This window comes from Vicugna pacos, chromosome 15 (genome assembly GCF_048564905.1).
Source record: "Vicugna pacos chromosome 15, VicPac4, whole genome shotgun sequence".
Classification (NCBI taxonomy): domain Eukaryota; kingdom Metazoa; phylum Chordata; class Mammalia; order Artiodactyla; family Camelidae; genus Vicugna; species Vicugna pacos.
In genome coordinates this window covers 12,774,275-12,918,453 of record NC_133001.1, presented here as the reverse complement: position 1 = coordinate 12,918,453, position 144,179 = coordinate 12,774,275, and the positions used below count along the sequence as shown (strand labels likewise).

Sequence of the window (144,179 nt, the reverse complement as noted above, 5' to 3'; positions counted from 1 at the left end):
CCAGAAGAGCTGAATTATGTCAAAACCAGTGGTTCTCAGGACAGAAATACACACCCAGACACCAGTAGGCAGGGGGGTTAAGCCAAACAACGTACCTTCTGAAGGGTCAAACGAGGAATCTGCTTAAGTTGGTCAAAAGATGCTAATTGATTCACCCCCTTCCTTGGCCCTGATCCTCAGTCATTTGATTGTGTCTCATTCTTACCTGCCTGCCCACTACCATAGCGGCTTGTTTTGTCCCCATAAAATTAAATGTCCTTAAGCACTTGGTCTCTATAAAGCTCTCCTCTCTGGTGGGGGTTCTGAGGAGAATGTCATCACTGTCCTTTGGTTTGCATCAAACTCCATCACCCTTTGCAGTGGGGACCCCTCCCACGCCATGGTGCTGACCAGCCTCTTATGCAAACAGCACCAGGCCCCTAATGAGGTCCAGACAGAGCACTGCCTGCTTCCCTTGTACACATGTGGGCTCTTCAGTACGCAGGCCACATTTCCTTGTGGTTCTCTAAGTAAAACCTACAGGGCCTTTTCATCAGGTACCCAATGGGGTAGGGGAATTCGCCTTCTTTTTATTTTGGTTTGTTAAGATGAACATTTCAAAGATTCCTTTAGACCAAGTTATTGAACCCATTTCATCTTGGAGGAGTAAGTTGTAAGAAGGATAAAGTTGCTAAGTTTCAAGGTGAAATCCTGAGGGAGGTGGAAGAGAGAGACACCAGGAATGCTGATAAAGGCTGTAATTTAAAAGATTCATTCTTACTCCCAGGTTTTTTTCAGGTGTTTTAGCCTTTAAAGATGTTAGAGTCCATGGTGGAAAATTGTGTGCTTTGAAAAAGCCTGAATTTTATAATAATTCCATCTTTTTTTTCCTTCAGTATAATTCAACTTTTTTAAAAAAAGTAACATCAGAAGGCACCAGCTACAGCATACATTAAAGGTGGTGTTAGTAGCTGTTCATGGCTGGAAAACAAGCCTTTTTTTTTAGGCTAGCTGGAGTTCATGCTATTGAAAATGAGCCTCTGCTCATCTCCTTGAAGGTTTTCATGGTGACTTTAAAAATCAGAATTAGGAATGCCAGAGTTTAACTGACGTCCAGGAGGGAAGGGAGGGGAGAGGGAAGGCTGGGCTCAGTGATGGCCAGAGGGGGAAAAGAGCGTCCCTGGGCCTGCCTGGGCCTGAGGACAGGCTCACACCTCTGCACACAGTCAGCAGTGGGTGGGAGGGGTGGTCACTGTTATTGTTGTTGCTTGATCTTCCTTTCTTAATGAATTCATTGCAAATATTGAAGGAGGATGCATTTTTACATAAAAAAATCCACATTTATGACTTGTCTTTCTTGAACATGCAAATGATCCATTAACCCCATTCTGCACAGTGACCCTATTTTGGCACTGAGTGGAGGCTGCCTCTTTTAAATAAGGGATTTAAATAAATCCTTTTGCTGTACACTGACTGAAGCTCTTTGTTGTCCCCGGTGTGTAGCTTGCCTGAGTCTCTTCTGCTCTGTATTATTTCTTTTTCTGTATATATATGTATGTTTTAAATTAAAGTCTAGTCAGCTTACAATGTTGTGTCAGTTTCTGGTTTACAGCAGAATGCTTCAGTCACACATGAACATACATGTGTTCATTTTCATATTCTTTTACACCATAAGTTACTACAAGATATTGAATATACAGTATGTGCTATACAGTATGAACTTGTTTATCTATTTTATAAATAGTAGTCAGTATCTGCAAATCTCGAACTCCCAGTTTATCCCTTCCCACCCTCTCCCCCCCTCGGAGAAAACAAACCTATGTATTATTTCTTAATGTCGAATCCCAGTTGCCAGTTATCATTGTACTTGAGCTGTTGGTTTTTTGTCCTCAGAAGCTGAAGCCATTTCTGTTACCCGCCTGATATCTGTGAGCAGTTAAGCTTTCCATCCTTAGTGCAGGGTGATTAGGTTTGTTCCCAAATATCTGGCTCAGGTAAGCCTGAAATTCTGCCCCTACCATGCATCACTTTTGGTCAGCCAGTTCCTCCTGTGATCCTCCAGTAAAATCATGACGAATGCTTCTTTTTTTATTTGCACTTTTTATGGAAGGATAGTCAGTTTACAACTTGTGTCCATTTCTGGTGTTCAGCATGAAGTTTTGGTCATCCATATGCATGCATACATTCCTTTTCATGCTCTTTTTCATTATAGGTTACTACAGGATACTGAATATAGTGGTATACACTAGAAACTTGTTTATCTATTTTATATATAGCCATTAGCATCTGCAAATCTCAAACTCCCAATTTATCCCTTCCCACGCCCTCTGCCGTCTCCCCCAGCCGGTAACCATAATTTTGTTCTCTGTGTCTGTAAGTCTGTTTCTGGACAAACACTTCTGAGAAGGGGAATGTAGTATCACTTCCCTAACATTTCACGAGGAAGGATTTAATCAGATCACTCTGCCTACTTGTGTCCAAGAAGGAGCATTTCTCCCATGAGGAGTGGGATTGGATGGCAGTGTACCCGGCAGGATTTCCAGAGCAGCCTGTGGAAATACCCTGCATCTGCTTTGAAGGAATGTGTCTCCAAGTAAATGCTGCAGGAGACAGACCTGGAGCACAGGGTGGAGTCGGAACCACCTGTAGCATGCAAGTTGTGAAAGTGCTAGCTTCTAGGTTGCCCAAGTGAAACAGCCCTCTTCCCTGCAGAGTTCAGAGCAGATGAGAGGTAGACATAGAGGTTGGACAAGTAGAAATCCAAGTATCAGCTTTTTACTCATTAAAGGTGAGTTAAAGAATGTGGCTTGGGTGTGAAGCCAAATGGGCTTGCTAACACTGTTGAACTGGACCTGACATCCTCTCCTGAATTACAGGCCTCACCTCCAGGGGCAGGCAGACCCCTTACTCATGGCCCCAGACAGATAGATCCTCCCTTCTGCAGACAGGTGGGTCCAGATAAAGGAGGAAGGAAAGCCCCGAGCCACGGATGCCCGCTTTTCCTTCCCACTCACAATCAGTTAATTTCCCCTCCCCTTGGAAGTAGGGTCAGGGGTGGTCAGTAATGAGGGGTGAGAGGAGAACCCCAGGGCTGAGTCTGCGTGGAATCCCACTCATGGATTTACTAGAGTGGGGAATCAGTGTTCCCTCTGACATTGCGGGCTGAGTAGTGCTGGACGTCCAGAAACACCGTCTTTTCCATCTGACCAGATTGAAACGTTTCATCTTGGCGAGTGGAAGCCCAGGGCTCTGGCCCAAATAGGGTTCTAGAAGAGCGAGAGCCGGCATACGGAGTTACGGGATTAGGAAATTTCAGGTGGAGAGGGCAGGCTTGGGGGAAATTGAAGATCCAGTGTCTCAATGAGAACAGTAAGAAACAGGATCAATAAGAAAGATCCAGAGGGTTCTGGAGAACAAGGAGGAGCAGGAGCCTTTTACTTGAGTTACCTGAAAAAACTTTTTATTGGGAACCTGGAGTATCTCCTCAGAAGAGCTGTTAAGAGGCTTTGGACAATATTCGTTCCTATAACCCCTGTGACAGACATGGTGCTCTGTTTTATACCCAATGGGTACTCTCTCAGATATCTGGTAGACTAAAGAGAATCTCCTAAAGATCACTACCGGTAATCTAGTGTACCCCAAAATAATAATCCACAGGCTTAACCCTTCTAAGGAATGTTTGCCTTTTGAAAGAGGACTTTGTTATATCAAATTAATCTGCAAGTGATGGAATATACAGAGCATGTTTGGCTGAGGGGTGAGAGCCTCTTGGGGGAGGCTGTAATTCCTCCCCGACATGCACACATTCCCCGGAAGTCCAGCGTTAGCAATTCAAGTCCCTATCACAATCTGAATTTTACGGTTTCTTCTAGGGAATACCAGTCTTTCTCTTATTTTTTGCCACTGGTCTGAATATAAATACCTCTGGCTCTCATTAGCCATGAGAAATGCATATTTATGACAGTGATTTCTTCCTGAAGGATTTATTAGAAAACTTAATGTTTGCTGTAGTGATAGAGGCAAAAGGGAGAGCCACCGCCACCCCAAAGCCCAAATCTCCGGACATAAATCATGGAATCCATAATAGCTGCCTTATATGGCAATTGTAAAGCCAATGGAATGTGATGCGGTAAGGATGGATTTCATCTTAATTTTGCTTTTTGTCTCAAGTAGGTGGAGAGCTGCTGATGTCAGGAAAGTCCCTAATTGAGAATCACAGGGCACGGTTTCTGATAAATGACAACTGTCTCACCAGGACCAGTGACCATGTGGGTTCCCACTTCATGACCAGGGTCACTGGGGAGACATTTCTCATTGGATCAGCTTATCATAAATATTAGGTTTCAGCCTTTGAGCATATATTGCTGGTTTTCAGTTACTTGTAGCTTTAGAACATCTGCTTTTTCATAGCAAAAAAAAAAAAAGCAATGAAGAAGAGGAAAGAAGAAAGAAAGAAATCTCTTAAGGAAGTGTTTAAAAGCTGAGCTGATAGATTTAGCAATTCTCATTTGTGGCAGGAGTTACAGGCGTCGCAGGGGCAGTGTGACTTCAATATTAAAGAATAAACGCTTTAACGTTATTAAATACATCATAGCAGATTTTATAGCAAACTTCATAATAAAGTTAGATGTTTCAGTACCAAAAAGGCACACACATTGCTTTAATGGTATCTACATCTCCCGGATTGTAACGGCCTGTTATGACATCATCTGTTAGGAATTTACTATGAATGCTTGGGGACGGGGTTTCAAACAAGCTCCTTCTAATAAGATGCCACGGAGTGTAACTATATCTAATGACAATTGGTCAATTATGAGTAAAGCATTTTCAAAGAGAACCGTTGCTTTAAGCTCTATTAAAACGTTAATGGGGCTTAGCAAGAAGTCTCCATTTCTTGCCTGCTGTTCTCTCATCTGAAAAGCCACACTCCTATGTGACTGGGCCCAGCTCCCAGGGACTGCTCAGTTCAGAAGGCAACTGGGGACCATTTGGACTGCAGGCAGGCTTTTCCAGTGAACGGCAGAACCAGCTTTGGGGTCTGATGCTTGGGGCCTCCTGTGATCCAGATGGGCTGTGAGTTTTTAAGCTCCTTCCTGCCTGGTCTGTCCTGTTTGTCTCTGCATTTGGATTCCATGCAAAGCCTCTGATTGAAATGGAATCCACTGATCTGAATTTCTGAAAAGAAAAATTTCTTGGCTGGTGACAGACAAATTGGCTGCCTTCAGGGAAAGTGTTTTCTCTAATTCTGGAGATGGTGTGGGGTCTCACACTTGCCACCCTTGGGGACAAGCCAACCCACAGATTTGTGTTGTTCGGCAGGTGTTGTGCTTAAAAGACGTGAATTTGAGCGCCCTAAGGTGGGGCATGCACTCACCGGCTTCCAGCGAGCTTCACAGTTTCCTTTTGCCATAGATCTGGCACCTCACCTATTACCTGCTACCTGCCAGGCCTCCAGACAGTTGAGAACCATGAGCACTAGTGGTGCCCAGGACACAGGGCACGGTTCTTTCCTGCTCCCCACGCTCTCGATCTGACTTGATGTCTCTCACTGACGCCTCCCGCAGCTGGGCCTTGTTCTTCACAAAGAGTTTCTGGTGAAACCAGAGTCATAAAGAATGGATTAAGAGCAAAGTCCAAGGAATCCCAGAATCTAAGAGCTCATAAGAAAACGTAAAGGTTTGGGATATTCCAAGCTCAGATGAACAACCTGAGACCCAGAGAGGGGAAATGCCTGGGGAAGGTCAGCCCCAGAAGGAACAGAGCAGAGAGAATGCCAGGTCCTTCACGCCCCGTCCTGGCACGCTGCACCCTCCACTCGACACAGCTGGCCTGAACGGACGCCTCCTTTGTACGGCCTTCCCCCCTGTTCCCAGAGAATGTGTCTTTTCCAAAGTCATCATCTACACACGCAGGATGGCACCAGCTGTGCTGCCAGACCCCTCCTACACCGTACTGCTGCGTCCAGGGAAATGAAAGTCAAGGCCAACACGACCACAAAAGCTTCCTCGAAGAAAAGTGCTTGTCCACCGATGCCAGAGAACTTGGGGCTGGGGACAGATGAAGTTTTAAAACAAATCCCAGAAGTCAATATTGCAGACAACTCAGGTCATTCGAGTCCCAGGCCCTTCTCTGTTGGGAACACACTGAAACTTTCCCGCAGAGCTGGCCCTGGGAGTAGGCAGAATGGTTTGGACTCTCCAAGGTATCTTGAGCTGCCTCAGGAAGGCTTCCTTCAGCCAAAAATCGCCTTGTAGCTCAACCCTCCCATCCTGATCAAGGAAAACTTACCTGAAATTCAACTCCTAATTCATGTATGTGAACTAAATGTTGCCCTCCTTAAGCACTGTGCTTTGTGAAAGAAAAAAAATTCCTGGAAGAGGAGAGTTCTAAATGAGCTGGTTCCATGAGCTTTTTCCATGAGTGGAAGGGACTGGGGGCAGGGAGAACCCTGAGCATCAGTGAGAGGCAGGAAAGTAGGGGAAGGAAGTGTTGGGGGGAGTTATTGGCTAATATAGAAGCTGGAGGCAAAGGAATCAATGAAGGAGATGCCCCAAGGGAACAGATGGCATTGTGTAAATCCAGGGGCATCTGTAGGCAAGACTGTATGGTCAGGGCCACTGACCCTGCCCTGTGCGGGGCTGTCTGTGGCCTCAAGCTCAATGCCCTTAAAATTCTCGGCTCCCAACTTCTGCCAAGGTCTTCAGCAAATACTCCCAGCAAGCTGGAAGAAAGAATATAAGCATCCCAAATACTAGCTCAGTGGCCGGCACCTGGACTCAATGGTTATTGGTTGAATAGATGAATCCAATGTTTGTAGTGTGTAACTGTGCAGCCATCGCTGCTGGGAGAGCATTCTAGCCTTGTCGCTAGAGCATTTGACCAAGGCTTTGGTGTCTATGAAGTAGGTTCTAATTCCAGGAGATATGGAGTGGAATAGACCTGAAATCAAAAGATCTCAGATTCCCTATCTGTCAGAGAGCAGCAAAAATATTACATATCCTGCCTGTTTCAGAGAGATGCTATTTGATTCTGAAATGAGAGGTTGTGTGTAAAATGGTGACAACTGGAAAGTATTATATATAGACACAGAAAAAAGTGTTACTTTCTCTTTTCTTTTCTGTACTTTGTGGGATGATGGGTGGTTGAAGACTTTTCTCACTTCAGGTAGAACAGGAGGTTGGTTCTTAAGCTCATCCATGTGAACATCCCTGGTCCATATCATTCTGAAGTCAGATGGGATTCTCAAGAGAAATCAAAAGGGAGGGCTGGTTGCTCAGCAGCGTTGGAGTGATGTCATAGGTGGAAGCTGGAGTGATGTCACAGGTGGAGGCTGGAGTGAAATGCAACTTTCTAGTTAAATGGGGGAAGTTTGAGAGGTCACAGAGGGCTGGCTGAAGCTAGGTTGCAGCTTCCATTAGTTCTACAGGGTAGTGAGAAGCCGTTACAAAGAGACGTGGTGGGAGTGCTCCCTGTGGAAGCCGACTGCCTTTGTTTTCTGGGACTGGAAACATGGCCTAGGATGACCAGGAGCCTGCTTATTGTTGTAGCTTGAGCCTGGCGTGGAATTGACCCAAACCAAGATTGCAGGGAAAATGGCAAGGCATAGACCCAAGAAGCGTGTGTTGTGTGTGTGTGTGTGTGTGTGTGTGTGTGTGTGTGTGTTAAAGGGGTGGGGGGGTGGAAACCATCAGCTAATTATTTGGCCACAATAGAAAAGAAATGGGCCTGCAAAAAGTGAAAAGATTATTAGAAGCCAAAATCAAGAAAGTTCGAGAAGGAGAGCGTAAGCTAAAAACATCTTTGGATAATTTAGAATAAAATGAGCATATCTTGTTTTATTTTTCTTTTTACTTCGTTCATTTGCCGTGGCAGAATATTATATACATTCGATGGAATTTTGTATTAGGAAAGTGTTGAATGCATCAAAATTTCCATATGGGCCAGTGCCTCATGCATTAGGGCATTTATGAGGTGAGGGTCAGAAGTATGTACCCAAAATTGCCTATTTCTCAGTTCACAGTTTTATCTTCCCCATCATTTCTGTTTTGGAGCCAATATTCTCTCAGATTTGGAATGCTTTCCTCACTTATGTACTTATTTATATATTTGAAACATAAATTAATGAAACTCTTTCCAGACACATAATTCCAGGAATTTTTTATGCCTTTGTTATTAGTCTTTTGATAAGATTTTCTAATTAAGTCAGTGTGACACTCAGCCAAAAAAACAGATTACTTCAGAATATCCTCACATGTTCCTTTTGTGCACAGTTTACCCTGAAAGCAACACAAAGAAATCAGTTTCAGCTGCCTTTAGAGGCATCTAGGTTAGACTGGGAGAAGAGCTCCCAAACTGCAGGAACCTGGGGGCTGAGTGGCTGTGCAGGAAATTTAAAATCTCCATCTCTAGAGAATTCTGGAAAGAAGTAAAATAACCAGTCATATACAGGTTTGCCCCTTTGAAAAAAAATCATGTCCAGGAAAATTCTCTGTGCTTCACATATTTTAATGACCTTTAATTCTGTATTGCTTTACTGTCCCGTGACTTAGCTCAAAGAGCGTAAACATTTTCAGAGAGTCGTGTGGAAGGCTTTGGGGCATTTGTCCAATCCCCAACCCCCATCTGTGAAAACGGATTCCTTACCAGCCCTGAGACGGGCCCTATTATAACTTATGTTGTGCCATGTGGTCCTGCTGAGGTCCATCTATCACCACCTCAGCCAGGGCTGATTGCAGTGGGAAGCCCATCCAATCCAAAAGATGCCAGCCACATTCTCTCTGCTGGGAGATGGCTTTGGGATTCAGGGAGAGAAACAGCCCTAGTTAAGAGCACACAGACTCTGGAGCCAGGCTGCCTGGATCTGAAACCCATCTCTACTACTCATTTGCTATGTAAGTTTGGACACGTCATTTAATCTCTCTGCCTCAGTTTTGTTACCTGTAACAAAACCTTGAGCCAAGTGATTTTGGAAACGAAGACACTGCTGTGTGGAATGGTCCTCTTCAGCCTTGGACCTGAATAAGGAGAGAAATCCAGCTTGCAGGATGAGATGAGAGAAGCAGAAAGGAGTGAGAAGGTAAAGCAGGAGACCAGAAAGGCAGACAGCTAGACAGACGGACAGGTGCCTTGGCTCTTCGTGGCTGTCTGGCTGCTGTTCTGGCCTCCCCTATGACCGACCTCCATCTGGCCTGTTGAGTTCCATGAGATACTCCTGTGTCCTTGCAAGAAGCATTGCGTCTTTGTCTTAGCGAGTTCAAGTGAGTTTCCATTACTTGGAACTAAGGATCCTTGGCTAGGAGGGTTAGGAATAACCTCAGTTCCCCTTGAATCCACACTTCCGAGAAACCAGAACAAAAATACAACTTAGAAAGGTGCTGCATACTCTGTTTCTTTGGGGGTCACTTTCTCTTTCTAAGAATGAGAGATTGCCACCATTTTGACTTACTTTATTCTTTTCAAAGACATTCATGTTCTCCATTAACAACTTTGAAACAGAGGGACTTCAGCAACCGAAACTCACTTTTCTTCTATATAAAAATGACTTTAGAGCTGAGTGAGCCAGCTTTCTCATCTTCTAACTCTGTTGCATTTGGCAATCCAAGAAAAAGCGTCCTCTTCCTCCATCTCGGATAGTAAGAGAGCCCAGGCAGCGGTGGGATGCAAAGCTCACACATTATTTGGTATTTTCCACTGCCAAATCCAAGTCCTCAGACTCAACCTGCTAAATCCTTTGACTTCAGTCATGAAAAATGACACACATTACCATGCCTCATAACACATCTTCTAAAACCTTTCCAAATAACCAGCCGGCGGGCAACATTGCCAGCCTCACCACAGACACCATCATTTTTTCCCTTCCCTGTCTGGCTCAGAGTTTTTGGAACAGAGATGAAACTTAACCTTCCCAAACAAAGACGGTTTACTAGGCAACTTAGGGCAAGTAATTAGCTCACACACCATAAGGTGCCACAGAGCTGTTGGCAGATCTCTTCCAAGTTTAGATCTTTTTTTTTTTCCCCGCAAAAAACTCACCCTTTTCTCTAAGAACCCACAATCATTTACCACTGAATGAAAGAGCTAAACTTATTATAAAAGTATAATATTTAAAACCTTTTCAGGGATGGTCAGACAACCTCATAAATCATGTTCTCCCCACGGGTGAGTTGGGGATGGGAAGGTCAGGTGTTGACACATTTAGAAGCCATTGGGGTGCTGTGGTTTCACAGCTAGGAGGGAAACTTGAGCTTGTTGAAGTTGGAGCTTACTTGTATTTTTATTTATTGAATTAATGAAATCTTGGCAACAAACTGTGCCTTACTTTAGGCAAAGTGGGATTTTTTTTTCCTTTGCCCCCGCCTCCCTCATCTCCCTCCCCGCCCCTCCCAAATACATTTTTATAAATGTTTCAAACACTAGAAAAGCTTCCTGGGCAGCCAAGCTGAACCTTAATAAAATCAAGATGAACCAATCAACATGGGGAGATGTGGCTTCCATTAAAACTGACATTTGGGTGTTAGAAGAAGAAGAAAGGAACAGCATGAAAGTAAATATTTTGAATGTGTTTACAAGGCTGCTGGATTTTGAGTGTTTGCACATTTATCAATCCATACGTCAGCCTGACTGGTAGCTTTCAAAAACCATAGATCACCGGAATCTAGCCAGCTGAGCACACGAGACTGGCTCCCTTTTGATGAAGGCTCTACCATTCTTACTGTGAACGTGAACATGGGTGTGCATGTGTGTCAGTGATTCAGTAACAACAAAAGTCACCATCGTGACTTAGCACAGAAGTCGGCCATCCCAACTACCAGCTAGAGTCACACCTGAGGAGTTTGGGGAAGCCCCAGGTACCTGTACTTCTTCAGAACTCCCCATTGTATCAGTTATGGTCCCGACAGGAAATGACCAGCACACTGGGCTTTGGGTAACCCGAAGGAGGTTTAATAAAAGCCTTTTTACAAAGATGCCAGCAGGGTGGGGGGAAACCAGAAGGGATAGTGCAGTGCCCTGGGGCCAGGAAAAGTGGGGTGCTGTTTCACCCCCAGGCTGAAGGTGGGAGCAGGTGTCAGAATCCACAGGAAGGCGGCCAGGGAAGGACTACCCCACTACATTATCCTTCCCCTGTCCGTGCCCCCAGGCTGGTGCTCCTCATTGACCTAACCCAGTGAGAAGCCAGGAGCTAAGGGAGACTTTTGAAGCAGTCCAGGAAGTTCAGCTCCCCTCCACCCAGGACAATACAGGGCAGAAAAGAGTGGAGCGTGGATCTGGTGCGGGGCGGGGGAGGGGGGGTGCAATAATGGAAGCAAATCATGCAACCAGGTTTAAGATCCTCTGGTCTTCAGTGGAATAGGCATTGTGGTAGAAGCCAGAACTCTCAGGTCTAGCTCTGGCTCTTTGTGATTTGGAGCAACATAATCCACTGGTCTGAGTCGTTTTCTCAATTGAGATACAGAGCCTTAAGGTGGTACTTTGCTCGTATACCTTGGAGGCCTCTTGGGAAGGGAAGACAGAGAGAGACCACTTGATGGGTTCTGGCCTCATTCCCCATTGCAGTCTGTATAAGTAAATCAGTCATGTGCTAAATCTCTTTGGGGAGTGCCAGATTATTTCTCTTAGGCTTACTGTGTGCATTTTTAAGACAAGAGCATCTACAGGCTACTGTGTATGTTCACAACCAAGGGAGAAAGTGTGTGTGTGTGTGTGCGCGCGCGCCCGCATGCATGCCTCTTGTAGGTCTCTTAGAGATGAGAAAAGAAGGTACTTTAAGAGTTGAGTAAATGGAAACTTAAAGAGTTTAACCTTAACTTGCTCATGTTAAAGACACAAATATATGGTGGAGTCACCATGCAAACTTATATGTCCATTTTATTCCAAAAGTAGTGTCACCAGAGGACATGAAAACTAGAAAAAAAAATTTAACTTACACACACACATTGTTTTGCATGTATGTATTTTAGTATATCCCGTTACCTTTCCTCAGGTTTAAACATCTTGTCCTTCTGCAGACTGTCCTTGCCAGGGTCCACTTCATCTTCTGATCTTTCAACAAAGTACAAAAGACAGACCATGTGGCAGATGGGCAAAACTATTATCATAGGATTTATGCAATATTTGAAATGGCTCTCCATCTCCATTTTTCCCAGCCTACTAAAGAGAGTATTATTTTAATAATAAGTAAAGATGCAGCTTTTGAGAGATGTATTCTCTCACCCCATGGCTGCCAGGTTTTTCTCAATGGGGAATCAGGCTTTTGAAGCGCCTTTTAGAGGTTCATGTGTTCACAGTTCAGAGAAGAGAGAGGTCAGTGAGGACGATCAGTCACGGATACTTGGGGACTTCAGGGGGTCTCGCAGAATGTGGATGAGAATTTTCACAACCATTCTGTGTAAAGTTCTGGAAGCCCAGTTTTTGTCCCACTAAGGAAGAGGCAAATATAACCCTAGAAAATAGTTTTTAGAGAGTATTTCCTGTGTCTTTTAAATAACTGGGCCCCAAGTACCTCATTCAGCAAATATTTATACATTAATAAATATGTGCCAAGCTAGGTGGTAAGTGATGGGGAATAATGATGAAAAAATGCCTTTTATTAAAAATAATGGTTATTAAAGCACCGTGACATAATTGGCACAATGTGGACTTGGTGTAAAGAACAACAGGAGTAGAGAACAAATGAGGACAGAGTCTTTTTCCATCTTGGCATTATTTAATAAAAGAGATTTTCACGAGGAGGAATGCTTGGAGCCGAGATTTGAAAGGTGAGTAAGATTTTACCTGATGGACAGTGAGTCCATTTAAAGGGCCTTGAAGGCAAAGGGAGCTGCATATGTGTCCTTTCATACTGCATATGAAATACTGCGTATTTCATACTACACAGAGGTATGAAATGGGACAGATGATTTAAGGACCAACAGGAAGCTCAATGTGTATCTGTCATATAGGATGGAAATAGGGCAGTGTGGCAGCAAAGCTGGCTTGACAGGTGGCAGTCAGATGACGATAGGTCTTAACTGGCAAGTTAAGGCATTTATAGTTCCTCCTGTATTTTCCATGATTTTAAAACTTTGGCACATGTGCCCACGGATACAACCACGCAGGGTGTCTACGTGGCATTATGCTAAACACAACACATCTTCCTGAAGTACCAATTTTACTAGAAATATTAGAGGAGATTTTTTAATAATTTACTTGTACACCCAGAGATTATTGTTACATACACCATCCTTTCAGTAAAGCTAGGAGTAAATCACATTTATCTGTGGTGGTTAATAAGTAAGTTTTATATTTTTATGTCATGAAGAATTCAGTAGGGTTAGTTCTGTAGTTGAATCATGGTAACCAGGGTTAAAAAAATGAAATATATGAATGTCTGTCTATTTGTTCTATTGTTCTGTGGATTGGAATTTCTTGATGAATAGTAAAGACTGGCAGAGCTAATTTGTTCAATTAGGAGTTAGCAATTTTTGATGAAGAGAAAAATAGGCTTTTACAAATCTCTCTAATGTCTCTCTGTTTGTATTTTATCAACATTTAACTACTTGGTCCCACTTGGATGGAAATGACTTTCCCAATAATTCAGAGGACCCCAAAATTAAGGGAGAGGACATTATAAGCAATCTTAGTGGCATTCTTAATATACACTTGTAAAGTATAATTTTAAATGCATTTTTCACCAGAAAGCATAAGCTTGATGGATGAAATATATGTAAAACAATGAGAGAAATTTAAAGATGAGAGTTATGAAAGACTCTTCGAAACTCTGCACAAGGAATTTGACAATGAAGAAGATAATTAGCAATCTGAAAAGTATAATGTGCACTTATATGATTCTTTAAAATAATGATGGACTTATTTTTTGAGATAAAAATTAGCATACATCTTGGCATTTCTTGTGATAGAAAAGTATCAATTACAATATCAGGACAAAATAGCTCTTAAGGAAGTCTGAAAAAGAGACATATAAATGAGCAATAAATCAGAAAGCTATATCAACAGTGAATATATATGTATCTAATGTATTTTTTTATATATAAATGACAAAGGAAAGCACTGTAGGAGAAATGGATTTTTTTTCTGTGAACTAGAAGATACTCAGTTTATTTCAAGCTGGAATAAGTTAAAGGTAACCATATAATGCTCACTGCTATTTTAAGTCAAGACTCTATTAAAACAAAACAAAACAAGAATACATTTCTCTCCCCATAGAAGAATCCGATTCATTTTAGAAATAGAATTGTTGGACCAGACGTGGAAATTGTTTTACTTGGAAAGGAGATTTTGAGGAGGGGTCCAAGATGGTGGCATAGGAAGACCCTGAGCCCATGTCCACCCATGACATACCACATCTACACCTACACATAGGAACAACGTCCCATGAGGAGACCTGAGGGCTGACTGAACAGCTGCTGCACATAGAAGGACCACAGAGAAACTGGTAGGAAAGATGGGGACACAGTATCTATGGGAATCCCACCGTCAGTGCAGTGCCCTGCAGTAGGGAGGGATGTTGCTAAGGAGCCCAAGGGTAGACTCACCCACCCTGGGACACAGCAGAAAACCCACAGTTTAGACTATATGGGAAGGAAATCCATTCACTAACACTAGAGCACCTGCCACATGGAACTGCTGGGGGCTCTTCCGAGGGTGGGGATGTCTGTGAGTGCCACTGTTTGAGTCCCCCCAGGGGCTTTTCCTGACTCATACTCCCGCTCCAGCTCCATCCATCCCGTCAGGGTGGCCTGAGCCCAGGGACTGCCTCCAGCCAGGATCCCCGACAGCCCCAGGCACTCCACCGTGGTGCCTTGGCACGATGCTCCCCAGGGACTGCCTGCTGCCCAGGCCCGCTCCAACTTCAGCTGTCTGGAAAAGGCTGCCTTGGGTGCACTGCTCATCAGGGACTTCCCCAGGCCCAGCTTGCTCCAGCCCTAACTGCTTCACCAAGGTGGCCTTGGGCACAGCACTACCTGGGGACAGTCCCTGGCCCACACCCACCCCAGCTCCAGCCAGCCTGCCAAAGCTGCCAAGTGTAAGCGGTCTACACAGGGGATGCTGCCACAAGCCCACTCCTGCAAGACCAGGAGAGGCAGCTACTTCAGCTTATTCATAGGAACAAAAAACAAAAGCCACACAAAATGAGGAGACAGGGGAACAGGTTCCAAACAAAAGAACAAAATAAAACCCCAGAAGAAAGCCCTAATGAAACAGAGATAAGTAATTTGACATTTGACAAAATGCATTATCCATTCATGAAAAAAACTCTCTTCAAAGTTGGTATAGAGGGAACATATCTCAACATAATAAAGGCCATTTATGACAAACCCAAAAGCTAACATCATACTCAGTGGTGAAAAGCTAAAAGATTTTCTTCTAAAACCAGGAAGAAGACAAGAATGCCCACTCTTGCCACTTCTACATAACATAGTTTTAGAAGTTCTGGCCACAGGAATGAAACCAGAAAGAGAAATGGCATTGAAATTGGAAGGGAAGCAGTAAAGCTGTTCTTGTTTACATATTCATGATACTTTATGTAGAAAACCCTAAAGTCTGCTCCAAAAAACAAACAAACAAAAACCCAAAAAAACTATTAGGACCAGTAAATGAATTTAATAAAGTTGCAGGATACAAGATCAATATACAGAAATCTGTTGCTTTTCTATATGCTCATAATGAGGTATCTGAAAGTCAAAGCAAGAATCCTATTTAAAATCACATCAAAAGGAATAAAACACTTAAAAATAAAGAAACTTTACTAAATCTATTTATTATTTAGTTTTAAATATGAGCAGAAGACCTGGATAGACATTTTCCCAAAGAAGACATACGGATGCCCAATAGACTCATGAAACATGCTCAACATCACTACTTACTAGAGAGAGATGCAAATCAAACCACAGTGAGATGTCACCGCACACTTGTCAGAATGGCGATCATCAAAGAGACCACAGATAACAAATGTTGGCAAGGATGGAGAAAAGGGAACCCTTGTACACTGTTGGTGGAAATGAAGTTTGGTGCAGCTACTATGGAAAACTATGGAAGTTCCTCAAAAAACTAAAAATAGAATTACCATATGATCCAGCAGTCCTGTTCCTGGGTTTATATCTGAAGAAAAGAAAACAAACACACTAATTTGAAAAGACACATGCACCCCAGTGTTCCTAGCAGCATTATTTACAATGGCCAAGATATGGAAGCAACATAAGTGTCCATCAACAGCTGAATGAATAAAAAAGATGTGAGAAAGATATATATATAGCGTATCACTCAGCCATAAAAGAGAATGAAGTTTTGTCGTTTGCAACAGCATGGATGAACTTAGAGGTTATTATGCTTAGTGAAATGTCAGAGAATGACAAATACTTTATGTTATCACTTGTAAGTGAAATCTAAAAAATGAAACAAACGAATTAATGTAACAAAGCAGAAACAGACCTACAGATACAGAGAACAAACTGGTAGTTACTAGTGGAGAGAGAGAAGGAGGAGGGTTAAAGAGTTGTGTAGGGGATTAAGAGGTGCAAACTACTATGTATCAAATAAATAAGGAGCAGGGATATATTATACAGCACAGGGAATATAGCTAATATTTTATAATAACTTTAAATGGAGTATAATCTATAGAAATATTGAATCACCATGTTGTATGCCTGAAACTAATATAATATTGTAAATCAACTATGCTTCAATCAAAGTATTATATAATAAATAATTAAACAAACAAAAAGAATGACCAAAATCCGGAACACTAACAGCACAACATCCTGGTAAGAATGTGGAGCAACAGGAAGTTTCATTTATTGCTGATGGGAATGCAAAATGATACAGCCAGTTTGGAAGACAGGGGCAACTTCTTTTAAAATTAATCATACTCTTACCATATAGTCCAGCAAACTTGCTTCTTGGTATATCCCCATAGGATTTGAAAACTATATCCACACAAAAATCAGGACATGGATGTTAATAGCAGCTTAATTTATAATTTCTCAAATATAGAAGCAACCAGGATTTCTTTCAGTAGGTAGATGGATAAACTGTGGTACATGCATACAATGGAATATTATTCAGCACTAAAAAGATATGAAATAAGTCATGAAAATACATGGAGGAAATTTGAGTACATATGACTAAGTGAAAGAAGCCAGTCTGAAAAGGCTACGTACCATGTGATTCTAACCATATGACATTCTGGAAAAGACAAAAAACTAAGAAGATAGTAAAAATTTCAGTGGTTAAAAAAAAATTCAGTAGTTGCAGACTTTGAGGGTGGGGAGGAGGGACGAATAGGTAAAGCCCAGAGGATTTTTAGCACAGCAAAACTACTCTATGATATCATAATGATGTAATATCATATATCATAATATCATGATATCATCATGTCATTATACATTTATCTCAACCCATAGAATGGGCAACACCAAGAGTGGGCCCTAATGTAAACTGTGGACTGTAAGTGATAATGATGTGTAGGTTCATAGTTTAGCAAAGGTACCGTTCTGGTGGGAATGTCATAGTGAGGGAGGCTATGTACGAGTGTACTTTCCACTCAGTTTTTTGTGATCCTAAAAGTGCTCTAAAAAAAAAGTCTGTTAAAAAAAAAGAAAACTATATGTCTTATTGCATATTCACTAACTGGAGATTTAAGATAGTATTTCACATTAAAAGGCTAATATACAAATACTATGAACCACTTTATGCCAATAAGTCCAGAATTTAGGTGAAAAAAGACAAATTCCTTGAAAAGAAAAACACAATGTACCAAAACTTATATAAGAAGAAGGAAAAAATCTGAATAGATCTATATCTATTTAATAAATTGAATTCCTTATTAAAAACTATCTCCAAGAAAACTTTCAAAGTTTGGATGGCTTCACTGATGAATTCTAGCAAACGTTCAAGGAACAAATAATACCAAACATACACAAACTCTTTCTGAAAACAGACTAGGAGGGAATACTTCTCAGTTTCCCTGATATCAAGACCTAATAAAGACATTAATAACAAAGAAATTCATCAACAAATATCTCTAACAACCATGGACACTAAAATCCTTAACAAACCATAAGTAAATTGAATCAGACAATATACGAACAGGGTAATACATCCTGACCAAGTGTATCTTATCCTGGGAATGCATGGTTATTTTAACATTCAAAAGTCAATCAGTGTAATTAGTAATATTAACAAACTAAAGGAGGAAAAAAGCATCTATCATGGTAAATGCAGAGAAAAATTGATAAAATTTAACAACCATTCATAATATAAACTCTCAGCAAACTAGAAAAGAACTCCCTAAGATGTAATCTGATTTAAACTTGGGCACTTGTTACACTGAGGTTAGACATTCTTTTATATTTTCCTTAGAGTTTTAGATTTTTCTCTTCTACAAGTTGCCTATTCAGGGCCTATTAGGGACTTAATGTTTATCTCATCAGTGTATATGATCTAATAATGTATCATAAAGATTGCTGATGTTCACCAACAACTACTTGTACTCTTTCCTGCACGTGCAGCTAAGGTGTACTTCCCAGCTCCTTCCCCACCATCCTTGCTTCTAGGCGAGTCCATGTACCTGAGTTTTGGACAAAGGAAAATGAGCAAAAATTTGTATGCCATTTACCAATTGATCCCATGCAGTATCTCATACAAACTGTCATGAAATAACTGTCTGTCTCTATTTCCTGTCTGGTGTGAGTCAAAGATTCTGAGGATGTAGAGAATGACAGATGAGAATAGCCTAGATCTCTGAATTCCTACTTGTAGGAGAGCCATTCAGGACACCTGCCCAATCAGGAGCATCCACTGTGGACTTTGTACAAGTGAAAAATAAACTTACATAAAGGCACTGAAATTTGGAGATGTGACACAGAAGTCAACCTTACTTACCAACTGCCTTGCACAGCATTGACTTGTCAGAAGTATATTCCTCTCCCAAATATCTCATCTTGTATAAATAAAAATACATGTAGATCTGTTTTCCTTCCTTTATTCATTCACTCAACAAATATTTCTCATGTGTCTCCTATGTTCCAGGCACTAATTCCAGGCACTAAGTTTATCACAGTGGAAAATTGTGACAAAAATCTTTATTGTGTTTATATTTTAGTGCAGAGAAACTGACAGTAAATAAATAAGTAAAGTTATAACTTCACATAGAATAAGTGCTATGGACAAAAATTAAGTAGGGAAATAAATAAAGGATATCAGGATATTTTAAATAGTGTGGTCTGTGAAGGGCTAACTGAGAAGGTGTCATTCAGGCCAACACTTAAAGAGAGATGAGAGAGTTAGCCATGAAGATATCTGGAGGAAGAATGATCCAAGCAAAAGAAAAAGCAAATGTGAAAAAATCCCCTAGGCAGAAGCATGCCTGGCATGTTCAAAAACACATTCAAGTTGCCCAGTAGAGCTTGAGGAGAGTGAGTGAAAAAAAACAAAGGTGATTTCAAGATCGTGTGAAAGAAGTAAGGGGTGGGCAGGAGACCAGTAGAATCTTCTGGCCATTGTGAGGATCTGAGCTTTTCCCCTGAGAGTTGAGGAAAAGCCTTTGTTAAAGTTCTGGCTGCTATGATGAGCCTGGGCTCTAGATGCCAAAGGCAACACAGGGAAGTGAGTTAGAAACCACCCAAATCATTGACGTGATTAATGATGGCGGCTTGGACCAGGGAAGTCACCTGTAGGTGGTGAGTAGTTCAGATTGTCAACATATTTTGAAGATAATAGCCAACAGGATTTCCTGCTCCATCAGAGTAGGGGCTCAGGGGAATGAGAACAAGAGAGGACTGAGCCACTGGAAGAGTGAAACTGTCACTTCCTGAGATGGGGAGGGGATGCACACATGAGAAAGTCAGGAGTTCTGTTTGGGAGGTGACAGTCTGGGCTGTTTATTAGACTTCCAAGTGGAGGTGTCAAGTAGACATTTGGATATATGAGTCTGGAGTTCAGGGGAGAAGTCTGGGCTGGAGACATACATTTCCAAGTAGTAAACACTTTCTGGTATTTAGAGCCATAGTTCAGGATGAGATCACCAAGGGAGTGAGCAGAGATAGAGAAAAAAATGAAGGGCTGAGCCTCCTTTGGCTCAGAGCTCACAGTCCATATGTTAATTTTGTCCCATACTCTGAGGGCTCCACTGTGTGCTTAGTTGATGGAATCTGGTATGGTGAAATATATCATATAATTCCAGGAACCGTGTCGGGAACTCCCTTAGTCAACTCTCGCCTTAGACTTCTCATGAAATCAAGGGTATTTGCAAAGCTGTGGCTTCATCTGTTGTACCCTCTCTGCTATTGATTGTATTCTATAGACCCTTTGATATTTTATAATGACTAAAGAAAGGAATGCAAACATTGGCACTGGGCCCACAACAAAGAAGCAAAAGCAGGATGTCATTCTGGGTGTTAAATGCAAATGGTGAGGTCACCACAAGTGCCTGCACTGAAGTGACGGGGGAAATGAAGATAAAAGTTAGCAGGCCAAAGTTGAAACCCTTTGATATTATGAAATGTGCTATAAATATCATTGCAGCCTGTGGGGATCATCCCATAACTGTAATCACCAGTGCTCAGAGGAACTGTGAGAGGACACATCTGTGATCTCAGGAGATTTAAAGAGCAAAGAACAGTGATGGCCGAGAACAGACTTCCATACGGATGATGCAGAGCTGATGCTGCCGGTGCTGCCTATTCTCAAAGCGCAGGGCAACTTTCTTGCCGCCTCGAACAAGGTGTTAGAATGTGTGCCTGTTACACTGATGACAAAGCACTTGACCAGCTTGCCTTTGATTTTGTTACATTTTATGTAATCAAATCCATAGATACTTCTTTTTATTTCTTCCATTGTTCGCCTGCTTAAAGATATTTCTCAATCCAATTTACTTCTAGGTTTTTTTTTTAAGAATCACTATTTCTAGTGAATTTCAAATAGATGCACCGAGAAGCAGGAAGTCTAATTGTTTTGTTGCTGTTGCTCTTTGATGCTGAATTCCCCCCTGTGGCAGTGAGGACAGCCCTTGTGTAAGGGACGGACCAGTTGGAGTCATCATCCTGAACTCAGAGCCCCTACCCCGGGAACCCTCACACTCTCCAAGGGGACCTCTCTTTGTCCACATCCTTCTAGACACAGAATGACTGCTGACACGTCGACGCGGTGGAAGGGAACCTCGCACCTCAGGGACGAGTTCGCACACCATGAAGGGACTGTGACTCCACCACGTACTGACTCACTCGCCTTACACCCAGATTCCTGTCCTTTCCCAGGACATTTATAGCTCCCCCAAGGACTTTCTGTCGCTTGTTTTCAGTGCTGTCAGCGTCTCTGAGCGACAGGTGCTGAGCGACCTACTTTTCTCAGGTGATGAACTCATACGTCTGTGGCTAAAACTCTTGAGTGGGGCCTGCCCTCTCCTCCGCTGAAGGGCCCTGGGTGATGGCAGAGCCCAGCCTCTTGGCTCTTCCCCCACAGAGCACAGGTATGTGGCAGAACAAACTCCAGCCCTGGGTCCGTGGACCTGGAATACAGTCCTGTTGCGTCCTGGGCCGACTTGGGCCATCCCTCTGGGGCCTCCTGTCCATCCCTGGAAAAAGAGGACCAAGAACTCCACCATCTCTCAGGTCCCTCCCGGATTAAAAAGTTCATCATTCTTTGATTCTGTTTACATTCTCTTTCACAAGGCGAAAAGGAAGAAAAGATATTGCCAGAAAAAAAAAATAGATTATCCTAAAAATATTGCTAGGGTGTCTCTGTGCTCTGGTTCTAGGAGAGAATTACACCCTCAGGCCGTAAGCTATTCTTTGGATGTGATGAGTTAACCCCTCCCCTAGGCATCTAGAATGTACTGATTAGGGACCAGCCTTGAGAGAATGAGAAATTTGCCACTCAAAACATTTTCTGTCTTTAGTGGTTCACGAAAGGAACCTCAGCTGCAAAACTGTGTCAGACTCTGATAGAGCTGCTGGGCTGGGGTTGCATGTGTCTGGGTCTGGGTCTGGGTGTGTATGTGTGTGCCTGTGTGTGTATATGCGGTGCATGTAGGAGTTGAGATGGGAGGAAAAGGCCTTTGAAAGAAGCCAAAGAAATCCCTGCAGCCAGTGAAGTTGGGCTCTGTGCTCGCTAGCGTCACAAACTGTGGCCCTAACGTCCTTGTGTCCCCGTGTCCATGGGCAAAGCCTGCTTGGACCATTCACTCCTGCACTGCAGCGGTGTGACCCAAAGTTATTCTCTGGGATACCGGGTGTGGCTGAGTGCTCCATTACAGAAGGGTGGGGAGGAGTACTTAACTTATTTCAGATAAATCTGGACAATGCTGGGTTCAGCAAACTTTTTTTACTGCAGGGCATCTCAGGGCCTTAGCATACTAATTTCATTTTATTCTTTAGGAAGGCGCTACAGCAACATTTGTTAAGCTGATAGTCTTTGCAAGTCTTTTGTTGAGGAAACCCTCACTAGGCTAAAGCTTCTGGGACAAAAAGTGGAAGCCAGAACACTCAAGTTCCATGTGAGTTGTCCCTGGATTTTCTGTACTTTTAGTCAGGATTGGAATCTTGAACTCAGTCTCGGAGAGCACGTTTGGTTCCCCTGGCTGAAATCCCATCCGTATTAGGGGATTACCTTCTTTATCTGTAGATAAGATTGATCCTGCTCTTGTCACTGAAGGTGCACATGGTCTGCCTTCTCAGGCATAACCCATTCTTACTCCCATCCACCAACCGGAAGCTGTTTTTTAGGTTTGCTTTGGAGGCAAACTCTAGTGGACAACGCTAAGTTCTTGCCTGCTGTTTTCCAAAAGCGCCCTTGATCCTGTCTTCCCTAAAAGTGCAGGCAGAATACAAACATTCTACCAATATCCCAAGAGGTTGCACCCACCCAAGGGCCAAAACTGTCTTTTACAGGCTGCCTCCATTAACCATGACCTTGCTGTATTAGCCCCAAATCCAATAAAACATCTGTAATAAAACAAAGAATGACTAAATAAACAAAGTGGGTGCAAGTACATAAGCATTTCTATAAGCAAATCAGAGTAAAATCTTTAAAGGATCCTTTGTAAATATTATTTCTCTAGACCCTTCTGTGGCTTTTAAGAAAGTTATAAATATATTTCAAGGCCAAAATGAATAGAAAATTTTATCCCACTATCTTGAGTATGAATCCAAAGCCTTAATGGTCTTAACATTTTACTCATAAGGAGTTGTTCACAGTTGCTTGATCTCTTGACTCAGGCTTCCCATTTGAAATTATTTTATGATAAATTATCAGATGTGTATAGACTTATAAGAGCTAAGGTTCAAAAAGCAAAGGGTACCAGTGAACAGAAGCATTTAAAAAAAATCGTAACTTCCCTTCCCCTGACCAACTCTGAAAGAGACATTAAAGGGGCCTTTGATGAACAACTGGGGAGCTGACCAAAAGGCCCAATTTCAGTTTCAACAAGTCATCAAATATTATATGAGTCAATTACATAAACATCGGAATTTCCCAACATCTGATTCCAATAGCAGGAGAGCAGCCCAGGTTCACAATGGAGATTTCTCAATAGGCAGTGCCGTTTTCCAGGTAATTAAAACTGTTTGTATAGGAGGGCAGATTTATCTTCTGAAACCATTTTAGCACTAGTGCTCTCCTGAGTGGTATCAGTTGACACACTGCATAATCTAGAACAGACTAATTGCCGCATGATTTCTAATTTTTCTGCAGCCATGTAAATGAGCCGAAGTCTGCACAGGTGGAGCCCATTAGAGTGAATGATTTCCCTCTCATGTTGTTATCTTCATTTGCCGTTGTCTTATCAACTCCAAGTAGGAAATCTGCCGTCATGAAAAGCAGACGAGGGAACAATGTCTGGCTGAAAAGTCTTGTTTCATTATTTTTTAATTCATATAGTCCTACCTGCTTAATGCAGTTTTCTGATTAGCATGCTAGGCAGCCAGTAATGCAGTTTTATTTAAATAAGGAGGCAGGGCTTTAATTTAAACTAAGAAATCATCTCCATTTCTTATCAGGGAACAAGGATTCATGATTCAATAATACATGAATTTAATAATGCATAATGGTCGACTTCACGGGTACTAAATAGCAATACCGAAAGGGGTTCGTATGCTCCACGGGTCGTCATCTCCAAGTTGCAATCTGGTTTATCCACACCCCCTCCCTTCACCTCTCCCATTAGTTCCTTCAGCCAAAGAGTTGTGCAGTTCGCCATGTTGCTCTGATGTTGCCAAGAGCCCACCTCAAGGGCTGCATCTTCACTTTACGGTGGTGTTTAGTAGCTGTTAAACTGCTGGACTTTGGCCTTTGCAAGAATTCCCAAATTGGACCCAAGGGAGACTCGAAAGGATGGGGAGGGAGACGATGAGGAAAAAAAAGTAAGGAACTTCATTCCCTACCACGAATTGCTTTTTCCACTGAGGGATCTCTCCATTGCTTGATTTTAGCGAGGGGAAGCAGTATCTAGCGCGTTTGCGGTACTGAGGGCCACACTGTCTCTCCACAACTCTGCCTGTGTTTCGCAGCTCACGGATACTTGCGCCCGGCATTCCCATGACAGTTCAGCTGGGCGTTCCTTCATTTTTGGTTTCTGTGGCTCTCCTGGCTGTGGTCTGCCCAGTGGATGGCGTGCCACTCTGCCTGACCCTGACAGCCAAATGCACACAGAACCTCAGCCTGCCCAGCTGAATTCCCTGAGTAGCTTGACCAACAGGAAAGCCAAGACAATCAGACGTACATTGCTTTTCATCATCCATTTATTTGTTTTTCATTGTATTCAATTTGGAAAATTAGATAAAGCTGGTCCACTCCATGCTCTGCTTCTTGCATCTGAATATAGTGGGTTAAGCCATTTTTTTTAAGAATTTGGAAAATTTTATTTAGGAGAACATCAAAATGCACATGTGGAATCTTGTTGGCACAAGTACATAAGCACAAAATGTGCTAAGTTTGTAGAAATGATTAATTAAGCATTTAGAATTTTTTTCATATGCTGCAGAATGTTTCTCAATAAGTGCAAATGTGTGTTATTGGGTGACCTAAATAAAACTACCTCGCTGGCTTCAGTGAGTTTGTGAGACCAAATGTGCGATGCATTCCATTCTGCTTGTTTCAAGATAGGAAGTCCCAACACCACAGAAGTACGGCAGCCTCTTTGCAGTCAGGATGGTGTCTAAGACCTTTTGTGCATACCTCACACAATTGTTCTTCCACAAAAATATAGACCTATTATGTGCCTATTGTATGCCAGTCATTGCTGGAAACTTTGGGTATTAAAAAGATAAATAAGACACAAGTCCACTATAAAACAGATAACCAACCAGGGCCTATTGTATCGCATAAGGAACTATATTCAATATCTTATAATAACCTATAATAAGAATCTGAAAAAGAATGGGTATATATAAGTGAATCACTTTGCTCTATACCTGAAACTAACGCAGCATTGTAAATCAATTGCACGTCGATAAAAAATTAAATTAAACTTTAAAAAGACACAAGTCTACCCTCAAGCAGCTCACAGTCAGGACAAGTGGGAACAGAGAAAATACACACCAATCTGCGCAATGATGTAGGAGACTTGTATGTACCGAGAAGGAATACTCCAAGAACTAGGCACTGAGTAATTCCTCAAAAAAGACTGGTGAAATTGTAATTTCAAGGGTCTGTTCCCTAAGGCATGATTGAATTGGTGGTGCTCGGTTTGAGTCAGTAATTTTTACTTTCTAGTCAGTTGTGCAGCCAGCAGCTGATCTGGTTTTGACATATTTTATGTGGTTCTTTTGGCCAAAATCACTGAATAAACTGGGCAAAGAAAAGCCCAGAAAAAGTAATCCTAAATGTTTTTAAAATCCAGTTCACTCTTCCTTAGAGTTTATGGGTTTGTAAATATATGCATGAAAGGAGGTTATTCTATGTTTACTGTTACGTCTTTATAATTTATATTCCTCAAGAAGTCTTTCAGGTGAATTATAATAAACACACACATACATAAGCACACAAGTGCTAGGGTAGTTAAAACAGAAAAAAAAAAAAAAAGAGCCCGTAGAGAGAAGGGACGATTGTACCACAGGATCGAGGCAGGAGATAATTATGATCAGCTTGAAGCTTCCTGAAAGTTGAATACATTTCTGTGTAAAAATTTGAGGAAATACAGTTCCAACGATAGTTCTTTCCACTGGTCTTTTCCCCGTTTCTCCTGCCGGCTGAGATGGGGGAGGGGGTGATAATAGCACGGAGCACCCATAATTCAACTCTAGTCTCTAACGGCATTTTCCATGCACAGTCTTACAGAAGGTCATAGAGTGAATTTTTCACCCTCAACAGAATTTTGCTTTCCATAATACCCCCACTTAAGAAGATTGTACCCTGGGAATTTTTCCCAGGGAGTCAGAATGGGATGTCAAATTCATTACCCTGCACCGTGCTTGGAGCACTACTCCAGGCTCCCTACTACTTGCTTCACAGGTGGCTGCTGAAGTTACAGTATTTTTCTTTATATTTAAAGTTAATCCAGTTCGGTATCAATAGCAAATCCTCTTAAAACATGTACAGAGGAGGCCAGGCCAGTGTTTTGACATTCCTGGCTGGGAACGATGCCATTAACACCTTCAATTAATCTCCATGCAAGGTCATTAGGCGGCCCAGATTCAAGACCATATGTTAAGATGTTATTAGTTTTCCTGCAAAGGGAGTGTTCGGTCAGTTACAACTAGAAACAGATGCCCCCTGAGAGGATCAGAAGGGAACAGTGGCCTTAGTTATGACACCTCACATCTCACCTGTCACAAGGATGGGGCAGAGAGCTCCCTAACTAATTACTGAAGTGAGGATTCAACAATGTCAAGCCCTTCATGATTTTTTTTTCTATCAGTTATAAATAACAGGAGAGAGAAAAAGATGAAGTTCCACAGAGGAAACCAATCTGGTTGAAAATTCGCATCTGAGGGAGTTGACTAATGTATTTCCTGGAACATCAGAAAAAATAACGGACTAGGTATTAGCAGAACATGACTTGAATATTTATGGTTTCACTGTGGAGGCGTGCAGTCTAGCAAAACTTACTTAAACTCTCTGTTCTTCATTTTTCACCCCTGAGAAATGAGAAGGAGGAAGTTCTAGGGTGCCAGGAGAGGGTGCTGAGATAGTACATGGGAAATGTGGCTTGAAAACTAAGTCAGTCTAATTTCAATGTGTGCTCATTTTTTAAGACTGACAAATTATTATTTCGGTGGAAGAGCTTATAGTTGGGTGTAATCCACTTGCAACAGTTTGGGCTACTGGCCAAATCCATTTAAATTAATCTGTTGTGGGGATTAACACCTCTTGATTATAAGTCGTTTGTCTAAAAGAACCACTGTTTGGGGTCCAAATTACAATAGACTTGTAGTTCTCTGCAACACTACTAAAATGTATTGAATAGAAGAGAACCATCTGAAGGCAGTGTGTACAGTGTACACCCTGGAATCTCAGTGGGCTTTGTGGGGGGCCAGCCTTGCCGTCTACCAAAGCTGACTTGTATTCAAGGAGCCTTCAGGATTCACCGAAAAGCTCTTAGAAGACAGGTTCTCAAACTCGATTGAGCATGTGTCAGCATCATCTCAAAGGATTATAAAAGCACAAATGCCTGGTCTCCACCACCAGTAAGTCTGGGATGGACCTGAGAATCTGAATTACTAACAGGTTCCCAGGTGGGGCAGATGCTGGGCTCAGGAAACCAGGCTTTAAGATAGCACTGCCCTATCGTCCTCTTCTATTGTGTGAAAATTAAATTAAACAGATGAGGTTTTCAGAGGTATTCCAGATCCCAGCATTGCCCAAAGAGGAATTCTCTTCTCCCCCTCCAATGAGAGTAGCTGTACATTTATCAGTTGCAGTTTTTGGCATCATGCACAGGAATTTATTTGCTAAAACCCATCCTGCACCCACCCCAAATAAGTTTGACAGCCAAGACACTAAGGATTTGTAAGATCCCTTCTACAAATATCTGTGAGTTGGTGGCCCAGAAGAACCTTGAGCATCCTTTTATCCTGATATCCTGGTATTGTGCAGATGCAATAGAATGTTACAAATAATCCCCAAATTACCAACTTGCCTGAAGTTTAAGAGTGGCTCAGAGGTAAAGGAGGTTTCATGAGCCTGAAGTACCCACATTCAGCAGCATGTGTTATTTCAATGACTTGAACATGAACAGTGCTATCTGGAAGAGAAGGACTCACTCCCAGGAGGGGAGCTAATGCTTTTCAAAATTCAAGTAGCCTTGGCCAGCCTTCGCCGTGGTACTCTGAAGTTAATTAAACATTTGCTGCTTCAGGGTCTCCATGCATCTCCTTCTTATTATACTCCTTGGGTCTAGGCGTTGGGCCTGCATTTAATAAACACTAGCAAAACAACCCCTTTGGGATTGTCACTATCAGTGGCTCACGGGAGGCATAGGAGAGTCTGGGGGTAGCGAGCCTAAAGATCACAGCAGTAGATGGTGAGCAGGTGGTGACCTGGGAAGCTTCAGATGTCCTTCAGAGCATTGTTTAGCTTTTTGAAGTCCTCATAGCTTTTCCCAGGGAGAGTTGCTAGTGGCCTGATTGTTGGGACTTTGTTGAACAGTAATAAGTATTACTATTATTGATATTACTGTCCATCACATATTGGCTCCAAGCACTCTGCTAGCATCACGTGTCCTTTTCCCAGCATACATTTCCTCATCCACATTTTCCTAGTTCTCTCTGTAACACCCAAGGTAGATTTTTTTCCCCTAGAAGAAGAAACTGAGGGCCAGAGTGGTTCAGTGTCATTCCTGTGGCCTCTTAGCTAGAAGAAGCAAATGTAGTTGGGATTTGCACCCAGGTGAGCCTTGCTCAAGAATCAGCTCACCATGATAGTTATCAGCTTTCCAACTGCCCACTAGTCTGTGCCAGCGACGGTCACCTCATCTCCTGAGAATCTGAAGATTTACACTCTCAAGACTGGCAGCCATACTTCACATTTGGAAATCACTCCCTTAGGCTTCTTTTAACCCTGTGCTGATTTTGCTCAGACTTCAGGCATAGGGCCCTCGGGCTGGGCTGAGCCGTGGCAGCCTTTGGAAGTGAGTCCAGCTGAACCGTGTCTGGTGCCTGCTGCCTAGCAAGGACGTAGCTCGTCATTGTCCACAGCACTCGGAAGCAGGAATCAATGCACTTTTAGGACAGGAAATATAGATCACTTGCATTGCTGAAGCAGGAATAGCTTCTGCAGCAGCTGAGAGAAGTGAGTCCAGACAGGCGACCGCTGTGTCCACACTCGGGAGCGAGGCGAGTTTGCTGAGCAGAGTGCTCTTAGTGACCAAGGCCCGGGAAGTGTGTCAGCGGGCCTAGCCCACGCAGAACGCCATTCAGAACTCGGGGTATTGTTGACAATGATTGAAAAAGCTGAGCTAGAAAACGTCAAAAGATACCCATTTGATTCTTGGAGAAATTCCCTAATGGCATTAAAAGTGCAAAAGAATGCCCCTTGTGAGCTGTCCCTGTGTATTCTAAAGATACCCCTAATATTGCTTAGGGAGCAAAAGAGAAACTGAAACAAAATGATTGGTGGTGTTCCATGAAAGAGCCAGGAGAAAAAAAAAAAAAAAGCATCCTGGGACTTCATTTCAAATTAGCTGTGAATCACGTTAGAGCCGGGAAGAAGGTGGTGTAAGCAGCGTTCGCCAGTGTGTTAGTGAACAGGCTGAAACCCTGACAGAATCCTAGTATGAGGTGCAGGAGTCAGAAGTGCCCTCGCCCATCAAGATGCCAGGCTGATGCACTGATACTTTCCACCAGACGCACCGAAGACAGACGGCACGTTTCGGGCAGCAGAGCAATCAAGGGCCATTTACAAGTTTTGCTGTAAAATGTGGGATGCGGTGTGTGTTTCCGTCTTGCTGTAGAGCCTCACAAGATGCTAGTTCATTCTAAACTGCAGCCCCAGTTCCCAGGCTGGAATTTTTTTTTTTCCAACGATTTCCAAGTAGCAGGCTTACTGTAGAGCACTGCCAACCCAGGCAGCACTTTAAACAATTAAAAATGATCATAGGTAGCCACAGAAAACGATCAGGTAGCTCACCAGGTGCAAACCAGAACACATCCCTGAGACACAGTGCTAAATGAAAACCACGTGGTGCATGAACATGTAGGTATACTGGGTTTGCATTTTCTAGAGGCTGCCCTAGATTCTATTACAATGATTACCTTGGGGAGAGGGACTGGAGACAGAACAGAACAGAGAAGGGAGATGTCTGTTTTTCAGGTCACACATTTTCATAGATTTTGAACATTTTGCCATGTGTGTATTGTTTTTACCTTTGAGTTTTTTAAAATAAAAACTGCTCTCATCTATTATCACCAGCAATTCACAATAGGATAGGTATTTTAAAACAAACCAAAAAAATGGGAAGGGTATATAGTCTTATAATAAAGGGCTGCCCATCCAACTACGTTTTAATTAGCTGAAACAAAACAAGAAAAGGGAACAAACATAAGTGAATAGGCATCTCCCCACTAAAAAAGTTATCTTAGTGATTGTTTGCATAGCCCCAAATGTCCACTCCAAGACAGCAATGGATTTGCAGCCTGACCGGGTGTTGATAAAGGTGACCGATGTGGATGGAGAGCAATGCCTGCCGGGATATGATTTCTGGCCTTTCCCCAGGGGAGACCAGGTGGCTCCACATACCCGATGGACGCAGTGCCCCACCAGGAGGCCTCCTAAGAAGGGCAGCTACTCTCCTGTCTGATTTAGTGAGAGTCTGCGCCTTCCTTCACACATAATTGCTGGGGTGGGATGTCACGTATGCGTGTGCGCGCACGCCTGCTCGGTTCAGGAGAATCCTGCCTGAAAAAAGAGCATCAAAGGGTGACAAGGGATATAGAGATGCAGAAGCAGAGATTAAAGGGACCGAATTTTACTAGCAATCACGGCAAATATCTCACTTGCATAAGTGAAGCCAATTACTGTATTATTGCCTCCTTTTGCACTGTGCACAGTAGGGATGTCACTGGATAATGGTTTGCATGTAGAGTTAATCACTTTGATGCATTTCTGACTGATCCCAGCAAATTATGTTTTGGTTCCACTATATTAAACACAAGAGCCGGGGATTATCATTAATAAATCTAAGGCACAGCATGCATAAATCTTGAATAAATCAAATATCAATTACATAGGCAGTATCTGCTGACATCTGCTTTAATCAAATAATATATTTGAAATAGGTGTTATTCTAATTTGTGGAAGTCAAAAGGATCTTCGTTCAGGGAACACAGACCCTAGACCCCAACGAGGAAAGCAGCTGAGCGGTGCTGGGAGGGCTTCTCGGTGGCCCTCAGTTTCAATCTGTGAAGACTCCGTTTAGACGGCTGTACAGAGATCCAGAGGGAAAGCTGTCTTGCAGAGGAAAGTGCTTCCAGCAACATGCCATTTTCATCTGGGAATTTTTTAAATGAAGCAGGAGAGATGGCGGGGAGAAGGGAGGAACACTTCTCAGGTGTCTAGCTGTCAGGGGCAGAACGTCTAGCTGGCATTTGAGGGGGTGTAGGGTGAGTATCATGGTCCCAGAAGGCGCGATGCCCTCCAATGCGCGGAAATGAGGATGGTTTATGAGTGTGAAGGCCCCCAAAACTGAGAGGTTGTGAGGACGGGGTCCAGGACTCCCTCGAGGAGAAGCAGGGGAGGGAGCAGGGGAGGTGGACTGATACCTTTACGGAGCGCCAGGCGCTGGGCAAGATCCCAGGTGAGAAATGTCACCGCCCTTCCTCACCCCTACAACCTCCCAAAGCGGGGAGCTGTTTCAATTTCTTATCATCTGAGGGATGTGAAGTCAAATAACACACCTAGGGCCACCAGCTCTGAAATGGCACAGCAGGGTTCTAGTCTGGTTCTGTCTGATTAGGCTGCATGTGGTTACGGTGGTGGTCATGGTAGTGGGGGGGTGTGTGTGTAAAAGAATGTGTGTGCCTGGGGCAGGGGCTAGGAAAGGAGGCGTGGAGAATATGTATTTTTATTTGAAAGGCACTCAGTGTGTTTACATCCTCCATCAAGACAGAGGAGGGATGTCTCCCCTCTATCACGTCTTTCCTTGTGGCCTTCCATCAGCAGGTTAGCGTCCCTTCTCTCTGAGCAGTTTTACAAGACTCCTTTGGGGCCTCTTCAGGAACTTTCTAGGGTTAGACTCATTCTCTGGGAGGGTGGAGCTGGGTTAGGAAATGTTCTCTAGGGCACTGGCTCATCCTGACAGGGAGCGACGATTGCCTCATATATACTCAATGGGCCAAGAAGGAGCCAAGACCAGAAATGAAATAAGCTCAAGTCGTGCACCTGGAGCCGAACGGAGGCCTCTGCTGAGGGCGGAGATGGTGCTTCAGAGGGGCGGGTGAAGGATTTCACAAAGTGCCTGTCCCAACCTGAACGTGCCAGCCTATCAAAGCACCTGGAGTCCTCTTACCATTTCTTTTATCATGCTTGGCATCAAAAGAAAGTAAGAAAACCCAAAAGCAGGCTGCCAGAGCTGGGCCATCCGGGACCCCTTAGGTTTACATTTTCAAAGCAGAGGTAGGTGGGAGTCAAGGCCATCTCTTTTTGGTCCAAGGATCCCATGGGATGATTCAGAGGAAGCACTTCAAGGAAGCTGGGTAGAAACAGCTCTCAGATTTCACGAGGCCTCAGCAGCCCTGCATTCCGAGCTGCACCACATCAGACCTGCCGGGCCCCCTGACCACACATTTCTCCCTTTCTGCACTCTGCTTTCTATATCAGAACCTGCACTGGGATATTGAGAACACTTGGTTGTCGACAGATAAGTAAAAACTGATGTGGTATCACCACAGGGATGAGCAGATCTTTTCAGGGTTGCAGACACACGTGTAATTGTACAGTATATTACATATAGATACAGAGACTGAGTTGTTTGAAAATATTTCTAGCATTTCAAACATAACTCTTGGGTTACTTTTCTTGGTATCCATAGGGATTGTGGGTTTGGTTTGGTTTGGTTCTGTTGGATTTTCTGATCAACATCGTGGAGGATTTACAAGGGCATCATCAGATAGTCCGCCTAACTCAGATTAGACAAAAGGCATCATCTTAGTAAAGGAGGCCACAAAATTACTTTCCAACAATCACGCAATTCTGACCAAAACGGTATTAACAAATATCGACAAATTAAAGATAAGCTCAGGTCTACCTCCCTTTTGCATCAGTGCCCCCCCAAACACCCCGGCACACATGCTGCCAGCACAGAGCAGCACGTGGGCTGGTGGGAGGAGAGGGAAGAGGGGAGAGGGCAATCCTCCTCTCCTTGGGCCCACCCTCTATACAGTTTTCTCTACAATTTTATTTCGCTCGCTTGGGAGCAGCACATCCCGTGCCCTGGGCCAACAGGAAATCAAAAGAGAGTTACCGGGGCAGCTAAAGACTTCCCAGTTCAATTCAGAACCAGCTGGATTAACCAGGAAGAGAGTGAGGGAGTGATGGGGCGCACCTCCGTTCCCACCAGTCCACAGTCCTGGTGGGGACTTCTCTGAGCTCAAAGGAAGAAACACTGCATTCATTAGCTTTCTGTCTTAAATCCGTGCCTTTGCACACCCATCCACTAGTGAGGAGAACAGGGCAGGCCCTGGATGGTGGGTGGCCAGCGCTGGCACGTAACCATCAGCTGGAGATGCTGAAGCAGCAGCTGGAAACAGCTGTTCACATAATGCATCGGTTTTAGGGAGAGGGGAAAGGGAAAACAGAAGGAATAGACAGCACGCAGGCGTGTTTTGTGCTGTGTGTGCACGTGTGTGTGTACAGCACGAGAAGGACAGAAGATCTCACACCATTTGTGGTTGTTGATTTTAGCCACCGCCACAAATAAGAATCCAATCAGAAAGACTGCCTTTGGAGAAAGTGGATTCTAAGGCCTCTGTATAAATATTTATATTTATTTGCCATTTGTAGTTGGCCCTCCTGAGAAGCTGACCCTTGGAATGGAAAACGGGATGTGAATGGCTTTGAATGGTGGCTCTGCTGGCATTAAGGATGAGTCCCCATGGTGGTGTCACTGGCAATGCTGTCGCTGATTGCAGTCTGTGTGAAAAAACAGAAACTTAAATGACGGTTTGTATTTTTTAAAAATCACAGTTGAGATGAAAAAAGAACACACTGATGTAAAAATGTACTGGAAGTCTGAAAAGATCATTGATAGACAAGACTCTCTCACTCACTCATTCATCACATGCAGCAAATACTGTAAGAAATGTTTTCTGACCGTTTGCTCTCTTCCAGGCCAGAGGCTGAGGATGTAGGAGCTGCAAGTCAGAAGTCGCATCATCCCAATAAACACGTCATGGGTAAGTAACCGGGGACGCAGATCCTGCATATTTCTGTGATTAGACGATGAGCAGAGCAAGAGCCATGTGTAGAAGGTGTCAGTCTAGGACCTTATTCTCAACTTTCTGGTTCTGCAATCAACTAACGAGCGTGATTTCTGAACAGGCCACTCAGCCTCGCCTTTTAGCATTCCTAACTAGAGGGGCTGGACTCTCTGGTCCCCAAATGTCAACGATGTGGAAATCCTTTCTTAAGAAGCCTACTGATTTTCGTAAGATGTAGGAATATCAGTTAGTTTTGCAGGAAAAGAAGGATGAAGCCACCACTAATCAAGGGAGCAAAGTTGGCCACAATTTCGGTTGTTTACATCTGTGTCTTGTTAGGAAAGTCTGCCTGTCACCCACTGCATGTTGTTCTGTCTCTGTGTTTGTCTGCCTCGGTGAGGTCAGAGGATGGCCACCCCTCAAACTCCTTTGATCCTCTATCACCATATCCAATCAGCCCACCTCGTGGGTGAGGACTTGGGAGTGAGAAGAGGACAAATTCTGCTGATGTGTAGATGTGCGTGTCGTTCACCAAAGATTCCCACACACACATCTGCATTTTGCAATAATCCCCCTGGCGATTCCATAGCTCAGATATTGCTGTTGTTCCAACCCATAGTCAACACAGAACTGCACACACACACACCATCCACATTTAAAATTTGGGTTTCAAAACTCATACTCAGTTTTTCCCCTAGGCAGCACAGATTTCATTTCAACATCTTACCAGAACCTTAGCAAGCTTTCAACACAACAGGGTCATTTAGGAATAACTGTAGGAGCGTGTGTGAATGGGCCAAGAGCGCTGGTGATGCACACATGGAATAAGAATAAGAAAGCCCACATTCTGCTTGTTTGCTTTACCTCATACACGCTGGAGCTCAGTGGCATTTTGTCTGTTTGAGCAGGAAGCAAGTTGCACTCTTGGTTTTCTAGGAAATATTTACACCAGAAATCCTACCCACCTCCCAGCATCTCAAGAAATCAACGTGCAAATTTCCTTGGTCTCAGCTCCTTTATGCAGAGCTCACGTAGCTCACCAACCCTTCTCTCCCAGTACTCCCTGCTCCTGACTGACAACCCTTGGCTGGTTTGTTTCCAGGCCTCGGTGAAGAACACTGAGCTCACTGATGTGCTCCCTGCACATCCTCTGGGAAGAAAACAGATCGGAAAAACAGAGCTGTGAGTCTGAAGTCTTGGGTGCTTTTCAAATGTGGCTAATTTTCTTCTGGGCCCCTTGGGAGCTGGATGATTATCCAACCACTCAGACTAAAGCGCGAGCGCTGCTCAGCTGGCAGAAGCCTTGGAGCGCCGTCTCATTGTATGGAGATGCCATTTGTGAAGAGGCAGAACCCAGACCAATGGCACCTTGGCCGAGGGAGTTCGATCATCAATAGTGTTCATCTGCTCTCTGAATACTTTGACGTATTGAACTTTTCTGGTACCAAAAGCACATGGACTAGATTCTCCAGTCAAGGAGGCTCTCTTGGGGCATGTCCTTGTGGCTGTGAGACAGTAGTCTGACCAACCAGTTTGACTCTGGGTCTTCGTTACCAACCCCTACAAAATATGCTCCCCATTCAGTTGACATCCTTCAGGCTGATGATTAAGAATGATGAGCTCTGTAGAAAACCAGTGTTTCCACTTAACTTACTCATTCCAGGCAATGTTTCCTGAAGCCTGAGCCAAAAGCCATCTGCATCAAAATCATATGTGGGGGACACACTTGTTAAAAAGTTCAACCAAGTCATTAATCAAGAAATCAATTTTTTGTGAGACTAAGATTTGAGAACAAGATATGGTCTCTGTTTATTTCAGGGACAAAAAAAAAAAAACTATCTACACCATTTGTAGATGGCATTTGTTTCAGATTCCTTCCCCAGTCCATGCATTCATTCATTCGTGAAAAAATCGTTTGTTGACTCCCTGCCAGAGAAAGGACAGAGTCAAAATGCTGAGTTTGTCCACCAGCAGTCCCAGCATTCAAAGGCTGTGTGTTCTTGTTACTCAGTCTTTCGAGCACTATTTAACCATCATAGGTCTTGGTTTTATCATTTGTGAAATGAGTGAAATAACAGAAGCTGCCTCATAGGATTGTTGTAAAGATTAACAAGTGAAAACATATGAACTGCTTAGAACAATGGCTGGCACGTGGTTAGCGCTCTATGAGTGTTCACGTCCATCGTCACCATCACCATCACCATCATCACCAGTGCTGTTGTGATTCCAGGTTTGGAGAACATACAACAAATAGGACTGGACCTCCTTCCTCCAAAGGTGCACAGTCTGGCTAGAGGAAGCCTGCAGGTAAACAGTGCAAAAGGAGGAGAGAGTTGCTGTAATGGGGAAAAGTGCCACCAACTCGGATTAGAAGAGTCTGGAGAGGGAAGGAAGGAGGATTCTGAGCTGGGTTTTGGAAACCTGGGGGGCATCTTCCAGGCAGACAAGGGGTAAAGTGGGTCTGGGCTGAAGGAAGTGCCTCTCTGGTTTGTAGTCCTGGTGTTGGCCTCACTCCCTTCTGTTCATTTGAAGCCTTTCTCTGCTCTGCACTGACTCTTGGCTGCGAGCTTCGGACTCTTCTAGTCAACTAAGTCCTTGAGAACTTTCCTGGGGGCCTCCCGGGGCACTGCTGAGTTCGGGGAGCAGAGCCACATTCCCAGCGAGGGTGGTGTGGCCTAGAGATGGGGAGAGGCAGCGGTGTCTTCCCAAGAAAGTGGTGAAACCGATTGCATTAGAGGCTGGGTAAGCTTCCTCCAAGAGAGCAAACAGAAAAAAAGAAAATGAAACATTTTTTCTCTCTCTTATGTCTACACACCCAGTCCCACCGCCCCTGGGCAAAGCAGTGTATCCCAGCCCTGCTGCCGGCCCTCCTACCAGATAATCAGAGCTCTTTGAAAATGATGCCAAGTGGAAACTTTTCCTTGTCACTTGTGATTCACAGCATTTTAGCATGAGAGGGTGCCTATTTATAACATCTCTTTGTCTACTACCCTTTTCACCGTGCCCACCTTTGGAAAGTAAAAGTGGAGGTCTATCGCTGGCTTCACTCACTGGCAGAGGCTGCTTGGAAATGGCTGTGTTTTGATACGCCAAACTTTACCTCCAGCCCGGCTCATCTGGGCGAGGGTGGGAAATGAAAGGTCTGGACCAGGGGAGGACCGCGGGGATGATGAGAGCAACAAGAGCATCCCTGGCTGCTGGGGTGATTCCACCGAAACCCACCCTGGAGCCAAGAGGCACCACACGCTCCCACCTCCTCCTCCGTATTCTCAACTCCTGTGCATTTCCTGTGTCCTAAATAAAAAAAGAACGGTGTTGAGAAGCAGTGGGTTATTTCCAGCTCAGTCCATGTCCACTAGAGGTTTCCCTCGTTGGCTTCTCTTTCTGACACGGCCTTTCTGTATGTTTTGGGTTCAGTTTAGCCCAGACGAAGCAGGCGGCTGGCTGAACAAGGATCAGGAAGTGGGACACACGTGGAAAAGGGGGGTGGCTTCCAATAAAAATGGACCACACTGCAGCTGTGGCCTAGGCCCCACCCTGCCTGAAATGGCAATTGAACGCTTACCTGGGTTTTGTATTCAGGCCGTTGGAATCCAGGTTATTGAATCACTTTTGAGAACCGACTCAAATTCAGAGTCATCAGCCCTTTGGCATGTTCTCCTGGCAAAACTGTTCAGTGAAGACCTTTAAAAATCTAGAGACCTAAAAAAAAAATCACTGGAGTCATGTTTACAGCAAAACTTCTACCTCCTATTCTTTACAATAACAGCCTCAAATTGTTATTGTTTGTTAAATACTTGTTGGATTCCCTTTTCATTCCTCCCATAAGGGTTAGTTTGGGTTTCGTCTCGGGTACTGTCCACTCTGTCTTTGTGCTGGAGAAAAATCAGTGCTCATTTCATCCAAGATGTTATAGAGATGGAAGACTCACCATTAGCCTTGTTCTCAAGGAAGTTCCAAACTAAAACATTAAAAATATGATGAGTTTGGGCAAAATGCCCATCCACAGCTCTCTGAGAACCGTATCTGGGCATATGAGATACCTGATTTTTAGCCCAAGGAAACACCATCTGAGAAACATACAGTATCACAATCTGGCTACATTTTTTGTTCCCTTTTCCATCAGTCTGGGATAAATTGTGTGTGTCAAGTTTGGCAAGCGTGGGTGAGCAAAATGGAGCTGTTAGCTGTCTTTTCAACATATTTATCTGTTTCATTGCCTGCTCGAGGATGTCTGTGATCTTTACATAGGCATCCCAGATAATAGACCATTCGAAATCTTACTTCAATTAAAGCTTAATCCTCAGCTGTCAATAATAGTGTTATATACAGAAGATTACAATGCAAGTAGTGTCTTTTGTGCAAATCATTAAAACAACCACCATGAAAAGCAAGAAGAAGAAATAGCCTGGACATACTCCAAAGCAAGATGCTTGATACTGTCTCAGGAACCTTTGTTGCCCTGATTAAGTGAGGGTTATATTTCAATATCCTCTGCCAACTGACAGTCACATAAGATTTACAAGAAAAAAAAAATCACGTAACAGTTATCTTCCCACTTTATATTCACTCACTATTATTGTTTATTTTATGTGAGACAATGTGACTGTAAAAGATGCTTTTATTTTACAAAATGAAGACTACAATACAAGATTCTAAGGGATTCAGGCTTCTCATTCATATTGTGCACAAACACATCCAAAAGATTCCAGAAAATATAAAATAACAGAATATATTTTTTTGGTGGAGGGACTGTTAAATAGGGAGGGATTGGAGTGAAAAAGATTTTTTAGCAAACCATGAGCTCGGAAGAACATTCTGTCCATTGCAATGCATCAGGTAACCCATTTCACCAAATAAATGTTTTGGGAAGGTGATGGTGATGTTGATGAAATTTCTTCTTATACCTGTTTTATAGTATCAGTGGGATTGAAGAAGTTCTCTATAGTTTATTCATCAATAAAATGTGTTTGCTATTTTTGGCATCCATTTTCCATTCCTTTTGTTAATAGTGCTCCAATTTTGGTCTGGGTATGTATTCCTTCAGTGCAAGCGGCCCCACCTCCAGTCCAAGAAGTTATACGTGATTAGTTTATGCCAATCAGCGTACTCAGTCCCAGAGGCCACAGTGATTGGGTCAGGATGGGCTTGTGGCACAGTGTTCCCAGGGAGATGTCAGGAGACTGTCAGAGTTACTGCTTGTAGGCAAGAACCCCCTAGCCTTCTTCCATAGACACTGCCTAAAGAGAATCTCTCTGCCTTTTGGTAATGTTTAATGTGTCTGTAAAGCCAAAAATTACTGCAACACCTTCTTGCCCTGAAGAATGAAGTCTCCAAAGGGAGGAGAGTAGAATGGAGTGAATTATAGAAAAACACGAGCAGAGTCTTCACCAGTATACACTTGGATCACGTTTTGCCTCTGAACCAATTATGAACCAGTTACATGAGCCGATAAACTTCCTTTATCCTTCAAGTCAACTTGAGCTGAGTTCTCTGTCATCTGTAACCACATTCTGACTAGTAATGCACAGCACTGGCGGTGTGCTTACTATCAGCAGATCACTACTGTCAGAGCCTCAGAGCTACTATTTTACTTCATCTTCACAATGATCCTTTGAACCTTAAAGGGCACTGCTACCATCCCCATTGTAAAGAGGCGAAATTTGAGTCACAAATTAAGTAACTTGCAAGAAATTTTGAACAGATGGTAAGAGTCAAAACCAGGGTCAAGCCTGGGCGGTCTGAACCCAGAATCCATGCCCTTAACCACTATGCCACAGAATCCCATTATACATAAATATATACGTGTGTGTGTGTGTAGCCTTTCAGCTAATGTGCCAGACACTGTGCTAAGCACCAAAGGTATAATGCCTGCCCTCATGGAACTCACTTCTAATGGTAGGAACAAAGAATAAACAGATAAATAAATATAAGACTCAGTGTCAGGTAGTTGTAAATGTTACCAAGAAAATTAAAGCAGGGTAAAGAGACTTCCCAAAGAAGGCTGTAAAAATGATTACTAAGGAACATGTAATGCATATTCATCAGTGTAATTAAGTTAGATTTTTCCAAGGGCAAAAGATGAGGTGGGCAGGTGGAGAATCACTCCATTTTAATTCACAAACAGACAGCACAAGTCCAAGCCGATCAGTCACATCACGTCACTGATGCATTTTCTGTCTCTGTCACACCCAGTGTGGACATCAGGAAACCTGGAGTTCTCAGGATGGGAGAAGGGAAACTGTAACAGATGACAGTCCATCAAGGGTGTAAGCCTCCAGATGACCATGGCCAGAGCCCCTCAGATAATCAGTTACCATCTCTGCAGGAGAGGGGAGGGGTCCAGATGCCAGATCCACAACCAGAGCCAAAGGTCAGCAAGTGACCCTTGTCAGGAACTGTCAGACAAACAGGAGACCTGGGGACAGGGATTGGGGTTGGGTAGCCACGTATGAGTTGTCCAGGAAAAGTCACAGAAGCAAGGCAACAGCCAACGCCAAATGCAGTATGACTTTGAGCAAGACAGTATGTGGACTTCAGATGCCTTTTATACGACCAGGATCAGGAACCAGTGTCTGAACCTGTAAGACGCTGTTGTCATCAATTGGCGTTTAAGAGAAATACCTCTGGAAAAGCTTTTGATTCTGTTTAGGTATGAATGATGGGCTGAAAGACATTCTCTACACTGGTTTATAGAAAACAACAATTAATACTATCAACAATGAATAAGAGCAAATAAACAATCAGCAAATAGCTTACCAATCAGTAGAACTTACTGTATCTTTGAATCTTATTCTAATTAAATACGCTTTAAAAGAGATTAATGATTATAGTTACTAATAGGTTAGTAAGACTATGAAAAATGAAGCATGATCAGTCTCTTCCAATTAACCCTATATTCGATATACTTGCCTCTTCAGACCACAGAGCCCTAAGCAAGGCACCAAAGCACCTTCTCCAAGTTGCAAAGGACCCAAAGGGACATTGAAATTCCGCGGAAATTGGCAACACTGGCACGCCTCCAAAGTCTGCGTGATCCCACGGGCTTCTTTTACACCAGAGGAATGAGGTTCGGTTGCTACCCCAATCTTTGTGTCTTTTTCTCAATCGAAAATTGACCCGAACCACAAGAAAGCATGTTGAACCATCACCTTAAATTGGATGCCTCACTCATCATAAAAGTTAACCGTTTTACGCCCGAGGCTATTGACACTGGCCTACATAACTCATAGATCTGAATAATATGTTCCAGGTTGCTCACAACCCAACTGGATGTTCAGAAAGGCCTCACTTACAAAGTGAGTTTGTGGTTTCTCTTTGTTTCTTTTGTTTTTCATTCTCCAAAGTAAGCTGAAAGCTGAGCTTTGGATCAGCAATGCACCACCAGCTTTGAAGCAACCAGGCCAAAAGGCAGGGGAGAGAAGGAGGCAGAGGTGTGTGGGGAATGTGAAGCTGAATTGTGGTAAACCAGGGAAAGGTGCTCTGAGTAGGCAGAGCTCGAGGACCACGGACAGCCGGGCTCTCCAGCCCAGTGGTGAGCGGGGAGGGGTGTGTAGGCAGCAGCTGAACCGGCTCTGAGAGCACATCCCATTGTGGGCTCACCCCCTGCGTCCCCCATTCACACACACACGCGCGCGCGCACACACTTGCACACTGTTAAAACCATAAAACAACCCTTGTTTGGGGTGACAGGGAAGGGGGCCGGAGAGTAGAATTATTGTCCATGCACTGTCAAGTCTCCCAGGGCCACTCTTCCCCTCTGAAGGAGCAGCGAGCTCAGGACCCACCTGTGCACATGTGCAGGAGGGATGGTCACTGTCTCCGTCCTTATCCCCGGGCCACCGAGTCAGGTGCTATTTCATGACTTCAGGGAATAGCTGAAAAGCCACCAGGGGTAGGATCAGATGAGACCAGAGAAAAGGGCTTGTGGGTTCTGGTGTCTGTCTGTGTTCAGGTCCCAGCTCCATCACTTCCGCTGTAAGGCAGAGCAGCAGACCTCGCTAGGACATTTCCTGAAGTGGGTGCAATTATGCTATCTTAAATTTCAATTGTAGGGATTAAATGGGATAATAAATTTAAAGTGGTAGGCCAGTAACATTCATTCATCTTCACTGTTGTCAGTATTACTATGAAGAAAAAAGTGCAGGGCTCTCTGTTGAGAAAGCAGCAGTGGTTAGGGGCCCTCGCTGCATGTCCCTGTCATGTTTTTTGACTAAAGCCCACTTTTCTCATTGCCTGGACCATTTCAATTACAATTTCACTTTGTGAGCACAGGATACACTTACCTAACACTGCTTTACTCATCAATTAATTAAGTCCTTCTCCCAGTAGGATTGTGATGTCTTCCTGGACAAAGGTTATGAGTTTTGCCTCTGCTGGACCACTTCCTCCCTGCACAGCTCCACCCCTCCTACAGTATCCCTTTTTCCCTGCCCCGCACAGACCTGGACATCTAACAGTTTCCATACTTATGCTGTCTTGGTCTGTTTTTCTGTCTGTTTCCCCAGTGAACTGCCATCTCTTTAAGAGTAAAGAGTGCTTTCCAATGTTCATAGCAGCACTATTTACAATAGCCATGACATGGAAGCAACTTAAATGTCCATTGATAGATGACTGGATAAAGAAGTTGTGGTATATTTATACTATGGAATACTACTCAGTCATAAAAAGGAATAAAATAATGCCATTTGCAGCAACATGGATGGACCTGGAGAATGTCATTCTAAGTGAAGCAAGCCAGAAGGAGAAAGAAAAATACCATATGCTATCACTTATATGTGGAATCTGAAAAAAAGACAAATGAACTCATTTACAAAACAGAAACAGATTCACAGACAGAGAAAACAAACTTTTGGTTACTGGAGGGAAAGGGGGTGGGAAGAGATAAATTAGGATTGAGATTTGCAGATAGTAACTACTATATATAAAATAGATAAACAACAAGTTTCTTCTGTATAGCACAGGGAACTATATTCAATATCTTGTAGTAACCTATAGTGAAAAAGAATATGAAAAGGAATATATGTATGTCTATATAAGACTGAAACATTATGCTGTACACCAGCAACTGACACAACATTGTAAACTGACTATACCTCAATAGAAAAGGAAAAAAGAGAAAAAAAAAAGTAAAGACTATTTTATGGACCAGCTGTCTCTCTGACACCTAGCATGGTGCCCATAGCATTGTAAATGGTAGATAAATGTTTATTGGGTGAAATGTAAATAAATAAAAATTAAGTCCTATTATTGCATAAGATACGTTTCTTAGGCTATTTTCATGGGTGGCTTATGTGCATCCTGACGCCTTGGTCAGGGGTCGTCTGAGAATCCACAGGAAAGTCAACCAGATAATACTGTACTCGTAGCTGTGTATCTTCCTCTCTCTTTCTCCAACATCTCCCCAATTCTTTCTCTTCCTTCTTCTCTTTCTTTTCTTTTCTGTGTGTGTTGTCACTTTCCCAGAAAGCGGAGAGGTTTCTGTAGAAGGTATGGATGACTTGGTAGAAGGTACAGGAGGTGGGCTTTGACTTGGAGCTCCACACCCATCTCACTTCAACTATCACAAATGCCTGCAGGCTTCTTTCCTATGTACCGACCGTCCGACTGCATGGAGGGCACCAGCCCCTGCAGTTTGGCCAGGCTGGGGAATAAGGAGTGTCACTACTCAAGGCCGTTTCTCGTACCAAGGGATACACTCTAGGCCAGGCAAAGTGGGAGAGCCCGCTGATCCTCAGGGAGAGAGTAACTTTTTTTTTGGAATGACTGTGTCATGACCTAACATGCATTGGTTTTCTTCCCAGAGCAGATGGAACAACTTCAGTCATTTCTTCCTACTATAGGAAATGTTTTGAATTACAATCAGGCCTGCCTGCAAAATGGTGCCAGTGTTCTTTCCCCCAGGGTTATCTTGAGTTTTCACAAGGATCGTCAAAGGAGGTATTACAAATGAAGGCACTATCCGAGCTCCAGTTGCACCTCCCCACTGTCAGAGAGCACATAAATCAGAGTAAGCAAATAAAGCCCTGTCTTCTCCGTGCTCGCCATTGGCTAGAGGGACTCCAGCTATGGGAAGAATGTTTAGCACAGGGTGCCCCAGGTTTGTAGGTGCCTGGAGCATCTGTGCTCTTTTAACCCTTCTGCTCCCTGTCCTCAGCACCAGTAGGGCCTCTTCTTGACCTGGTGACATTTCTGAGTCTTCTTTGTTTACTGCAGCCACATCTTTTGCGCCAAACCCTGGGCTCAATCAGCTCTTTCCCCCCTGATCTTATCAACAGTGAATACATCTTAAAGTGCATGTGCGTGACACATACTTACGTCTGTCTAGCAGGGAGACCAAAAGGCCTCGCATTCACTTGGGGCATCAAATCTTTCCTTTTGACGTTATCTTCAGATGAGTCTATACCATCATTTGTCCATATAGTGTCACAGAGAGACATAGGATTGGAAAAAAATTATACAAATTGAAACTGGTTTCCTATTTCTGGGCCACACTGCCTTTAGGGTACCATGTATTGATACATATATTGTTAATAAATTCTATAATTATCTTCTGAATAATACAGTCATCTTACTTTTTGGTCAAAGTGTTAATTTGTTAAATGTAAACATTGAAAAACTTGCTACAGTGCTTTGTAACCCTGTTTTGACAGATCTTCATAACCTATGAAACCTCGAAGGAATGAGAAAAAGCAAGAACGGGAAAGAGATGGCCCTGTCTTCTGTCACACTGAGAGGTAGCCTCCAGTGCGGTCAAGACTCCAGGCCCCTCAGGCTGTGACCGGGAAGTTCGCAGGCTCCTGTGCTTTGTTTGTGAAGGAGACAGACGACCTGCCGACTTAGCCACAGAGATTCTCCTGAGTAAGTAAGGGCCCCCCTGGGAGGCATGAGCCCTGCTCTTCTGTTTCCTCTGTTCTGTCCCATTCCTGTCCCTCCACTCTGAATTCACGGAAAGCAGACAGCTAAACATTTTAAATAACTAACTTGAAGAATTATGTGATGTTGAGCCATCCTGCTTTAAAAAAAAAAAGATAGTTCTGTGGATTCTAAAAGCTAACAGTAGGCTATAATACAGGGAATTAGGCACTAAATTTCTATTAATTCATAAAAACTAAAATAGAATCCATTAAGAGTAGTGGGGTATTGGTGCAAAAGGAGATGTAAATTATCCATGATCATGCTTGAAATGCAAAACCTGATCGTGTCTGGCATCGGGCCAGCTACCATTAAAGTAATTATTTTTAATCATGAGCACTTGGTGACATGAATACTCATATTTGTTGATTTACTGAGAAAAGCACTTTATACTGTAAATAAAAAGGATGGAAAATATACATTTGGGTTTTAGAACAAATAATAATGATTATTCTTGCTTTTTGAGGGTCTTTCCTTTATGAAGCCTTCTTTTTTTTTTTTTTTAAGGCCTGTTTCCATGCGGCTCAGATGTGGGCCTGGTGTAAATGTCAGTGGGGGCACGTGTGAGCTTATTTTTATGTCCTATTTTTTAATGGGACAGTTGGTTCTATTCTTAAATGAGGATTGAGAAAGCGAGGATTTCTTGGTGATTCCTTTCATGGTAACCAAAGGAGACGAAGAAAATGGCTATTAAAATGCACCCTAAGAATTGCCATGAGCACGCTCAGAAACCGTGGGACAAGTTATTACCCTTCTCCTTCGGTCTGCCAGCTTCTGCTGGGATTTGAAAGGTGAACGATGCTCGCCAGGGAAAGGGGGGGCCAGAGGGGCATTCCGGGCCGCGCAAAGCCACGGGCAGAGGAACCTCAGAGTCAGCACCGTGTGCAGGAGAGAGGGCCAGGCCGGGTGGAAGGACTGAGGCTCAAAGGGGGCAGGCCTGCTTAAGGGAAGCGATGTCTCCTCTGAAATCAGTGGCTTTCAAACACAAGTGCCTTTGAAAAATCACCCCAACTTGCTCAAAATGCAGATTTCTAGGACTTGCCTGCTCCTCTTCCTCCAAAGATTCAGATTCCGTTGGCCCAGGCCAGGACCCAGGAATCTGCATTTCAACCAGCAAGCTCTTGCCCCACCACCCCCGCCCCCTGCACTGCTTTTGAGGCAGGTGGTCTCCCTGCGAGCAGCTCTGAAGGATTTGGAGCAGAGCAATGATCCCTTGGTTGGCAGTCTGGAAAATGGACTGCAGGGGCAAGACGGCAGGCGGCGAGAGCAGTTATTATAATGACTGAAGTTTTGCCGTAGCGCTGGGGATGGGACTGAGGGAGCAAAGCTGGGACACACGGGTGAAAACACTGGAGAGGATGCGGGGGCTGATTACATGTGGGGTCCAGGGAGAAGTGATCCTATACGGCACTTCCTGCCCACGTGTCTGGGGAGGTGATGGGAGGGGTGCTACCGATTAAGAGGAGGACTCTGTTTTGTTTTCTAGGGGTGAGTGGGATTGGGAAAGAACTCCTAGGGGAGTGGGTATGCTTTGTTGGACAAACATCATTTAGTTCATCTGTGTGACGACTGGAGGGGAGGCAGCAGGTGGATCTGAAGTGCAGGAAGATGATGTGAGCTTGAGGGAGAAGTTTGGGAGTTACTGGTTTACAGTCGTAAGTAAAGCTATGCGTGTGGAAGAGGCCACCTGGGGGAAATGTGTAGAGGGGATGGGAAGGGACACTGTTATCCCTTTAGTGAGACGAGACTGCGAGAAACCCACTCTCTCCTCTTGTCTCAGGGAAACCACTGCTCTGCAGTTTTTTCCTTCCTATCAGCTTGGCCTTTGCCAGCCTCCAAAGGAAGCCCAACATTAGCAATGAGCAGCACCAAGGAAAAGTAAATCTGTTCATTTTGAGAGGAACGTAATCTAATAAAGAACCTCGCCGCTTATTTCTCAATCCCATAAAGTGCCTGGAAACCCCCTCAGATTTTCCCCATAACCCCCTATAGATTTTCCCTATAACTCAGTATGAAAACTTTTTCTCCAATTTGCTAACTTTTTCTTTACTATCCATATGTGAGATAACTCCTTGAATTTTTGTTTTTGCTTGTTTTAATACCGGCAAAATTGACATTCAGTACTATTTGAGTTTCGGGTGTCCAACATAGTGAGTCCACATGGGTGTACGTGGTGAAGTGGTCACCCCGATAAGCTTAGTTGTCATCTGTCACCTTACAAAGTTAATACAATATTATTGACCATACTCCCCATGCTGTACATTACATCTGTGTGACTTAATTATTTTATGAGTGGAATTTTGTCCTTCTTAATCCTCTTCACCCATTTCACCCAACCCCCATCTCCTCTGGCAACCACCAATCTGTTCTCTGTATCTGTGACTTTTGGGGGTTTTTTTTCCATGTATTTAATTACTGGGGGTTTTTTTTCCCCTGTAATCTTTTTGGGCTTTGTTTCTTCTGTCACACTGTCATTTCATCTTAGTAATTTCTAAAGCTTTCAGTTTTATTTTTCTTGGACCATTGCAACAGTATTATTATAAACTTTTTTTTCACTTAATTAGGCACAATTGTAGGGGCTAGCCTGGAAACCTATTGCATGTAACCAATTCTATGGGGAAACATGTTCCAAAAAATGTGTTTGGGGAACACAAATAAATTTATAATTGGTGGCTGCCAATATTTGAAAGTATCATCACAGACTAAAAAAAAATAATAATAATGATGTTATTGTCCACACACTAATAGTTTGTGGGTTTTTTTTTTTAAACAAAATACTCTTTTTGAGGAAAAACAGCTTGACTTCATAGGAATATAATGCCTCATTAGGAAAACATATTTGGACAGAAGTGGCTGAGAAATGCAAGCATATGGTTTAACCAGAGGATGTTAAGGTTGGAAAGAAAACTCTACCTGATTTTCCCATATGTGAAAACAGCATGGCTGAAGTCTGGGGAACAGACCCCGGGGGCCAAAGGGGGCCCCTCTTGTTATGGCGCCCACTAAATCCTTGTGATGCTGCCCTCAAATCACTCTGTTACAAACACTGGGTTCTTACTCTTTAATCCCCAGTGGAACTCCTCGGCCTGTGTTGAAGGAGAAAGGGGACTTACTCGTGCCGAGCAAGGAACATCAAGCTCACTTTTCATCCTTTCATTTTCAAGTTCTCGGGCAAGAAGCCAGAACACTAATGTGAGTGTTCAAAAGAGAGGTTTGGGGCTGAGGGTGGGAGATGGGATTGAGCAGGATGGATTTTACACAGTAAGACTTGGCCTTGCAGAAGTCACTTTTCCCATAATTTAGCCAACCTCCTTCTGTGAGCTCCATTACTATTATGTGCCTCAACACCAAGATTTTCCGTGCTGTCTTTGGACTCACGCGTACTAACTGGCCCAAATATTTTGGAAGTGCGGTTCCCCTTTCTGATTGGAAAATAAATCTAATGCCAAATGTGGGTTTCAAATGTAATCCTGTGTATTAGTTTCACTCACAGTCTCTAGATGGCAAAAACACAAGTCACTCCCTCTGTTTCACTGACCATGACCTGAGCTGGATGATGCCTTTGTTGGCTGTGTCTCTGGAGAGGATGGTGCTGCGAACAGAGTTAGCCTCTGCCATCTCCTTGGCTTTCAGGTCATGGGGGCTGATGGAGGGAGATAGCCTGAATATACTTGTATTTATGAAAACATACTTGTTATGTCAGAAACAAGATATTTCCAATCACTAAGGCAAGGATTAATTATTCAATAAGCAATTTTGATACACTGTAAAAATAGTGGAAAAATTAAAATGACATCTCTATGTATACTAAAAATCATTTTTGAAAGTATTTAAATATATATAATATAGTATATCATATATATATATATATATATATATATATATATATATATAAAACCATTAAGATATAAGAAAATATCCATATAATCTTTAGGGGAAAGTACATTTCATAATGACATTAAAGACAGAAATTTCACAGGAAAAAACTAATATATTGAACTACATACACATTTTAAATATCTTTGTTAGAAAACAATATTAAGGTTAAAAATTTCAAATGGCTAAGTTTCTCAACAATGGATATTAGGCAATGGATATATACACACATATACACATACAAGAAAAGAAGTACAGATGCCTCATGGCATAAGAAAAATTCACTAGTTATCAAAGAAGTACAAATAACATCAATAGCAAGATACAGCTTTCACCCACCTACCTGACAAAATTAACATTAAAGGATAAATTAACATCCATTATTACTGCTGGGAGTGATATAAATTGCCAAAACTTCTCTAGTACATGTCAAAATCCTGAAAACATATATAAAAAGTATGAGCTTTTTGAATCGTAAGTCCCATTTCTAGAAAACTTTTTCTCCCCAAATGAAAGCTATACCCAGAAAAAGAGATCAGATTTGTGGTCACCAGAGGCGAGGGGTGGGGGAAGGGAGAATTGGATGAGGGCAATTAAAAGGCATAAACTTCCGGTTGAAAGGTAAGTAAGTTCTAGGGATGTAATGTACAACAGGAAAAATATAATTAACACTGCTGTATGTTATCCATGAAGGCTGCTAAGAAAGTAAATCCTAAGAGCTCTCATCACCCGGAAAATATTTTTTTCTATTTCTTTAATGTTGTGTCTGTATGAGATGATGGATGTTCACTAAATTTATGGTGATAATCATTTCATGACTTATGTGAGTCAAATCATTATGCTGCATGTATTAAACTTACGCAGTGCTGTATGACAATTATATCTCAATAAAACTGGAAGAAAAAACTATACTCAAAGACTTCATAAATAAAGTCATTTATAACTTTCACTTATGCACTAAATATTTATTGAGCATCCACCAGGCTCAAGGAACAGAAAACCCTAGATCAGAGAAGCCCCTCAGAGGATGTCACCTCAGGGCTGTGACAGGCAGGAGGAATAAGATTTGGGCAGAGGAAGAGGAAAGGAGCCTTCCAGGAAAATGGGAAGCCGGTGCAAAGAACCCAAGGCAAAAAAGAGTGGTGCTCTAGAGAAACTGGAGATAGGTCGGTAGTGAGAGGTTAGACCGCCAAATCAGACAGCTTGAGTTTTATTCTAAGTGCAGCGGGAAGCCATGGGATGTCTTAAGAATGGCAATAACATGGTGTGATTTGCATTTCAAAAGGCTCTCTGCGCTTCTGAGTTAACCCATCATTTAATCAACCATAGACCTGTATTTACAACCTATGTCCAAGGCTGGTGGTCCTCCAGCAAATGTTCTGTGTACCAGCAAGGGATTAGTCCTTGTTTATTAAAGACTTAATGACTTGTAATCTGCTTCACTGAACATTCACTGAGCACCTAATATTTGGCAAGCATTATGATAGCTTCTAAGGATAGAAATGTATAAGATAGCACCCCTCAGGGAGTTCACACCTAGAGTAAAGAGAGAGAGAGCCAAACACATCTAGAACTACATGCAATTTGATGTGTACTCTAACACAGTTATATGGGACGCACTACAGACTCAGAAGAAGGGGGCCCTAACTCTGATGGGCCCAGGGTGCAGCGCAGAGGGAGGAGAGGTCAGGGATGGGACAGTGCTACAAAGGAATTGATGCTAAAGTTGAATTTTGACAATTAAGTTTCTTAGATATGAAGCCAAGAGATAAAAGGAAAACAAGATGTGCATCTCTCAGAGGCAGGAGGGAGCGGATAGCTTATTCAAAGCAATGATAAATCCATTAGCCAGACAGACTTGAGAGAGCAAGTGAGAGAATGGAAGAGATGACGCTAAACATGTAGGAGGGGACATAAATGAGAGAGGGGATTGCATCGTTGCATCACTGGGAAGAAGTATTTTATCCAGGAGGAAACGGGCATCACTGGAGGATTCTAGGCAAGGAAGTAACGTGATCAGATAAAAGTAATCTGGCATTCATGCAGAGATGCCAGCTCTAAGAGGGGTGAGAATGGGGAGGGCTGAGCCAGGGCTGGAGTGGGAGAAATGCAGAGCGGCGGGAGGTACGAGCAACGTGAAGTCTCGGGACATCTTAGATGAAGGAGATAAGGGAGAGGAAGGAACCAGAGGACTCCAGAGCAAATAGATGCTTGGTGTGGAGGAGAAAAGGATGAGTTCATTAGGGAACATGTTGGTATGAGGCAGGGTTTGGCAAACTTTTCCTATAAAAGGTCAGACAGTAAATATGTGAGGCTTCGCTGGCTGAGTGATCTCTGTCACTGCTGCTCAGCTCTGCCTCTACAGGGTCAAGGCCGCCGTGGACAGTGTGTAAAGGAATGTGGCTGTGTTCCAGTGGAATGGGGTGGGAGCATGGGTTGGGTTTGGCCCAAAGGGGTCAACCCCTGGTTTAAGATATTCCATGCATGGTGACTCCCATGCAGGTGACTATGATCTACTCAGAGCAATCAAACTGAAACTCAGCAGAAGAGCTCAGGCTTAGCAGTTTAGGAGAAGTCAGTAGATAGATCATAGAGCACTCACTGACAAACCAAATTCCAGAGAGTAGAGGTGACTGACTGAGCAAGAACTCTGTACATATACATACATATACATATATGCATACTTTTTAACTTAAATTTGAATGCCTTTAGGCAGGCAAAAACTCTTCTTTTACATTTTTCTCCTTACTGTCTCCTATCTACCAGACTCATATTTTTTTGTGGCACCTTTTCACTTCTGGGTCTCGTTTGAGTTTTCAACCCATCACATTGTTAGTGTTCGGTTTTGTGAGTAGAAAAGGACAGTCAAGTACAAAACTTGAAGGATACCAGTATTTAAGGGGAAAGTCATTGAAGAATCTGCAAAGAAAGAGTGAGAAATAACAATCTTGACCTGAGACAGAAATGGCTTATAGTGGAAGAATTTTCCATCTAAAACTGGTGAACAATAAAAGCCTTCAAGACCTCAGTCAGACAGCACCTCCCTGTAAAGCCTTTGACTATTAGCCGCAAAGTTTTCTGTTAGTAAGAGCCCCGGCCTTCGCAGATGCACCCTTTCCCACAAAACTTAGCACTTGCCCTTGATTACATTTCTTGATTGTATTTCTCTCTTCGAGTCTCGTGCTCTGTCTAACCCTTGGCTCCCCTGATGAGTTTACGAATTCCTTGAGGTCTGGGACTCCTTACTTCTCACCCTTTAGTTTGTCTCCCAACCGTAATGTAGTTAATAAATGGGTATCAGACACCCAACAAATAACTGTTGATTGAATATGACTTACTTCCAAGACAGAAAAAGTTGATGCTTTATGGAAATACCATGTTTGATTTTATATTTAAGTTCCTGGAGCTTCAGTTGTTTAGCCAGGTTCTCATCAATAGCCTACCATCCTTCCCCTCCTACCGCCCTCCCCACAAATCTATTTTCCTTTGGCAACCCCATGTAACCCTAGAACCAATCCATCCTACCTCACGTGGAGTTCCTGTCAAGAGTTCCACTTTCCCTTCAGTGACTTCTCTTATTTCCTCCTTATTTATCCTAATGCATTGTCCTTTTGACCCAAAGAATTATCTAATGGTTTTTACAGGAGGTGTGCATAGAAGTAGGCTTCCTCAATTTACCTGTAATCACACCTAGTATATCTTCAGTCCTCTTTTCAGGCAATAACTAACTCACTGCTTTTAAAAGAACCCCTGCTAAACAGTTAAGCAACTGAATCTCCACCGGGAAGTTGGGGAGGCTGAATCCCTGGGTTAAGCGCTGACCAGCATCCCTGAGGAAGTCACTGCGTCAGACTCTGTGAAGGTTCCAAACGCTAAGCTCCTCCTGTCAGGCTCACATCATCCCTCAACACCTGCAGTCATTTTGACCTGATTCCACATTAGGTAAAAGACACAATGCAAGAGGAGCTGGTATCAAGAGGCTTCTATTAGAAACTTCCAGTGGGGTAATTTCCTCTACTTGCAGTGGCAATGTATGCTTTCCAGAGTATAAAGGTAGCCCTTGCCTAATGAGCTCCCTTAGAAGTAGAATTTCATGTCTCATGACATGAAAATTAATGCACATGTCCAGGAGTTTACTCTCCCTCCTATAATTGTTTAATGATCTTCAGAAAGCCAAATTTGAGAATAGAAGGCAATGACTGCTACTTCACAGAGTTAATATGCTAGCGACTTACTACCACACTACCACGAATTCTCTACCATTCAAGAGCAGAAACATCTTCTTGCATGATAAGGCACAGCTCACATGAAACACAAAGATACCTTTTTGGAACACAGCAGTCTACTCAAGATTTAGCCAAAAAGACAGCTCTCCCTCTTAATAATTTGTAAATCTAAAATATAAAAAAGAGACCTGTATTAACAAACACAGGCCTAACTTTTCCAATAAATGCCATTATACTATATACCCGCAGCTGCTGGTAACCTTCTGACATTCTTATCTCCTAAACTGTTTGTTTTCTATCCATCTGTTAAGTATTAAACAATGTCAATTCCTCCCTCCCCACTCTGGACCTGCCCCCATCAAACTAGACTAAATAGAACTAAATTCAATTACTACATTAAGATATATTCTGCCCTACTGAAAAACAAAATATCTCCTTTTTACCTTAAATCAAAAGGCATGCTTGAGCTGTGTCCCTCCTGATAACTGCAGCTTTTGAGAGGGAAGATGGAAAGCAGGAGCTTAATGTATTTCTTCGTACGCACTGCCTATGAAATGTGCCCTTAAGGAACTTAAATCTCTCCACCTACGAGCTTAAGAAATGCTCCAATTTGGGCCACACTTGCACCACGTGAAATCTAAGACAGCAGACTTGGGATGTGCTGGGACACAGGTGGAAGTTCCCCAAGTGGACCTCTTGGGAGTAGAAGCTTTATTACAGAAGAATGCCAATCTTCTGGCCAATATAAAAGTTTAAGAGTTGATGCATGTCCCAGAAGAGAGTGGGTGGAGTCTGTAGGGAGAGGATGAGCAGAAAGGACATCAGGTCTGGTGGGTACCCAGCAGGCATGAGAAGACAGGACATTGCCCCACATGGGCCAAGAGGAGTTCAGTAAATGCCCGGCCCCCAGTACTCCCATTCTATTCCACACAGCCTGTCAGTGAACCATCAGAGTCATTCCTCCAAGACAAGGCATTCCCATACCTACATAATAGAAATCCTTAACTTAAAAGGGATACACTACCATTGCTCATTAGCAATAGTAATCCACCAGATCCAACTTGTACTGTTCAGAGGCCACCAAGCTGTCCTGCCCCAGTCATGACCGAAGCTATAGCTGGACCAGCAGGGGGGTGAGGGGTATTCATCTGTGGGCTAACCGGTGGGGCAGGTGTTCACTGGTATGGGAATAAATGACATTTTTAAACATCATTGCTGGAAAGTAGACAAGAAATACTTGCTTTTCAATGAACAGCAAGGTTCTACTGTATAGCACAGGGAACTATGTTCAATACTTTGGAATAGCCTACAATGAGAAAGAATATGAAAAGAATATATATATATAGTTATACATATATATATGTATAACTGAATCACTATGCTGTACACCAGAAACTAACACAACATTGTAAACCAACTACAATTCAATTAAAAAAACTTTTTAAATACTTGCTTTCTATTCAAAGTATGAAATAGTTCCTTTTAAATAATTCTTTCAAAATAAAAGAGGATTGTGCACGGCAAAACATAAAATTAGCACTGAAATGCCTGAAGTTTGGGGAAACACTGACATTAAAGACAATGATGTGCTGGAAAATGCATAGGTTGACCTTTAATGTCCTGCCAAATGGCCCTCTCACACCCCTCTGTAGGGCCGGGCCAGGCATTTGAGCTGGAGGCTGGAGCTCCTCCTCGGTTCCGTGGAAACCCGAGGAAGGGCTGCCTCTGCCCCGCTCACCCCGATCTGGCACCCCTGCTGGGTGGAGGCCAGAAGGGAATGGGCTTCTGCTGAGCCACGAGCCCTGCTGTTGTGTGGCTGGGTCCTGACGATCAGGTCCCAGAGCTCCTTCCAGAGGAAGGCAGTACGGCGGGGACTGCCCTCTGTGTCAACACCCGTGGGCGAGAAAGCCCGGCAGGGACTCCCTTTCCTGAGGAGGCTGAGCCTCTCCATCACGGACCGTGTTCTTCAGCTCACTGGGGTCGCCCTCCATGGGGAACCAGCGGCAGGGTGTTGCAGGACTCCAGGCCGGCTGCGGGAGGCACGAGCAGCAGGCACCCCCTGGGTCTCTGAGTCCCCAGCGCCCGGACGGTGATCAGAGCATCAAGAAGGGACTAATTTAAAAACCAAACAATGTGGTAATTGCCCCTGGTCACTGGGTTGCCTTGCTTTTGGAAGGCCGCTGTTTCCGATTAGTGGGGCCTGGGTCTGATGAGGACTAACAAAGTGTAACGAATGATCAAAGCGACAGTTACAACAGCGCGAGTGCCCAGCGATTGATCTGGATGACATAATAATGATAACCAATGAGGTGAGGCGGGGGTGGTCCCCTCCAGGTGAGGACGGGGCTGGGCCCCGGACAGGTCAGGACTTTTCTCTGTTTAGGGAAGAGAAGGTCATGGGGTGGAAGCAGAGGCACGTGGAAAGGAAAGAATGCCCGCAAAACTTATGCAGGAAAAAAACGGATCAGCCCTGGCTGAGAATGAGATGCTCGTTCAGAGACAGAGATGAAGATGGGCAGTCCTGGAACATCCCGAACCCAGCTACTAGGGTCCTGCACAGAAGCACTTATTGTAAAGAAAACTCAGCTCTCTGTAAATAATTTAAATAAAAAGGCACTCATTTTAAAGTTATTTTTGGTAAGTCCTATTTTTCTGAGTAGCAGAAGAACTACTTCTTTGAAAAACAATGAAGTAGGATCTCAAAGAGATACCCACACACCCACATTCATAGCAGAGCTGTTCACAAGAGCCAGGAAACAACCCAAGTGTCCATCGGCAGATGAATGGATAAAGAAAATGTGCTCTGTACACAGAGTGGAATACTACTCAGCCTTAAAAAGGAAGGAAACCTTGTCACATGCTACAACATGGATGAACCCCGAGGACATTCTGCTATGTGAAATGCTAGTCACAAAAGACAAATACAGTATGAAAACGCTTATATGAGGTAGCTAGAGCAGTCCAATTCAGAGAAGCAGAAAATATAATGGTGGTTACTACGGACTGGGGGGAAGGGAAAATGAGAAGTTGTTTACGGAGTTTAAGAGTTTCGGTTGTGCAAGCTGAAAAAGTTCTGGTGATCTGCTGCCCAACAATGGGAAAATGCCTAATGCTACTGAACTGTGCACTTATAAACAGTTAAAAGGGTAAATTTTATATGTATTTTTCACAAGTTAAAAAACAATAGAGCCTATTGCTTATTGTTAAACAGATTCATTGTCATTTAGATAAAAATAATTTTCAGTAATACTATACGTTTCCCGTTTTCTCAAGTAGTGTGTGCTGAATCGAATCTGACTCCTCCTTTGGAAGTTCAAATATTACACAGGGTAGAAGGACTGTGTTGACTTCAAAGCCTGTTGGGGTGGGTGGCAGTATTTGCGGCTGGACTAACGGCCCCGGATGATGAATATCTGTAGTTCTCATGCCTGTGTCCTGGGGGTTTTGTGCTGCTTTTGTTGTTAGTCTCTCAACTCTTACTTCTTTTCTGTGAGCCAGTCTCTTACCTCCTCCAAATTTGTCAAGGAATAGAGAAAATGTGTTAAACACATTGATTCAAGTTGTACGTGAGATGAGAATAAAGAGATGCAGAATCAGGGACCAAAAGGTCCTGCTAATCACCGAGCTCCAGCACCTGTCTCGGGCACTCCTGCTTTTCCTCTCCTTGGAAGCCCACTCTGCTTACCACTGCCCCGCTTTCCACAGAGGCTGGCGGGGGTGGGGCTGCCAGCTCCAGAATCACGGATGGGAGCGGTCTATTGTCAACCTGACCCCCAAACCACAGGCCCAAATATTATCAACGGTAAGGTTTGTCTCTGATCAAAGTTAAGAGATTTGTGATTAGACATAAATTCATCTTCTAAGAAAAGACTAACCAGCTTTCTTCAGCACAGAATCAATGTTATTAATAGTTCAAGTCTTTAATGCTACTTGGCTTCTTATTGCATAAGAAAAATATTCAACCTCTCCTTGAAAAAAAAAAAAGCTGGTAAAGAAGAGGGTATATTTTCAAGGATCCTTAAGGTCTTAAGATGCTCAGTGGGAAAAAATGAGATGCCTTCCTCTTCCTGACCTGATCTACTGATGGATCTGCAGGGATGTTCTGAGGAATTTTACTATTTTAGAAAGTGTGTTCTGAAGAGCTATCTTACCCAGTATGAACTTTAGGACCCCGGGCATCTCACACTGTAGCTTTTGTATTCTGCTTCTGCTCCAAGGCTGATCGCTTGTCCTTCTTGCTCCTTTATAATCGGGAGGCTGCAGACACATGCAGAGGAAGCAGGGAAAGAAGAAAGGCAGGCAGGGAAAGGAAGGGACAGCTGTGTCCTACGGGCCCCACCTCGCCCTGCCCCCACGAGCTCACTGCACAGCCCAGGCTCTCCACCGAGGCAGCCTGGCAGCCACACGCGGTGTGGGCACAGGGACTGAGTGCAGTGGGAGGACCAGCCGTGCATCCTCACTCCACCGCTCACCAGCTCTGCACCCCACCTCTCCGAGCCCCCACGTTTCCACCTTTGAAATGGCGACACCTTCCCGCTTCCCTCCAGGTTTGCCGCAAGGATCCACTAGACCAGAGCTGTGAAAACACAAACGTGAGAGGTCCCTTTGCTGACTACCATTTGGCAGATGCAAAGCCTTGTTCTGTTGACACAGTCGTCCTCCATGGCACTTGGCAATTTGGACTTCATTGACAAACAGCCGAGAGGTGGGAACATTTGCCTCTAACTTCAGTTTTGAAATAAAGTTGAAAAGGGTTTTCACAAACCTGGCCTGCTGAGGTAGCCCTGGGTTCTACCGATCCCTTGTCCACATTGGCCACGTCCCCCAAGCAATTTTTCGGGCTGCCCTGACCCCTCCCTGACCTCTTTCCACTCCAGCCTTCTTTCAAAACAAAGCAACAGGTAAACCACCATAAATTCTCTTTTTAACAATCCAAATGCAGTCTCCAGGAGACTGGCACACCTTTACAAAAAGACCTATCGCTCTGCAGCTCTTTCTTTGCAGTCTGGTCCAGGGTCATAGTACTGGTGTCACACCTTAAACCAGGTGATGCCGGGCTCACCTGCAGTCTCCCAGGTCCCCAGGCAGCCTCTGATGTCAGCTCAAGCCTTCCCCCCAATGGCCTTGTATTGTCACACTATTTTCCTGGAGGGTCTTGGAAAATCATTAGCAGTGACAAAATATTTTCCAGAGCTCCAAGATTTTTCTTCCTGGTGACTTTTAAACCTTTCTGAGCCTCCCTGTTCCATCAGCCCCCACCCTTTGGGGCTCCAAGCATATTCGACTTAATCAGTTTTAATACTTTAACTGTTTAAATAGTTAACAGTAGAACTTCTAACCACCCCCACCCCACCCCCACAATTGCCTATGTGTCTGAGGTTGTCAGATCAAAATGGAAAAATACCTCTAATTGTTTCCAGACAATATACAACGCTCTCACTCCAAGTGAGAATAAGTATAACTTACATTTTCACAAAGGATCTCGGGGAGGCCCGTGGGAGATTCCTGCAAGCCAGGCTTCTTTGCACATTCCAGTCCACTGGAAAATAAAGCCCAGTTCAAAACTGAACCAGGAGCTCGCACAGCCCCTGGATTATTTCTAGATGAGTAGCTATAGCTGGTTTCGTTTTTTTCCAACAAATACTTCTTTTCAGATCTTAATAGATTTCTGCCTTGGCCTTGTAGGTCAGAGAGTAAATACCTGGGCCCAGAGGAAGTGACAACTGTTCACTGAAATACTGCAAGCATGGATTCTCCTGTGCTCCATTCAGGCCTAACAAAAAATCTGCATAGTGTTCTTTTTCTGCCTCTAGAAATATCTCCCTCCTCAAGAATTTCATCTCTGGGCCTGAAATTCCATCACTAAGAGATTCATTGGTTTTCCTGTAGAAGATTCAAGAGTTTTTAGAACCTGCACAATTTTAATGCAGATAGAATTGTTGGCAGTTAACACCTTAGGGTCTGAGTAACAGAATTTTTTAACTCTGAGAATGCGACTCTGGATTAGGACCTAGAGAAGGGACTCTTGGGGTAGAAGAGAAGAAAGTGAAAAACCTCATTTATTCACATCCTGTGTGTGCCCGGCCCTTTCTAAGGTCTGCACCATCTGCTCGTCATGACATTCCAGTGAGGGAGGTATTACCAAGTCCGTCTGAAAGATGAGGAGACTGGGATTCAAAAAAGGCTGAGGAAATCATGAGAGAACCTCCTTTACTTCGACTTCGTTGATTTTTTTTTCTGTCGGTATGTGCAGATCCAATTTCAAATATTTTTCTTTCAATCAACCCATGTCTCTTCCATTAGATATTAAATATCTTTGGATTTTCTTTTTCTGTAATGAATATTAAACTAACATGTAGTATTATATATTGAAGAAGCTTATACTGAATATTATATATATTATATTGGACATACATACAAATGAAGAACGTTTGTCTATTTGCCACCTCATAAGTTCGTCTGCTATACTCCCAGGGACACCAGCCACAATTTAGGAAGCAGCCCCACACTCAGAAGCCAGCAGTTCTTGAGAGCAAGAAGCAGCCAGAGCTCGCTGGTGCGAGCAGGCAGTCCCAGGCAGTGCACGCAGCCTGGCCCACAGCTAAGTCTCCCCTTTGGCGCCTCCTACGGGAGCAGGAGGTGGGGCCCGCAAGCACCTCAGCAGACAAGAGAAATCGGCCACCCTGACCTGCCACCTTCCCTTGTTTCCTTCAGAAGAGCGATTCGGAAGAAGAGCTCTTTTGTTTTTGAGGCTAGATTCAGGCACAGGTTCTCCAAATCAGATTCTGGCACCAGGCTCATCCTTGATGAAATTTTCACTCATCTGTAGTGAAAACATGATAAGGTTTCCATTTATCCTTTCTTGTAGACTTGCCTTTTTAAACCCTAATTTTGCCTCTTTTTTAAATGGAAGTATAGTTGATTTACAATAACAGAATCACTATGCTGTACACCTGAAAATAACGCAACATTGTTTACATTTTTTAAATAAAAAGAATGCATTTAGCTACTACTTATGCAATTAGAAAATAAATTAAAAGTTTTAAAGTTCCAAGTCTTATGTCAGTCCCCTCTTATTATTACTATATTTACTGTACCTGTTGTTTTTGTTTTTGTTGTTATTCACATTTTGTTTGACCAGCCTGTGAAAGTCAAAATCTGGGCACCCTTGGGCTATAGTCAAGGCAAAGAGTCACTGAACATCAGAAAAGGCATGAAAAAGATCATTTTTAATAAGCATTACCATGATAGTCATACATTTTTAAAAGATGGTATAAAATCTAGTTCAGTATTTTAAGTGCAATACAATGATTTTTATTTACATCATTTAAATGAATTACATTTTAATTCTTTGAAACTCACTGTTGCAATATATCATGAATAATGAGTTTGCAAACGTGTTTGTTACCACTGTCCCTCTAAGGTTCAGCAAAGCATTTAAGGTCATTGTCCCACATTTTGCATTTGGGGAAACCACCATTTGCATTCGGCAATGATTTTGGAAGGGGAGCTTATGACGCTCCATTGCGGCAGTGTGCGCATTCAAGTTTGCAGGAACACATCCCAGAGAATCTGGTATATTCCTGGCTTGAGTTTTCCCCTCACCACCCACTCAGCCCCTAAGACTCTGCCACAGCCCTGAAAAGGATCCAAGTTCAGTTTTCAAGCATTCGTCTCTTACATCATCGTCAGCCCCGTACACTAGACTTGGAATCAACATCAAGGTAAGCCTTGGGGAGAGATCAGATTTGTAGAACTGGAAACTTCAGGCCAATACGACGGCGGTTCCTGGGACATTCAATCCAAAAGCTCCAGGTTGTAGGGGAGGTGGGGGTGAGCTGGCGGATCAGCGCCAGGGACCAGCCTGCTTCTGGAGCTGTTCCAGGCCCTGATGGAACCAACAGCCATGGTCTGTGGTAAAGGACAAACATCTCTGCCTGCATCAATCACTGCCTTTTACCAGCCTGGCAGTGGGGTTCTGAATTGTTACTCAGATGGGGCAATTGTTTCCTTTTCTCACACTCTTTGGAGTACAGACAATTTGGGGGATCCTTTTGTTCCCTAGGATCTCAAACTCAGGGCCCCCAGAACTCTGTTATATTGCCTCCCAGAAATCAATAGAATTCACTCTTTTCTGGCTCTTTATTAAGACGTGTAAACCAGATGTTAGCTGGGTCTCTGATCCCATAGCGTCTACAGAAGATCAGCTCAGATCTATACTCCCAAACCTGTAGAAATTAAAGTCCTCACTAAGAATTCTGTAAATTAGATGTTCAGAGGGATGAAGATGACGGAGTTTTGTCGGACCCCACTGTCCACATTGAATCCTGGCCTCACCATCTCACAGCTTTGTCATCTTGGTTAAATTATTTAACATCTCTGTCCTCGACTTTCTCTCTCGTGTAATAAATACAGTAACAGTATCTCATAGGGTTACTATAACCTGTAAGGATTAAATGAGGAAATGCCTGTGGAGGACTTAGCATAGAGTCAACCATAATAATTACTCTGTAAGAATTAGCTCTTATTATTGGTGTCATGAGAGGCCCTTGGTGACAAATAGCTGCAACAAAGTAGTGGCATCAAAACGTCCATCTTGGTTCCCAGACTTTCAACCAGAAAAGATAAATGGAACTGATAGATATTAAAGCCTTAAGTTTAGTGGATTGAGCCCTGTTGGTGGAACTTCTAACATCAATCAGTTGGTGGGGAGCCTGGGAGAGTAAACCTGTAAGCCAGCTCTGATTTCATGTTGGCCTTTTTTGACTCTTGTAAGGCTGGACACCAATATTTGCTGAGAGATACGACAGCTCCTCCTTTTAAACATCATCATCTGCAGACCCAGTGATTCTCACATAGGATCTCATCTAGTCCTGGGTGAGCCTGACCCCCGATGCTCCTCCTCAGACCCATGATGCTCCGCGCTCACCCACTCTGAACCACCGGTATGAATCTGCACAGAGCTTCCGTAGGAGACCTGGAGAGTCATGCCTCGGGAGGCCTGTGCTATTCCAAGTTAGGCCTTATTTTTATAGTATGTATATCCAAATACCGTGTAAGGAGGCAAGGGACTGTTACGACTAGGGCAAAACCTCTAGAAGCATCAATTCCAAATGATCTTTCATTTTCGAAGTTGTGACCTCCAGTTTAAAACCAGTCTTGCAACTCTCGCTAACGGTGGTGGTAATTTCCTCTGTAGTCGTCAACAGTCAACTGCATTAGATCAATACTTTCTTACATTGATGTCTTCCGGTACCTTTTGGATCTTAAGCCATCACGCTATGGAGAGGAAGCCACTTAAATATTCGATAAGGGAATAAGCAGTCTCCACGTACATTTAAAACTGCATCCCCAAAATCTTGTGTGTATTCTCAGGGCCCTTTATTAACTAAATATAATCACTGATGGCAGGAGCACTGTTACTCACACACCAGTGGGTAGTATTTCGCACTGAGACTAAAACAAGTCTCAACTGTATTACTCACTGCAGCTTGTTTAAAATAGAAACAAAACCCAGGAAAAGAAGGAAAGGGTCAGAGGGTAGAAACTTGTTTGGGGAATTCCAGAAATATAAAAAAAAAATCACAAAGACAAAATCCATTCTTCAGCCATTAAATATTTTTGGTACGTGGTCATCTGTGCTAGGAAAAATGCTGTAAGGATAACGATCGACTTTTTGGAACCCAGACAAGTGGCTCTTGCATTTTGACAAATTTCGATCACTTTCAAAGGAAAGAGAAGGGAAAGGAGAGAGGGGGAGGAGGGAAAAAAGAGAAAAGGAAAGGAAAAAAAAACCCCATGGTTCAGCAAAAGCATCAAAACACAGAGCCACTCTGATTCCCTTTCCTGAGTCCTGGCACACCCCTGGGCCGTGGAGTTAGCCAGGGCACAGCGGCTTGGAGGGGAGGTTGAGCGCTTGAGCCAGTGAACTAAGATGCCCACACAAAGTCCTTGGCGGTAGGACGGGGAGGCAGGGGGTGGAAAAAGAAGGGAAGATGTGTAGGAAGGGGCCAAGGAAGTCCAAAGAACCCCAATATTCTCAATTCAAACCAGGCCTTTCAAGTCGTTACAAAAGCAGAAAGGTGGTGTGTGGGCCTCTGGTAGCACTCGTGCCTCTAACCCCATTCAGCTTAGAGGCAGTTCTTACCCTGATTTAGCATTTTACAGCTTTTCAAGCCCTTTCACACACGATGTCATCCAATCCTCCCCATCACCTCAGCTCACAGTAACAAACACACACACTGAGTCCTCGCGGGTTTGATGACAGATCCAGAACCACATGGACAATATACAGTGTTGGTTTTACCTCTTCTAGTCAGGAGGAGCTCTGGTTATGGGGTAAGTAAGTCAAGATCACAAGGTCGTCATCGTAGGGGCTGAAGCTTTGGTCTCTCACACAACTGGTGCAGGACAGACGTCTGTGAGGAGCTCCCTGCGTGCGAGATGCCCAGTTTGTGGGCAGAGACGAACGAGGGAACATGAAGAGGGACCATGGAGGGCTGTTCAGGCCCAGGCCCAGGAACCCTGACGGAGGTTGAACTCTAGAGTATCAAATCCATCATTTAGCATCATTGTCCTTGGTTTACTAATCTGCTGCTGCTTAAGCAAGTGGTCTAATGATTTCTTAGTTGTTTGTATTCAGTATTTATCCATTAGGTTTAAGATCATCCCAGAGGCCAGATACTAGGCTGAGTTTCAGGGTAGCCTCTTACAAGGTCCCACGCAAGTGCCCGATCACACCCTGGGGCAATGCCACCTTATTAACAGGACTGTTGGAGCACCGGAAGGACTCAGGCCATGAAAAGGAATTACAGAAGAGAGACTGATGCTCTTTCTTATGAGTCGAATGAGTTTGGAGATCTTAGAGAACTAAATTTAAAACCAAGATGGCTTACAGAGTACAAGAAGGAATGATACTGCTATTTAAAATAAATCAATCAAACCTATAGCAAGAAGGGTTTTCTTTGGAGACTTTGGAACAAAAATTGACCTTGCTGAGCCACAGAATGTCATAGACCTTAAAAGATTTCCCTAGATCAATGATAGATTTTTAAATCACTTTCCTAAAGCAAATCGGTGTTACCTTACAATATGGCAGAGTGAAACCTATGGAAGTCATTCCAAGAAGTGCCACCATGGGTCAAGGATGAGATCATAGCAGAGAATCAAACAAACTCTCATTTTCATCAAATTCAAGTCTGTGTGTCCGGAGAGCAAGGGTCTAGACTGCACACCTGTGAGGTCATTTCCAGGCCCCACCACCTCTCACCTACATTTTCTTGTTTAGTGTTAAAATCTACTTCTAAGTATCACGCACTTGAGACAAGATGCTTTCAAGATGCTCACTGTGCTTTGCAGTTGAAGGTGCGTAATCTTAGAGACCTGAGCCTGTTTTCTTCTGCAGTCTGTGTGCACCTGCCTTCACTATCTTAAATGGCCGCCTGGGTTTCTCATGTTCCTTCCCTCTTCCCCTCTGTTCTCTTACTCCTCTGATTTCCTCACCATCTTCTCCACTTTGCCTTCTTTGTTTGCCTAGGGCTCTCCTCCCTTTCTCTGACTGACAGACATTTCCAGCCCCCCCGTGGAATACCCAGGCTCTTCCTACCCCCACCCCCTCTTCTTCCCCATCTGGGGCTGCCCTGAAGCCTGTATTTGATTTCTCTAGTCAGGATGACCCTTCCAGAGCATCACCATTTTATGGTTGGAAAAACCGAGAGTGACTCCTTTGAGACCATCACTGATGAAGTTCAAACCCTAGACTGTTACGAGGGCATCCTCCTTGCACAGAATTGGAAGTCCCTTCTCTGGACGCCAAGGAGCATTTATCATTTGCATCATTCTTGTGAAAATGGCTTCCACTGTTGGTTTTAATAAGGATCTCAAGGGTGCCTGATCTTCACATCCTTTCTTGGACTTCAAAGGTGTCGAGCAGACCCCTGGCCCCTGAGCTGCGTGAAAGGCCCCAGGCTATTTGAAGAACCACTTCTGCACAGTTGGAGTGTCTTACTAGAGGCCAGGATTAAGAGTCTCAGACTAGCACAGGGATTTGAAAACTATGGCAAAGTCTTGGTATGAAAGGAAGCAATCCCATGAGGAGGGAAGCTGCCTTCTCAAATGCAGGGCTGAACTGAAGATTGTGTGTCCCATCCTGGGACCCAAAGAGAGAGTTGAGCAGGAGGTGAGAGAGGACCAGTGGCCCAGCCTTGGGGGAAATACGACAAAGAAAAGGTAAGTGCAGCACACATTTCCCACCTAAAACTGCCATCGTGAGCTAAGAACAGCAAACACTTCCTGGTGGCCCACTATGTGCATGCTAAATTTAAGTCCTCTCATTAGTCCTCAGAACGAGATGGGTACTAACTTTCCAGACATAGAAACTGAAACTTCACTAGGAATTCTCACAAAGTCATAGTTAGAAGGCAGTGGAAATAGAACGTGAACCCACGCATTCTGGCTCCAAAGTCCAAGCTGGTCATCACGAACGTTACTGTCTAAGGTGGCTGGAAACAGGTGCCCCATGGAGAATCTTCCACTTGGGGCAGGAGGGAAATGGCAGCTCTCTGGGGAAGAGCTGGTGCCCAGGCTGGATGGCGTCCTCAGCCCCAGCTTCCTCAGGGATCAGCTCTAGCAAACCTGCGAGCAGACGGGGGCCCAGAGCAGAGCCCACAGCGGTGGTGGCGTGGGGTGTCCGGAGCAGAGCTACAGCAGTGAGTCACCCGGGGACACAGAGGCTGCACTTGGTCCCACGCAAGAGGACTGTGGGAACCAGCTGCCTGAGGGCGGCTGGCGGTGTGTTTAGAAGCCTTAATAACCAAGCAAGCCAGGGACAGGACGAATGTCTTTATTCCTCATCTGGGAATGTTGACAGTTGCATGTACCTTGTCTTCCCAGCCTCACTGTAGATGTGGGGAGGACAGGAGCGCGCTTTCCATTTCCTTAGCTCTCTACCATGAAGACACCCAACACCACTTTATTTGCTTAGAGGTTACACATTCACCCATATTTTAAAAAGAACTCAACCCTGTACACTCATTTCTGCCAGCTAGGAACTGGTGCTGCAGAACAAAAGTAATTGATCCTCTGAAAAAACTCCCTTGAAGTATTATTCTGGGTTTGTGCACCTAAGGAAGGAGAGAAACGTGGCATTTATTATGCATCTACTACAAGCCAGGCACCGTGCCAGACACGCCACAATGTGATCTCATTTAATCCTCCAATGACTGGATGAAGTAGGGAAAATTACTAATACGCACTTTGTACAGATGCAAAAACGTAGAGGCTTGAACTCACAAAGTTAATGCATCATGTAAGCCCAAGGAAATCTGGCTCCAAAACCCGTCTCTTCCCCGATTTCACTCAGCGCCTTGCCAAGTAGAGAACAGGTTTTTGTAGAAGACTTTTTTTTCCCGTTCCCCTAAGTCCCTGTGGTCACTGGCTTGGGGCCTCCGTGAGTGGCTTTCCAAGCTTTGGAATTTCTGCCCTGATGCCGAGGCTGCTGTCAGTGGGGTGGAGAGAAAACGAATCCTGGGCAGAGCGAAACTGGTACAAACACACGGTGGATGCAGTCGGCAGTGATGGCTCCGTTCCCCTTTTCCGCGTCAGAATAGGGTATGTTTTAACATGTACCCTCCTGCCCACGAGTCGGTAGTTCCTTCTCTATGTCAAGTCTGTTTCATGACTCTCCACCCAGCTCCCCACGTGCTGTGTGACCCCAAAGAGGGCTCCAGGCCGTCTTCAGAGCCTGGCCTCCCCTCACACTACAGAATCTCCTCCACATCCACAGAGGAGGAGACTGAGACACCCCGCCCGTAAAATGACGTCACGTGGCCAGGGCTTTCCCTCCAGTCCCTCAGCCTTGACCCCACGGGCTCCAGACAAAGAAAAAGAAAACTGGGGCAATAAATAAACCCCCTAGAAGAGAGTTCTCTGCCCTGCGTTCAGGAAAACGCCAAGGAAACCTTTATCAAGTTCCCTCAGCCTGTTTCTGACATGTTCTCAAAGTGACGGAGTCGGCGGGCCTGATGAAGCTCCGGTTTCACAGCCGCGTTTGTGACCCCGTAGGCTCCACGGGGAGAGAGCCCGACCTGAGACGCTGCTCGGTACCCCTTGCGTCCGTGAAAAGCGCAAGGGAAGCGCCTCAAGAGGTGCCCCAAGCCGGTCTCGGCTTCCAGGCAGCCCAGGCCCGCACTCCCTCGCTCCCTCCGCACCCGCGTCCCGGCAGCGGGCACCCGACTCCCAGCAACAGCCTGTTCAGCGCCAGCAGCCTCGGTCCCCGCCGCCAGCCCGGGGGGTCCCCGCCTTTCTCTCCCCTTTGCTCTCATTCTGCATCCAGCGTTCTAAGCTTCAGTGTTCGCCTCCTTCCGCCCTCTGAGGTCAGCCCTGCCTCCAGGAGATGAGAGGGGAGACTCTGGGGCTTCCAGATGGAGATCTGGGTGAAAACAAGCAGGAGAAAAGGAGTGTGGGAGGCAGAGGCCGGGGGGGGGGGGGGGCTTGGGGGAGAGTTTGGAAAGCCTGGCGGCCTGCGTGGGGGCGGGGGGCATATTCAGGGAAGAAAGGGGAGTCGGGCAGCCTTGGGGGCCCTCTTGCTGTTCACCCCGGGCATCTGCGAAGTTAAGTAGAGGACTTGATTTATTTCGAAATAACTTCTGATTGCATGGACTGTGTTCTTTCAGCCGTAACGCTGCTCCAAGACCAAACCTCGTGGGGCGTGACTTCATAAGCATTACGCTGGTGTTTCCACCGCTAGGTCCTGGGAGGTTGTGGGGAGTGTGAAGGGGCCCCGAGGGGTGGGAGCGGGGGAACGGAGCGCTGGAGCACACAGCCTGTGTCAGTCCCCGCAACCTCCTCAGTCATCACCCCAGACACCGGGGCCCTGTGCAGCTCTCCAGTGATTTCAAGGCAACCCGATGCGTTTTCATTTCTTTTTCTTTAAGAAATCGTGAAGCGCTCATGGGAATCTCTGTGGGAGGAAATAAAGAGCCAAGAAGAATCGCAAGGAATCGAAAAGGTGGGCTTCCTTAAGGCTATTCGAGCACGATGTCTATTTCCTTTTACTTAGACTCTCAGGTTCTCAAACTGGGAGGAGCTTCAGAAACCGGCCAGGCTAGACCCTGACTTCACATCCGGTAGTCACCAGGTAACAAGCGGGCCAGGGGTGCGGGCAGTACGGCTCCTGATGCCAGGTGAACACCAGGACCCGGGCCCTGTGGTGACACGGCGACGTGCCACCCCTCTCGCACAGGGGCCCTGACTCTGCCTGCCATCCCCGGGGGAGCTGGATCCCGGGGGATACTGATGCCAGGGTCTCACCGTCAGAGACGCTCATGTCATCAATCTGAGGGGCAGCCCGGGCATCGGGGCTGCACAAAGCTCCCGGGAGATTCTAAAGCAGCCAGGACAGGAGAACACTGTCCCAACACCTGTGTGCCTTCTGTGTGCGATGCTACCCTCTGCGCCCACCGCAAACTCACATCTTGATACCCTACCCACGGTGTGACGGTATTTGGAGGGGAGGCCTCTGGGAGTGACCAGGAGTAAATAAGGTCGTGAAGACGAACCTTCACGAATGGGATTAGTGCCCTGATAAGAAGACTGGAGAGAGAGCTTGCGTACACCATCTCTCACTCTGCCAGCGGGGATACGAGGAGACGTCGGCAGTCTGCCAGCGGGAAAAGGGCCGTCACCGGAACCACGCTGGTGCCTGATCTTGGACTTCCATCCTCCGGAACTGTGAGAAATAAAGCTCCCCGCTCTATGGTGCTCTGACAGAGAAGCCCAAACGGACCAACAACTCGTGAGCACTGCCCCCTCGTTAATAGCACCTACAGGCTGCAGGTCCTTGACCAGAGAGGCAGCGGCAGGCAGAGGACGGGGCTCCGGTTGAAGTGTCAGCAGACCTGCGCGCTGGCTCACACCGACTCTCTGCGTGACTTGGAGGAAGTGGCAACTCCCTCAGGGCCTCGGATGCCTCCTCTGTAAAATGAAGGCGTTGAAATGGAAGAGGACCTTGCTGTTCCTTCCAGCCTGTACGTTCTGCAAGTCTGAGCCTCCTTCTCACTCCAAGCTCCAGTTTCTGCAAACTTGAGATTTGCACGGCTTCATGTTTTCCCCTTTAATCACCATTTCCCCTCTTTTTTCGGTTTCCACTCTATTTTCTTCATCTTGATGAATGGAGTATTCCATATATGAAAGCCAACAACCCTCAGCGTGGCCAAGTTGTGGACACAGATAAAAGTCACAGGAGCAGCAGTTAAACACACCTCTCATTGGCCAAAAAAAAAAAAAAAAAAGCCCTGGATGCTCAAATACGAAGTCCAATTCCTGCAGCCACCCGAACAGATTTCGGTTCCAAGACCCCCACCTCCCCAGGGGCATCTCACAAGCGCTGGCGAACCCGTCCGCCAGGAGCATAACCCGCGGGCATCTGTTCCACGCGCTCCCTGCCGCTCAGGCGCCCTCCTTTCTAGAAACTCCACCCGAAGGAGCTTCAAAGTTTTCACCGTGTACTACCCAAGAAAGCAGTCATGTGTAGGCAGGGTGCTGCCTGCTGGAGCCACCCAAGCTCTCGGTCCTCGAGGGCCAGCGTGGAGCCAGGGCCCATGCAGAAGTGGGGAGAAAGGCCATCTCCTCCGCTCTGCTCCTCAGGTCTCCCACGCAGTGTTCCTTGTGCCCAAAGAATCACCAAGCTTGCCCTAAAGCTGTTCCCCTGTCTTCCCGCCTCCCTCCCTCCCTCCCTCCCTCTTAGAGATCAAAAGCAATCCACGGTGAGTAGGGTGGGAGAGAAGCAGAGTTTTCTTCCTCCCTCTCCTTGTTCAGTATACACAAATACATAAACGTATACACATACACACACGTATACATACATACTATATCATTGATATATAGTATAGCTAGTGTGTATATACAGTGTGTTTATTTCATTTGTTTGTGTGTGTGTTTGTTTTGTTTGTGGTTTGTTTGACTCATTAGTTCTGCCGGAAGTCACTTCAGCACCCAGTATTCCCTGGTTGTGGTAAGATCTCTCCCTTTCTAAGAAAAGCAAATCCCTTGTAATTTCAAAAAATAACCATCAGCTCTCAAGAATTTTCAAAAAGACTTCCTTAAAATCCAATAATTCTATCCTAAGAAAATACAAATGCAGACAAAGATATTCATCATGATGTTAAAAAAAAAAAAGGGAACACTTTAACTCCAATGAGAATATTCATAGAATGGAACGTTATGAAGCCCTTTAAAATAACATCTTTATGCTTAATGAAGTGGGAAAATGTTTAAAAATAATGTACGGTAAAATGCTTGCAGTGTGTAATAGCGTCCCAATTTAATAATTCGAAACAAAATCATAGAAAAAAGATGGAAAAGAATTACATCAAAATGCAAATAAAGGTTATGTCTAAGCAGTAAATTAAAGGGTGTTCTTATTTGTTTCTTTTTCTGTCTCCAAGATCCCTAAAAAAATCCAATTATTTTCTATTCAACAAATAAAGATTATGTATTTATATACAGTATACCTATGAATAGGTAAATATAAATATATAGTGAAGACTTTATTATTATATTATTTGTATTATATTATGTTATATTATATATAAATGTACAGCCTTTATTTGTTATAGTAAGTTGTTATACTAAAATTTTAAAAATAGATTTTTTTTTTAATATAACAATCTCAGAGCTGGTAGCACTTGTCCCTAAAAAGAATAAATTCATGCTGAGAAAACCAAAGGCATTTCCACCTGGCTCCTGGGTAGAGGAATCACACTGTGGGCCAACATGTGTTGATCACATATAGATACAGATGTGATAACAGTTTCCAATTAAAATCAATAGGTGCCTCAAAGGTAAAACCAGCCATCACAGACAGAACAGGGACCAGAGCAAGCCCATCTCGGAAGAAAGAAGGCAGGGGCTATTTGCCTCGGGCCTGCCCCTGCTGCCCCAGCACAGGTGTCCCCAAGGTCCTGAGCCTGAGGCACAGGCTCCATTTGCAGACCCTCATGGGACACTCTGCCTCCTGCTCCCACCACTCACATAAGCAACTAAGGGAGCTGGACCATTGCCTCTAGTCCCAAATAAGTGGTAAGAACTCAAGTGGGGAGTTCCTCTCCTAGAATCCTAAAATCAGAACCACAAGCTAAATCACCCAGTGTAGGAGAACAAAAGGCTCCCATTGCCTCTGCCAGCTGGAAGGGGCCCCGCCAACCCGTCCGCCCGGGGCGCCGTTTCTGCAGCCCATCCTCCTCCAGTCAGGACACCCCAGGGTCCCCTGCGGCTCCAGCTGACAGAGCACAATGCTCTCCTTTCCAGACGTCTTGGGTTAATTTCTTTATTTTTTCTGGCCCACATTTTGAAGTCTTTCCAGACTGATGGTCTAAAGTAGAAATTACAATCCTATCGGGTCTGTCCAAAACAGATGCCACATAATCACAGTCATATTAATAAAGCTGGCAAGTGTGAGTATGAGGAATTTGAGGAAAGGGAGGGGGAATTAAAAAAAAAACAACTAACAACTTCCAGAATGTTTCAACGGATTGAACACTCCTGCCTTAATCAGGTTTCCCTGAGAAATCGAAGGTTGACTTTTTTTCTACCTAAACTCCAAGAAATTTCTTTTCTTTGAGATTTTCTACAGCTTGGATGAAGAGAGTGAGAAGGGGGCACAGTTTCTAGAATCTTTTTGGACTTTGCAGCATTCAAGATCTTATCGATGCATGGGTTTCCAGCTGCGCATGACAGAAGTCACTGAAAACTGGCACATCCTCACATCCGCAAGCACAGCACAACCACAAGCTTGGCAAGCAGTTCCTATTGCCAGATGCCTTCACTGTTTCTGAAACTATGTATTCAAGGCACTCCACACTTTTTTTCTTGCTGGAAATACTTCCAAAGAAGAACACAATGTTTTGGGTTGCCTGGCCAAAGTTTAGCTGTACTTTTGCATCTTTGCCAAACTTCCTGTTTTTAGCAAAAACAATTTATTATCTTGCTGGTTCTTTACCCAAAAGGATTTGCAGGCACAAATAACTACTTGGTTTCCATGTATTTTCAGAGAAGAAACTCACTCGCTTTCCCATAATTATCCTGTAGATGCAAGAACAGAAACGTATTTAACCTTTGGGAGTGCTACCGAGGCGTAGAAAAAGTTTTAATTATTCAAAACCTCTACAATCTGAACTTTAAAGAACTGACAATTATTTTTTGTGTGCAGGGAAAATAATTCTTTTCAGGTGGTTTGGCAAGACCACAGATTTGCCACATGTGGCATTGTGGAGGCAAGTTTGGAGTGATTTTGGATTTGGAAGCCAAGGTTAGACTGAAGAGATTTGATTCACCAGTAGCAATCAAAGAAAGCAGTTGACCAGACACTTTTTTGAATAGTTCAACTCCAATTACTAAGCTATACAGTCACCTTTTTGACTTCACCAAAAAAACCCAAAAAACAAACAAACAAAAAAACAAAAAAACAAAAAAACAAACCAAAACAAAAACAAAGCAGTAAGAGGTTTTTCCATCCTTATCTAGCAGCCAGCTAGCCCATTAACCAGTAAACAGATTGAGAAGAAACTTAAGTTCTCAACTTGATTAGACTGAGGTGGTAACATATAGTTTCAGTTTTCTTCTATAGAAATATCTTAGCTATAACTAGAACACATGCTTTCTTTATCAACACACACACGCACACAGATACACTTAGTTATTTAGATAGGCTTCAATAGTAATGACCTGCGCTGTAGCAGAGCAACATTGATAACGGCATGGTTAGTTCTTCAGCAAAATGCATTTAATTTCTAGGGTAGAATGTATTTCAACTTAGATAGATGGACCCAACCGCAATTTCTCCACTTCTTTCAAAAATGACTGCACACTACCTGCAAAGACCAAGGAACTGAGAATGTCGATTCCCTATCTGTTCGTGCTTCAAAGATCTTGGAATTCTTTGATGGTGACTTAGCAACCACTGTAAAAATAATGGCTTCTTAAAACAGAGTGAGTCAAAGAGTACGACCTTTTGGAGGAAATGGTTAATATTAATGAGAGAGTGCAGTGCCGTCTGACAATAGATCAGCATCAGCACCTTGGGAGGAATGCTTCTAACTCAAGCAAGAGAGGCCCAGCTTCTGTACTTCCATTTGTGAACTGTTCCTCCAAATGAAAGCAGAGAAAAAGACAGTATTTATTAGCTGGATGGACGGACAGATAGATTGATAGACAGAGGATAGATAGATAGGGTATGTGTGTGTGTTTTTCTTTTCTTTTTTCTCTCTTTTTTCTTTTTTTTTTTTTTAAGATTGATGCTTTGATTCTCTTCAGAAAAGACTGGTCCAAGAAAAAAAAAGAATGCCCAAGTAGCAATTCAGTGGGCTCGAGCACATACGTTGAGGAGAGAGTTAAAAGGAAAGGTCTTCATAACAAATGATCACTCAGCTCAAGCCCTCTCAGACGATGTAGCTTGGTGTATGGCTACAGGTGGTGGGAAGGTGGCCCAAGATTTCTTGCAAACACTTCTAGAAGTTGAGAGAATGTGCTTTTATTATTAACTATACAGCATGTGGCTTTAAACAGTTATTTTTAACATTTAAACATGAACAATATCAATACTAAATATAGGATCAAAGAAGTCGTGTTTCCATGTGGAGTTGCCCAAGCACAGACTCGTGGCTGCCAAGTACAAGTCTCCTTTGAAGGGGATGCTGCTGTCAATATCGCTGACTCAGCGGTCTAGTCACAGCAGAACAAAGTGCGCTCATAGACGTAGCCCTTCTATCCTGCCTGGTGTGGAAAAGGCTTCACTCCTCCAGCCTTTAAAAACAAAGTCCAGCATCCCACACCAAAAAAGCAAGGGCCCCTCCATGAGATTTTTTCAAAATGAACGCAAACCAATGTTTGAAGCCTGTAGTATCAGAATTTACTTCTACAAAGTTAACGCTATTTAATATCCTTGGCTCTAAGCTTAATTTGCTAAATCGTGCTGTTTTTGAAATTTATTGCAAAATCATTGTTCTCCGGGGAAATAATTACCATTCCTCTTACTTTGACGGTATTACTTTGCTCTGCGTGTGGAATTTAAGGAAGAGATTTAAAAAGCAACTCTGTGTTTTGAGTAAGTACCAATCAAGACAAGGTGACTCTGATATTATATTTGACTTTTTTTTATATTTGATTTTAAGAGGACATATTCTGTTCACTTGAATATCCAACTTTCTGAATGAGAACAATAAGATATTAAAATTAGGAAAGACTCCTAAGAACTGACTGCATATTAATCTATTTACTGATACACTGCCTTGTTGCAAAAAAAAAAGGATTCTAGGCAGCTTAGGAGCATATATAAAATATAGCTACAGAACATAAATTAGAAGTAGGCAGAAAGCAGAAAAGAAAACGCTTTAGAGTAAAGACATCAGTGGAGCCAGGAATGGATCGAACATAAGCTCGAGACTTCCATAAAAGCAGCGCAGATTTGACTCTGAGACTCTTTTAAGTTTCAAGGTAAAAGCAAACAGCCTGTTCAAGATGATATGACTTATGAGTGGCAGGTTCTCCGAACTTCATCACAGAAGTTCAAAACCTTTGGTAAATTATTCGTTTGTGAAGCAGACAGTGGTTTCTAATCTTCTCCATTGACTGCTGTGTGATCACGGGGGGAGGCAGAGGTTGACCACACTGCACCTGCTTTTCGGCACTTTGGGAATGCATCCTGATTCATCCCCAGGGAATCGCCTAGCCCCTGTGTGCGTGCAGGTGCTCTGTGCCTCTCCCTCCGAGCGCCCTGCAACACTGGCTCTTGGGCAGAGGGTGCAGTCCTAGGAGAGGGAAGTGGCTGTGCCCGGTTCCTTTCCAGTGCTCGTGCACCGCCAGGAAACGGGCTGGTGCATGGGACCGCCTTGGTTCCCATTCTTCTCAAAGCCCAGTTCTCCTACCTCCCCATCAGTTCTTCGAACCATTTAAGAATCATCCAGTAAATTTCTTTTCTGTTTAAATTAGGATCTGCTGCCTGCAACTATAGAACACTAAATAAAATACAGGTAGGACTGGCTCAAAAGCGGATGGGTTGAATGATGTATCTGGGCCCCATGAGGTAATTCTAGGTGAAGTTAAGTGGAACCCTAAGAATCTAATGCCCAGTTCACAGCCACTGTGACCCTACTTGATGCAAACCAGATCCAAAGTAGAAATAGTCAATAGTGAAGAGCATTTCTGTCCACAGCAGTAATCTCTGCCAAAGGATATGTATCTTTTTTCATTAAAGTTCTTAGTATCTTCTCTTTCCTGTGTAGGACGCAGATGCATTTAGGAAAAGGACTGGAGCATTCTACTACTATAGATCCTCTTCCAGGTTAGCTGTAAACCGTGTTATTAATATCGTAACATCTTCTGTTTGTCCTGGTAAATAATGTCTAATTTCAACATTGCCAAAACTGAACACATGAATAATGCTTTATATGTTATAAAAAGTTTTGTGCTCCTGATGAAAATTATTTCTCTCGTTAACAGTTCTGGACTGCTCACAGGGAAAAAAAAGTGACAATGAATATATGTGTGTTCACGTATTACTGAAAATTGTGCTCTACACTGGAATTTGACACAATATTGTAAAATGACTGTAACTCAGTAAAACAAACAAAAAACAGTTCTGGACTATAGACCTAGTGGAAGAAGAATTACCAGGTATCTGGAATAGTCCTTTATAAAGGCCCATGAGGCCATTGGGCACGTGCTCAGCGGTGTCCTGGTAAATGTCTCATAACTTATTCTCTAAAAAAGTGAAAAAAAGAAAAAAAGCTCAAAAATTTCTGTGGTATGAAGGCTCCTACCATGGGCAGTTTCAGTCTACCAATGTGATGTCACTGCCTGTGGAAATGGGAAGAGAAGTTTACAAAAGTCTCTCGCAGTCGGGGCAGACAGACTCCTGTGCACCACTAGAAGCGAGACAGGCCGGGCCCCGGGCCCCTCTACCAGAGCGCTGCCACTTGCACCGGAACGAACATCTCCTCCAGCAACAGAATACACAGAAACCATAAGGGGCTAAAAATAATAGACGCATGTGCAGTTGGGGCAGTTATGAACAGTAAGATACAAAATGGGCACGAAACGACCACCACTTCTCAGGTGCTGGGAGCAAAAGCAGGGTCCCGTGTGTGATCCCCGCACGCTGCACCACCAAGGGGGTGGGCAGACCACCTAAGCCACCCCTCTGGCCTGACCCACCCATCCGCCCCACCCTCACCTCATTTGAAGGACCAGCTCACCTCCCCGGGAAGGGAGCAAGGGAGACCATTACTTGTTTCTACTTCCTCGTGCTGCAGCACGAGTCCCAGGAAAGCCTTCCCTGAATTCCTCGTCTGGCCTCTGATCAATTTCTCCAAAGTGAGGCTGATCTCCGTAAATCAGTCAGCTCACTAGCGGTAACGGGAGTGTCTCTCTCTGCCTAGCTCAGAATCTTCCTCTGGAGCATGAGATCATGCACCATGAACTGACTTCCTACATGAAGAACATCTTTAGTTTCCTTTCAAGAGAAAATTTCCATTTAAAGGCAGAGTGATCTACGTTGTTTTTAAAAACAAACAAATAAATTGAAGAAACCCTATGCTACTTGGCAAGGAAAAGAAAAAAATCACCACACAAAGGCTGTGTATTAAAATGCCTAAAGCACACAGGTTCTAAACCCAGCTATCTGCATTTGAACCCTGGCTCTGCCTTTTATCCGTAGCAACTGCCCTTGGGTAAGTAAGTCGAGCTTCAAAATGTCAGGATTGGTCCTCTGTAAAATGAAAATAAGAGGGTTTCCATGAGAACTTAGATGATGCAGGTAAAGGACTTAGCCTGGGGTCGGACTGGTAGTAAGCTGCCCTAGTCCCAGGGCTCCGGGAGTTCTGGTTTCCTCTTCTAAGCCGCCGCCCACCGAGTCCATGCAGCCCAGGAAGGGGTATGGTGAACAGACTGTTAAGAGAAAGCCAGTCCTAGCAGGGTGCTTTCAATGGGCAAGAGGACATGAGGACAGCCACCGCTGCCGCCTTCCTCCCACCTCGTGGTAAACAGCGCGAGCCTGGAACAGGTGCAGTCACGGGGGCCCCGGGAGGGGACGGCCAAGAGGATGAAACTTCCATTATCAGGGTTTGGCTGAAAACCATCGGAGCCCCATTTCCAGTGGAACTCGTAACTGCTTACTCATCTCAAATAACTTAAAGCGTGTCATCAACACTCGCGGCCACAGGAATGAATCCTGCCACAGAGTGGAGATCTGTTTTCTTCCTTAAAGCCCTCGGAGTGTTCTGCTTCAATTCCCCATATGGGATGTAGATATATTAAATATGAAAAAAAAAGGACCATAAAGTGAACATTAAGGTTGAGAAATGAGGTCCAAGAATGCCAAGAAATTCAGAAATAAGTGTTCCCCCAGCAGCTCTAATTCAGCCATCTTTGCAGTAAAGCATCCTTTCCGATTTCTGAATCCACGGTGGAATGCCCATTTCACATGGACTCTGGGTCCTTCAGCTAAGCCAGGGGTGGGATGCTTGGGGGTCCCTCCTGTACCGTCTCACTTCCCCAGGTTGTGGGAAGATCCCTTCCACTGAGCCCTTGAACAAGGCCAGGCATGGCAAAGCACGCTCAGGAGCCCGGAGCTGGGGTAGGGGGCAGCTCAGCCCCAGGAAGCTGGACCAGTTCCCTTCCCCGGCCCCTCCCGGAGAGCCAGGAGGCTCTCACACAGCAAATGTATCCATGCAGATATCCAGGATGCATTAGTGGTTCAACACAACTGATGTGCTCAGGCACCTCCGGGGTACATTAGTTGAAGTGGCTACAGCAGCTGGTGGCTCCTCTTCAGGCATAATTTATCTTTTGCACTTTACTTAATGTGCAAAATTAAATTTATGCTGAATCCATGTGTATTACCTACTGTGCATGAGCAGCATGAAATATACCATAAAGCACATCAGCACAGAGCCATGCTCTTAATTACTAATGGGTTTCAACACCCTTCACTGTGGTCTAACCAAACTTGGAGTCTGTTCCACACTAAGAATCCTGCTCCTACCAAGGTTGGCAGTGCTTCTTTCCAAGACCTTCTAGAAAACTGAAGGATAAAACAGAAATGCTTTTAAGCCAATCTTTCTAGAGCCTATGTTCTTTAGATCACAGGTTCTGCACTTTTCACTAACATTGTGATCAATACGGTTTCTACATAGGGCATGATTTTGCTGAAAAATAAGCAAATCAATGTCAGATTTTTAAAAGCGGAATATAGGAAATAACCCCAAGATGCAGCCTGAGTTCTGTCACTGCCAGCTTGAGACTTACTCTGGATTTCTGGTTCCGTATAAAAACAGGAATTGGAATGGTTGACTTCTGCCCTTAACAAGAAAAAAAAAAACACCTATGCAATCAAGTACAGTGAACTTTTCAAAAACAAATCTCTCAAAGGAAGCTTTAAAAAATGTGTAAAATACACTTGCACACACTCTCCCACATCTAAATTCACACTGAGCAAAAATTAATTCAAGTTTGAAACCTGATTTGAAAAAAACTTGGTGGCGGAATCAGAGAAGCAGAGAATAAATATAAGGGGAATGCAGAAACTTAAACACAACTGTATCTCCTCCAACAGTAATTATTCACGTTTTTCATGTTTCTTATCATTTTAAAGTAGGCTTTGTACAACTACAGAGACCATTTTCCATGGGGAAAAAAAGTTATTTTCTCTGCAATTTGCATTTGTACTAGAAAGTAACCATCTGTGGAAATGTCATGTTCCTCCCTTGAAAATAATTTGTTAACTTTCCCCGCATAAAGGACAGAGGAAAAATAAAAACAGGGAATATATTACTTTTTAGATGTCATCTTTGCACATTTTTTCAGTAGGAAACCGTTAGTATAAAATGTTAGAAAATATATCAGCCTTTCAAAGCACAGTATTTTTACAAAAATAAGAAATTGTGTTAGGAAGACACAGAGTGATCATTTCACTTGTTTTTCTATTCTTCCTTAGGTTGTTTCCCGTAAGAAACTCAGACTGTGATTCACCAAGGGTTTTAATCTGACATTTTAAAATGTTTTATTCTAGTTCTTCTTGATTTTATGTGGTTTATGGCTGAAAAACTAAAATGTGGAAATGAATTGTCTGCATTTGTATGTAAATATATATACATACATGTGCAGGCATGTACATGCATTTTTTTCAGCTGCTGTATGATTGAATTACAATATATTGAATAAATATGCATGTAGAAATAGGTTTTCCCATCACTTCTGTTTTTGAATGCACAAATTACGTCGTTTGGCTGAATGGTCTAATAAATCTATTTCCAGAAGTGAAATCTATTAGTAGCATCTGGATCTTGTTTCTTTTCTGGAAAAGATGTGTTCAGTCAAATCTGATGCAGGAGGAAACATTAACTGAGCAACTACTAGGTGTAAGACTCCGATTTGAAACTAACCTGGCCCCCACTCTGTGGGAGCACACAGTTAAGTGACAAACATGGACATGCACACAAATGACGCTGGTGCAAGGTGACAGTACTTAGTCTTAGGATACAGCTGTGAGGGAGTGGGTACCATCTTGGGCTCCACGCAGGAATGAGAACTGAGTCTTAGAAAATGAGTATAACTTTGGCTGGAAGACAGATGGGGAAAGCAGAGTGAAGAGTGCAGCAGGCAGATGCAACTGCTTGAACAACAGCTCGGATAAATGAAGGGAAGGTCAAAGCGTCAAATATGATGCACCAAACGCATTAAACACACACAGCCTCTTCTGGGGGCTGTTTTTGACTGCCTTAGCATGGGGCTTTAAAAAAAAGAAAGGAAGGAAGAAAAAGATAAAAGAAAAGCAAGCAAAGCAGTAACATTTCCCTTTTCTAGTCTTATTTAGATCTTTCACGGTCACAAGTTTCCCAGGTTTGAAAAGAAAATTTTTCTTTCTTAATCCACAAAGGTGATAAACTTTTACCCAGGGGCATGCCCTTGCCTTTGTTTCTTAATTGAAGTATAGCTGATTTGCAATGTTACATTGACCTTACCTTCTTTATTTTAGCTGGCTTAGCTGCAAAGGAAGTTGGACGGATAAGAACATTAACAAGCTTGTTTAAAATTCTCATCTGTGATATTTCACTAGATATCTTTTGGAATAATACTTTACCTACGCTAATTCTATGCCTTCTGAAAACAGGAATTTCTTTCCTCCTTCCCCCTTACCCCCTACCTTTCTTTCAACATCAAGGGGCACAGATGTGAGGCATAAAATAAGGTTGGAAGATACCTTCTTTTAATTGAGAATTTGCATGACGGGTCTTAACATTCAAAGAGGTTTACTGTCTCACAGGCTCCGTGATACTGTCCCATTTCCTCCTGTCCGGGACAGCATGCGTATTTACCCTGTTGCCCCAGGCCTGGTCTTCCCACCTCATTCAACACTGGAAGGCTTTGTCAGAGGAGAGGTCAGTAGCCTCTTAGAATCTCTGGGAGATAGACAGAGCCTGGTAATCATTTCCCACAATGGGGGTTATCTGCTATCTGCCAGCGTTGTTTTCCTGAAAGGTATCTGATCAAACTACCCCCACAGTCTCTCCAAGTACCCAAGGGGGTCTTCCCAGCTCTGTCTTCTTTCTCTGCTTTCAATCAATCAACCCAAGCCAAGATAATGCGTGATCCGAATATTTTTTAAGTATCAACATAGACCACGGTGAGTGGAGGTCTACATTTAGATAAAATCTCATTTATATTCTCTAATCCAGCTCATTATCCCAGATGGCTCTACTGATTTCTGCTGTGTTGTCCCTGATGTCAGAATCCCACAGTAACCCCAGCAAATCTGCATTCTTTCCTTCCCCTTGTTCTGACCCAGGTGCATTGTTCATGGAAATTCAAGTGATAAGCAAAGGAAACAAACCGCCTTAGAATCTGGTTGATTCTCTGGATCACTGACCCAGTACAGGTAAACTTCAAACTCTAATCTCTAAAATGCAAAAAGTCTTTGAAAACTGGAAGCAATAAAGTTCTGCTAATTCTGTAAGAAAAAGAAAAGCACCCCACACACAGTAAAACTGAGAGTATGTCTGTGAACAGCTTTACTCTCTCTCACACTGTCCTTCTAAAAAATTAAGGATTGTATTTTTTCCCTTTAGAATCATAAGCATTCTAAATATCTCTGTCTACTATTTGAAAATTTGCAGGTCCCACTCGAGCTGACTGAAATCAACCTAGCAAATTTCTTTTCTCGCTATTCCCAGACAATGAGGAGGGTTGGGCAGGGAGCTGGGGGCCCCGTCCCCAATCTGACCTGAAATGGACTTCTCCAGACATCAATCATGTCCTGGGGGATTTGGGATCGCCACCAGCCATGAAGCAAGCCACTGGCTTTCCCACTCATGACCTATCCCAGGATCAGCAAGCACATTCCTGTCTCAACCCTTCACTGCAAATCGCTAAGACTCCTTTCATCAAGTTAATTATAGAACCAAGGGGCTGGAAGGGGAGCCCAAGACATCATCTGTTCCATGCCCTGAGCTTTCTGGCATGGTCACATTTAAATCATCCCAGACAGACAGAAATCTATCCGGTTTTTAAAGACCTCCAGTGCAGGAGATTCCACAAGCCTGCCAGGCACCCACTCTGCTGTTTAACAACCCCTGTCAGAGAATCCCTCTTTATCTCTAGTTTAAATCTCGCATAGTGCAGTTCAAGCCAATTTCTTCTTGTTCTGTACATCAACCCTTCACATACCGGACGATCATTATTGGGGCATCTCTCCAGCTTCTCTGAGCTGAGCTATCAATCCGCACTCCTTCCACCTCTTACAAATCCGCATCTCTAACTTTTAATCATCTCCGTGACTTTCTACTAAACTTTAGCTCCTTTCCACTTGAGGATGAACTAGAAATATAGGTAGTTATTTTTGTCTTTAAGGCCGTGCTCCTCAAACTTCTTAATCTTGGGATCCTTTCTATGTTGCTTAAAAATTAAGGACCCCAGAGAGCCTCTGTTGATGTAGGTTATATCTATAGGTATTGGCTATGTTAGAAATTAAGACCGAGAAATCCTGAAGACCCCAGAAGTACACAGTCTGTTATCCATCAGAGCGATAATGTCATCCCATCACGTGGCCCCTGGAAAACTCCACTGTATGCTCATGAAAGAATGAGATGAGAAAGCAAATAACGTATTAGTATTATCCAAAAAAAAAAAAAAAAGCACAGGCTCTGCAAACCTTCTGACGGACTTCCGGCTCCCCACGGCCCCCGGACCACACCCTGAGGCCCCTGCTCCATGGGCAGCGTGGCCCCATTCCCAGAGCAGACCCCAGTGTACAGGCAGCCAGCAAGGAGTCTAGTCTACAGTCAGATCAAACCATGCTGCATTAGAAGACAAATCAACGCCTTGAATTGTCACAAAGCTCATGCTCTAGACCCTAGAAAAATAAGAGACACTGATCTGGAGAAGAATGAACTGACTTTTGTTGATATTTTTATGGGAAAACGTGGCAGTATCAGAGCAGAAGGGCAGCAGGAGTTACTGCTGGTGGTACCTTAATGGCAAAAGCCGATTCTCTAACACATAATCCTCTCAATCACATGCAGACCTGTTCTGTTTATGTACTGTTGATCGGGGCACAAATAAGTTGTTCTCTGTGAAACAACAGAGCTCTTCAAATCCCTCGCTTACCGCTGTTTTTTACAGTTGCAATCGGCCCTGTCTTCGAGACCCTCCCCAGGATCAGTTTTAAAGACTCCGGGGTGATGGTGGGACCTGGGGAAGGGGCCCGGGCTGCACAAGGCCTGTGTGTGCAGGTTCAGTCCCCAAGCGAAGCCAGACGCTCAAATGACTTCTCCTTTACTCTCCCTTTGCTAATTTTACAGCATGTTCTTTCATCCCTGAGAAACTGCTTCTTTCCTCAACAATTCCAGGTTTTAAAACTGTTAGCCTAAGTCTTGTTTAACATATTTATAAGGTATTACAGGTTTATCCGTCAAGCAACAAGTATTTATTATCTACTTTATATTCAAAATTCTACCAGACTGAGTAGGTACCTACCACAGAGGCCTAAGTCTTATTTTCTATCTCTAGGGACTTACAGTCTGGTTGGAGACAAAATAAAATAAAAGGCAAATAAAACAACAGCTCGCTGTAAATGACAGGATAGAATTAAGTTCTCAACTCCACGGTACAGACTAAATATTATAGGGGTTGTCAGAAAGAGTCTCTCTGTTAGGATGTAAAACACACCACACAAGTTAAAAAATGGACTGTTTCAGTTGTGTTAAGGTGAATTTTGAGTTGGAGCTTGAAATGTATTTCTTCTGAAAACTCACAGGGTCATTTATATGAGCAGGCCTGGCCCTGGTGTCTGGGGGTCTGGGGCTGGGGCACAGATGCTCCTGACTCCCTACCCCCACCCCCAGCCTGACGCCTGTCCCCATCTCTGCCCACCCCAGCTCCATCCTGGACTGGGAAAGCTTCACATGCATGAACAGAGAACCCCAGCATACAGTACAAATGAGGTCCACAGCCAGAGCCCACAAGACATCCCTCGGCACCCTTGGGGCCTCCCAGTGAGCACACCGGAAGCCTGGTTGGCCCCAGGAAGATGAAAGAGGTGTTAAGAAGAGGCCTGAGACCTGTACATGTGCTAGAAGGAAGCTCAGTCCCTCTGGCCAGGGAATGCCTGGGCTCTGGGACCTGCGATGGACCTGAAGGGAGAAGGAGTAATGCAAGCTCCAGGTGGGCATTCCACTGACTGCTCAGAATCCTCTCCTTGGAGGAGGGATGCACCCGGACTGGCCCAGAGCAGGGTCTCTCCCATGTAAGACACAAGGCAGGATGCTCATGCCGAAGGAGGTGGCTTTCAAGTAAAGGAATTCCAATACACAAGCATCTCAAAATAAATATTCCTCATATTAAGGGTGTTTCAATATTGCCCCAACTTCTTCAGTCACACAATTTCTTTTTTTAAAGGAACTCTGTGCTTTGATTAGATTTTCAAAGTAAGACTATCATAAATTTTATTTTCCTTAGATTAATTTACTTTTTAGTATTTATTCAGTAAAAAAATGTTAAATGACCTTTCCTAGGAATTTTCAGAAGTATCTTCATTTGAGAAAAAGATTCAGAACTAGAAAAGTAAACTTTTTAAGTCAATTAATATTGTGAATGCACACCAATGTTGAATGAAAGATTCTTTTCATAAGGTCAATTCTCAATTCTATATCTGTTTTAATGGTGTTAGTCGTCCTCTAAATTGGCTATTTAATTTAATTTAAATGTAATATTTACACATCAGACTTTCTTGATTTTCTGATAGTCTTCAGACTTCTAATCTTGCTGCATTTCTTTAAAAACATCTTTCCCTCTGCCGTTTCCCTTGAGGCATCCTGGCTCCACTCTCCCTTTTTCCCTCATCATTCGAATTAGTGAGATTTTCTTGTCCCTGGTGAAAAACCAAAAAGTAACATTCTAAGCCTGTAGACATGGAATATGGAACCAAGAAAAGATAGATTAGAAGAAAATGACAGGCTGCTTTTTTTCTTGAGTGCTGCCTTGTGGCCCATCACAGCATGGCCAGCATTTACGATAGTTGGAAAGAAATGTAATTTATTACTACAGCCTCTTGTGAAGGTACCCTAGGGAGAGCACAGTCGTAACAGAGAGCAAAGTGTCTTCCAAAGCCCATTTCCTACTGGAAAATGGGCAAATGACTTGAACAGACACTTCACCAAAGAGGATCTATGGATGGCAAATAATACATGGAGGGCCGGCTGTTCAGTGTCATTAACCAAAAAAGAAGTGCAGACTAAAGCTACAAAGACACACACCTCTACATACCTATTAAAACGGTTAAAGTAAAAATACTGATAATACCAAATGCTGGCATGGATGCAGAACAACTGGATCTTTCATACATCACTGGCAGGAACGGAAGATGGCAGAGCCATTCTGGCAAACGGTCTGGCAGTTTCTCAGACAGTTTAACACACAGTTATTATATAACCCTGCAATCATACACCTGTATGTTTCTCCTAAGGACATGAAAACTTGTACATGAATGTTCACAGCAATTTTATTTGCAACAGCCCCAAACTAGAAGCAACCCAATGGTCCTTCCATGAGTGAACCAACAATAATACCCATGCACAACAGAAAGCTACTCAGCAGCATAAAGGAACTGATACTGATAGCATGCGAAAAAACCTAGGTAAATATCAAAGGCTTTATGCTCAATGGAAAGCCAATCTCAAAGGGTTACCTACTGTGTGATTCCATTTATAGAACATTCTCAAAATGATGGAGAATAGATTAGTTTGGAATTGAATGGAGGGTATGATACTGGGGAATCACTTGAGGGAGTTCATGGTGCTAGAACAATTCTGCATCCCATATGAGGTGACTGATGAGGCTACAAAATCTATTACCAAAAAGAACAGGCATCCACCACTAGCCTGTGCAGAGCCTTTCCCAAAGGGTAGTCACTACTTGGTCACTTGCATTTTATTTATCCTGCCCCTGCTTCTCACAGTGTATCCGCTGCACTTTGATGCCCAGTGCAGCCCACTGGGGTTGCGAGGGCAATGTCAGTCCTCCTCATTCACTGAGAGGTGACCACCACCCGGGTGGTTATGGAAACTGGCAGACGGAGAATTCCCAGGCTCCTAGATTTTCAGTCTGTCAGTTTTCTCACCACACCACCTCTCAACAAGACCCCAGGCACATAAGCTGGAGAAGAAAGTGGGCCTCGCTCAGAAGAACAATCTTTCAGTAGTGAAGACAGTTATCCTGAGACGCCCTAGAACTGGCTTTTCCAACTGGACCCTCATGTCATCACCAGAGGTTGTCAAACTCTTAGAAGGAACCCATGGGTTGGGTTTTTCATCTTCCCAACATTAAATATATTCTGCTTGCTTTTGCATTTACAAAACCTGTGATTCCTTCCTTGAGGTAAGGACATAAACTCTTGCCAGACTGTAAGGCACGTTATAGTTTATCTTGAAAGCTTCAGTTCATGTGGTATTTTTCCTCCATTCCTGCCACCTCTACCCTAAAGTCCAAACAAAAAGCCCTCACCAGATCTGGGTGGCCTCTAATAAAGGGTGCTTTCTCTTTATCTATTTAAAGTGCCCTTGTTATTTTTTTTTAAATTACATTCTATTAATAACAGATGCCTGGTATCTTCTGTAATATACTGTAATTAACAATGCAAATGTGAAATAAAAATCTCATTATTTATCAGATAGACATGAGCAGGTGATTATGTACTTAGAGGTATAAAATGCATAATGAAAATGCACGGTGATAATTGTTCCAAAAGCGCTTCCACTTCTGGGCCACAGATAGAGTTTTCAAGATTAAATATAAATCTAGTCTGGCCCTGTACCTAGTATCATTTTTTTCCCTCAGTCCATCCAAGCTCAGTTTGAATAGCTTACATTTTATAGCATCTTGTTTAAACTCAAGGCTAACGGAGAAAGAGTGCTAGGAAGCCTACACAAATGATACATTTCTGTTTTTCCAAAATACACATATAACTCAGAAAAATTAGACAGACCAATTTTATTAACCATTTTTTAAGATTCTATTTGAAAGGAAAGCACTCCTGGATGGAGAGCTTGTATATCAAATTTCAGACTTAAGTAAACTTTTATAGCCGAGCTGTAAAAATAGTCATTTATAATGCAAACACTGCCAAATTTTTAACTATAGTCCTGCCGGTGGGCGACTATAATAATCCAACAATAATCATCGTCATTATAACAAATCACCCAAAAGAGAGGCTGCTGCCCTCTCCAAATGGGTAGAACATTCCCTTCCACTGGGTGGGTTCCGACAGAAAGAACCTAGCAGCCAGACAGCCGGCTTTCCGGCACTGGCACACTTCGGGAGTGCATTCGTCAAGGAGACCACCCTGCCCCCATCCATTACCCTTGCTGCATCCAAGATGACCTAAAAATGCAGTTTATCAAAGGCGATTGTGTTACCGCCTAACTGAATTACCTTCCTCTTTGTCCCAAGACACCATAAAGCTTTACCCCTGAAATAAGAAGCCCAGGTCACTTTTTAATGTTTGCAAATGTTCTGTGCAAAGGAAGGGAATCTCTGAGACCCAGCTTAACTCAAACCAGAACTGAATCTACTCCTGGCACTGCTGGGTTTCGGGTTAGCCTGAATGGGCTCTGGCGCAAGCCAGTCTTAAAGGGCCAGCATCTCAGACTGGCCCTGGCAAGCCTGCCTGCTTCCAGCCTCTCAGTGCCTCAGCCAAATGAACAGATTCATTAGGAAGGGTTGGAGTGGAAACAGACCTCTCTGGGTGACAGGCAGTCCCATGACAAAAATCATAAAAGATCCTTGGGTGGCCACATTTCTCTCCCTGTGTCACTAGCCTGGAATTGCTAACATGATAAAGCATCTTTGATTCAGGCAAATGGGGAGGCATAGGGACCTTGCTGAATTCATTGCTGCCATAACCATGAATTAAAGACTTTTAAAAAATTGCCTGTTTCTACTTCCAAGAATTGAATAGAACTTGGATCAAGTCTACTGTGGTATAGCCATGAAGGTGTTCTAATAGAAATTTTCATAAATAAGAAATAATGTTATCGACATAGCCACTGTTTTATATGTTATTAAACTAAGTTTAAAATTTCTTGAAAGGAGTGCTTTTCCTTCCTTCAATGACGGAAGAACTGTTTGAGCTAGTCAGTGTTCTTTAAGGGATTCAACTTTTGACATTTACAAAAATTTCTCAATGATTGGAATGTGGATTTGTGACACTTTACTTTTTGGTATCCTCATACGTTCAGTTCAGTAGGAATATCTGTTTTCTTACATTTTCTGTTGGGGAAGACTTACTCCTTACCGCTCATGTCTTCGTAGGAAGCAATCTGCACAAGCAGAGCTGCTTTCTGAGCATCTCTCTCTCCTTTTCTCACTCTGAGGAGTTGGAGAGAAGCCCTAAGCAGTGGGGCTGGCACTGGCTGGTTCTCTCTCCAGGAGGTCACTCAAGGCCACGTGTGCCTGCTCTGGGGGACGCCCTCAGCCTAGACTCCCCTGGCCATGACCCAGTGAGCATGACTCTAACAGAGGTGAGATGCTAGCAAGCCCGGCTGCCCACGGACCTAAGGCTTATTCTCAAAGCTGACAGGTTCATTTCCATCGGTCTGAGTTCTAGATCTCTCTTTCAATTTGTTCTAAGCTGTGCAGGAACAAAAACGGAGGATCTTTCTTTCTTTCTTTCTTTCTTTTTTTTTTTTTTTTACTTCTTCCATCAGTAACATATATCAGGGACCCTACCGTCATGGGCTAAGAGAAAACCTCCTCTGTCCATTCTTCAGGTGGGAAACCTTTAAAGAGAGGTTTTACGATATTTGAGGCACTGCTTCCTGCAACAGGAAATAAATCAAAACCCTCTAGCAGTTTGCATTTTGGAGTCTGAGGAAATGTTGGCAGAGAGTGATCAGGCTCAAGTGCTAAGCGGATGTGATAACATTCTTCATAAAGAGGCGATTCCATAGGAGACCTGGGTTCTGGTCCGGCCCCACCCACCACGCAAACCCCTCACTGCCCACTAGGTACATTCCTGCCGCATCTCGCTAACCCAGCCCAAGGCTTCTCAGCAGCTGTTTTCCTGAGGGTGTCATCCCTGTTCCTCAGAATACTGCGAAGTAAAGGGTTTGCTAAAAAAATTCATAAAGATAAGTGGTTTTCCATCCTTGACCGTTTTCAGAAGTCACTGAAACCACATGGGCTCCTAACCTCCATGAAGCTAAAGTGTTTAGCTATCGCCCCATGGCCTACAGACTTTTAGGAGGCAAACAAGAACAAAGAGACAGATAATGCTGTTCATCTGAAAATCAAGTGAATGAAAACCTACGTTTTAGAAGAAATCACCAAATAAAAAATATTTGCTCTTATTGAGAACAAGGTGTATTTAAACTCTAACTATAACCAGTGTTAGAAAATGGAGTGTTTTTGAAGACTATAAAAATTGATGACCTTGAGTAATCCTTAACACAGAAAATGATGCATATATATATATATATATATATACACACACTTCTGGTTTAGGATATCTTTTTTAATATACTTTTCTTGAAGTATAATCAGTTTACAATGTTGTGTCAATTTCTGGTGTATAGTACATAGTCCTTCAGTCATACATGAACATACATATATTCGTTTTCATGTTCTTTTTAACCATAAGTTACTATAAGATATTGAATATAGTTCCCTATGCTATAAAGTAGAAACTTGTTGTTTATCTTTTTTATATAAAGTAGTTGGTATCTATAAATCTCGAACTCCCAATTTATCCCTTCCCACCTGCTTCCCCTCCAGTAACCATAAGTTTGTTTTCTATGTCTGTGAGTCTGTTTCTGTTTTGTAAATAAGTTTGTCTTTGTTTTTAGATTCCACATATGAGTGATATCATATGGTATTTTTCTTTCTCTTTCTGGCTTACTTCACTTAGAATGACATTCTCCAGGTCCATCCACATTGCTGCAAATGGCATTATTTTATTATTTTTTATGGCTGAGTAGTATTCCATTGTATAAATATACCATAGCTTCTTTATCCAGTCATCTGTCGATGGACATTTAGGTTGTTTCCATGTCTTGGCTATTGTATATATTTCTTAACAAGCATCTCTGTAGTCCTCCTGATGTCAAGTTTTCCTTTCAGACTATTTTAGAATCTTAGCTTTCCTGATGCGCAATTTGGGACTCAGAAGTCTTCTAAAAACTAGCATTCACAGAGAAAGAAAATGTGGTATACATATATAAGGGATATTACTCAGCCATAAAAAAAGAATGAAATCTTGCCATTTTTGACAACGCAGATGGACCTAGAAGGTATGGTGCTAAGTGAAATAAGTCAGAGACAGACAAACACTATATGATTTCACTTATATGTAGAATCTAAAAAACAAAACAAATAAATAAATGTAACAGAACAGATACAGGGTCCTAGATACAGAGAACAAATAGGTGGTTGCCAGAGGGGCGGGAGGTTGGGGGATGAGTGAAATGGGTGAGGGAGATTGAGAGGTACAAACTTCTCACTACAAAATAATGAGTCCCATGGATGAAATGTGCAGAATGAGGAATATAGTAATAACAATGCAAGAACTTTGTGGTCTTTTTTTTAAAAGGATCCCAAAGCACTTTATGGTCACCACCACCCATCACTCTTCCTTTCAATGTTCTTGGCATCCGTTTAGCTAGAAGGCAAGGATTGTCTTCATGCTCTCACGTGTGGGTGAGCTGAAACTCACAGAGATTAAATTCTTTCCCAAGGCGAGATCCTTCAGCTCTCAGTGGTGAAACCCTGAAGTGAGTGTCACAATTCCCGGTGGCCACCAAAGCTGCCTGCACCCCTGCCCTGTTAGTCAGCCCTGGCATTTACTAGCAGCACGTAAATATGTGCTCTCTCTTGGTGCCGGTTCAGTTCTGCTTCATCTTTGGCATGCTTTTTTTTTTTTTTAAACTAGAAGCCATAGCATCACATGATAATGATACCAGAGGCAGACTTTGGTGGAGAGAGCTGTGTGGCTTCCCGTTACATGATGGGATGAGTCAGTGGCTCTGTTGTTGTGCCGCAGACTTGATGTTATCACTGAGAGTAAGAAAAGCCTCCTTTCCAGAAGCCAGGTGTGCTCTGCAAGAACCTAGTTTAGGGATTATCAGGGCTGTAACTTGGCTTTTCTTGAGGTGTTTCTATTTCTCCTTCTTAGTTTTTCTTCCCAGTTCTACAAACACACACGCGCGCGCACACACACACACACACACAGAATCTGGCTTCTCTCGAAACAAGCAGCTAAGCAGAAAACGTGCTTCAGTGTTTAGCCAATGGTTTTCTGCCTTTTTGCCCCTAGTTGTTAATAAACATCTTTAACTACTTACATGCCTTACATTAAGAATGCGGAAAGCATGAATTTAGGAGGAAGTCATTCTAACCTTGTTCGTTTTAAATCCCCCTTTCCATGGCAGTGATACAGTTTTCCCAATTCAAAGGCAATTAGGAAGCCTTCTGTGGATGCAGGTGTATGAGGTTGAGCTGCAGGAACGCACAGGTGTAAACCAAAGGCTGTCACGGAGCGAAAACACACACCTCCATCTCCCTGCAGCCATTCCCACAGATGTGTATTTTAAAGCACATCACTGATCATCACTGAAGATTGCTGATGGGTCCATGGGGGTTCCTTCTATTATTCTCTCTATTTTTCTGTCTGTTTGAAATTTTCCATGATAAAAATTTAATTTAAAAGCAGAATAAAGTGCATGAATGCTGCTGCTGATTCCCATATAGAAATCTCTCTTCAGGACCACGGAAGGAAGCAGGATGGGAGAAGAAACCTGGCACCTCCCGGGTAGCTCAGAGCTAGTGCATCCTTCTTTCCTTTCCTTGTGAGCAAGAAGCACACCATTGTGGATGCAAATGAGCCCCCTTCCCTGAGCAGTGTTTGCAAGGCAAGATGAATATATTGACAAACTGGCCTAAGACCATCTTCCCGGTTCAGGTCTAAGTAAAATGAAAAAATGGCAGAAGGAAGGAGAAGGAAACTAGTATTTTTTTTTTTTTGAGCTCCACTGGTGGCCAGGCCCTAAGTGAGGTACCCAGCTCACAATATGCACAATACGTAGGCAACACAGCCAGGGACAGGTGTCCGTCCCACATGGAGCTGGACAGTGGGAAGCACATTGGGAAAGGGACATTTGTCCCAAGGCTCACATTCATGAAAACATCAGATTTTGACTTTTGGCCTTATCTTCAGATAAATTTAACCATATGGTCATGGTATTTCTGTGTGTTTCACAATTATTAATTTGGTAAGTATAAATATTTGAAGTACACCACGGTTTTTTTAATCCATGTTTTGACCACGCTTGCTTTTTAATATACCAAGGGTGGCCAAAGAAAAACAAAGCAGGAAACAAACAAAAAACAACAAAAAAAGGAAGTGGCCTGGGCCTCTCTCAGCCTCTGAGGCGCTGCTCAGAGAAAACCGAGATGATTTTCTCAGTAAATAGAGGTCACTAACATTTTCTCCTTTTATTTCTATTGCCTCCTCCCGCTGTTTGTCTTTTTTATTTTTAGCTTTCCTAAGGCTGCTGGACTCTTTTAAAAGAAGTCATAGGAAAATATATGAAGTGACCAGTGAGGACCATGCAATAGTACAAAAAGGAAAAAAAAGAAATAAACAAAACCTACTTTGGGAAAACTGAGTCATGCTAGGAAAAATAACTCAAAATTCCAGAGAAGCGCAAATGAACTTTAATAGTTTTAGTATTTCCCAAATGTGACCAAAAAAAAAAAAAAAAGAGCCTGAGGAGGTCAAGGCCTCTATAACTGTGGGGGTTTTTTTAATTGAAGCACAGTCAGTTCACAATGCTGTATTAGTTCCAGGTGTACACCCGTAGTGTCAGTTCTACATACGTACTCATTTTCATATTCTTTTTCATTCTAGGTTATGACAAGACACTGACTCTAGCTCCCTGTGCGGTACAGCAGAGCCTTGTTGTTCATCTGTTTTATACACAGTGCTCCACGGCTATGTTTTGAACGTGCTCTATGATGTGCTCATTCATCAGCTGCCCAACCATCCTGTCCTTCAGGTGATCCTCACGTAGTAAAAGCCTGTATCTTTTCTGAACCTGCCCCAACTGCCTTCCTTTTCCCATAGAAGGCTTCCTTTGCCTTCAAAGCCTCCTGTAGCCTTCCCGGTATCATAAGCGAGTAAAATTAATCACTTTAAAAATCCAATTTCCAATTACCGGAGGTTAGTAGAGGAAGGTCTGAGAGACAATTTTTTTAAGTCCATATACTATCAAGTAAGTCATCTTTAATTTTTGCTTTTGTTTAATTGTTCAGTTTTTCCTTCTTTTTCAAAAGATGTTTGATCAACAGTCAGTCTTGTTGGGAGAAATGGTCAGGAATTCAAGGGAGCCCCATTCGTTCCAAAACTCTAGTAGCACTGCTCTGCACATCCCTGAGAGGGATACGAATGGTTCGGTACCAATCCAAAGGTCCTATCTCTAAGCCTGCATCCTGGAAAGTTCTGTTCATCTTACAATGGAGGAGTCAGTGAGCTGGGAAGTGGCTGAGGATGAGAAGGCAACAAGAAGAGTCAACCAAGGTGGCGCACCATTTTCTTCCTTCAGAGGCATGAACCGTAAAGTCGACGGTCACGTCAGCGACACACTCAAACCAAGCCCCAGCATCAACACTGAGAATGGGACCCAGACTTCAAAATCCAAAGGGACTCCAAGCACCCAATTTGGGCTTTTCTTTCATTTAATTAATTCATTTATTTATTATATTATTTAATTATTTTTATTTTGGCAGGGCGGGAGGTAATTGGGTTTGTTTATTTTTAGAGGAGGTACCGGGGATTGAACCTAGAACCTCATACCTGTGCTCTACCACTTGAGCTATACAAGTGGTAGATTTGGGCTTCTTGAGTCTTACATGTAATGATAAAATGATGACAAACTTTCAAAAAGATAAACTCAAAGCCCTATAATGCATTCCTATATTATTTTCATTGATTAAGAAAAGTAAAACTGAAATTCAATTTTCAACCTATCTGGAAGAGAGCAACCCCCTGAAATCTCGACCAAAATTCAAATCAAGGAACAATTTGTGTAACTGACACTGAGTTTTAAAAAATTATAATGAAATCGCCCTCCTCTGCTGCAGAGTTCTGGTCCTCAATAGAGATTAGTAGTTTAGTGAGTTGATGTGGAAATGTTCCTCATTATAACAGTTTTATTGCCTACCTCAGTACATCTGTTCCAAAATTCATACAGAAATGGCCAGACATTTCAATAAACCAGTATGTCTTGGAATTTTCATATAGTTCCCAATGCACTAAAATCTGGACGGAAAGCTGGTACTTTGAAATTTACAGTCACACAGACTGAGCAACATCTGGACAGCTTTGCTCTACTGCTCTCCCTGTTCCTTTAGATTTAGACCCAAGTTCTGATTTGCACGACAGGCCAAAAAACCTTGTGTGTGGCAGGTGTGAGTTCAAACTGACAAAAATGTAATACTATGTCCAATTCACTCTGATAGAGCTCTTTACAAAACACATGGAACACTGCTTCTGCCTTTTACCAAATAACCAACAGGGAAGACAAGCGAGCGAGGGAAGGGATTTTCTTACAGGAATGGAGGAAAAGTCTGGGAAAAACACACCTGTTTCCCAGCTAGGGTCCTTGAATTAATTCTCTCTCATCACGTCCCCTGATAGTCTGTACGAGTCTGTACGAGTGAGTGCGCACGCGCGCGCACACACAAGACCAGTTTTTAACACAAGAAGAGAAACATCTAGAATTCACAACCAAAAGACCCCCGTTACCAGTCTGATCAGCCTTCGCACTGAATCTTTAGGTTTTCCTTCTTGGCTGTCCATATCAATGAGACACAAAGGAAGAGGGGAAGGGAAAGAGGACAAACCGGAGAGAAAAAGGGAAAAAGTGTCTGATGTGTCTGGGCAAATGTAATTCTAACTAAGCACTTGGTGATGACCACCCGGGAGTTCCTGCGGCCCTGTGTGATGCCCCCGTAGCGGCAGCAGCCCTCGCCCTCACCAAGCAGGACTGCAAGTCCTAGCGGGGCAGCCCCGCACGGGTGCTTGGCTCTGGGTTTGAGGTAGGCAAAGCGCTATCTTGCGAGAACAGGTTAGATCAATCTGAATTTCCGACCTGACCTTCCCCTCACCCCTAATAACTTCCTGGTTCCTCAGTCACAGGGTGATTTATGAATAAGAACAAAGAATGATGTGTCTATCCCAGCAGTGAGGGAAACTAGAAAATTTATTAAGGGGGCAAAAAAAAAAAAAAAAAGCATAAGGAAACCAAAGGGAAGGGGCCCAAGAGAAAAAAACTAGTTTCAGAATGAGGACCTCAGTTTCTAGATCGCTGTAATTACCTAATCACTGAAGAAATAAAACATGGAAACCCATTTAATAAAAAAAAATCAATGTTTTAAACAATGTGTGGCCCTCTCATAATTTTAAACCTCTCTAGGAGGTCTGTGTGCAGAACCCTGATCACCTTTGAAGAGGAGGGCTCCAATAATTTTAAATTGTTCTTCACTGAGAAGGCGTCAAACCTCCATCCTCTTCCAAACAGAAGCAATCTTAAAACCATGAAGCATACCAATAATTTTAAATAGCTCCTCCCCCATCCCTTGTCGCCCTATGCATTTTCTTTGTCTTTCCTCAGTTTTTTGGATAATGCCGTTCCTGGCTTCAAATTGTAAAATTTCTTAAATTAGCAACTGCAGATTAACCCTCAAGAAAAGCTGATTCTCTTGTGTCTTTTTTGTTGAATAAGTAAACATAACTTTTTCTCCAATTAATGGTGACAGAAGTGTAGGGTTTTCCTCAGGAAACCCTCCCAAGAATGTTTTGATTTAGCGCTTGCAAAAAAATAATGTCAAATTAATGAATAAGGATTTTATTATTTCGAATCTACAATTCCAGAAAGAATACAATTTTATATTGAATTCTGGTCTCATTGACAAAGACCCTCTATAATTAAAATGCCTCAATCTTCTTCAAATTAGAAAAGCAAATTGTTACATATCCTAAGTAGGTGCTTTTCTGTTTAATGACAGCCCCTCAGATGATTTATGACACACATTATTTTATATCAAAGTACAATGAAATAGGCATTACCAAAGGTAATCTCCATAATGTCTGGAAAGGGATCAGAAACCTCAGTGCAACAATGAACGCAGTATTTAAAATGCAAAATCCAAAGACATTATTATGGTTTTGATTTCTTATGGCGCAGCCTCGCCTGATCAGTTATATTACCCACGCAGCACAAAGGGTGTTTGCGTATGAATGCCGTGAAGATAACAGACGGGAAAAATGAAATATAAAGTCAATTTTCCTGCAGAAATTGTTATCAAAGGGATGATAAAGTAAAACTGTATAATCACAAGAAAGAAAAAAAAAAACAATTGATGAAGAACCCTCTGAAATAGACCGAGTCTGCTCTGTCTGATTCTGGCTTTTAAACTCTTGTCCTATTAAAATACGTAATAAAGTGTGGAGATAATGTGTAAACAAATGGAAGGAGAGCGCTGTGTTGATTAGTATTTAGACATTGCCTTCCAAGATCTCTTTTTGCAAATGGAATCAAGCAGCCCCTGAAGTGTGCACATCACAAATTAGGATGAGTTTTCATCAAGCTCAGACTTCTAACTTAAATGAAAGAAATAATCGTGAGTTTTAAAACCCGTAGTTGCCTCAGTGTGTAAGGGAGGCATCAGGCAGCGCGGGAAGAGGAAACACATCCACCCAGCACGATTTTCTTTAACATGCCCAAGCGAAACGTAACGATGTTGGGGAGAATGTGGGCCCCCTAAACTTTATCTTTCTGGACTAAGGTGTGTATCTGGCCAAGGAGACCCTGCATCTAGGGTTACCCACTAGAAGAAAGGCCTCCCTCTACTAGCATGCTGTTTATCATTCAGAAAGCAGAAAGGTGGCTCGTTCAAATTCTCTTTAAGACATTTTGCTTGGGGCCCCAGGAATGAAGCAGAGAACAGCAGGGAAGGGGTTTACTATTTAATGCTCTTGGTTGTAATTTTTTAATTAGCCATTAAGAAGATGAAGGCAGGTTCAGACAGGGATGAAAAGAAAGACTTGGAAGAAATACGGCTTCCGCAAAGAGCCCGTGGAGATTACAGGAAAGACCAGGTCTCCAGAGAGGTTCCCAACAGAGAAGGCGCTCGCAGGCCACTTCCTCGCGTCCCTTGGGCAAATCAAAACCTAGTTATTTGAAAGCGTGGGGTTTAACTGGATATCCTAAAAGATGTCATGTCTCTCGCTCAGGTCCTTACAACTGAAAATAGGAAATGACTGGAAAATAGGCAAAAAGGCGAAGAGCACAGCTGCAGCTGCTCTTGGGTCTCAGAGCTTCTGGGTGTCTCCACGCTCCCAGGGGGTTAAAGGGAAGAAAGGACGCTGTACTTTGTGTACCCAAAATCCCTAAGCTGTTTCCTATTTTTTCATGACAAAACCAGTAGGATAGCGGAGAACGGCAGAGAGGGAAAAACGCAAAAGACCCGTGGACCCTGGAAGGCTGAGAGTATGTGCCTTTGAATCAGGTCCAATTAATTCAAAGGCAGACCTGCTGAAAACCCTGAAAAAAGACATCCCCGGAAGGTGGAGCAAACTGTATTATTCGCATGGAATTCAAGTCTTTAAGTGAGTTTAAGGAATAAGAAATGTGGCAAAAATATTGAAAGGAGGAGACTCAAATAATTTTAATACTTGGAATAACCAAAACTGTGAGTTCTCTGGTTTTCACTGTTCATTTCTGCTCCTCCATCGCCCATCTCCATAATGACACCGTTCATTCAGTCTCTCAAGAGTCACCTTCAACTTTACCTTCTCCATCTGATCAGAAGCTAGGTCTTGTCTAGTAAACTTCATCTTATGTCCACCCTCCTCTCCCCAGCGCCACTGTGGAGACTCAACCCTTCATGGCTTTGGCTCTTCCCTGCCTCCTGCCCGTCTCCCACCACCCCTCAGTCCAACATCTGCATCTGATCCTGTGACCCAGAGATCCTGATTCAGCAGATCTAGGGTGAGACCCAGGGAATAGACTTTTTTTTGTTTGTTTTAACTTCTTGTTATGAAGATTTCTAAACATACTCATAGGTGGAAAATACAAGACATCTCTTCCCTTATGCCTACCCCTGTCCCCCAGCTCCAACAACCATCCACATTTCCCTCTACCCACTCCCACTTTTTTCAAGATTCCCCCTCCCCTTTTTTTCTGCTGGAATATTTTAAGGTAAATCCCAGATATTATATCATTTGATCCCTATGTACTCAAGCATATATCTCAGAAAAAAAAATTAAGGGCTATTATTTATTTATTTATTTATTGCAAAACAATAAATGTAATGATTGATAGGTCCTTGACATAATCAATACTGAGTCCATATTTACAATTTCTTAATTTTATTAAAAAAGTTGTGTCTGTGTTTGGCTTGGAATAAATCTTCATTTAAAATGTTTTCTAGGTTTTCAGAAGATAGGCAGGTATGAGTTCCAGGGGCTACAAGATTCAGCTGAAGCTCCCCAACGAGGTACCAAGGGCCCGGTGTGGTCCAGACCCCACCTCTCCCTCCAGTGCCTTTCCTGGTGGCTCATCCACCCAGCTTGCTCTCTGCACGTCTGCTCTTCTCATCACTTTTCAATTGCCCCAAGGTGTCAATGCTGTTCCTCACTTCTCTGCCTCGGCTCCACTGTCCCCTCTGCCTGCAACACCTTTCCCTCTTTCCTCAAAATGTTTTCTTTGTGAAATCTTTTCTGTCCTCCAACCCCAACAGCATTGAATATACCTTTCCTTATGTTCCGCTCAACTCTGTTCCTCAGATACTCTGCCCCCTCACACTGGCTGGCTGCTCCAAGAAAATGTCACTTTTGAATAGACTATTGCTAAAAGCAGCTGAAGGTCATAAGCTTTCAGTATAAACTGGGCCATTTATAAGCAGACAACTGGGATCTGATCAGGACACAGAAAGCTAGACTTGGGATATAGTAACTTTCGGTTCGAGTGAATATCATTTATTATGCAATGCAACAGTCAAAAGGAAGGGGCACCATTAATAACTAGTCGGAAAAAAAATGCCTGGGATTGTCCCAGGCCAAAAGGGTCCAGTGGTCAGCCTATTCTTTCAGGTGTCTGTTTTTGAAGGATGAGTGGATTCTTTGCAACTGGGGAACCTCCCCTCTCAAGGCTTGGCCACCCTCAGCAAGAATCAGGACCACACCCAGTTGGCTCCATAGGGAATGGCCCCAGTGCCCATCTCGCCAGGACAGCCTGGGGCAACGAGATATGGTGCCAAGTCTACCATTGCACCTACTGAAACCCATGACCAGAAATATATTCTTCCCTGGATTGGACCAGAAGGACTCAGTGTCCTGGGGACCTGCAGGATGTTAGTAGCGTTCCCTCCACCCTCCTCTGAAACAATCAGAAAGTAAAGCTTAACTCCCTTCTTTGGAGAGAATGGGGATCCTACTCTTTCTTCCTACTGTGTGTCTGGAGGATGTGAGATAGCAATGAGTCCTTGTCTCTGGGTTGAGGCCTAATCAAAAAAAAAAAAAAAAAGAAGAAGAAAAAAAGAAAAAGAAAAAGAAAATCCGTCTCTGGAAGTAAAACATCAGTCTGCCATCCGGTTGCTCCTATGACTGGCTTTCCAGTTGCTTAGCCCCTGCCCACAGCGGTACTTCCACCCCCCTCCACCGCCTCCCCAGCTGCATCACAAGAAGATCACAGGGCCAGCTCTGTGGACCAGGTGGAGCAACACACAGAAAAGGAGATGCACGGTGCAAAGGTAAACCCGATGAACTTTTCCTCCCTCCCTTGCCCACTCCACTCCCCTAAGTGCTCCCTCACCCTTCACCATCCACCAACCCCAGTCTCCTTTTTCTCCCCATTGATGAAACGCTCCACATAGTCTAAGTCCAGGCTTCCTGCTGAAGGTGCCCCAGTCTTCCTTACATCCTGCTGGTTATTCAGACATCTATTAGGAGTATCTCTGTCTTACCCTATTGAATCGAACCCAAAAAATAGGAGGGCGAGGGAAGCCACTGAGGTCTCTGGTAGAACAGAGCAAGTGTACGATGTCACTTCAGCGTGGATTCAAACGGACCCAAATTGAATTTGAAGCCTGCTACCTGCTAGACATGACATCTAACTAAAAGTAAGTCAAATTTTTAAAAATTTTACATACACACACACACATATATATATTAGCTCAAAAACAATGTATTGCACTTACTAGCAGAATTTTGGCTTTCTGCTTGGGAAATATTTTACTGCTAAATAGAGAGAGAAGGGCTTGGTCTAGCCTGAAGAATTAGATTGTTTCATTTTTGATACACAAGGTCATGACATGCCTCCTTCAGCGCTCCCGCCAGGCAGCCAGAGCACAGGCCCAGGTGACAGTCAGGCAGGGACCGCTCTCCGGAGTGAGAAGAAAGGACATGGAAAACACGGAAAGCAAAAAAGATGTGTCTACTCCCCCTCAAAGTCAGGGTGGGAATGTACGTGCCAGCGGGTCTCAGGTCTGCGGGAGAGCCTGGGTCAGGCTCACCAGGGAAGCCTGGATGGGGGCCCTGCCGCTTCCTTATCTTCTAACACGGGGGTCAGCGATCACCGGCTCCAGGGACAAATCTGCCCCTCCCCACTTTTGCTACAGCCCCCACGCTTAGAATGGTTTTTGCATTTTTAAACAGTTGAAAAGAAAATCAGAAGAATATTATTTCATGCCATGTGAAAAGCATACGCAATTCAAATTCCAGTGTCTAAATAAAGAAAGATTTCTCAAAAGCCAGCCACATGTATTGCTCTACCCTCACCTCGGGTTGCTGGCTCACCACCATGGCGACCTGGAGTGGTGGCCACGAGATGGTCCACGAAGCCAAAAATATTTAGTAACTGGTCTCTTAAAGAAAGTTTTCTGGCTCTTGTTCTAATGCCCTGACCGCCAGGGAAGGCGAGGCTGGGGCCGTGCCATGCGGGAACCACCCTCGGATAGCTCTCCAGGGGGCTCGCAAACGTTCAGCCCTTCGGTCTTTCTTCCTCCGCTGCGCAGGTCTGCAAGTGGAGCGATCTGCATTCTAATTCTAACATAACATTAAAATGTCTCTGTATTAGGGACTGTATATTTTATGGAATTTGAATAGTATTAGTGTCAGATACGTGCTAGATTTCAATATAACATTATGAAAAGTGCACATGTAATTTTACTTCTGTATCACATTAATACGAAGCTACATGATGGCAATATTAAACCAATGTGACAAAATGATGCCAGTGGAAGATGTAAAACTGCTAATATCACAGCAAGTGTTTAATGCCTTGCAATGGACTCTGAAGAACAGTGTGATTAAACTTTCTCAATCTTTCCCAGCCTCAGTTGGAACTCCAGTGACAAAAGAGGATAAATTACCTTGGCAAATGTTCTTGCCAGGCTATAACAAGTTTGGCCTTCTCGTTACGGCTCTAGGACTTTTCAGAGAAGCCAGAGGCATTCCAGGAAAAGAAAATCTATGACTAAATGAGGGGACCTGCCTTTGGTCTTGGTTGGGGCAACAATTAACTACTTTATTGCTGAAATCTTAACCGCCAGTATCCCACACACTGATAATAACCTCCTGTCCTGTTTGTCACCACTTTTCTCATGATGCCCTGTTTCTGACCACCCACCCCAAAGCTTCCAATCCAAACCCCTCTCTCTTTCCTCCCAAGCTGACGCCCCCCTCACCCCACCCTGAGTCACTTTTGTCCCTCTAAAGTGTATATCAGTCCATCTTTCTTTTATCATCACTCTGGACTTGTCTTCTTGCTTTACCATCAAACCTGTTCTGCATTCTCCCATCTTTTGGTTTCTCTCCTACCTTGGTTTCTCTTGGATGTGGACTCCTGTTGGAGAAATCAAATCACCATATGGACTGCTGTCACCATACATCAATGGTCTTCAAACTCAGCTGCGCTCTTAAATGGCTCTACAGTTCTCTGAGTTCCTGGTCAGCCCTGCTCCTGGTCCTTGCAGTGTTTTTTTCTAACTTTCCCTTTCCTCTTCAGACTCCTCACATCATAGCTTTCCCCCTTGTTCTCAGTTAATGTTCTCGCTTCCTACTTCCCTGAGAAAAACAAGCCCCTCAAACACAAAGCTCCCTCAACTTGCTGAATCACCAACTACAAACCCAACCTCACCAACCTCCGTCTTTTCCTCCTTCCTTCTGTTTCCATGGAAACACTGTCCCTCATCCTGTCGAAGACTTACCTCTCCACTTGTGCCCTTGACCCTGTATTCTCCTACCTCCTCTGGAGGCACCCTGCTCTATCAGAACACTTGTTTCCTGTATCACTAACTTCTTTCCGACTCAGTTCATCCACATGTCAAGTCTAGTCTTTACTAAACAAACCAACAATCCTCATTTGGTGCCACGTTCTTTTCATCTTTCTTTCTTTGTGTATTTGCTTTCTTCCTTTATTTTCTTTCCCTGTCATACCTCAGTCCTTGGTCATCTTTATTTTATCTTCACTCCTTTAGCTTAGGTCTTAAATAACCTCCATGCTGCTACAGTTAACAGATCATTTGGTGTCCTTCGCTTACAAGAATTTTTTCCTGCACTTGATTATTACTGATGACTCTCTTGACCTTGAAATTTCCTCCCTGTTGGCTCCCAAGGCTCCCTCTCCCACTTTCTCCTGGGTCTCTTCCATCTATCTATCCATTCTTTCCTGGACCCTTGCACAAGCCCTCTGCTCCCTCACACCTTACACATGGGTGTTCTCCAGACTATAACCTTGGTCCTCTCTTCTCATCATCTACACTGACCTTGAAAGACACAACCAAACCACTAGTTTCAACTACCATCATTATCCTGTAAACTCCTAAACTGATCATCCCAGTCTTTGCTGAGCTCCATAACCACATACCAAATGCAATGAAATATCTTCACATGGATTTCCCACAGATGCCTCCAACTCAGCATATGCAAAGGCAAATCTCTCCATTTCTACTCCCAAAACTATGTTTCCAGGTTTATCTATCAAAACGCTCAAGTCAGAAATCTTCCCTGGACTCCAGGAGCTTCTCTGTGCCCACAACACATCAGCAGGTTCTCAATATCGTCCTTATCTGTATTTTTCTTCCCATTTCCACCACTAGGAGCTGAGTCCAGATCCTGATCAGTTCTGACCTCGATTATACCCAAAACCTTTTAACTAGCCTCCCTCCTCTAGTCTATTTTGTCCTTCAAATTTACCTTCTGCACTGTGGCATGGATGATCTTACAGAGCTGATCACACATTTGATCAGACATAAGTCAGCGGTTTCAACCCTTCAGTAACTTCGAGTGGCTTTCACTCTGGTGCATCCAGCCTTTCACAGTTGGCCTCTGTCTATAGCCCAACGTTGTGCGTCTCCCTCGCAGAGCTCTCTGTGTGTTTGGTAGTTTCTTCTGATTGCAAGGACCTGAGACTCACTCTGGCTACCTCTGGGAAGAGGGTTTCATGAGCATTGCTTACCCATGGAACTGGACTAGACATACAAAGTTTTTAGGAACTGAGGCTCTGTGTGTGTGGGTGGGTGGGTGTGGGGGTGTGTGTGTGTGCATGTGCATGCTCTTGTGCCCACGCCCCATCCTCCTCTCTAATTGGCTTCTCCAAAGCTTTATAACTTCATTTGTCTCTTGGGACCATAATGCCTGCCCAGGCCCTGAGTCTCCTCAGTTATCTTTTTCCTCCATCCCTTGGTTAACTAGCCCAGATCTTTGGTTGCCCATTTCATAATTTCTTGATAGCCCTACTTGGATGTCCCAATTTATCCCTTCAAACATAGGACACATGAGTAACAGGACACTGGCTGCTTGACAGATGCTCCACCTGGGTCAACACCACCTCTCATCTGGTCAGCTGTGGCCAGGAAATGACACTCAGATGGACGAGCTTATGGTCTATTAACATTAATGGTAATAACTAATATTTATATAACTCTTAAGTGTTACACATTGTCTGTAAACACATTATGTGTATTAATATCCATTCAAAACAGCCCTAGGAAGTAGGTTCTATTATTACCACAATCATTCTGTTGCTGGAGAAAATCAATCAGAGAGAGCTGAGTGACCTGCCTAGGGTCTTACAGCTATTCCAAGGCACAGTCAGGGTTCGGTTGCAGGAAGTCTGGCTCCAGCCCCTCTGTGCCCTTCTCTGCCAGCTCACACGACCAGGGTACAGATTCCTTAGAAGCAGGGGGAGAAGAATTGGCCCCTCTAGTTCCCCGAGGCATCCTGCTGGTTCCCACCTTTTTACCTTCACATATGGCTGGGCTCTCTGCCTGGAACTCCTTTCTCGGTCCCCAAGCGTACAAACCTTTGGGAATGAATGAACAAACATCTCAGCTGTGTAGCCTGGAGCCCGTCCCTTTCCCTCTCCGGATCCCAGGTCCCTCATCTGTAAAACAGAGGGGCTGAACTGTGCAACTTTAAGGAAAGAACAAAGGCAGCTCAGAAATCAAAGGTGACCACAGTACCATTTTGATATTCCTGTCATCTCAACAGCTGTCGGATTCTCTGTTGTTCCACTTAAAGGGGATGTGAACATTTTAGTGAATCTGTAAATGTTTAATGACACGGATAGCTCCTGAAGTACAATATCCTAGCAAGTGGCAGCCACTTGCTCCAGCGATGGTGCCCTGAGTGGATGCTGAGCTTCCTTCCGCAGCAGATTTCGAGTTTGTCTCTCAGCCTGAAGCGTCTGCTTTTAACTCTGTAACTTCAGAATTCTGATGAGGCCAAATAGCAACTCTATTGAATCAAGACGTGTATTTTCCTTGCTGAATCAAATCACTCCAGGCTGCCAACAAGCGTCTATTGCGGTGTGTGGAAAGCCAAGTTTTACATGAAATTAAATGAAAACGTACAGGGGCTCAGGCCTTAACTGGAAACTGTCTTTTGTGGCTTTTCTTTTCGTGTATTATTTGTCAGATTTTTATAAGAACATTATTGCTTTAAGAAAAAAAAAATTAAACCCTGAGAAATTACTCTCAGTCTAACGAGTTCTTTCACTGACTTCAGACATCATTAGAGGAGGCTATAGCCTAAGGGCTGTGCATGAACTTTTTCTTCTAACTGTACACTTTATGTATAATTTAGCTTTCTTGCCTAAATTATTCAAGCAAATAGTGAGTGAAAATAATGGAGTTCACTGAAACCTTCCAGAGTATTAAAATAAAACAGTTTTTTCCATTGGTTTGAATTTTTAAGCTTTTTAATCATGGATTTCAAATGGAATACACACGTCTGGTTTTTCTTCACTTGTCTCCTGCATCTCTTCCAGAAGGAGAGGAGAGAGGAGACCAACTTGAGTAAATAATCCATTAATTAATCACGGGTGCCGATAACAGCTCAAAGGTGAAGTAACAGTATTTGGAAAAAGCCTGTCGAGTGGCCAAGATACGACTGGCACATATTTTAAAAGGTAGGTCTTTTCCCCGTTTCTTATGATCACTTATGATCAGGGCAGGGCTGAAACTGAGTGGCCTCTTTGCAAAGGGGAGCTAACGTGCTTAGTTTACAGAGGAAATTACAGTAGCAGAATTTGGACTTAAATCACCCTCCATTTATTTCTTTTAAAGAACCAAACACATGTTCTGAATAATAATGTTTCATCATGGATGTGCATGGTCTGGAAACTTCATTTTTATCCTAGATAACTCTGGATTAAATTTGGACATCACTGGAAGAATATGATTTTTCTGGCATATTTAAAACAGTTCCTGAAACTGGGAATGTGGCCCAGGATTAGGAATCCGATCAGGGTATTTTGGAATTCACAAATCTCACCTGCTGTCCATCAGAGCTCAGGAACAGTGTCTCTTTCCAAAAATAAAAGGAAATAGTTATCCTTGGCACATTGTCTTTAGCTACAATAAAGTCAATAATACAGCAAGCGGGGTGGTGGACAGGAGGTCACTGTGTGCAGCAAAGGCGTGCTGCTGTTAGATTCTGAACAGGCCAACGAAAGCTTCAGAGTAGTCTATGGAAAGCAGCCATGGCTAATGCTCTTGGTAGGGGAAAAAGAATGGCCTAGAATAACAGACCTATAAGTTTAATTTATTGACCTGATTAGACACAGGGAAGAATCATCACAAAATCAATTTTTCACCATGTAGACCAGAACAGGGTAAGCACCATGGTCTTACCAAAACTCTTAAAATCTTCTCCAGGGATGGTATAAAATACAGAAAACTGAGAGACAGTAGGAAATGCTGTCTATGTTGGTTCTAATAATATGTTTGATCCTCTCCAACATGATATTTTAAACAATTATTTGGGAAAATTATTTTTAGAAATCCAATTGTTTTAAACATTGAGCAAAGAGCCGTGAGACGCAGGTTCAAATCTTAGCTCCACCATCGAAGGATCCCAGACAAGTTCCTTTACCTCTCTGGGGACTGGATTCCTGATCTGTGCTATGAGGGAGTTAGACATCTCTAAGGTCTGAAATTATTTGACTATGCGTCTAGAAATTTTACCCACTGCATATGTTTGCATAAGGAACATGGCACCTGACTCTCTAAGACTCAATTTCCTTACCTAAGAAGGGAGAAAGATGATAACGCTCTCCGGGCCTAGGGTTGGTAACAAGTATTGAATTAGAGAAAACACCAGTGGGGCCTTCCATAGACATCAACTCCCGCTGCCTCACAGGAGGAGTCAGGACACGTGGGTCCCCATGTCAAGTCTGCCCCTGGCCAGCTGGCCTTAGACAAATCCTTTAACCTCTCTAAGCCGAGATCCTTCTTCAGGCAAAAGAGTGTGGCCTACATGGTGTCCACGATCAGCTGCGTGTGACTCCCTTCCCTGAGTGGCCCCCACATTCCTTACCCTCTAGTCTCTTCCATTCTCTTCTTCGAAGAGGTCTCTCTGATCCATTCTTTGACGGCTCTTTTGGCCTCTGCTCCATTCCCATGTCCTCAGCTCACACCCAGATTTGAAAAGTAGCCTACCATCTTAACATGCATGAAACTCATTTTTCTTAACCAAGCCTCCTCTTCTGGTTTTTCATTCATAGGAAATGCAGCCTCTATTCACCCACTTGCTAACGTCAAAAATCTAGGAGTCATCTCTCTTTCTCTTTCTTACAATTTCTAGCCCATCACTGGATCCTACTGACTCCAAATCTAAAATATACCTGGATCAGACCATCTTTCTCCAAGTCCCCCATCTGCTCTCGCCTGGTTGACCACAACCGCTTCCTAGCTAGTCTTCTTGATTCCACTCCTGGACACCTCCACCAGGCAGCCCAAGTGATCCTCTTAAAACAACACAAGTCATGTCTCTCCTCTGCTAAAAATTGTCTAATAGCTTCCCTTAGACTTAAGAAAAAAACAAAACTCATCCCCTTTGTCAGGGACAATGAGATTGTGTGGCCTGTGATTACTTCCCCTACTTAATCTAACATTCCCTCCTTATCACTCACTGCACTTCCGCTCACCAGCCCTGATGATTACAGTCAGAAACCAATCTAATAAAGACCAAGGAGAATGAGTCAGATGGAGCCACGGTCTCCCTGTCCTTTCAGGTCTCTGGAAAATTAACTTAAGCCAGATATCCCACGTTCTACAGAAGACAAACGCCCCAAGATTTCTGTGAAATTACAGAGTTGGCAAAGTCTCATGTTCACCCATTCTTGATGCCAATCTTCTGCTTCCACTGAATTCTTGATCTCATTGGGTGTTACCTTCCCTTAAATATTCTCCAAGTCATCCAGACTAGTCTCAGCCCTTTCCATTCCCCTCAAAATGTAACCACACAGGCTCTAGGTGTGTGAGACATTTACTGAAGGTTTGAGTCCACAGAGAGGCTTAATATTACAGACAGCACACCAACTAGAAATGGATGTTAGACACTTCCATTCTTAAGAATCCCTTATGCCTCCTTGTCCTGGTCTATCCTGTTCCTCAACAAACCTCCCTCTAGCTGTGATCTATTTCTAAATTCTTCCCAATTGTATCTGTCATCTTCTACACTTGCAGCTCATTCATTCCTTCAGTAGGTATTTATTTAGATACCTGCTACACGCCAGCTGCACAGATCCCAACAGCAGGTGTGCAGCCTTTCTTCCTAATTCATCTGTTTTCATCCCCGTGACTTCAGCATCCAAGTGCAAGGTTCTAAAAGTGCCTTCACCTCCTCTGCTCTAACAGTTATTTCTCTGTTTTGGAAACAGGTGGGCCGTAACGACCGTCTCATCAGCCCTCAGGAACGTGCCAACCCCCAGGCCGAAGCACCGCCCCTCTTCCTGTCCCTCCTGCCTCTCCTGACCACTGCACCTGCACTTCGGTCTCATCTTCACCCTCACCTTACCTTGATCCCCGCTTTCTATTCTCTTAGCTGTCTCCTTCCTCAGCTTGAACCCAGTGGTCAATGCTTCTCTTACTTACACATTCATCTCTACTTCTGCCACGGCACCGGGAGCAAGGTCTCCCATTTAGGAGGTACTTAGTGAATATTTGTTTAATTGAACTGAATTAAATGAAGTTGGGAAAAGAAATCCAATAAGAGGCACAGTAAGCAGAATACAAAGTAGAAAACACAGCATCCAACAGTCCTTCATTACTGTGTTACACAGACTACGCCTAGAGGACTTTCTCTATTTTGCCCACTTTTCAGTTTCACATATTAAGAGACGCACTGATCAATTCCAGGGTGACTAGAAGTCCACTTTAAATTCTTTGCATTAGTTTCACTTTCCTTTCTCTCTCTCACATCTCTCTCTCTCTTACCAAAAAAGAATCAGAAACCTCTGCACACTGCTTTTTTTCACTTACCATTACATCACAAGCACTTCACTAAGTTATTAAATATCCTTTGACAATTTGATTTTGAAGATCATATGAGTTCTAGCTTAGAACCATACACAAAATTACTTTGCCAACTTCCATCCAAAAAATCATACATATCATTTCCAACTGTCCAGTGAGCACACAGACAAAATGTGGGGTGAGAGGGTCTAGCTGTTTGATTATTTGCATAGAAAATCATATACAAATACTGTGTGAGAGGGCAGAATATTTTATTGTTATTGATACACATGGAAAAATATTCTCCAGAATTCCAACAAGCAGCATGTAAGAATGACTGTTTCACCACAATTTTGTCAACCCTGGTTATTATCTTTCTTTTTTTAATTGCTAATTTGATTCATCCAAAGCAATGTCTCTCATGAGATATTTTTAAAGTAATATCTTTGTTGAAATAAATTCCTATGCCAAAAATTCACCCTTTTAAACAACAATTAAGTAGATTTTAGTGCACACATAGAGTTGGGGAACTATCAGCACTGTCTGATTTCAGAACATTTTCATCACCTATCCAAAGTACATCACTCCCCATACCCTTTCTCTCTTCCTCCCGGCAACCACGGAACTACAATCTATTTCTATAGATTGACCTATCTGGGCATTTCACATAAATGGAATCACACAATATTTGTTCTTTTGTATCTGGCTTCTTTCACTTAGCATATGTTTTCAAGGCTCATTCTTGCTGTTACATGTATCGGTACTTCGTTTCATTTTATGGCTGAATGATTGATAGTTCATTGTATGGACATAGCACATTTTGTTTATTCGTCATTGGATGGAGTTGTTTGCATTTTTAGTTATTATCAGTAATGCTACTATGAACATTTTTGCACAAGATTTTTTGTGGGCGTATGTTTTCAATTATCTTGCATATATACTCAGCAGTGGAATTGCTGGGTCATATGGAAACTCTATCTTTAACGTTTTGATAAGCTTCCAAACTGGTTTCCAAAGTGACTGCACTACTTTACATTCTCATGAGCAATGTTCAAATTTATCCGCATCCTTACCAATATTTGTTATTGTTCATCTTTATACAATACTGTACATTTTATTCTTTAACCATCCATGGTGTGAAGTTGTATCTCATTTTGATTTGCAGTTCCCAAATGAATCATGCTGAGCATCTTTTATGTGTTTATTGGCCACTGGCAAATATTCTTTGAGAAAGACATTCAAATCCTTTGCTCATTTTTAATTGGATTATTTGTTTTTATTGTTGCATTGTATAAATATTTTATATATTCTTGACGTAAGTCTCTGATCAGATATGTGATTTGATAATATTTTCTCCCATTCTATGGATTGTCTTCTCACTTTATAATTGTGTTTTTTAAAGCACAAAAATTTTAAGTTTTGATTAAGTTTAATTTATCTGTGTTTTTCTCTTATGTGCCTGTGCTTTTGGTGTCATATTTTAAAAACTATTGCCTAATCCAAGGTCATGAAGATATATGCCTATGTTTTCTTCCCAGAGTCATAGTCTATGTCTGTGAATTTTTTAAGAAAAAAATTTTAATTTTCAATTAAAATATAATATACACAGAGAAAATGCATACAAGTATTCAAGTCGATAAATTTTCACAAATTGAACATTCCAATGTAACCAGCACCCAAATCAAGAAATCTCACATCATCAGTACCCCAGCATTCTTTCTTTTCGCTTACAGTCACCCGTCCCCTACCAAAACTTTTCAAGGGTATCCTGACTTTTAAAAACATGGCTTAGTTTTCCAAATTTTTGCACTCTATATGTATGTAATCATATTATATATTCTCACTACTGTCAGTTTTCATTAGCATGATCTTGTGTTTATGGGATTTATCCATATTGTTGTACATAGCAGTGAATTACTTATTTTCATTGCAGTATGTAATTTTGTGATTATACCATAAGTTAATTTATCCATATTACTATAGATGGACATTTGGATAGTTTCCAATTTGGGGCCATTATGAATAATGACATTCTAGTTCATGTCTTTCTGTGGACGTATGTATGCGTTTCTGCTGTGTATGTATACAGGAGCTAGACTGCTGGGTCATAGGGTATGATTTATGCTTTAGAAGATGCCACTAAACAATTTTCAAAAGAGGTTGTACCAGTTGATATTTTATAGCAATGAGGGTGAGAGATGGTGGCAGGTAAGTCAGAGCTGTGGCAGTGCAGATATAGAGAAGAGGGTCACTGTAGAGGCAGATTCAATAGGATTAACTGATGTGGATGTGAGAAAAGAGAGAAATAAAGGATTACTCTTAAAGCTTTGATCTGAGAAACTGGGTGACCGGGTGGTGCCTTTTACTGAAATGGGGAAGTAGATTTGGCACGATAGGAACTGATAATTCCGTTGCAGACATGTCAAGGGTTAAACATCTACTGGATAGCAAGGGTTACCATTTAAGAGGCAAATGAGGGAAGACCAAGCTAGACATATACATTTGAGAATCAGGACGAGATAGACTAGCATTCAAAGCAATGAAATTGGATGAGGCTACTCAAAGAGAGTCTACATGAGAAAAAAGAACAACTTTGAGTGATCAGGATGAGAAAAAAAAGGAAACTGAAAAATACCATTTGGTTTAACTGGTGGGAAAAAAGCAAGGTGAGGGGAAATTTCATAAAGATAAAGTAAAATAATTGGGAAGGGCCCACGGCACAGTGTAAAATGAACTTGATAAAACTTACTAACAAGTCATTAGCTAATATGCTACAAGTACAAATATGCAATTATAGCTCAAGTCTGCACAGATTCGTTCTGTCATTAGCCCCCTTCTCTCCTAACCAGTCCGCTAATGGGGCATAGGCAGCAGAGGTCCTACATTTTTCCTCTCCTCCCTCTCCCACTTTGCCCAATCTTTCCCAATTCAGGGAGGTTTTTCAGTCCCAGTGGGCTCACAGGAAAGGAGTCACTAAGTACCAGAACAGGTACAATTCTGGTACAGAGCTCTCCATCCCAGGGCAGCTGCTTCCTATTTGGTCTCTAAAAAGAGAGACAATGACTTCATCATTTTGCATGTTCCAGCCCTGTCCTTCTCTTGTGTTTCTGGACTGAAATAGAACATAAACCTTTTAGGGCTAACTTGCCATTTGGATTGTGATATCTCAGTACATGTACACTAATCAGGAGTCGACTTAAAATTTATCTACATATTGTAGTAACTGCTGGAAAATTCCTTTCTGAATCTTTTTTCTATATACTATGTTCACGACAATGCTATAAGACAAGAGTGTCATCCACATATACACTAGACAATATGTAGACAATAACAATGTGGGAAGATTAAAAAGACAACCCAAGTGGTTGATTTGGTAAAACAGAAAATATAACTGTAATAAAAGAAAATTTTTTCCAATAGATTCTCCTAAAATCTTTTTTTTTTAATTCAGGAGTTTTCAGTATAATCACATGTTGTACAACTATCATCGCTATCTAATTTCAGAACATTTCCTCTACCCAAAAAGTAACCCAGTATACATTAGCAGTTACTCTCTCATTTTGTGGGCTATCTTTTCACTTTCTTGATGGAGTCCTTTGAAGCTCAAAAAAAGTTTTTAATCTTGATGAAGTCCAATGTATCTATACTTTCCCCTTGTTTGTTTTCCTGGTGTCATCTAAGAAACCACTGCTTAATCCAAAGTCATGAAGACTTAAGTCTATCTTTTATTCTAAGACTTTTATTTGTAGTTAGCTTTTACATTTAGATCTCAAAAATTTTTATTGAAACTGAATGTTTTAAATAATATAATGTGGCAACTCCAGAAATCAGATTTCATCACCCATAGTGCGTTGTTATTGCTGCTTGTTTAGTGACTTTTATGAATGAATTCTATAAAGTCTATATCGTTTGTTATGTGTAAACACTAAAGTCTCAGCTTGGTTAGCTTAGTGGTCAACTAATGGTTGAACAGAGATTCCTCAAATGCCTTGAAATAATAAGTCCCCCAGCCATTGACAAGGAGTTTTGTGTGCACATCAAGGCACATCTTCAACACTTAGGCTGTTGACAGCTCTGCCTTAGCCTTCCCTTCCTGCTTGTGCAGGGACTCAAGGTCATTTCCTGGGCATTTTCAGGTCTTTCTGGGTCATGTGCACAGCCTTTCTCATGCACGTTGACAATCTGGATTCCCAGGAATATGGTGGAGTTTTTTAAAGCCCTTTAGGGGCATCTCACTCTCCAATTTTTACTTTTAAGTTTTTCATCTTGAAGTGTTTAAACACGTTTTCTCTTATTGCTACTGCTGTCCCAGGAAACTGGATGTTAAACAACTCTTGTTGATTATTTTTGACAAGTGTCCCAGGACAAAGGCTGTTCACACTGAGCTAGTTCTGAGTCAGGTTTCTAAGGCTATTGTGGACCGAGGACGGAGTTCTGAAAAAGTTAATTTTGACATTTTGTTTTACAAACAGAAGCTGTTAAGTTTTTATAGTCAATAAATCAGTCTTTTCCAGCATGATTTAATGGACAAAAATTATTTTCTATCTCAAATTCAGATATTTACCTTTCTCCAGCTGTCATGTAATATCATATTTATACTCATTTTTTAATCACATCATCATGTATTTTGTAGTATTTTTTTCAGGTGTTTAATCAACTCTCTGAAAAAATATTCCTTTCCCTACTGATTTGAAATGCTACCTTTTCTAAATATAACTTTCGGACTCCTTATTTCCTTCCAGGCTTCTGTTTGTCAATTTGTGCACTGGTACAAAACCATTTCATTATTATCAAAATAAAGTATCTTAATATTGTGCAACATAAATGTTCCTTTCCATTAATTTCTGTTTCTGATACTTTCTGCTTTTCAAAATTTCGTGAGGATTTTTACCCATTTACCATTCCAAACAGATTTTAGATTCATTTTGTCAAATCTTGTTTCCAAAGTGAAATGAGAATTGTAATCTCATTTTTATTATAATCTCTTTCTTGTAATTACATTAAAAGTATATCTTAAAGGAAATTAAAATTTTATAATATTGAATCAGCAAATACATAGTTATACTAATATCACGCTATTTATTCACATTTCTTTTATGATACTCAGTGAAATTTTGTAGGTTTTTTTCCTCAAATAGACCCAAATTATCTGGTAAATTTATTCACAGGTAGTTTGTTTCACATTGTTATTATTGTGAATATGATCTTTCTGCTGTATATTTTCAAAATACTTTTCTATTATAAATGCAATTTTATTTAATGTATATTCTGAACTTGCTTATTTGTTCTTGGTAGATTTTTCAGTAATGTGCAAATAATGATGCCCCTTATGCTTCATTCCAATAAGTGCACTTACTCTTTACCACCAACAGCATTTGTCGGAGTTGCCAGAAGAATATTAAATATCAATGGTGATAGTAAGCCTCCTCCCTTGTTCCTGACTTTAATAAGAACCTCATTTTACCCTCACAAATGGCATTGTCTCTTCGTCTGAGTTAGATTCTCCATATCAAATTCAGGAAGTTCCCTCTATTCTCAGGGACTTACGATTCTGAAGAATTGCTCATGAATATTCAATTTCAGCTTTTCAAACTCTTTAGGGATTGTCATACTTTTTTTCTTCTTTGACCTATTATATTAGTAGATTTTCTATTTTAAAACATTTTTAATTTAGTTAATAAGCTCTATTTGTTCATGGTGAATCATTCTTTAAATATACTACCAGATTCAATTTACTAGTGTTTTATTGAGAATTATTGCTTCTCATTATTCATGAGTGAGATTGATTTGTGGCTTTTTTTAATGACATTTTGCCAGGTTTTGGTTATTAGGAATATGCTAGCCTTGAAAAATCAATTGCAATGGTTTTCTTCCTTTGCTTTAAAACAGTTTATATGTAACGGGAATTTTCATGAAAACTTCGGAAAAAAAATCCCTTGAAATAATAATCCGAGCTCAAGTCTCTCTCAACAGCCATTCTTTGACAGCATTTTGAACTTATTCCTTATTTATTGCTCTATTTTGGTTCACTGCTCTCCCTGAGTTGATTTTGGTTGTTTGTATTTTCCAAGAATCAGAGGAATCATGAGATGGTCTCACTCCAGGAGTAATAACAACAATTTACCAATAAACCCCCCCAACTTCTGTTAGACTCCAAAACACTGTGAATCAATAGAACTCATAAAATACAGATTTAACCTGCTTGACTTCAGTGTTGATTAGGAGGACAAATTGCTGTGTGTCCGTGCGATGGCCACCGTCTCTGAGTCTGTGTTTTAGTGGTTTCCCTGGTGGCTTGGTAAAGAACACCTAACAAAAATGATCCTAGAGCACTCTGTAAATGTGCTGGACTAGACAACTGCCTCAAATTAAACAATGCTTGGGTGACGGAGAATATAGCCCATTTTCTCATCCAGAAGAAATGACTGATCCAATAGACCAGCAAACTCAGGTGTGATGTGTGCAGTAAAGAAAGCAAAACACAGACAGTGAACACAGACAGAGCCTGGTTTAGCTCATGGTATCTCTGCCACACTCTTGCTCAGGTCCCAACCTTCCTAGAGATTCACTCAAATGAAATATTCAAGGTTCTATCGGATTTCCAACGAGTACAAATTCTCCATACCCAAGGATGGCTCCAGGCAACGGGGAAACAAATAACGGCAATAAACTATGTTTTCCCACACAGCCTGGATTATTTGTTCCAGAGGGAAAGACTCGCTCGGCTGCCTGGGTTGACCAGAAAGTCACTTCAAGGTCCAGACAGTCACTGATTTGGGGAGTTTGTTTTGCTCAGACCCTTGTTCTTTCTCCCAACTTTTCAACTTCAGCTTTTGGAAGAAAGACCCAGGCCTTTTAATTCCCTGTTTCCATCAAGATATCAAACTCTCTTGTCTCTCCTTGCTCCTCTGTAGTAATTGAGGAGGGCAGACATGGGGTGACAGACACTTGAGTGAACCAGGAGTGCCTGAGATTCCACAGTCACCAGTAGGGCAGTTTGCACATTAGGGGCTTCAGTCTCCACATTTGCAAATCTGAAGAAAGAATATGCTGGTTCCGTTTTAGTCATAGCCCAGTGTAGTGCCTACAATCTGGAGCATGAGCCTAAGGACCTGACGGAAGCCACCTTCAAACTGTGGATTTTCCGAAGCCTTGGCACCCCGCCCCCCATCCTTCTCTTTGGGTTAAAGTGACGATAAAAGTAACCCACCTGAGTTTGTCAACGAGCACAAACTTGTAAGTTTTGCATTTAAGTCTCTGCGTCAACTGCCTGGAAGCATTTCTTTCTCTTTAAGAGGTTTGTTTGCATTGAAAAGCTCAAGGGTTAACAAAAGGTGAGTGAATGTTTGACAGATGTAGGCGGGCTCCTGAGGGGACAGGGGAAAAGATCTGGAGGGTGGGAGAGAAAACAATGCTGGCTTCTCAGCACACCCCACCTTCAAGAGACTTGGAATGGAGCTCATTGTGGGGGGAAGGGAGCCTTTTCCGAGTTTCTCTGTTTGCCGTCTGTCAGAGACAGCAAGAAAAGCAGGTGTGCTCTCTCCAGCCTCCAGGGCTCTCTGAAGAAGCCTCTCCCACACTCCCTCCAGAGCTATGCTATGCCAATAACTCTGAGTTTCTAGAATTTTTTTAATAGTTGCAATCAATTATCTGTTTAAAGGGAAACTCAATGGTTTAAAACTCTCCATTGAACAGGAAGGGTGACCATTTTAATCAGACTTTCCAAAGATGGGTAACATGTAGTCAGTCATTTAATTGAGTATTTACTGAAGACCTACTGTATACCAGGCACTGTTCTAAGTACTTGGAACACAGAGGCAGGCAAGACAGATAATATCTCTGTGGTAAAAGTGCCTGGCCCATAATAAACAAAAATGATTTCAGATTCTCTTGTATGCTACACTGGAAATAAAATCAGGTAATATGGTAAGGGGGAAGGTCAGGCAAGACAAATTAAATAGAGTGATTGCTCAAAGAAGGCCCCTTTGAATAACAATAGCTGCCATTTTTTGAATACTCATTATATGCCAATCAGGTCACATTTGTTATTTCATTTCACGTTTGCACGAGACTCCTCAAGTAAGGGCTGTGGTCTCCATTTACAGATTTAAAAACTGAGGTTTGAGGTCCATGGCTAGTCCTCAGCCAAGCCAGGATTCAAACCCAGATGTGACCACTTCCAAAGCCATGTGCCCCTGACCACCATGTTAATCTGTCCTCCAGGAGGAAGCTGCCTGTTGCACCAGAGTAGTGATCCTTAGCCTGTCTGCACACGGAAATCATCTTGGGGTGGGAGTGGGGTCCAGAGGATGCTGATGCCTGGACCAAAACCCCGGCAATTCTTATTTAGTAACTGGTCTGGAATACAGTCCGTACATTTTGATACTTAAAGGCTTCCTGAGGGACTCAGCTGAGAACCTGAAGGAAGTTCTTGAAGAGGGAGAATTATTCTATATGGTGGTCCACAGCAAGGCTCCACCGGTCAATCATTTTACTCCAAGAAAGTACTTCATCTTTTATTTCTGCTCTTCCCTCAGGCCTGCCAGGGATGACCCTGAGGTCACAGGGGCTGGTTGGCCGCATTACCCACCCATCAGATGCTCAGCACTTCCTATTAGGCACTGATGCTCATCCCCAGTACAGATGAGGAAACCCAGGTGCAGACAGGCTAAGTAATTTTCCCAAGGTCATACTGCTCCTCTGTGAGCAGCACAACTGGGATATAAATCCAGCCCTATCTTCCCACGCTCTTAGCCACCAGCCTCACCTCCCTCCCTTTAGTTCAGTCCCCTGGTTTACACCCAGGGAAAAGCCAAGTGGAATACAGCCTGAGTTCCCTCCAGTGAGATGCGCACAAAACAGGCCCCTCGGCACTACTGCAGCCCCTCTGCTTACTTCTTCCCAGAGAAAAACCTCAGCCTTCAACATTCCTCCAAAAGCTGCCCACTCCATCCCCAGAATTCTCTCTCTGCCTTCATATTTATGACACAGTTTTCCTTAAACTTTTATCTTAAAAACGACTTCTCCTTCCAAACCCACATTTGCAGGTGAAGAAGAACCATTTAGCCCGCCTCCTCCCCGCGCGGGGCCAGGGTCAGCCTTCCGCCCAGCTAGGACCCAGCATCGCACGCTCAGGGTGCCAGAGCCTCGCGGCTCCTCCACTGGCTGCGACACGCCCCGGCCCTGGGGAGGCACGGCCAGCTCCCGGTGAGCTCGAAACTGGAGGACGCCGCCGCAGAGAGCCTGTTGTCCTGCCCTAGCGGCACCTTGAGCTTCACCAGCGCAGAGGACTAGAAGAGGAGGCTGGCCCCGACCTCCTGCCCCCCAGGGTTCCCAGCGGTGGGAGAAGACACAGGCCCATCCTGTGCTCCTGCAAAACGGAGGCGCCTACCTGATGTGCAGCGGGGCAGTCAGCTCCTGGCACGGCAGCTGCAAGCTTTCTGGAAGGAGTCCCGGAACACCCTGGAACCCCGGCAGCTGCCCTTCGAGGTGACCACCGCCCGCTTGGTCAAGGACACACTCTCCAAGTACGTTCGCTTCCTCATCGCCGTGATGGGCCAGGGCCTCGGAATCGCCAGCCGGCCCAGATCTCCCGCCGTTACTCGGACCTTGAGTGTGTACACGGAAGCCTGTGGGAGCAGTTCCGGGTCTCCAGGACAGTTTCCGGGCCCCATGGTCTCCTTCCCCCTTAAAGCGCCTGCGCCGGAACTTCGCCGCCGAGACCATCGGCTTCCGCAGCCGAGCCTTCGAGCCGTTTGGGGGCCACCTCCAGGCGTTGCCCGAGCTGCCAGGACCCGGACTTGCAGGACTAATTCACACTGCCTGAGCTGCGGCGGGCCCAGAGCAGCACCTGCACTGGCCTCTTGTCACGAAGCTGTGGCGTCTGGTGCTCTGGGCCAAGGCCTCGCAGTGGCAGGCCCAGCGGGGCATCTCCTCAGGCTCAGACCGCCTTCTGCTGACCCTGGCGCGGCTGGCCTTGTGCCACCAAGAGCCAGGGGACCCTAGAGATGCCCGGGAATGCTGTGAGAGGGCCCTAACCCTCTGCTGGCCCACGTGCGGCTCTCCCAGACGGGGACCTGGACACAGTCAGAGGCCTGGCTCCGGGACCTGCAGAAGGCAGCCGGACCCCCACGCCTATCCCCAGTCTCAAAGAATTACTCATCAAAGAGGTACTGGACTAACCTTGCCTAGACTGAAGGCCACTGTGGGCAGAGGCGCTGCCCCGAGATGAGGGATGGGGTGGGGGCCTATGAGAACATGGACAGCAGTTCGGAGGCTATAGGGGGTGCTGGGAACCCCTAGAAGTTCCACAGAGAATTTACAGTGATGGAGGAAACGTGCTGCTTCTGTTGAGCTGGGCTCAGGACAAGCTTTGGCTGGGATGGTGCAGGGAGAAAGCTTGACGCAGCCTTTCCAGCTTATGAACATCTCTTTTCCCTTGTGCCTCCAAGCCAGTGATGCAGCTTGGTTCCAGCCAGGTATTCTGCCTCTGGAGTCCTGGACTTGATGTTTGGAGGGAGGGTTCCAGTTCTGGCCCAGAGGAATTAAAGGCCAGTAGCTCAGGGAAGAAAAAAAAAAAAAGACAACGACGACTAACCATCTCGAACCTGTAGTTCTCTGTGACTCTCCCTTATTCAGATGACAAACATTAATGTCACTGAAGATGAAGCTCTGAGCTCCCATTGCAGGTGGCGTGACATTTTACAGTTTATGACATGCTTTTTCATCTACTCTTTCATTCGATGTCTTCGAAAAACTTGAGGTAAGCAGAGCTAATGTTAATATCCATGGTTTACAGAGAAGGAAACTGAGGTTCATAAAGGTCAGGTAATTGGTAGAGTGAAGGTTCCAACCCAAGTTTTCTATCCCAAGACCAGGTCCGCTTTCCCTTTGTAAAAAGCGTGAGTGCTGTTTTGGCTGAGGGGTTTGCATTCTGCTAATCAGAAAAATCCCAATAATTTCAATGACACTTGACAGTTTTCAGAGTATGTTGCCTTATCCTCATGGAAATGCTGGAAGCCAGGCTGAAGGATTGTCTGCCTTTTATAATGAGGGTCCTAAGGTTTAGAGTGGTCAGCTCACTTGTCCGTAGATCACCCTCTCAGGAAGTCACAGAGACAGGATTTGGTCTTCTGTCTCCAACTTCTGTGCTATTCCCACTAAACTAAAAATTCACAATACAAATTACTTAAGAGAATGCGTTATTGCTATTTCGTATACAATTTAACTGAAACAGTAAAAGGAGATAAGCTTGAATTTCTTGCCCTACATGTAAAATAAATAGGTTACTGTGATAGTTTATATTATTGCCCAGCAAATAATCACTCTCTCCCAACTCCTCCACCCCCATCCCCACTCTGGCTTGCTGTGGCGTCATAATGGGTGGAGTTACACCCATTTAACTTCGAGCTTGGCCGTGTTGCATCCTTGGCTCATGGGATGTTACTAGACGTGACTCTGAGCACAGGCATTAAATATGCTTGCACAGATGGACTGCTCTTTGTGGGCCTTGGGCAACCACTGGGCCAAAGTGGTTCCGAAGCATGTGGGGCAGACCTAGACCCATTCACGAGTCTGAAGCCAAGCCCTGTTCAAGCCAGTGTCGATCAGATCAGTGCGAGCCCATCCACAGATACACAAGTGAGAATAAATTCTCATTATTGGGAGCCTCTGACTCATGTGGTTACCCTGACCGAATAGTTCTGTTTATTGAGGACTGTTTAATTCCAGTGCCAGAAACACAGTACACATTAATCGATTTTAAATAGCCTTCACCATGCTGGAGCTCATGAACCATCCTCAGTGTTTCTGGGCCTTAGTCTGTGCACCTTCTGGGAGAGAGCTGTTTCTCCTTCCCCAGGGAGCAGTGTTAACACCAGCTTTAGACGTTACCAACCACAGCATCAAGGCTTGATTATTTCTTTAGAGAAACAGGAATTGGGAAAAAGCATTCCAACTTCAAATCCACCCCATTCTAAAGGACAAACTGAGACTTGGCTTTTAAAAGAAATCAGACGGGGTTTCCTGGTGCAGGGAGGTCATTCACGTAACACATGTGATGTGGTTCTGTAGGTCTTGGTCCACCTCTCTTCCATGTCACTCACTCCTAACAGTTACTCAGTGATCCTTCATTACTAGGCTGTCTTGGGTTGGGAAAATTTTTCTAGGATGCCAAGTTGTACAGAGACAGACCCAAGCAACATGGCCTTTGTCACATGGGTAGGACAGGATTGCTGTGGCTTATAAAGCAGTTTCCAGTAAGTCCAGTCATTCAGGCTTCACCAGGATGGCCACTGGAACTTGACCCTGTGTTTTTTCTCGTAAGTAGAAACACCCAGGAAGGCATACAGTCAGAAACACAGGTTCCTCTGCAGCCTCAAGTTTGAGTTATCCATTAAGGGAGTAACACCTCAAGGGCTCTCCCTTCCTGTTTTCCAAAACATCCAAGAAAGGCAGAGAGCCAGGTTCTCTCCGGGAAGCCTGAGGCGACGGCTTGGGTGAGGAGCTGCACCCTCTATGCAAAAAAAAAAAAAAGAACAATTTAAATTGAGTTGGATTATTAAATTAATTACAGAAGTATAATTATATTAAATCCTATAATTAATTGCATTAAATTGCCTAGCACAACAAAATTTACCAAGAGGGTAGAGGCATTTAAGTCAGTCTTCTGTCAGGCAGTGAAACAGAAACCCCAGTGTATCGGGAGGCAACCTGAAAAGAAATATCCCTGAGACAGGGATGTCTGTTTCTTGGTTACGCCCCCAAAAAGGGACGGCTTTGTTGGCTCTTGACAGCACTCTTGTCTCCCTTCCCTAATGACAGTAACCACCAGATACTGAGGCCTTGGTGTCAGGCCCGGCACTAAAGGCCCTGTGTGTGTGATAGCATGAATTCCTACAACACAGCTGTGAGCTAGGTAGTGATGTTAACCCATTTTATAGAAGAGAAAACTGACATCTACAGGGATTAAGTCATTTCTCTGGGGTCAGACGGTAGCTAAAACATTGAGTCCAAATGTGCCTTCCATTTGTGGCTTTACCAGCAGGCACAGGGCTCTCTGTAGGCAGGAGTGAGGAGTGAGGGTCTCAACAAAGCCCAGAGAAAGCAGACAGGTCGGCAGTGGGAGCCGGGGACTGTCCTTTGGTGTGCTGTTTGACTGACTAAACTGCACTCTGGTTCCTGGAGAACAGACAGAAGGTGGCATTTGTCGTGTGTCCGCTACGGGCCAGGGGTTTTCTCCAGGCCCTCCCATTTGATTCTCATTTCATGCCTACAGCTGATACTTCTAATTAACCTCATTTTACAGGCGAGGGGGCGGAGGCACAAAGATGTTAAACGCCTGGTCCCGGGTCAAATGGAGGGAAAGGGCCAGGCTTGGATTTGAACCCTGTTCTCTCTGAGCCCTTGTCCTCTTCCCACGCCAGTGTGACTCCAGTAGGGAATCAGCAGAGACATCAGTAGTTACCACCCGCTGGGTGGGCGCTCAGGAGGGGAAAAGGTCTGTTAGAACCAGGAAGAAATGTCCATCGTTTCGCAGTGTTGTGTGTGGGAAACCCTGCCCTGGTCCTCACCTGGAGACAACACCATGTACATCTGTGAGAACCCCCACGAGCGCTTATCCCCGCTTGCGCTGAGGGGCAGGTGGGAGGCAGTGGGTTCTGCCTTGAAGGACCCCCTCGCCCGTGCTGGTGGGGCTCGGGGGGTGGGGCGGCCAGCAGGCCCACATGCAGCCAACCCAGCAGCACCAGGCCTTCAGGGGACACACAGGAGGGAGCGTCTCTGGCCAAGAAGGGCCCCCCCCCCCACCAGTGAGTGCTGCCTTTGGAGCTGGACTTGGAACAACTTCTCCAGTTGTCATGCACATGCTACAGGACTGATCCGCAGGGCCCAGGAGGGGTGGTGGCCCTTCCTGCCAGTGGGAAAGGTGTCAGGAAGGCGCCCAGGTAGGGGAACGAGAGCAACTGACCAGTCAGGATAAGGGCTGTGGAACTGTCAGCAGAAAACAGCAGCCCACGTTTTTCAGCAAGGAAATGACATGACTGGATGTCTGTCTAGAAAGTTCCTCTGGCTGTAGCAGGGCGTCCAATTGGAGGAAGGGAGCTGGGGAGGCAGGGGCAAACCCAGGTGGGGGATGACGAGGGGTCCTCCTAACCCAGGGCAGGCTGTCTGGAAACAGAAAGCCCGTCTCCCCAGCCGTGTTTCTCCACCTGGCTGCCGGTCCTCATCCCTCAGAGCTCCAGCACCACACAGAGTCCTGGCCCCACCCAGCCCTGCTGAGTCACAGTCTCCAGGGCAGGGCCCAGCGAGTTTGTTTGAGAAGCACCACAGTGATCCAGACGTTTCTCCTGATGGTAAAAAGGCAGAGCCAACAGTGAAGGAGTAGACCAGGAGGCAAGAGGGGCCGCAGCGGAGGAGGGGAGATGACGGAGGTGATGCTGAGATTCCAAGTGGGGCCTCCTGAGTGAAGGGTGGGACTTCTTGGGGGCTAGAACTCGCTGCAGGAGGAAAAGGAACACGTCAGGCAGCAAGTGGGAAATTCACCCCTTCCCAGACGTCCGGAAGTGGGTGTGTCCAGTAGCTAGAGAGGCGTGAGGGTCAGAGCGAGCGGGAAACGTGTGTGATTGAAACTGTGGACGGGGGGTGTTGGAAAAGACTGCCCAGGAGAGTGTGGAGACCCAGAGCCAGAAGGCAACCCAAGATTTACCAGGTAACAACAGAGGAAAGAGAATGGCTAGAGAAGCTAGAGAGGACCCAGCCAGGGGAGTGTGGCAGAAATCAACCAGGGAGAAGGCTGGAGGAGGCTGTGCCCTACAGAGTCTGCAGTTTCAAAGAGGTCACGAGTCAGGACCAAGCAGAGGCCTTGGAGTTGTGGCTTCAGAAGCATCAATGGACTGTTGTGTATCAGAAGCCAACTGCCCTGGATTACAGAAAGCCCTAGACGGGGAGAGAGACGGCAGCTTTTACCCTCCTGTCTCAAGTCCCAGAGGTGATGTCACCTGTTTCAGAGCGAGTGAAAAATCAAGAAGGATGTGTGGGGATTTGGAAATATTTACTTGTGCCTTGGAGGGGTGGGGAGGGGGCTTGTGAGGCAAGGGGAGTTCTTTGTGTAAGGTGGTGGCTTCCAGAGCTGATTCCGCCAGGGGACTAAGAGGCTGAGACAAAATGCGTCCAGACTGTAGGAGAAAGAGATTGTCAGGACAGACTCTCCAACAGCTTCGGGTTTTGTTAATTTCTGGAATGCTAACTGTGAAGTCAATAGGGGTGTCATCAAGGACCCACCACCATCGGGAGATGCTCAGATTACAAGAGACTTCACAGTTCTCATGGGACTCCATCCCAGATGTCAACCTACTGTGTGCACTGTCTTCTTTAAAATGCTTTCCCATCATTCCCTGATAAATGTGAAATGCAGCTTGTATCTCTCGGGAAGATCAGCTGCTCCTGTTGGGACTAACTGCAGTGTCCTTCTGTGTGACGAAGGGGTTGCCACTGGGGGGATAAAGAGACAGGCATAATGATTGCAAAGGCGCATAATTTATCGAATTCAAAGACTGTGACATTGCAGAGTAAATTCCATAGGAAATGAATGCACTGTGTTTCAATGAATCAAGTATTAAGACTATTTCCTTGGATACCAAGTTTCTAACTTTCATTAAAAGAGAAGGAGAGAGAGAAGCAGAGAGAGAAATAAAGGAGAAGGTTGCAGGGAGGAGGAAGAGAGGAAGAGAGAGAGGACACAGAGTGAGCGAGAGAGACTTTGGATTGAAGTGCACCCGTGAATTAACATCTTGTGGTAAAAATGCTGCCTAAGAAATTAAAATGATATTTGAAACATAAATCCCGCGTGCTAACAACTCTCGTTACAAGCACCCGCCAGAGTCAACAGACAGAGTTTGTTTGCTAGGAGGTTGTTTCTGGAGGCCAATTCTTGAGTTCTCAAAAAACATCTGTGCAAAGGCAGGGGGAAAAGCCACAGCAATAGAAGCCATCAGCGGTTAGGTGTGTTATAAATACATTATTACTTCATTGTAATGGCAGCCGGGCCTTGGCGAGACTGCGGCATGACCTCACCAGCTGTCAGCCCTTGAGTTACTCCCCTTGAATGAGCATTCAAGATACAGCAATGAGTCCGCGGCAGCACAGTGTAAACACAGAGGTAATCTTGAGAGAGGAACCAGGCACAAATTCATCAACATCTCACGAAGAAGCCGGGAGCCGTGGCCAAAACCAGAAAGACTGAGGGATTCTTCTGTCAGACAAAACCACCGTTCAAGCCAGCCCTGAAGAACCTTTTTCATAGAACCTCTGAGCCGGCTCTCCCCTGGGCTTCCTCGCTCAGTCTCCCCTCTCAGAAAAGAGGCCTTATGGCCCAAAAGAAGCAAGTCTCCTTCCAAGGAATCTATTCCCGTAGTGGAAACTCGGAAATGCTGGCCGAAGCCCGGTGGCCGGAGTCCGAAAGCAGCTGGGCTCCTGGCAGAGACAGTCGATACACAGAAAACCAAGAACTTTATTTAGGGGTAGACTTCCCTCTGCAAGGCGAAGGAAAACACTTTGAAGATAAGAAGACTGCCCACAACTAAATAGAAAATGATGGGTGGCCAAGAAGTGTCAGGAGCCATGGAAAAAAATGTGAAAAAAGAGAAGGAGCATTTGGAGGTGGGCTGTCCTCACTTAGCTCAAGTTTCTGACGGAGCCCTGGGCATCCTGAGAGGTGACTAAAGCAGTTTCGATTTGAGCCAGAGTCGGTGTACCGCCTGTGCACAGGCCTGGGAGCCAGGATGTCTGATGTGGGTTTGGGGTCTTTCCACGACAGTTTAAGTGTGAACCTCCCCCTCGGTGTCCTTGGCTGTTCCTGGAAAAGGCAGAGGAGAGGAGATTCATTTCTAATGAACTTGGACATGCACCAGGAGTGGCTGTTGGAGTGGTTCCATGGATGAGTGCTATTAGTCAAACTTCTGAAATCTGGGGGTAGTGAGGGTGGGGAAGGAAGAATTAAAAGTGAGACTTAATTTTCTTAACGTGAAAGATAAAAGAAGCTTTATTTTCATCTTCTGATGGACAGACACTGAGAAACGTCAGCACATCTTATACCCAACATTCTGAAGGAAACAAGTAGTTGATAAGCCCATGGGGACAGAGAACATGTTAGGGGCTTTGATCATCAATATCTCCCCAGTGCTTAGGGGACACGTAACAGCATACTCAAGTAGTATTTGTTGAATTAATGAATGAGTGAATGAATGAATGAGCAAAACAGTCATGAGTGTCCCATGTTTTAGGCCACATACCACACCTAACTTAAGGTGTTACATTCTTCCAGCTGAGCTACCACTGGCAATTCTTGTTGGTCTGCCTTTAGGTTTAAAGCTTTGTTGCAAACTGAGGCATGATTTTTCTAAGATGAGTGCCTTTGCATTGTAATCACATGGTGGGAGAGGGAGGAAGCATTTTACTCGATGAAAACTTTGTACTAATGATTTGGGAAAATAATGGTAAAAAAGTTTCAGTTGAATAAGTATTTAATTCATTTGTTCATCCATTCACTCATTCAAGAAATACTGAACAATTAGAAAACAGCTAACCAAATGGCAATAGTAAGTCCATACCTGGCAATAATTATTTTAAATGTAAATGGACTAAATTCTCCAATCAAAGGGCATATTGTGGCTGAATGGATAGAAAAACAAAACTGAACTATCACTGCCTACATGAGACTCACTTCAGCTTTAAGGAAGCACGTACACTGAAAGTGAAGAATGAAAAAAGATATTCCATGAAAATAGAAGCCAAAAGAAAGCAGGGGTACCTATACTTATATCAGACAAAATAGACTTTAATCCAAAGACTGCAATAAGAGACAAAGAAGGTATCATATAATGATAAAGGGGTAAGTTCACCAAGAGGGTATAAGAGTAGTAAGTACTTATGCACTCAACATAGGAGCACACAGATATATAAAGCAAATATTAACAAACCTGAAGGGAAAAATAGACAGCAATACAATATTAGAGGACTTCAATGTCCTACTTTCAAAAATGGATAAATCATCAGGCAGAAAATCAATAAGGAAACATTGGACTTAAACTCCTTGTTAATCAAATGAACCTAACAGATACATACAGAATCTGTTCAACAGCAACAGAATACGCATTCTTTTCAAACAGGTATAGGACATTCTCCAGGATAAATCACATGATATGTCACAAAACAAGTCTTAACACATTTAAGAGGATTGAAATCGTATCAAGCATCTTTTCTGACCACAATGGCATGAAACTAGAAATCAATTACAAGAAGAAAGCTAGAAAATACACAGATATGTGGCTATTAAGCAACATGCTCCTGAACAACTAATGGGGCAAAGGAGAAATCAAGAGACATTAAAAAAAAAATCTTGAGACAAATGAAAATGGAAACGCAACATACCAAAAATTATGGGACACAGCAAAAGCAGTTCTTAGAGGGAATTTTATAGCAATAAATGCCTATATTAAGAAAAATAAAGATCTCAAATAAATAACCTAACTTTACACTTCCACGAAATAGAAAAAGGAGAACAAACTAAACCTAAGGTTAGTCAAAGGAAGAAATTAACCAAGAGCAGAGTGGAAGTGAATGAAATAGTCTAAAAAGACAACAGGAAGAAAAAAATCAATGAAACTAAAACTAGTTTTTTGAAATGATAAACAAAACACACAAATCTTTAGCTGAATTTACCAAGAAAAAATACAGAAATCTCAAGTAAATGAAATAATGAGCCATCAGGAAGAGAAAGTAAGACAGCAGTCTCATTTACAACGGTATCAAAAAGGCTGAACTAAGGAATAAATGTAGCCAATCTGAAAATCCTTCTAGAGTTTAAGGCACTGTGTAGAAGCATTACCATCATGATTATGATTTTGAACTTAAGACATGAGTCTCTATGCATACAAAGATGGTTGTCATTGTTACCAACAGTCTTAGTCTTGGCAAACACTTATAATGCTAAATATGGTAACTATGGCAGATCTGGATTGATAGCCTTTGATATGGTGCCTTAGGGGCTGGTACAGGAATATACAAAATAATGATGACCTTATCATGGAGGCTTTAAAATTCTTGGATTATTTTTTAAAAATCCTCCACAGACCTTTATAGGTAGTGAGGGGGACTTGAGCCTTTAAAATCATATCTGATTTTAAAACCTATCGTCTGAAAGGAGTAACAAGTCACAGAGAACTAAGGACTAGAATGGCTTTCCTCACTTCTTAGAACTTTCAGCTCCAAGTTTTCGGCGACAACAAGTTTTCAGGTGTTTTGCTGAATCTGATGTTTATAGAACATTGTTTCTCAAAATAGTCATCTGCAATCTAATTTGAACTCTCAAAGAACACACAGAAGTGGTAAGGCAGATGCTGCTCCCTCCATCTTATGGATAAATGAACTAAGGAGGAGGGAGATTGACAGCAGAGTTAAGACCAGAAGCAGAATATCTGACTGTTCGGTCGGTGTATTAGATGTTACTCCATGGCCCTGGACAAAGCGAGCTTGGGCACACTTGAAATTCCCACTGTCGGAAGTCTGGTGCTGCGCTGTCCAAATTGGTAGCCATGGGCCACATGTGGCTACTAAGCCCTTAAAATGTGGCTCGTCCAACTTGAGGTGGGTTGTATGTGTGAAAGGCACACCACACTTCAAGTCTTGGTACAAAAAACTATAAAATATCTTGTTAGTGCTTTTACGTTGATTATATGTTGAAACGATGATGTCTTAGATGATGATGTCTTAGATATATTGGATTAAATAAAGTATTTTGTTAAAGTTAATTTCACTTGTTCCTTTTTTGCTTTGTGGAGTGTGGCTACTAGAAGATCTTATGTCACAAATACGGCTCACATTATATTTCTGGTGGACAGTGCTGTGTAGACAGAGTACCCGTCTCTTCTTTGGAGGGATAAGGTATAACCATTCACCGTCCAGTGATCCACACCTTCCTCTCCAGCATTCTTTCTGTTCTGACCTGGCTGTGTGCAGTGACGTGATGGCGCACATCTTCACATGTGCCCATGACCTTGTCTCTTGACGGAAATAATAGGCAAGGAGCTATGGGTACATTTTATTTGAAGAAAATAGATAAAAATTATGAAAACAACAGCTCCGTATTCTTTCTCCTTCCTTTGGGGTCTACATTTTAAGCAATCCAGGGATTCTCATCTCAGTACATTACTAGACTATCTTTTGGAATATTCTCCGATTGATTTTTTTTTCCCTTCAACAAGAGTATGAATTGCTGCTGCCTGCCCCTTGGCCATCCTTGACCCTCCCAAGGCAACATCTTGGAAGACATCCATCACACAGGCGCACAGAATTCCCATGTATGGTCAGATGTTAGACGCTGATTCCAAACTCTGGCTGGTAACAGGCTGTGGTCTAATGGGGTATTTACAGCTGAAGGAAAAAAAACAAAAAGAATGAAACAGATTGCTTCCAGAAGCTGTGCATCTGCCCCTGGTAAGACGGCTGGTTTGACACGCTCAGCAAAGTGCATGAAGAACTCTCACACGTCACAGTGATTTGGTTAATTGGGTAAAGATAAGAGTTTCTGAATAGCAGAATCAGTTTGCCATATTGGCCTGGCACCCAGGGACATGTGATGAAAAAACAGCTCGGCTGTCTGGATGCATCTGAATGCTCAGTTATTTCATAAAGCCTGCACTGTGTGTATGGAATGCACATTTGCTCTTATGAATAACAGTAATTGTTTGGCTTGGCCTGCCTTTGTGTGACCGCCAGCTGGCAGTGACTGGAACCGTGACACATGACACTCCAGCTGTGTCCACATGTTTCTGCCTCGCAGTATCCACTTATATAATTTGCTTTTTTGATCAACAGTTGAGCCATTTAAGGGAACTCATCATATTACACGTGCTAGCTACTTCTCTGCAGATACATCTCCTGCAATTTCAAAAGAAGATTTTCATCACTCCCTGCTTATTATGATGATGTTGCGACTTCATTAAACATAGTGCAGTGCCAGATACATTCCTAATTGAACTTGAGTATTTTTCCCTTGAATACACATAATTACAAGACAATAGCTTAGCATTTAATCAAATGAACCATTAAAATAGTAACTAATGATGGTCTTACTATGACTGACAGATCTGACCCGCTATCTTTAACTTTCCCCCCATTTTATTAAGCTTGCTATGTTCGGCGTGGTGTATAATTAGGTTTGTACTGGGGAACTGATAACTACCTGAACTGTGGTAAAGGAGTGTTATCTGCTCGGGTGTTAAAAATTTCTGTTGTGCTACAATCTATTTTCTTCAGAGAGATTTGGAAGAACCAAGCAGAAATTGAACCTGACCCAAAATATACTTGTATTTTTATTACCTTTTCCTGTGAAACTGAAAACATTCACTTAATCCCTCCTTCCTGATACCGAAATGTATGGAACACACACAGTTCTTTCAGCTCTTGGGAAAATTCTGAATTATGCAACCTTGGTAGCTCATGGCCCGGCCAGTGAAACTAGGCCATCGTTGGGTAAAACTCATTTTCGGCTTCTTCTTTTCTGACTGTTTGGAATTCCTCTGATTGCTGAGTTGATTAAATGTGATGAAACGTCAGAAGAGCTGAACCAGAGAACCACGTGGTGACAGTCCTTATGGTCCAGAGAGATGGGTACCTTGGGAAAATGATCCACGCTGCCTGCTAGAGACCTTCTACTGGGAGAAGAGAATAATTCATTTCATCCATTCTTTTAGTACTCAGACCCTCCCGGGTCATGGGAGAAGGCAGAACATTAGCAATACTGGAGGAATTCAATACAATAGCTGTTAAAAAAAAAAAAAAAAAAAAGCTCAGTGAGGAGGGGAGGGGGCAAGGGAAAGTCCAATATCTATTAAACTTGTTGTCAGGAGACCTGAATTCTAGTTCCGGATCTGCCACCAACTAGTTGTGCTGCCTTGGGTGAAGAAATATCTTACTTCTCAAAGCATCAAATGTCTGACTCTTAAGAGGGAGGAAAGATGGGAGGAGAGAGAGTGAAAAAGAGAGAGAACAGGAGGGGAGGGGAGACAAGATACAAAGAAAAAGAGAGAGACTGAATAATAAATAGGGTCCAGGAGGACAATCATCATGAAAAGAGCCTGGAAAGAATAAAATATCCTGTAAATTCAAGACATCAAAGAATAATGGACAGGGAAGTCAAAATCAAGGGATACATATGTCTTACTGAGGAATACACTTCATCCAAAGCTGGAGAGAGAGGTGAGAAGTTTCAGCTGAGTGGTAGTGTTTTCTGATGGGCATCGGAAACAGGGAAACAAGGTGAGAGTTGCTTGAATAAGTTATTCTCAGCCAACTTCACGTCAAGAAATCTGGAAGCAGGAAGGCATCAGAAATCTTATGGCCAATCCTTTATGTTTTACCAACTAGGAAACTGAGTCACAGCAAAGGGCATGGAATTGCCCAAAGCCCACGCAGCCAGATGGTGGCACAGCGTGGAAACTCGCGTCTCCTGACACACGCCAACTCCAGCTTTCACTGTTGACCTTGGGAGAAGGCACTCGGTCAGAAGACACACCACAGGAGTTCAGAGCATTCCTATGGAAAAATCTTTGTGTTGCTGTGGGAAAATAAGAAGAGGTCAATGGATAAAGTGCCAGACGTTGGCACATGAGCTCACAAGACAATAAAAACCAGGATTAACAACCAGGAACAAAAGCTTGTCACATCTCTGGAGGGCTTTGATGAGAGGCCCGCTAGGACTTAGCAGCCGGCTGTCGGGTCCGGGAAGAAGTGGTAAAAGACAGGACTGGTGTTGGAAGCTTTACCCGATCTGAAGAGTTGGTTTCATGGGAGAGTGGCCACCAGCACAAAGAGTGGAGCAAACAGTCTCCCACCCGGCACTGGCTGACATTTGGGGGGATTTGGAGCTGGAGGACATGGTACAGAGGCAACAGCCCCCAGACAGCGGTGATGTCTGAAGTCAGGAAGCCGACAATGTCATGGTTTTGGGTGGTCCATCTGCTTGGAATAAGACCCCGGCCAGCAGCTGGAGTTACCAGAAGCGGGGTCCAGCTTTTAAGGGAAGAAGCCTACAAGAACTCGAAGTGTCTCTGGCACATGCTGGATGCAACAGTGAAGCACAAGGTTAAGATACCCCTGTCTAGGTCAAGTGCGCTGGGGTTCAGGGCAGACTCTAGTCTCAACAGACCGTGGGAAACGGGCAAGCCCATCTCAGAGGGAGGACGGCATGGGAGGGTTGAAATTGTCTCCAAGCCCACTTAGGACTCCAGGCTCAGGATGGAAACTAGTTCCACTACTGTGGTTTGAGTCTCCTGAGCCCCAGTCTTTGGTCCGACTGGTTGGCTGACAGACTGGTTTGAAAGTCTGTAGTGATTGCTGCTGAGACATGAGGAACACGGGGGCCCAACGTAACTGCAGACGTTTTTCCCAATTGTGCCAGGTCGTAGTCTTGGAATATTCTCATAGGCTGCAAGTACTGAAGGCAGAGACCAGGTGTCTGGGTTTGCTTTTATATGCCAGGCACCCCTCATAAGACCAGCTACGTAGTAGTCATCAATACATCTTTGTGAAAAAGATGAATAAATATGCAGACTCCTCCCTTACGCTATTGGCCATTCCAACATTACTTCTCTGATAGTAAGACCTAAACTAACACTGCTGGTGGGCGCCTTTCCTGTTTTTTAGAGCTTTCCAGGTCTATAGCCACAGCAGACTCAAAACTCTGGTTGCAATAGAGGATCTTATCTAAACTGACTGTGTGTTTGGGAGGAGAGGCAGAGTATATTTCCTTCACCATCTCTGTGTCCTTTTTCTTACTCAGAGAGTTCACAGAGTTTAAAGGGCACTCCAAGAGAAGAATACACATTTATAAAAAGGAGATCAGAACACCACATGTTTGAACAAGAGCGTAATCTCTCTTTAGTGTTATCAAGCGGGAAGTAGCAGGAAAAAGAAAAAAACAGTTCAGATTTGAACAGCATCCAAAGTGTCAGTGCCTTATTTAATGCAGCTGAATTTTTTAAGAAGCAAAAATCATTCATTTATTTTATTGTTTTATTCATTTATTATTAAATTCCCTCTGCTCAATTTCTCCATTGTAAAATCAGGATAAAAATAATAATCTCCTAGGATGGTTGTGATGATTAAAAGCGCTTATAGAAACAAAAGATTAAGAAAAGGTTAATCAGTAAAGGTTAGCTGTCATCATCATCACCACCACCATCCCCCTCGCAGACAAAGCACTTATTCAGAGAAGAACCTAACTGAAGACCGTGAGCTCCCTGAGGGCAAGGGTTGTGGCTCAGTTACTGTTGCTGCCTGTCAGTATAGAGCTCCGACAGCGTGAGCGCTCAGCAAAGAAGGTATGCATAAAGTCCAGCTGAGCCTTGATGGATGAAAAAAGGGGAAGACCGGCAGTAGTAATGTGGAAAGGCACTCTGAATAAATGGTAGTCGGAGTCAGAAAAGATGCAGGGTGGACATGTTTAAGGAGGGCATCCTGCATACGCCTGAACATCCCTGCAGAGAAGTGGGATCATACGGAGCCTTGAAGTGTAGTTAGTGCCTGGGGTAAGGAGAGCTTTGAAAGCCAGGCTAAGACGGTTGGACTTTGTTATAAATCAGAGTGTTCACAATTCCTTCCCCTACCAGAGAAACGGTATTTACACTTAACACAACATAAATGACACTTATGCGTATACTTAATAAATGACAGCCAACTCTATCTAAGCAATTATACAAGAGTTGCAATGAGAGTGAATTTCAGTCACTAATTTCATCGGGGGCAAACATTTACTTTATGAGAGAAACTGTGAGAGAGCTGAGGTTGCAGGATCTAAGGAAAGACAGATGCTTCTGAAGAGAAAACAGGACGTGAGTACAGATTCAATCTATGCAGAGCACAGGAGGAAGATAAGATAGTCACACAGTGGGTAAAAAGATGTTAGCCAATAATTTTAATGAATTGATAAAGGCTGAGTGTGGGCTATTGTGAGAACATAGAATCACTTTGAGCCATAGAATACAAAGGTAATTCATATCCAGTTGCAGACTCCCTTCACCTGGTTTGCCCCTCCACTCAGCCCTCTTCCCTCGGGCAACCCACTAGTTTGTTCTCTGCATCTGTGAGTTTTGTTTCATTTTGTTTTATTCTATTTATTTGTTGGCTTTATTTTTAGATTCCACAATATAAGTGAAAACATACAGTATTTGTCTTTCTCTGTCTGACTTATTTTACTAAGCATAATACCTTCCAGGTCCATCCATGTTGCTGCAAATGGCAAAATTTCATTCTTTTTTATGGTTGGGTAATATTCCATTGTGTAGTGTGTGTGTGTCTATGTGTGTGTTGTGTGTGTGTCTTGGCTATTACTGATAATGTTGTTATGTACATTGGGGGTGCATATATCTTTTTGAATTAGTATTTTCATTTTCTTTAAATAACCAGGAATGAAATTGCTGGGTCATAAGATAGTTCTATTTTTAAAATTTGAGGACCTTCCACACTGTTTTCCATAGAGGATGCACCAATTTACATTCCCACCAACAATGTACAAGAGTCCCCTTTTCTTCCCCTTTGCTCTCCAACATTTGTTATTTGTGGTGTTCTTGATGACAGCCATTCCTGACAGGTGTGAAGTGGTATCTCATTGTGGTTTTGATTTGCATTCCCCTAATGATTAGCAATGTTGAGCATTATTGACCATCTGTATGTTTTCTTTGTAGAAATATCTATTCAGATCTTCTACCCATTTATTAATCAGGTGGTTTTTTGATATTAAGTTGTATGCATTCTTTATGTATTTGGGTATTAACCCCTGAGCAGACATATCATTTGTAGATGTCTTCTCCTATTCAATAGGTTGCCTTTTCATTTTGTTGATGGTTTCCTTTGCTGTACAAAAGCTGTTAAGTTTGATAAGGTCCCATTTGTTTATTTTTGATTTTGTTTCTCTTGACTGAAAAGACATCCAAGGAATTATTGCTAAGATTGATGTCAGAGAGTTACTGCCTCTGTTTTCTTCTAAGAGTTTTAAGGTTTCAGGTCTTACATTTAGGTCTTTACTCTCTCCTGAGTTTATTTTTGTACATGGTGTGAGAATGCAGTCTAGTCTTGGAAGGTGGATATAGCTCAGTGGTAGAGCACATGCTTAGTGTGCATGAGGTCCTGGGTTCAATCCCTGGTACCTCCATTAAAAAAAAAAAAGAAGAATGTAGTCCAGTCTCATTCTTTTGCATGGAGCTGTCCAGTTTTCCCAACACCACTTACTGAAGAGATTGTCTTTTCCCCATTGTATATTCTCAGCTCCTTTGTCATAGATTAATTGATCATACATGTGTGGGTTTATTTCTGGGCTCTCTGTTCAGTTGCATTGATCTATGTGTCTGTTTTTGTATATGGCCAATTAATTTTTGAATTAGCTACAATGGCAGTTCAACGGTAATGCAAGCCCACCACAGATTCTCACCGAGTATTATTATAATAGCACCATACATAGGCTTATCTTATTAGAACTGCTGAAAATCAAAGTCAAAGAGAGAAACCTAAAAAAGCAGCTGTAGTGGGGGGGGAAAGGACATATTTTCAAAGGGACAACAATAAGACATAAGACTGACTTTGAAACAGAAAATACTGGGGAAAAAAAGATAATGAAAAAGATATAATGGAATGACATCTTCAAAGTGCTCAAAGGAAATAACTGAAATCTAGAATTCTGTATTCATATACAGTATTTTTCAAAAATAAATGCAAGATAGTTTTTATTTTAGTTAGGATTCAGAAGGATACAAAAGATTGTGGTTCCCATAGTAACCCAGAGGAAACTGAAGAGTAACCAGATAAGGAATAAGAAAAACCCAGATAAAATTAAAATCATGTTTTTATTATTATAACCAGCTAGCGAAGAGTACTACAAACAAAGAATCCTTGACAAACTAAGTTCTAGAGGAAAATTATTCCTTCATAAGTGAACAGAAAGTCATGGCAGCTTCCATACCTAGAGTGTGACCATGCTGGGGACAAGTGAATAGGAGAGTCAGCTTCTCATAATCAAAGAGACTGTGTGAATGAGGAGAAATCAGACAAGTCTTAGAATATTGTGTAAGTTGAGAGGACATATTGGAATCTGGATGAACCCCCCAATGCAAAAGCAAAATTGGTGGACCTGAGAAATATATTCCTTAACCATATCCCTGAATTTTTGCCAAGAAAACAATAGTGGAGGGGGTTTGGAAGTCTAATGTTATTCATTTTCATAGTAATTGAATTTTTGGCTCCTGTTGAATCCAAAGGTAAAACAAATTTATCATGAACTACAGCAAAAAAACAAAAACAAAAACAAAAAAAAAACCTCTCAGTTCTAATACTGAAAAGATTTTTAAAAAGATAGCAACAAAGGAAATTAGGGGTTGAACAGTTCACAGGTGAACTCAATATAATTCAAGCCGCCATTCAGTTTGGTCCTAAGAGGAACCCAAATGATCAACCCTTAATCCTAACTGCCAGACAGACGAAAGGGATTTCACTATCTGGTGAATAAACTAAACAAAACAAAACAATATTATACTTTTGCTTCCACTATTCTTTTGTTCACAATGGGATAAATTTTTTTAAGTATAAAGCTTACAAAAAGTAGGAGAATGTAACCATGATGAAAAGAAAATATAGTCAATAAAAGTAGAACCAAAAATGACAAAATTGTTGAAATTAGTGGACAAGAACTTTTAAAACACACATATGTTTTAAAAATTCACAGGAAAAAATAGATACAATGAGTAAAGAGATGAACTATTTCTGAAAAGTAATAGAAAGGATAAAAAAGAAACAAATGTAAATTTTTCACCTGAAAGATACAATTTCTAGAATAAAATATCCATTGAATAAGCTCATAGAAGATTAGACACTGTAGAATATAGGTAAAGGGAGCTTAAAGGCAGGTGTTTAGAAATTATCCAAACCAAAGAAGGGAAGGATAAAGTATTTAAAAAAAAAAAAGGAGAGACAGAGTATCAGTAATCTTTGAGATAATATCAAGCAGTCTAACATACATGCATTAGAAGACCCAGAAAAAGAAGAAAGTATAAGGAAGAAAAATAAATTTGAAGAAATAATTGCCACAGTTTTTCCAAGTTTAATAAGGGAAAAAGGCTTCCAGATCCATGAGATCCAGTGAATTCCAATCAGGATGAATAAAAACAAATAAAAATTACACCTAGGAACATCATTTCAAATTGCTGAAAACCAAAGGTAAAGAGAAGGGTTGCAAACTCAGCCAGAGGAAGAGAACACGCATTACGTACTGGAAAACAATGATAAGAAAAATGATTGCCTTCTCATCAGGAATAATGCAAATCAGAAGACATCTCCAAAGTACTAAAAACAAAAACACGGCAAACTAGAATTCTATATCCAATGAAAATATTCTTCAAAAACAGAAGTGGAATAAAGTTATTGTCAAATAAATGAAATTCTAAGTGGAGAATCAAAGCTATAGGACAGGATGAAGAACAGAGATGCTAAAATTGTGGAGAAATAAAAACATATTCACTTTTCTTAAATTCTTTAAGAGACAGTTGTTTAAAGCATAAGTAATAACAATGGTAAAATTTTATGGAATTTATAAATATGTGAAAGCAAAATAAAATAAAACAATAGCCTAAAAAAAGGAAGGGAGGCAAATGGATGGATACTGATACAAAGTTATTATATTATACCTGAAGTAGCAAAATGTTAATCTAAGGGAGACATAACTTAAGAACACATATTTACTGTATATATATATGTAGGACTGAGTCACTATGCTGTACACCAGAACTAACACAACATTGTAAGTCAACTATACTCCAATTAAAAAAATAAATTTAAGAATTTAAACAGAGGCATATTTGATTTCTAGAGAAATTATTTTTTAAAATGAAGCAAGGATGTGTAGACAAAAGAAGACAGACAAGGAGAAACAAAGGAATAGGGAACAGATCTAGAACAGGAATAAAGAACAAGATGGTAGACTCAACCGTACCAGCCACTGTACTACAGTTAGATAAAATATCCATTGCCATTAATAAGTGCAGTTGACCCTTGAACAACAGGGGTTTGAGCTGCACAGGTTCACTTATCCATGGATTTTTAAAAAATAAATATCTTGGAATGTATTTTGGAGATTTGTGACAGTTTAAAAAAACTTGCAAACTGTGCTGCCTAGAAATATAGAAAAAAGAAAAAAATTAGGGTATATCATGAATGCATAAAATATATGTAGATCCTAGTGTAGTTTATCACTTACTACCATCAGATCTATTATAAAAAGTTAAAATTTATCAAAGCATTCTCACACTTACCATACACGGTACCCTTCACAGTTGAGAGAAATGTAAACAAACATAAAGATGTCCTGTTAAATCATAACTGCGTCACATTAACTGTAGCACATAGTGTACTGCTATATTAATTCCGTAGCCACGTCGGTTGCTATTGTGGTGAGCTCAGATATTGTGAGGATCCGCTTAAAACATATGTGATGGTAATCATCTCCAAGAGAGCATTTTGTCCCTCCAGTAAGTTGCCTACCACAGTAAAAGGTGATCTCTCATGGTTCTCACGTATTTTTTATCATGTTTAGTGCAATACCATAAACTTTGACTAACACCATGGGACCCATACGAGGCACCACTAGTGATGCTGGAAGTTCTCCCCAGAAGCAGAGAAAAGTCATGACATTATGGGACAAAGTTGAATTGCTTGATATGCACAGTAGATTGAGGTCTGCAGCTGCAGTTTCCCGCCATTTCAAGATAAATGAATCCAACCTAAGGACCGTTGTAAAAAAAAAAGAAGAGGAAATTTGTGAAGCTGTCATGGCAGTTACACCAACAGGCGTGAAAACCTTATGCTTCATCTCGTGTTGAAAATGCAGCTTTTACATAGGGGCAGAATTGCTCTGAGTAAGGCATCCCTATGGACTGCATATGAGTCAAGAAAAAGCAAGGTCATTATATGACCATTTAAACCAAAAGGAAAGTGAAGAATCTACAGCTGGAGAAGTTAGTGCCAGCAAAGGATGGTTTGATGGTTTTTAGAAAGAGGTTTGACTTTAAAAAAAAAATGTCCAGGTAACAGGAGCAGCAGATGAGTTCCCAGATGCCATCAAGAAAATCACTGAGGAGAAGGGGTATCTTCCTGAAGAGGTTTTTAAAGCAGACAAAAGTGCCCTATTCTGGGGAGAGGGGGCGGAAATGCCACAAAGGATATTTATTGGTAAGGAAGAGAAGTGAGCACCAATTTAAGGCAGGAAGGGATCGGCCGGCTCTACTGTCTTGTGCGCAGGTCTGTGATCAGGGCTGTCCTTATCTGTAAAGCTGCTAACCCCTGAGCCCTGAAGGGAGAAGATAAACACCAGCTGCCAGTCTTCTGGCTGTACAACAAGAAGGCCTGGACAACCAGAACCCTTTTCCTGAGTTGGTTCCATCAGTGCTTTGTCCCTGAAGTCAGGAAGTGCCTTGCCAGTAAGGGATGGCCTTTTAAAGTTCTTTTGATATCAGACCGTGCCCCTGGCCACCCAGAGCCTCATGACTTCAACACTGAAGGCTTGGGGGTGGTCTGCTTGCCCCCAAACACAACATGTCTAATTCAGCCTCTAGATCCATGGGTCATAAGGACCTTTAAGGCTCATTACACACTGGACTCTGGGGAAAGGATTGTCAGTGTGTCAGTGCTGTAGAAGAGACCCTCGAGACATCATGAAGGTCTGGAAGGATTACACCGTCGAAGACACCATTGTTGTTACCGAAAAAGCCATGAAAGCTATCAAGCCGGAAACAGCATATTCCTGCTGGAGAAAATGGTGTCCAAATGTCATGCATGACTTCACAGGATTTACAACAGAGGCAACTGAGGAAATCATGAAAGAGATTGTGGATATGGCAAAAAAGGTGAAGGGTGGCTAGAGTTTCAACATATGGATAAGGTTAAGCTTACGTAAGGTTAAGCTAAAAGAAGCCAGATACTCAAGTGTACATGTGCATAAATCTTTTCTATATAAAGTTCAAAAAAGGCAAAATGAGATTATGGTGACAAACATCAGTAGAGTGCCCATCTTTGGAAAAGAAGACACAAGAGGGCTTCTGTGTTTGCTGATAATGTTCTGTATCTTGATCTAAACCTTGAACCCAATACACAGTGATCTATCTAGCCACACCACTGTGCTCACCTTGTAAAACCTCACATAACTGTCCACTTGAGATTTGTGCATTTAAAGTATGCATGTTTTACTAAAACTAAAGAGTTGAAAAGAACACACCTCTGCCCAGCGGACAGCGCAGGCAAGGACCCACAATGGAGAGGCAACAGCCCAGCTAGGTCTCAACTGCGAGGGGTGTGAGTGGAGATGCCTCCAGATGATTCCAGACTTCAGCTTTGTTCAGACGGTGTCCTGCCCAAATTTGTGACCCACAGAAACCCGGAGACATGACGAAATGATTGTTGTGGGTTGAGGGGGATGGTGGTTGCACAACAAAAGTAAACTGTAGGGACATCGATTGGCAGTGCCTCTAGCATTGTGTGCAAAATGGTGTTTCACGGCACCTGCACCTGCACCCAGATCATCATCTTCAAAAACCTTGGCTTTAATTCACAATTTGTGTGGATTCTTTTTGTGATAGGGATTTAAAAGGTATTTCATTTTTTTTTCTGATGGGAAGAAGTTAAAGAATCAGATATGGATTCTGTGTGAGACTCAGAACACTGAACATTTAGTCCGTTGCATAGAGTAGCTTGTTTTCTCCTTCTCTGAGTTGCTGAATGGTGTTCAGCCCTTGGTGTGGCCTTGGTTTCCAATAGTAGGAATGTTCCCAAGAGGATATTAAGCTAATGGTAATGATGGCAGGCTCTGTGAGCCGTAGGAATGAGAAGAAGTTGCTTTGCCAAGTATTTGGTGAACTCAGTAAATGCCTTGAACATAGAAAAAACTATCCTGTTGAAATTTTGGCTTAATATTAAAATATTATTCAGCATTTTCCATGAATTACCATTTAGGGCAGAGGAAAGCAAACATATGAGATGGAAGAATTAGAGGCAGAACTATTTCTGTGAAATCTTGGGTTTCGTCTTTGGGATTCATGCAAAGTTTGTGTTCTATTTTTTTAATGTTTTTACTAATCTGAAAGAAATATTTTTACCCACATCTTTGAGAAAGTTAGAAACCAAAGGGTGACGTGCCATGCTTACATTAGGTTTGTGGTATCCCAGTTTGAGAAGCATGGGATGGCTATGCCGCACATGATAAACAGCACTGTAATGGGAATATATCTACGTTTTCATCCAGATATGTCATTGCAGTTATTAGTTATCCAACAACAGCAAAATTGGACCCTCTTGTTTTTTGTTCACACAATCTTTATTCATTAATTGCTTTATTCAACAGGTATTTAGTGATTGTCTCCTCTGGACCAAGTTCTGCTCTCATTGCCAAGATACGTAAATAAACTAATCAGATAAACATCCCTGCCCTTGTGGAGTCTGCATGCAAGTGGAGAAAGAGAACAAGCAATAAGCATAACAGCTAAGCAAATGTTAGGCTTATTGGAAACCAAAGAGAAAAGACAGCAGAGTCGAGCAGGGGATCAGAAGTGTGGGATGTGTGTGCCCTGGTCGGAGGAGTGGTCGGCTTCAGTGACAAGGTGACATTTGAGCAACTACTTCAAGGTGCTGAGGGAGTTAAGAGGTAAGTGTGCCTGGAGGAGAATGAGTGAGAGAAAAGGAATTAAATAGGAAGCTTATAGGCAATTTGGGACAATCACATAAATCAGCGTAAGGACTTTGACTTTGACTCTGAACAAAATAGGGAGCTGGTGTGGCGTTTTGAGCGGAAGTGACGTGACCTGATTTAACGTTTCAAGAAGATGATGCTGGCGGCTGTATTAAGAGTAGCCTAGGGAGACCCAGGTAGGAGCAAGGCAATTGGTCAGGTGTGTATTGAACTGTTCCAGGCAAGGAACAAAGGTAACATGGAACAGATGGCAGGGAGGGGTCAGATTCTGGGTATATCCTGAAGATAGAATGGACAGGATTTGCTCACGGATTTCATGTTGGCTTGGAGAGAGAAGTAAAAAAATGACTTCGAGGTTTTTTTGACCCGAGCAACTGGAAGACCGACTGAGATGGAGAAGGCTACATGTGGTGTGTGTTTTAGGGTAAGATCAGGAATCAGTTTTGAACATGCTGAGTTTGAGACGTCTGTGGAATTAATTCCACATCCCAGTGGAATTAATAATATATATCAATATATATAGTATATATATCTGGAGTGTAAGAGACAGGTCTGGACTTAAGTTATAATTTGGGGGGGAAGTCGCCCACACATTCGTAGTGTTTAAAGCCATGAAACTAAAAGAAATCTGCCAAGGAGTGAATACAGAGAGAGGAGAGGGCCAAGAACGAAAGCCTGGGCCACTCCAACATTAAAAGCGGGCAGACGGGATAACGGGAGAAACTAACAACAGAACGTGAGAAGAGATGAGGGAAAACCAAGCAAAGAACGTTTCAAGGACGAGGGAGTGACGTCACTGAGTTCCTGAAGGAGCCCCAGCAGCATCCTGCCGTCTGTCTAGTAAACACGGCCACCGTCTCCTTGCTTTCCCCCTTTCTTCTCCTCTATCCGGGTAAGAAGCACAGAGGTGAGCAAAACCATCTCAGCGGGGTCCTTCTAAAGGTGGGACACCAGCCAACCCAAGAAGATTTGGCCATTAGAGTTAGAATCCCAGCCCTCAGAATTTATTGCAGAATTGGGGGTTCATTTTATGGCAAGCAAAAAAAAACCAGAATGTATGTGGAGAGGTCATGCTGCTGTCTTTTTCAGGCTATCCTTCTGTGTGGTGTGAAAAGAACAGAGAACCTCCAGGGACTTTCCTGGAGGAACGGAGGTGTCCAGGCTGAGTGAAACATGCTCCCTTACCTGGCGGACATCCTTCCTGGGCAGAGATTCCGTGGGGGCTTGTTTACTACAGGCATCTGTCTCCGGCAATAACAGGGAGTAATATAAAGCAAAACAATTCCTATTGTGTCCAAAGGAATTTTCTACACAGCTTTGGATATGACTTGAGAAGGAGCCTTATTACCCAGGTGTGAACTTCATCTCACGAGATGAAAAAGCCCTGGGAGCTGGAATCAAAAGATGTGAATCTTACAGGGAACCATGAATTACAGGTGACCTTGCTCGTGTCGTTGAGTTTTGGTGAGTTCATGGAGTAGAGGGTGCTGAACAGAGCAGGGGTGGTACTGCGTTGAAATTCCTTCCCATCCGGTGGGCTGCACTGGTATCCTGGAGCAGTGTGCTCCATTCTGGGCACCACATAAAATGAGGAACATTGACAAACACTAGGACAGCTTCAGAGTACCATGACCGTGACAACAATGAGTGAACAAAAACTCACATTGCTAAAGGAATAGTCATGGGTTTTTAAGTCATGGTTGGAGGAATAGTCATAGGTTCTTAAGCTGGAATACACAAACCTGAGCAAACATGTATGTATTTATTTTTATTTTTTTATTTGAAGTATAGTTGATTTACAATGTTGCGTTAGTTTCTGGTGTATAGCATAGTGATTCAGTTATATATATACTCTTTTTCATTATAGATTATTACAAGCTATTGAATATGGTTCTCTGTGCTGTACAGTAGGACCTTGTTGTTAATCTTTTCTGTATGTTGTAGTTTGTATCTGCTAATCCCAAACTCCTAATCTATCCCTCTCCGCCCTTTCCTCTTTGGTAACTGTAAGTTTGTTTTCTATGTCTGTGAGTCTGTTTCTGTTTTATAGCTAGGTGCGTGTGTGCATTTTCCTGATTCCGCACCCAAAAAGAGTGCCCCAAACAAAGGGGTACTCTATCCAACTTGAGATAGACATGTTGACAGGATTTCCCAAATCGTCTTCAGATATTGGGGAGCAATCCGGTACAAAAGGATTAGAGACTTCCCTTGAACAGTGTGTTCTGGTAGAGCAAGACAGACCTGGGTTCAAATGCTAGATTTGCCCCTAATTATGTGCCTTTTCACACTTAATTGAATCTCTCTGATCATCTGTTTAATTTTTTTAAGGGAAGATAATATTCATCATGAGACGGTTCATGGGGATTGAAATACTGTATTCCACACTCGGCCCTGCCTCCAAGGTAGCTGGTATCACTACCCAGCATAACACCTGATGCCTGAGTCAGGACCGATGAGCCAAAAGACACAAGAGACTGATTTGAGCTCAAATTTTTTCAAATCTAAGAGCTTGAAAAACTTTTTTTTAATGGAATGAATTGCTTTGTGGGGCCCCTGTACAGACTAGATATCCCCAGTTCTCAGAGATAGTCTCAAACAGTTACTGGTGCTATGGAGATTGGGGGTTATTTAACTAAACAATTTCTGAGATCTCTTCCAAAAGTGAAAATCTTGCCATTCTAGGCTTTGGCCTCCCCTGTGTGCCCCTTGTGTCTCTGATAAACGTTC

The 144,179-nt window shown here is 43.2% G+C and overlaps 1 long non-coding RNA gene and 1 pseudogene across 1 annotated transcript; one reads left to right on the top strand and one right to left on the bottom strand.

Moving 5' to 3' along the window:
* Window positions 1-4,664: 4,664 nt before the first annotated feature.
* On the bottom strand, window positions 4,665-7,260 carry LOC140685859 (uncharacterized). The gene is made up of 3 exons (XR_012059292.1): window positions 7,082-7,260; window positions 5,354-5,570; window positions 4,665-5,154 (listed from the first exon to the last, which is right to left on the bottom strand). It is a non-coding gene; the product is annotated as an uncharacterized lncRNA (long non-coding RNA).
* Window positions 7,261-77,329: 70,069 nt separating this feature from the next.
* On the top strand, window positions 77,330-141,196 carry LOC102532509 (sorting nexin-21 pseudogene; annotated as a pseudogene).
* The last annotated feature ends 2,983 nt before the right edge of the window (window positions 141,197-144,179 follow it).